At 38.3% G+C, this 144,179-nt stretch overlaps 3 protein-coding genes across 5 annotated transcripts in view; 2 read left to right on the forward strand and 1 right to left on the reverse strand.

Annotated features, from left to right (window-relative positions):
* Window positions 1–7,428, forward strand: part of DEPDC1 (DEP domain containing 1) — a 15,931-nt gene extending 8,503 nt beyond the window's left edge. The window contains exons 7-12 of one of the 3 annotated variants that reach the window (XM_074265668.1): window positions 573–713; window positions 1,141–2,007; window positions 2,733–2,905; window positions 4,354–4,530; window positions 4,995–5,180; window positions 6,107–7,428. In XM_074265668.1, coding sequence (XP_074121769.1) covers window positions 573–713; window positions 1,141–2,007; window positions 2,733–2,905; window positions 4,354–4,530; window positions 4,995–5,180; window positions 6,107–6,247 — 1,685 coding nt within the window. In that variant the 3' untranslated portion in view covers window positions 6,248–7,428. The other 2 variants (XM_074265670.1, XM_074265669.1) reach the window with 2 other exon arrangements.
* A 14,378-nt stretch (window positions 7,429–21,806) lies between these two features.
* RPE65 (retinoid isomerohydrolase RPE65) lies at window positions 21,807–39,831 on the forward strand. The gene is made up of 14 exons (XM_074264603.1): window positions 21,807–21,846; window positions 24,432–24,514; window positions 28,624–28,774; window positions 29,459–29,566; window positions 29,667–29,808; window positions 31,247–31,394; window positions 32,369–32,450; window positions 32,683–32,815; window positions 32,892–33,031; window positions 34,380–34,509; window positions 35,922–36,036; window positions 37,063–37,157; window positions 37,242–37,353; window positions 39,393–39,831. The coding sequence occupies exons 1-14, from the start codon at window positions 21,836–21,838 to the stop codon at window positions 39,542–39,544; spliced, it is 1,602 nt and encodes a 533-aa protein (XP_074120704.1). The 5' UTR covers window positions 21,807–21,835; the 3' UTR covers window positions 39,545–39,831.
* Window positions 39,832–41,261: 1,430 nt separating this feature from the next.
* Window positions 41,262–101,221, reverse strand: LOC141541511 (biotin-dependent 3-methylcrotonyl-coenzyme A carboxylase beta1 subunit-like). Its single transcript, XM_074265671.1, has 13 exons — window positions 101,145–101,221; window positions 88,271–88,598; window positions 81,601–81,794; window positions 74,523–74,701; window positions 68,589–68,669; window positions 67,839–68,017; window positions 64,591–64,783; window positions 55,008–55,099; window positions 49,413–49,569; window positions 45,759–45,881; window positions 44,861–45,009; window positions 44,466–44,547; window positions 41,262–41,565 (listed from the first exon to the last, which is right to left on the reverse strand). Exons 2-13 carry the CDS (start codon window positions 88,591–88,593, stop codon window positions 41,482–41,484), a joined length of 1,836 nt encoding a protein of 611 aa, XP_074121772.1. The 5' UTR covers window positions 88,594–88,598; window positions 101,145–101,221; the 3' UTR covers window positions 41,262–41,481.
* Between the last annotated feature and the right edge of the window lie 42,958 nt (window positions 101,222–144,179).

Raw genomic sequence — 144,179 nt, forward strand, 5'->3', positions numbered from 1 at the left:
ATAGGAAACACCATTAATCATTTTTATTCCAACTTTGCCAGTCCCCAAATTGTTTTTCTGGCAGAAAAAAGTCAAGATAAGTCGAGCATTTTTCTGGGCCATCTTTTGCCTAAAAGATCAGTCCTTGTCTTTTTTGAATCTTTCCCTCTTGTTATCATTGATGGGTGTCAGCTCATACCCAGTTCTTTTCTGACAGTTTTGTGCCCCCTTTAGAGTCATCCCTTTCACTTGCCCTTGCTTTGCACTTTATACCAACCTCTCTGTCCAGCTTCTTTTTGCTAATGTCAGCTAATCCCCATGATGCATTTCCTACCCGAGCACATCCCTTATCCAGCCTTGGACGGCTGCCTGTCCTTGCAGTGCTGGCCAGCACCCAAGCACCTCATTGAGGTGCCATTACTCTGTGCTTCATTCTAGTCTTTTTCCTACTACAAAGGTAGAGATGTACCTAAGACTTTAAGGATCAGTTATGAAAAGGTGTAATTGTTAAGATTTATAGCCCTTAAAAAGAAACTATAAAAAGAATGTATGTGGAGCATCTATATATACCCTTTTCTCATTGAATCTTTTAGGGCCAAGAAATAACGACCTAAGTCAACCAACTTATGCTGGATTTGAACGAGATGTATTCCGAACCATTGCCAACTATTTTCTAGATCTCCCAGAACCGCTACTTACTTTTGAATATTATGAGTTATTTGTTAATATATTGGGTATGTATGTGATCTTTTGCTTCCTATGGATTTTAATTGTTGGGCTTCTCATATAAAAAATACAAAGCAAACATTTACTTTTAATTTCATTATTCAGATGATTGAGTTCTTAAAGTAATTGATACCTGAATATAGATAGTATAAATCCTAATTGTTTTCTGATTAGAAATATTTGAAGTAGAAATCTTAATCAGTTGTACAATATTATTTTGAAGCAAAATGGACGTGTTTGAGGGGAAAACCTCTTTCTTGCATGTTTGTATTTTAATGTCGCATGTTTCTTTTCTAAAGTGGCCTCTGAATTAAATATCTGCTTTTTTTGTATATTACTAACAATGTATGATGCCTTTTTTTCTTAACATTTTTTTTATGTTTTTGTCTACTACCAAACCAGTTGCATCTTAATTTTTGTTTCATTTTCTGTTAGTTGTCTGTGGCTACATCACGGTTCCCAGTAGAACCAGTGGAAAGCATAAAATCCAAGATGATTCACAATCTTCAAAAGCCCTCCATGTAAACAGGATGAACTCTTTCAAATCTACTGAATGTCTTCTTCTTAGTCTACTTCGTAAAGAGAAACAGAAAGAAGAATCGGGAACCCCTAAGACTCTTGACACAAATGAGCAAAGTTTTAAAAAACAATGCACTAAGAAGCTGCCACTTTGTGGTCCAAGTAACAGAAGATCCAGCACTAATCTCTTAATTGGAGGGAGTTGTCAGAAATTAACAGGTTTGAAAAATGAACCTGTTTTGCCTTTATCTCAGCTTAAACCAAGGTGCTATTCTATGGAAGGAATTGTAGATACTTCAGGGTTTGGTAGTGCAGAAGGCTCAAGCTTCAATCAGTCTGATCTTAATGTAACAGGACAAAATAAAGAAAAACAATTCTTGGATTCTGAAACCGAAGAGAACTTTAAAATGGACATTTGTTCAGATGGAGAGAATCAAAAGTCACCGTGTGTTGGTTTTAAAAGAACGTCCACAGTAACTGTTCAAGCTCAGGAGGAATCATGCCATGGGAAACTCAAATCAAAGCAGCTTTGTAGGTCTCAGAGTTTGCTTTTCAATAATTCTAAAAGAAGAAGTAGCCGGATCAATATGCCTGTTGCTGAAATTACCATGAAGCCAAGTAGTGGGGGTCACCTTGGACACAGCACCACAGATGTGTCTGTAGCCATGGAAAGTGAGCCTTGGGCTTCCAGGACCACAGTCAGAAAATGGCTCTCCCAGAGTACCTTAGAGCTTTCAGGAAGGTCTTTTCCTCCAGTTTCTTCTATGCTGACTGGCACACAGAGTAAGGTTGATGCTTCACAATGCATGAAATATTAACTTTCAGTGTTGACTAACTCTATGGGTTTTGGTTTTTGTGTTTGTTTGTTTTTTTGCTTTCCTGTTGTACCTTAGAATTTGCTTTAATTTTTGCAAAACTAACTTCTTATTGGCCATTCTTTTATAGGCATTTTGTCATTTTATGGGGCTTTTGAATTATTTAACTTTTTGATCCTTAGTGTATTTTAAGCAGTGGCATTATTTCTCTTCTGAGCATTCTTGTTCCCCAATTGATTTTGGTTATACATAATCGTTTTTGCCCTTGTTCAGGTGAATGATTCAAATAGACATAGAATAATGACAGCCATTTATATAGAGCTTTATGGTTTATAAATTACTTCATAACCCAGTAAGATAGGTATTAGTATAAACATTCTTATCTCCATTTCACAGATGAGGAAGTTCAGGCCCTGAGAGGGTTATTGACTTGCCCATGGTCACACACTTGGAATTTGTCTGATATAAATACTAGTCTCCCAACTCTGTGTCTCGTCTTTGATCTGTTTCATTACATTGTTTCTATGTGGGATAAAGAAGAGTCTATTTTATTTGAACATTGATGACAAGATTGTAGTAATATTAAGGAGTAAATGAAATAAGCCAGTCCACTGGGTTTTACTGCTAATGCTAATGACAGCAATTCGTGACATCCCCGACTTTTTTTCTTACGGTAATAATTGTTCCCTATAGGTTTACTGCAGCCTCATTTAGAGAGGGTTGCCATTGATGCCCTACAGATATGCTGCTTGTTGCTTCCTCCGCCAAACCGGAGAAAACTCCAGCTTCTAATGAGAATGATTAGCCGGATGAGTCAGAATGTTGATATGCCAAAACTTCACGATGCGATGGGAACAAGATCACTGGTAAGTTGACTCTTTAAGGATTGGTAGGTTCTGGTGGGAAGGAGATACCGAACCATAAGTGTGTCACACCTGTAGGCTATCCTAAGAGAAAGTATCAGCAGATTGTCCTCTGGCTCCTTCCCTGCTGCCGACGAGATGTCTTGACTTTCTTTCCTTTCTCTCTTCTTGGCTGCAGACCCATCATTCCACTAAAACCGCTCTCTCCAAAGTTACCCAGGAACCCTAGCTCCAAACCCAGCAACCTTTTCTCCTCATTCTTTCTGACCTCTGTAGTCTTGGACACTATTAATACTCTCATCTTTCTAGTTTGAGGAGCATGAAACTCTCTTGGGCCCCTCCCACTCCCACCCATTTTCTTTGATGCATCCTTGTCCAGATCTTGCCCTCTGACTGTAGGTGTCCCTAGGGTCCCATCCTGGGCCTGCTTCCCTTCTCCTTCTGTACTTTACTTGGTGAGCTCCTCTGCTCCCCTGGATCCATCTGTGTGTATCCAAGCTTAACCTTTCTGCTGACTTCTAGACATCAAGTACCTTTCAGATATCTCACACTGGATATCTAGTGGACATCATAAATTCAGCATGTCAGTGGTAGATAATTAATAAGCACTTATTAAGCACTTACTATGTGCCAAACACTGCTAATGAATGTTACTGATAAAAGAGGTTACTCATGTCTGTCCTGTCCTCAAAACCTTCAGAGCCCATGACCGCTAGATCGAAAGGCATCTTTTCTTCCATGGAGGCTTTCTGGTCCTCCCAGAGATAAGTGATTCCCATTCCCTCCCCTATCCGATTGCTTGTGATTGTCTCTGCCTTCTCCTGTGCATTTATTCCTTCTAAGTTTACCTTTCCATGCATAAATATTTGAATCACAAGTGAACTGTAACTTCCTGAGCCTAGAACAGTTATTGTTGTATATTAGAAACTTAATAAATCTCAATTGAATTAAACTGAGATATGAAAACTTTTTTCCCAAAAATTTTAAAATATAAACCATTTCCATTCTTGCAACTCCTGCTGAATACTGGTTTTCAGTATGTTACACATTCTCCTAATTTATATTTTTATTGGATTGATTTTATATAAGGAGTCATTGTTTTTTAACCAGTTTTAAACTTAAGCAGCTTATATCAATCTGTTATTCATAAATTCTGTCCAGTTTCCTGATGAAATAGGGAACATTTATTAAAAGAAAATCCTAAACCTGTTTAATCCTGAGGAATTGTTTGGTTGAAAAAAACTGCTCAGCTAATGCAAAATCATTAGTAGGGAATTAAGCAAAGCCAGCCTTCTTAATCTTTCTAACAGGAGTAAATTGTCTTCATTTGAACATTGAAATCAGCTTATGGTTTCATCTGAATGCTTCAGCATGGTACTGCCAGGAAATGACTGATCTTCTGATTCCTGTGAAAGTTTGGTTTTTACTTCCAATTTCTGAAATGCTTCCAGATGATACAGACGTTTTCCCGATGTGTGCTGTGCTGTGCCGAGGAAGTTGATCTCGACGAACTGCTTGCTACACGATTAGTTTCTTTTCTGATGGATCATCATCAAGAAATTCTTCAAGTGCCGTCTCACTTACAGGCTGCTGTGGAGAAGCATCTGGACTACCTGCGGAAGGGCCATGTAGGTGCTGGGAAAATCTTAATGATATAGACCAGTGGTCCTCAAACTTTAAATGGGGCTAGTTCACTGTCCCTCAGACTGTGGGAGGGCCAGACTATAGTAAAAACAAAAGCTCATACTCTATCTCCGCCCCTCAGCCCATTTGCCATAACCCAGTGGGCTGCATAAACGTCCTCAGTGGCCACATCTGGCCCGCAGACTGTAATTTGAGAACCCTTAATATATTATATTATTACATAATATTAATATATTACATATAATATATTATAATATTGGTAGTTCGATCTTCAAGTGAAATAAAAACTTGAAGCTACAAAGCTCTTTTCACTGTCTAAATGAAGCTTTCAAAAGAATTCTATGTGACTCACCTGCAAAGTAGTAGTTACCAAATTTCATTAAAATGATACTTTTTCACATAAGAACAGAAATAATGGCATGGTGCTTTATCACTTTATTCTTCTCAGATTACATATCCTGGGGATGAACTGATTGCAGCTTTGCCTACTTACTCCTATTGTAAGCAGATCAGCACCCAGGAATTTGATGAACAGAAAGTTTCTACCTCTCAGGCTGCAATTGCCGAACTTTTAGAGAACATCATCAAAGATAAAAACTTATCTCTAAAAGAAAAAAAGAAAAAATTAAAGCAGGTAAGAAAAAAATAGTTACATAACCACTTTCCAAGGTGCATGTGTCATTAGAGAGTCACAGCTTACTTCGAGACCACCTGTAATGAAAGTGGATTGACAGACATGGTGATTTTTAGCTCAACAAAGCCAACTATAAGAGCGCCTTTTAAACAGCCCCAAGTAGGTGGAATCTATCAGAAATCTCTTTTGTTTAAGCCTTTGCTCTTGAACCTATCTCTAAAAAGCAGAAGTTTATTTTCCTGTTTTTGTATAATGAAATAAATAAATCTCCATTTGATTTAATACCTTTCAGGGTTTTTGTAACATTAGGTATCATTACACTATACTGTAGACATAGAAGGGAATGGAAATTAAGGAGAATGTATTGTGACTCCCTGGAAACTTATTAAAAATAAGCTCCTGATATCAAAGTGTGTTTCTCTTTTGTCTTTAAGCGATTAAGATTCCAATTCTGGTTTTTTGAAATTTTATTAACAAACTATACAGATCCGCATGATAATCTTGCGGTTCCTTAAGCTGCGGCTGCACAAATGTGTCAAGTGATTCAATTTGGTGTCTGATCGTAAACTGAGCTTGCTAGGTTGAAATCCAGATGTTACAATAAACACTTGACAAAATCCCTCCCAATGTACCTCACTTGGTGGTACCATGTAGAACATGTGCATTGCTTGGTGGAAATGCTGAGGCAGAAGGAGAGCATAAAGAGCGCATGGTAACTTGCAATATTTTGAAACATAATATTTTCATATTTAGTTACAGTTAGTTAGAGATCATCTAGTTCAATCTCATTTTGTTGAGTTTAAATGGCATGTAGCATAGAGCCTTGCTCATGCTGAGCCAGGGTCCCAGATCTGTGACTTCAGTGCTCTCACCCTTATGTTAGGTGGCCACTCCAAGTCTTAATTATCCTTCCAAATATTTTTAAGTTTCAGAAGGAATATCCTGCCATCTACCAGACAAGATTTCCAACTACGGAAAGTGAAGCCGCCCTGTTTGGTGACAAGCCGACAATCAAGCAACCGATGCTGATTTTAAGAAAGCCAAAGCTCCTTAGTCTTAGGTACTAACTGACTATCAAATTATATTAAATGAAGCCATATACTGAAGGATATAACGTTAGGCAGTCTGTTTTTCCCATCCTTTCCCAAAATTAATGTGCTACAGATATAGAAGGGTGCCAAAATAGTGAGACAAGTCCTCTGTGTTTGCTCTGGAGGATTACGGTGGACCCAATGGACAAAAAATGAAGAATGAAAGCATGATTAGTAACCAAAAGTATTCTGAGCATCTCACTGCAAACGAGTAGAAAAACCATGACGATGTGTGCCAGAAGTTGACGTATTTGACTCTGGCCAAAGGGTGCTTGAGCAGCAAGACTAACTCAGACCCCAGGGTGCTGGGTAGCCATGTTGTGAGATGAAATTCTAGGTGATTAGAGTTGCTAGGTAGCTATTTAGTCCAAGCCTCGCTTGGGGAGGAATTTTTATAACCTCAGTAACTTATATGTTCTGCTACATTTTGCACTCCTATATATGTTTTTCTATGTTTGTATATATGTGTGTGTGTGTGTATTTGTTTAAAAGCTAAAAATACATTATAACATTTCACTCACTTTACCTTATTTCCATCTGGTTATTCAACCAGTTGAGAAGCATTACTGTATCTTAAGGGTACAGAAGAAATGGTAAGCTTTGGTCTGGACCTCCCAACCTAAGAGACCACGGCTCTGATTTCACCTAGTCTTCTTTCTCCACTTGGACCCATTTTGAGCCAGGTTTAAGGGGAGCATCTTTCATAGGCACAAGATTTCGTTGCAAAATCTCAATAGTATTTTGCCCTACCTCCCTTATTGAAAAAAAAAAATAATAATATAACTGCTCAAGAAGGATGATGCATTGTCCACCAAGGAGGACAACACGAATAATATTAACATGAGGTTGGGGAGCTGCTTATACTGAGGATCCTCATGCTATGGCCTTCCATAAGTGCATGGAATATTTTCCTCCTCATTGACTGATGTGTGCTCCGTCCTGATAATTTGCTTCTGTAACTCAAAAAAGTGACTGAATTGAGAAATATGATACATACAGCTTCTCAGTGGAATTTCATGATGCCTTAATTATTAAATGATAGCATTCTGCATCTTCCTACTTTTTATTAAGTTTGGATCATTCATCCAGATATCTTGTCTCTAAAATAGTTGAACCTACTGACCCCGATTCCATTTTAAGTATGTCCAGATACTCTGTTTGAAAATACGTGATAACGTGATTGTATTGGAAATTGAGGTGAAAATCATTATATGGGTTTTTTTGTAATGGTTTAATTTTGTATATTTCTATATTTGATAAAAAATAAATTGTAATCACAAAATTAAAAGTATCAAATGCCTGGTAAAATGAAACTTTAAACCACTCTTTGCAGAGCTGTTGCAAGATAACATTGTTTACAATTCTTTCCCTAGTAGTTTTTGTCACTTTAAAAATGTTGTCTGGATAAGCCCCTCATTGTATTAAGGGGTGAGGTAGATGAAAAGGTTAGAAAGCTATATTGTATCTTCATTGCTTCTAAAGAAAATGTCACATTAGCAGAACCCTGGAGCTCTTGGAGGATCGGTTTTGATTGCTCATCAGCACATTATTCCTGTTAGGTACTTTAAAATTAACCAGCTGATTTTGTATGTTTCCATATAATAGAGTATACTTTTTTTTTTTTTTTTTGCATTTTTAGTGCTGCTCACTCCTTTTTTTCTTCAAATACTTCTCAAGAATTAGAGACCGCCATATCTGCCAGTTTTTTCAATCTAGTACACTTAAAATTCTGATAGAGCTCAACAAAATTGAATGGAAATCAAAGTTATTTTGTTCAATCTGTTACTCTCCACCCCCCTATCACTCACCAAGAAAATTTAAAAAAAAAAAAAAAAAAACAAACAAACACATATCCCCAATAATTGTCCATCCAGCCTTTAATTAAAATCTTGTAGTGAGGAAGACTCCTGGAACAGCTTTCATTCATTGTTCTGAATTCTGCCTTTTGAAACCAAACACCAGTCTCATCTTCCACATTGGGATATTTGAAGAAAAGCTTCCTGCAGTCCCGAGACACTTCCTCACATGGTACAGTTGCTAATTCTTTTATCCTCCCATTCTTCATTCTTCCTAAAGCATCCTAAATAAATGCCAAGGCAGCATGAAGGAGAAATACCTTGTATTGTGTACGATCGTTGGTCATGTCATTCAGTGGCACTGTCTTTGTGCGGTAGCCCCCTGATGACTAGGGTCTTAAGAATTTTGTCTTGTGAAAATGTTCCAGATAAAAACTTTAGTAGTAATTAGTCATTTAATTGATAGAGAATTTTTTTTGTAGGGGGAGGAATTTAAAAGATCAAAATTTTTCATAATAGCATCATTTCTCATTAAGAATCATTTCTTTACTTAGACCTTCACCAAATGCAAAGCAAAAACAAGCCAAAATGAGTTTTTTGAATTTTGGCAGTCTGGCCGCCCTCTTCCTCACACTGAATTATTGTTCCATTAAAAAAAAAAACTGACCTCAATGTCTTTCCCAAACCCACCTCCCTTTGTGGAAGGCCACCCCCAATCTTCCAGGGACTTTCATTCCCTCCCTAGAAGTCATCAGGAACTGTTCATTCGCCTGCCACATTCAGGAACGAAATCCTCACAACAACCCTGGGACGTAGATGCCATTTTAAATTCCATTTTACGGTTGAGGAAAGTGAGGCAGAAGTTGAGTGATAAGGTCACAGTGATTATCAAATTGAGCTGGGATCTTGCTGACTTCAAGTGTGTCACTCTATCCACTGTACCACCACCAAGTCCATTTCCTCTTCCATGGGACATCCTTTAAAATATTTAGAGATGGTCATTGTATCCTCAAGTCAAGCATTTATTAAGCATACACATACTCAGTTACTCTATAGTAAGCATGGAGCGTCATCTGCAGGTCACTCATCCATCTGTTGTCCTCTAGATACTCTCCAGTTTATTAACATCTTTCTAAATTGCAGCCCCTATCAGCTCATCGTGATCTTGGAGTCCACTAAATCCTCAGATCTTTTTCACATAAACTGTCCCTGAGCCACAGTTTATACTTTCAAGTGGCTTTTTTTTTTTGGATCTGGGTAAAAGACTTAAATTTCACCCGGTTCTTTAATCCCATTGTTCTAACCTGTCCAGATTCATTCCTTCTTTCCTGAATCGGCCATCAAATGTTGGCCATCATTAGATGGCGTTGTGTCCTCTGCATGTTTGGTAAGGTTCCCCCACAGCAGTAAATGGGAAAATAATGCTAGCACTAATGAAATCTCTAATCCATCCCTCAAATTCACATGCGTTTTGGGGAGGCTGCAGATCTATAGGAATTGGGGAATAGTCTTAACACAATAAGAAAGCTGCAGGGCAGATCAGTTATGAATATAGAGGCCTCTGTCTCTAGTTCTGCTTCCCCTGTTGGTACTAATAATGCTTCTTATTCTGCCACAAACATAGAGATTTCCTCTCTCCTAAAATCAAATCATTTCAGATGTCTCCCCCATTGATTCTCAGAATCTGAACAACCAGCCTAAAGTTATGAGCTCCTTTGCCTATATTTCTCCATATGTATTTCCTATCAGGATAATATGGCTTTTTAAAAATAAAGTCTACTTGCTGCTCTCTCTGTATACAGGGAGAGGAATGATTCTGAGCCAAGGAAAGCTCTGCAGTGAAGAGAACCAATGAATACCAATTGAGCTGCAGGCTGGGGTGAGGCTGAGCTTTGGGACACGGCCTCTGGGATCCTGGGAGACGGGGAGCAAGGTTTCATAAATGAAAAACCCATCACAAAATGAGCTTAGCTGGATGAGCGCTGTTTGTGCAAGGTGTTAGAAGTCGTGATGTAGCCTATTACTAGAGAATATATTAGGACAATGCAGCAGGAACGCTTCCTGAATCCCTAAGTAGGCATCCTGCCCTTGACATCCAAAACTTGCTGCTTCTCTCAGCATGTTCATGAGCAGTCCTTCGTGCTGGCCAGTGAGTTAGAAAGGCAAAGAGTGAACTCTTTGGCACCAGGATGGACGAGATTAGAAGAGAAGAAGTAAACTGGGAAAATGTTTTACATCTAAAAGGCCTCATTTCTAAAAATAAAAAATATATAGAATTAATTCAAATTTGTAAGACTACAGGGCATTCGCTAATTGATAAATGGTCAAAAGGAATGAACAATTTTCAGATAAAGAAATTAAAGCCATTTCTAGTCATATGAAAAAATGCTATAACTCACTATTGATCCGAGAAATGCAAATTAAGACACCTCTGAGGTACTTCTACACACTTCTCAGATTGCTAAAATAACAGGGAAAGATAAATGATGAATATTGGAGGGGATGTGGGAAAACTGGAATTACATGGTTGGTGGAGTTGTGAATGGATCCAATTTTGGAGAGCAATCTGGAACTGTGCCCATCATCAAACTGTGCATGCCTTTTGATCCAGCAGTGTCTCTACTGGACTTATACCCCAAAGAGATCTTAAAGGAGGGAAAGGGACCCACATGTACAGAAATGTTTGTGGCAGCCCTTTGTGTAGTGGCAAGAAACTGGAAATTAAATGGATGTCCATCAATTGGAGAATGGCTGAATAATTTATGGTATATGAATGTTATGAAATATTATTGTTCTGTAAGAAATGACCAGCAGGATGATTTCAGAGAGGTCTGGAGAGACTGACATGAACTGATGCTGAGTGAAATGAGCAGGACCAGATCATTGTACATGGCAACAACAAGATTATATACAATGATCAGTTCTGATGGACGTGGCTCTCTTCAACAATGAGATGATTCCAGCCAATTCTGTGATAAAGAAAGCCATCTGCATCCAGAGAGAACTATGGGAACTGACTGTGGATCACAATATAGCATTTCCACTTTTTTGTTATTGTTTGCTTGAATTTTGTTTTCTTTCTCATTTTTTCCCTTTTTGATCTGATTTTTCTTGTGCAGCACAATAATTGTGGAAATATGTATAGAAGAGTTGCATGTTTAACATATATTGGATTAATTCCTTTCTAGGGAAGGAGATGAGGAAGAAAAAAAAATGTGGAACTCAAGATTTTGCAAGAGTGAATGTTGAAAACGATTCATATATTTTAAAAATAAAAAGCTTTTAAAAAATTTACCACAAAGTTTCCAACATTCCCTTAACCATAATCTGAAGATACTGTTTACATTTTCTTGCCCTCAGTTTTATTTCTGTTTATAGCAATGATCATAAGCCTAGGGTTGATCTGAAGAGCCTGGGATCTATTTAATGAGGAAGAGATAATAGGGTATGGCCTATAGCAGGAAGACGGCACCTCTGAGCAGGAAAGGTGTGTACCTAACCCTTGCATAGGAATAGTTTTTCTCTGCTTTGCCACAGTCTGATTCAGTGACTTGCTTTTCTTGCAGGTGGCACTCTCCCCAGGCTTTGGGCATCTACACATTGTCTCTGGTGGCTTTTCTTGCTTGGAATTGCCTTCCTCCTCACCATTGCCTCCATCCCTGATTCCCTTTAATTCTTAGCTAAAAGGCCATCTTGTGCAGATATCCTTTCCTGATCCCCCTTATTCCTAGTGTCTCCAATGTAACCTCGCTATGTCTCTTTATACCAAGTTGTTTGCACATCACAGAATATGAGTAAAGTATGTGTTGGCAGGTCAAGGAAGAGGAAGAGAATTTATCTGTATAAGGTAACATTGCAGTATTATTCATATTAATATACACCAGTTCATTGCAAAACAATGGAGCAAAGTGAACACAACAGAATAGTTTCTTGAATGGTTATTCTTGACCTGTTTTAATCATAATCAACTTTTTATGACTCCACTTGAGGCTTACTTGGTAAAGATACTGGAGTGGTTTACCATTACTTTCTCCAGTCTGTTCCCATTTTACAGATGAAGAAACTGAGGCAAACAGGGTTAAGTGAATAATTCAGCATCATACGCCCAGTAGTAACCATAGCACCTCTATCCGCTTCTGGCATACATGCTAAGAAATGGCAAACATGAAGACCAAAGGGAAATATGGTAGAACAGAAGACAGATGTTCCAGTGTAGCAGAAAGCAAACTGAGGAAAATATCTGCAGTCACTAAAACATGTATATTGTTTGTTTTTGTTCTGTTTTGTTTTCCCCAAAGAATCCATGATTTTGGAGCAGGAGCTAATGCTGAGTTTTTAAGGCTGGGCCCGTGGTGCCAAGTTCTGGCAGGCCATGTACAGCCTCAGTGGCAGTTCCCCCTGCTTTCCCAGAGCCAGCCCACCTCCTTATAAACATCTCCATCCTCCACAATTTTTTTGGTCCTGCAGGGTCTAGGGGAAAAGCTGAAGGCAGCATTTATAGTTCTTGCCCAGAGAAGAGAGCATCTTACAATGTGCAAGGCTGTAAATGGAAGTCATTTTTAATAGTCCTTTGACTGCATTTAATTAATGTAAATGTATTTTAGATAATAATCAAAACATATTAACTCTCCAGAAATGCATAGGAAATAAAAAAGAATTCAGAAAGAAACCTAAAAGCAAATGAGATGTTTTTGGTTATTATCTTGTTAAAGGTCACATGCCAAATCCCTCCATTCTTGGGCACGCTTGAGTCCTTCTCAGAAGTATGTTTTAAATGCATAAAATAAAATACAGAAGATTACCAAAAATTATACTGAAATACTGTAACCAACATTGTGTACAGTGTTCAGTAATCCTAGGTTGAGAATGCCTATTTATGCTTTCATGTACTATAAAGTTCTTTTCTAAAATATATTGTTCTCTGGGAGTAGGTTTCTTGGGGAGCTTTCTTAGAGGCCTATCTCTCTCCTTGGTTCCTGCCACTAGCCCTTTGCCTCTGCCAACTTCAGCCTCTAGCTCCCTCTGAATCTCTAGCCAGCACAAAGGTGGAATATGGAATGAATCTGACTCTGCCTCCGAGATGGGGCTTGTGCTCTAGTGGGCTCCTCCTTATGTATTCGCTCTTAAAAGTGTAAGTACTAGGTACATTAGTGAACTAGAGAACTGTTAAGTACCATCCTAGATTAGATAACTGACTTAGCACCTTGTAAGAATTCTAACAAAGTACCATCATTTTTAACATTTGTGTGTTCCAATGTTTATTTTTCTTAAGTTTAGAATCCTGTTTAAAGCTGTTCCCTTCCCTCCTCCTCAGCCTCTGTCATCTCTAACTCCACCTCCCACCCACCCACACAGAAAGCAGAGAGGAGGGAAAATGAAATAAACCATTGGAGGAAGGTTTCAGTGACTCAGAAATAAGTAGGAAAGGAAGAAAGGGAGAGAGTGTGGGAGGGAAGGAGTGTGGGAGGGAGGGAGTGTGGGAAGGAGGGAGGGAAGAAAAAAGAAAAGAAGGAAGGAAGGAAGGGAGAGAGGGAGGGAGGGAAGAAAAAAGGAAAGAAGGAAGGAAGGGAGAGAGAGGGAGAAATGAAGGGAGAGAGGGAGGGAAGGAAGGAAGGAAGGAAGGAAGGAAGGAAGGAAGGAAGGAAGGAAGGAAGGAAGGAAGGAAGGAAGGAAGGAAGGAAGGAAGGAAGGAAGGAAGGAAGGAAGGAAGGAAGGAAGGAAGGAAGGAAGGAAGGAAGGAAGAAGTGAAAGAGGAAAGGGAGGGAGGGAGGAAGGGAGGGAGAAAGGGAAGGAAGGAAGGGAGAGAGGGAGGGAGGGAGGAAAGAAGAGAAAGAAAATAAGAGAAATTCAGTCTTTGGTTTCCTTGATCCTACCCTACTGCCAGACATAATGAAAAGCTCTTCCTCTCATCAGATTCTGAGGAATATCTTTCTATTGCACCTTATTCTCCAGCTTATAACAGAGAAGAATGGTATCGATGTAGTTCCACATTCCTTCAAAGAAAGCCTGATTACTCAGAGCATCCCTGAATAATAAATCACCAAAACCACAATAGCTATCACTTCTTTGGAACTTTAATTTAAGGCTTACAGAGTGCTTGTCTTGCATCAATTTACATGAGTCTCAGAACCCTGAGAGGTCTGTGCTATTATCATCCTCATATTGTAAATAAGGAAACAAGCTAAGAGAAAGTGTCTTAATCATACTGCTAGTCAGTGTCCCAGGTAAGATTGGAAATCAAATCTTCCAGGTTCAAGTCCATGCTTTATCCACTAAACTATAGTGCCTTGTAGAGAAGGTACATTTTGCTGCCAGTGCAGAGAATGGAGTGGAAAAATGAAGTTAAAAAAAAAAAGTCCACTGACCAGATTGAATGGCAATTTCTGTATGTACAGCAAGACACTCAATATAATTTTCTTAAGCTATTTTGCAGTTTTAATGTATTTTTACATTTTTTAAGGCAAACTAGTCTACCAGTCTAGAAATTCTGGGTATTCTAAATCCCTAATCTGTTTTTTTTTTCTCAGTTTCCTTTTAGTACTGTGAAACAAGCAGAATCTGAGCTTGCCCAAGTAATTCACTAATCCTGGTGTCCCCCACAAGGACACACCACCTTGTGTATTCCCCACAAGGTTTCCTTAGCTGCCATTTTGCTTTCCCCTAACTTCATCTATCATATTTCCAAATATCTACATGGACTTTTATCTCTGAAGCTCACTTTTAAAATAATGACTTCCTACCAAGATAAGGTCGAAATGGCTTCATGATTTAGACATAGAGTGATATTATAAGCAAATTAGAAAAACAAAGGATAATTTACCTCTCAGATCTGTGGAGAAAAAAGGAATTTGTGGCCAAAGAAGAACTGGGGTACATTATTGAATACAAAAATGGATAATGTTGATTATATTAAGTTAAAAATTTTTGAACAAATAAAACCAATGCAGACAAGATTACAAGAGAATCAATAAATTAAGGGGAAAAATTTACATCCAAGGGTTCTGATAAAGGCCTGATTTCTAAAACATATAGAAAATTGACTCAAATTTATAAGAATTCAAGCTATAATCCAACTGATAAATGGCCAAAGGATATGAATAGACAATTTTCAGATGAAATTGAAACCACTTCTAATAATATGAAAAGGTGCTCTAAATCACTATTGATCAGAGAAATGAAAATTAAGACAACTCTGAAGTTGACTAAGATGACAGGAAAAGAGAATGATAAATATTGGAGGGGATGTAGAAAAATTGGGACACTAATACATTGTTGGTAGAGTTGTCTGATTTAACTATTCTGGAAAACAATGATCTAGTAGTGTCTCTACTGAGTCTGTATCCCAAACAGATCATCAAAATGGAGGAAAGACTTACAAAAATGTTTGTAACAGACCTTTTTGAAGTGACAAGGAACTGGAAACTGAGTGGATGCCCATCAGTTGGGAAATGGCTGAATAAGTTATGGCATACGAATGTTATAAAACATTATTGTTCTATAAGAAACAATCAGCAGTATGATTTCAAAGAGGCCTAGAGAGGCTTACATGAACTGATGCTAAGTAAAGTGAGCAACACAGCAACAAAAAGAATATATGATGATCAATTCTGATGGACTTGACTCTTTTCAACAATGAGATGATTCAGGCCAGTTTCAATGGTCTTGTAATTAAAAGCCATCTGCACCCAGAGAGAGGAGGATGGGAACTAAATGTGGACCACAGCATAGTATTTTCATTCTTTTAGTTGTTGTTTGCTCTTTTTTTTCTTTCTCTTTTTTTTCCCTTTTTGATCTGATTTTTCTTGTGTAACATGATAATTATGGAAATACTGCACATGTTTAACATATATTGGATTATTTGCCATCAGGAGAAGGAGTGGGAGAAAGGGAGGGAAAAAATTTGGGACACAAGGATGAATGTTGAAATTTATCCATGCATATGTTTTGAAAATAAAAAGCTTTGGTAAGTAAATAAATAAAATAAAATAATGACTTCCATTGGACATGGGCATCTCTTTATGGACTTCATTTTCCACTATGCTAGGGATTCAGTCTTGCTCTTTTAGGGTTAGAACTCAGTATTCAAAGAGAGTCGAGAGGTAGTACATGCTTATGAAGAGTTTACAGGCTAATGAGAGAGAGAGACAGCATATAAACAACATATGCAAGCAATCTACAGACAGGATTAACTAGAGAATATCAATGGAGGAAAAGCACAAGTCTTAAGAAATTGGAAAAGTTTCTTATAGAAGGCAGGTTTTAACTGGAATTTGAAGGAAACCAGAGATGGTAGAAAGAAAGAGAGATAAAGGAGGGAGGAGGGCAGCAAGGGAACCTTGGTGGAGTCAAGGATAGATTGTATTGTTCCAGGACCATCAAAGAGGTTGGTGTTCCTGGATCACAGAGAATAAGGGGAATAAGGTCTAAGAACACTGGAGAGGAACAAGAGTGGGTAGAGGAAGAGGTGTGAATAGGGTTTGAATGGTGAATTGGAACTGATGCTTGTTCAAAATAGTAGAGTGGACCTTAGGAAGCAGACAGACATATCAGAATCATCTAGGTGAATCAACATTCATGCTGTACTTTATAAAACACCTCTTTACAATAGCCAGAGAAACTGAGGTATAGAGATATTGGTAGATTTGTCCAAAGTCACGCTGCTAAATATTATCAATATCTGAATTTAAAGTTCAATGTGCTTTTTGTGAAGTCCCATGACCACTACAATGCATAAGAGCAACACTGAAGGCTTCCAGGACCACCTTTCCCTGTGTAACTTCAGCCTTTCCCTTCCTAGATTTTAGAAAGTGTGAATAAGTGAATATTAGACTTAAAAACATGTCAGGTATACTTTTTTCTGGAGCCAAAGCCAGTTATTAAATATATCTTATCTCCTACCCCCAGTTTTTATAATTATGAACTTGGCAAATATCAACAAATATTAATATTTCTACATAAAAAGAGCAAAAAATATATGAAACTGTGAATCTGTTACTCAAATAGAATTTTGAGTCCTCTAAGTGACACAGCAGATAGAGCACTAGAACTGGAATCTGGAAAACCTATGTTCAAATCCTTCACACACTTATTAGACCCTAAGCAAGTCACTTAATCTTTGCCTCTATTTCTTCCTCTGTACAACGGAGATAATACCACCTCCCTTTCATAATTATTATGAGAATAAGAAGAGCTAATATTTTAAAAGTGCTTTCCAAATCTTTAAGTGCTACGTCAATGTTAACCATTATTATTTTTAAGTAAGTAAATTCAACATATTGGTTTCAAAGCTGTCCTGCTTGCCTAAGTTTTCTTCCTACTTTATTCTAGGCATTTGTGAAATATTACCATTCTTTCTATTTTTATTTATTGGGGGAAGGCATCACTATCCCCAGTCTCCCCTTATTTGAGAGGTGCCCATTGGGCCCTCTCCCTAAATCTCACTCTCATAACAAAATAAAGGTAATCAAAAATCTATCTCCTTTTATCCCTCTGTTACCTTTTCCTATTTCTGTGGTGAGTTTCCATAATCCCCTCTCCTTCAGAACATTAATGCTGTGATTTATCATTGATTTCCTGAAACCGTATGATTGATTATTCCATTGATCCAAATTTTTTAATTTGTCAAAATTGTTTTCTTTTATACTTTTTTGTCATTGTGGAGATTGTTCTCCTGATTCTGCTCTGTTATAGATTCATCTAAATCTTCCCATCTTTTTGTGATTTTTGTAATTTTTTATGCCACCATAACTTCCTTTACTTTTGTATGTCATAATGTACTGGGCCAGTCCCAAATTGATGGGTTTCCTTTTAGTTTTCATTTTTTCACCACTACAAAGAGAGTAGTTAGAAATAGTTTTCTACATATTTCTCTTTTCACTATTTGATCTCTTTGGAGTATAGGCCTACTAGTGACTCTAAGTTAAAGGGTGCTTGACTTAGTGGCTTTCTGATTATCATTAAAATTGGCTTGCACAATGGCTGAACCACTTCACAGCCCCACCAAGAGTATCTTAGCGTACCTTTCCCCTTTCACAATTGATATTTTCCTTTATTATATCATCTTTGCCAGTCAGTTCATCTTTGCCAGTCAGTAGGTGTGAAGTAAAATCTCAGAGCTCCTTTAATGTTTATTTCTTCTCATTATTAGTGATTTGTAATATTTTTCAAAAAAAATATTTAGAACTTGTACAGGTTCTTTATAGAACTTTTTTATTCCATACCATTGACTATTATCTGTTGTGAAACCTTTGTCCTTTTCTGGGCTCCAGCTAAGTAACTTATTCCTGGAATGTTCCCATTTATGACCTCATGTGGGCCTCTCATTTGGCTAGCTTAGTTGGAATTCCAAGAATTAATCTACATCATGGGATTAATGAGACCATTTTGGTCTGAGTGAAAATGTTATGCAAATATGATACAATGATTAGTTTAAAATGTGTGCTCTTTTTTTCCTAAGCAGGGAAATAAAGAGTTGTGAGGAAAAAAATAAAAATAAAGAAAAAAGGTAACTCATTAAATGAATTAATGAATAAAGAATCATTCCTTAAATATTATATTCCAAGCATGATACTAAGCATAAAATAAATATCCACACTGGTCTGTCACCAAAACTTCTGCTTTCCAAGTTCTTGTCTACTTTATCAGGAGATAGGTAGGTATCTTGTTTCATAATAAGAATAGGTAGGTATCTTGTTTCATAATAAATAAGATACCTCTGGTCTCTGATTAGTCATTGATTAGTCACTGATAAAACTTCCTAAGTATTTCAAAGTTGTTTTAATTTATAATATTGTTGTTATTTTATAAATTATTCTCCTAATTCTCACTTCCCTTGACATCTGTTCATATGGATCTTCCCAAGCTTCTCTGAAGCCATTCCCTTAATAATTTCTTATAATAGTACTGCATCACATTTGTACTACAATTTGTTGGGCCTTTCCCTAATTCAAGGACATTTCCTCAATTTCCAGTGGCATTTCCTCAATTTCCCTTGCAAAAAGAGCTAAAAATATTTTGTGTATTCTTACAGTTTGTTTTGCTTAAGACTCATTTCTACCTTAATCTATTCTCATTGTAGTTCCCTTTTTGCCCTTTCAACCTCTCCTCTTATTTTCCTACTGAGTGAAATGTATAAAGTATATTTCTGCATGTTTGTTTTCCATCCTCTGATCAGTTAAGATGAGAATGAAGTTCAACTGTCATCTATTTCCTTACTTCTTCCTTGTTTATATAGCCTCCTACTGGTCCATTCCTATTATGGAAGATAATTTTCCCTGAATTCCCTCTCCCTCTTCTCTTTCCCTTCAATGTATTGCTCTCCCCTTTCCATTCTTCTTTTAATATCATCCAAACACTACAGAACAATTCCCAGATCTATCTGATGACAAAAGGATACAAAGAAAACCCATATATAATCTCCATGTATTTGACTGTTAACAATTTATCCTTGTTTAGTTCTTTATGATTGTTCTTTACTCCTTTGTTTTCACTTCAGTTTCTATGCAGTTTTGGTCATTATGAATACTTAAAAGTCTTTTACTTCATCAAAGATCAATTTTCTTCTCCTGTAGAATTATATTTAGTTCATGGTTCCAATCTTATATCCTTGCCTGTGCTTATTTTATTCCAAGCTCTCTGATGTGTTAATAGGGGCAGTTTCTAAGTCCTGTGTGATTCTGGATTTGAATTCTTTCAATCATAAGCTAAATAGAGGCTAATCCAGCACTTATACAGGGCCTGACACAAATAGGTGCTTAATAAATGTTTATTGATTGATTGATTTAGGTTTTAACAATTAGAGCTGTCTTAAAACTGCCTTTGGGAGATAGTGAGCTTCCCTTAACTGAAAGTCACCAGACTGAGTCTAGACAATCACATATCAAGTGGCATGTAGAGGGGTTTCTTGATTAGGTACAGATTAGACTTGCTAGTGTCTGAGGTCCGTCCTAGTTAAAGGATTCTGCAAAATTCATACAATCTGCACATTGAAAATATGTTTTCTATTATAGTATCAACATAGAGGAAAGAATAAAGGCTTAACATAATTACTGGGACATAGGAAAGACTTAAATGTTTCTCCACTCATTTATTATGCCTCTATTCAAAAGAACCAATAAAGACCTAAGGAAAGTCCCCTGAAAAGGATCAACAGAATAGTCCTCCTTAGAAATGTACTCGATGTATGTTTTTGTACCCGTTATTTCTATGTTCTGTACAACAGAGTAGATCAAGTATAGAACAGCTATCAAATCTGATCTCAGACACCTAACATTTCCTAGCTGTGTAACCCTGGGCAAGTCACTTAACTCCAACTCCAATTGTCTCAGGAAAAAAAAAGTGAAGTCTTTGACAGCATGGGCAAGTTGCTTAACCCCAATTGTCTCAGCAAAAAATAAATAAAGAAATAAAGATAAATTTATTTCAGATAATATAAAATGTTTGTAACTACCTGTCAAGACAAATCTAGGGACTAAATGAACATAATTAAAGAGCACATTTCACACAAATAGTTAAACAGAGAAGTAACCAAAGAAGTATTAATTGCTCATGGGTAGGCCAAGTCAGTATGATTAAAATGATAATATGATCTAAATTATTTTAATTATTTTATGCCATGGCAACTAAATTGCCAAAAAAAATTTTCACAGAACTAGAAAAGACAAAATTCATCAGGAAAAAAAAAAGGTTTATGCTATTAAGAAAATCAGTGAAGAAAAATGTGAAGGAAGGTAGTCTAGTAACAGTTCTCAAACTGTATTAAAAGTGGTAATCATCAAAAGAATCTGGTACTAGCTAAGATAGTGATGAATCAGCAGAATAAAAGATACACAATATACAGTAATAAATAACCATAGTATTCTAGTGTTTAATAAAAACCAAAGATCCAAGTATTGGAAGAGATATAAGACAGCAGGACACTCATGTATTGTTGGCAGAGTTGTGCACCAGTTGTCTAGAGAAGCTTTAGAAACAAAGACCTATAAAAATGTGCGCCAACCCAGCAGTATTGGATCTATGTACTGGATCTATGAGGGAAATCAAAGAAAAAGGAAATGGACCTATATGCACAAAAATGTGGGAAAGGATTAGAAACTAAAGAGATACTCATTGAGGAACAGCTGAAGAAGTTGCATTGTATGATTGTTATAGAATACTATTTTGCTATAAGAAATAATGAAGGAAATAGCTTCCGAGAAAACTAGGAAGACTTCTGCTACCCTTTCATTATCATTTCAACATGGTATCCTCAAAAGAGATTCAAGCAGTACCGACAGAAGGCAAAAGTGAAACTGGATTCTGTGCAGGAGGATACAGGGACAGACTTGACCCAGGAAACACCTGAGATATGGCCCTACTGTTCAGGGTGCCAGTCCCTAAATGCCAATGCTATTCTTCCCTGATCCCACCATAGGGTGAGCCCAGGAGATGGGAGGGTGGCTGCTGGTGTAAAATCACTGTGATTCTAGGCCCTACCCCCATCCTCCAGTCTCTTTGTCATCCTATCCCTGGGAAGGATTGAGATCTCTGGAATAAGGTCAAAGATCTCTTCCATGGGAACAGCCGAACTTAAGAGCTCGAGAGCATTAGGAGGCCTTGAGGAGTGAAAGCAGTCTCTGTTCACCCTCTCCCTATGACTGGTTGATGGGTTTTCTCCAAAGCTCTAACTCTTTTTTAAAAGGACTTAGCAGCCATATAAATAGCTTGCCTGAACCCTGGCATCTTCACTGTGCCCTGCTACCACCCCACTCTGTCCAACCATCTGGAGAACATGTCTAGCAGGTAAGTAACTGCAAGTGGTTTTATTTTCACCTCTCCAGTGGAATCTGGGAGCATCATTGTTCCAAGGGAGGCCAGCAGCTGACTTCACTGTTCAGGAGTTTCTGGGAAGAATCTTTTCTAGTTCTATAAATTAGATCAGATTTGGGGGGGATTCTGTTCTGAAAGTGCAAGGATTTTTGTCTGTCTTAGAATAAGCAAAAAATAAGTAAGTCCTTTCCTACCAGTCAAGGGATGTACCACAGGATCAGGTGAGGAGGCTGATGGGGGCAAAGGATGACAGTGAGAGTCACCTAGACTTTTCCATTAAGAACAAATTTCTGAATCTTATAACCAGAAGGACTTTGACTGAGGCTACTATCGATGCCACCTTTATGCCATCCACAATATAGATGGTAAGGATGAGGATGGTTACAGTATAAAAAAAATCATTGGCTCTTGAATCAGAGGACCAAGATTCAAATGTGACCTTGGATGCTCTGTGATTTGGGGCAAATTTTTTAGTCTCTGGACCTGTTCTGAGCCTTCTCTTGTCTTAAAGAAAGGTGTACGAGATAACCTCTGAAGCTACTCTCATTGCTAGATCTGTGACCCTTATAAGAAAAGATGACATTTCTATAAGGCTTTGAGATGGACAGACATTAGTTGATTTAATTCTTGCAAGAACACAAAGTAGATAGGAGAGAAATAGTTATAGAAATAGAGGGGCAGCTAGGGATGCCAGAGTTCACAGAGCATTGGGCAGGAATCAAGAAGATTCCTATCCCTGAATTCAAATCTGGCCTCAGACACTTCTTAGCTGTGTGACCCAAGGCAAGTCACTTATTTGCCTCAGTTTCTTCATCTTCAAAATGATCTGGAAGAGGAAATGATAAACTACTCCATCTTCTCTGCCATGAAAACCTAAAACAGGGTCATGAAGAGTTGGACACAACAAAATGATGGAACAACAATATATACATATATATATATATACATATATATATATGTATGTATGTGTATATGTGTGTACATATATAGTATATGTATGTATGTATGTATATATGTGTGTGTATATATATATACACACACACAAATACACATTTGTATATCTAGAGTGCCATAGATGTGTGTACATATACACACATGTGTGTATGTACAAATATAAGCAAACATACTTATCTATGTACATCTACAAAGCTACATGGCAAAGTGGGAGAATTCTGGGCCTAGAGTCAGGAAGACCTGAATTCAAATTTTGCTTCTAACACTTACTAGCTTTGTGACTCTAGGCAACTCACTAAATCTCTGTGCCTCGTTTTCTTCACCTGTACAATGGGTATAATAATAGCATTTACCTCCAGGGTTGCTGAAAGGATCACTATATGCTTAAAAGCTCTGTGCAAACTTTGAATCAATCTATAAATGTCACCTTTCCATTATGATGACTCCCTAGTGGAACTGTCATTTTACGGAGGGAACATGAAATCTCATGAGACTGGTGACTCCGGGCTCAAAGGAGGGATGGCTTCAGATGGTAAATGCAGGATAAAGTGGCCATTCCTCCTGCTAAGAGCCCTGGGGAAGGGAAGCAAGCCAGGGAACTAGAGAATGAGCAATGAAGCTGGAGAAAAGAACCCTGATCTCAAGTCCCATGTGTGTCCAAACTAACTCAGTGAGCTTTGGTCAAGCCACTTGACTTCTGGGATGCTGACATCATCAATCTTTAACTGAAAGGGGCCTTGGAGGTTGTCCAGACCATGGGGCCAGCACGCCAAGCCCAAAACCCTCTGGAGTTAGCCAAACCAGATGTAAATGCAATTGGAAGATATTAACAAAATAAATTTACAAAAATACATAGATATTGTTAACTTAGATTAACATAGATAATGTTAACTTATGAATTTCCAAGTCAGAATGCAGATGCAGGGTCTGTTTCTCTGCCCCTCCCTGCCACTAAAACTGAAAATGGGCAGGCAAATGACTTGGCCCCGTATTGGTAGTGCTCAGAAGACAATGTATTTGTATCTAGGTGCTCTGACTCATTCCACTAAATGAGCCCTAAGATACCGGGGCAGATAATCCAAACAAAGCTTTCTATGCTGAGATCCCCAACTCTCAAAGATCCCAGGGATGATTTCAGAGATCTGTGAACTGGATGGGAAAAAAGATTTTTCTCTTCATCAGCCTTTGATTGACACAGAGCTTTTCCTTTAATTATTTAAAAACATGGTCGTGAGACCCCAAGGCTTCCCTGGATTGATTGTCCAGGAGGGGACTGTCATCTAAACAGAGTAGGAAACTAAGTCCCAGAGAAGTGATGTCAGTGAATTACCATGGTCACAATCACATAGAAGGATTTCTAAGATTTTTTTCCATTGACACCAAAGAAGCATCTGTCTTTCCAGGTGGTTAATGGCTGGATCAGTGACTCACTCACCTGAACAATGATGGTTCTCCTCCTTCCAGGGGCTGTCAACTCTTCAGCCTAACTTTGTGCTGAAGGGTCAGCTCCCCAACCCCTCCCCACCTCCCATAATTGACTTTTTCCTCTGGGTTTTCTTTGGAAAAATAACATTGACTTATTCCTGACTCTTGACCCATTTCAGAATTGAGCACCCAGCTGCAGGCTACAGGAAGCTTTTTGAAACTGTGGAAGAGCTGTCTTCACCACTCCCAACTCATGTCCAAGGTGGGTCCCCCCCCTTCTCTCTTCCCCTATTGATGAAACTTGAGCATTTTAAGAAAAGCACCTTGTGTCTCCTCTGGGCTCTTCTTAGTATAGAAGATGAAGAGACCACAAGCCATTGAAGTGATATCAAAGAGACAATTTATGGCATTAATGGAGAGTCTCTGGGGAAATACCTTCAATTTAGAGGCAGGGCTAACAGGACCTCAGATTTAAGAGAATTTAGAGATCATCCAGAACAACTTTAATTTTTTAGAAAAGCCTGAAAAAAACTTACATGAACTGATGCTAAGCGAAGTGAGCAGAAAACAAGGGAATATTGTAACACAGCAATAAGATAATTTGATAATCTAGTGTGGTGGATATGGCTCTTTTCAACAATGGGATCATTCAGGCCAATTCCAACAGATTTGGGATAAAAAGAGCCACTCAGAGAGAGAACTATGGAGACTGAATGTGGATCAAAGCATAGTATTTTCAGTTTTTTCTGTTGTTGTTGTTCTTGTTGTTTGCTTGATGTTTTTTCCTTCCTCATTTTTCCCTTTTCGATTTGATTTTTCTTGTACATTGTGAATATGAAATTTATTTAGAAGAATTGCACAGATTCAACCTATATTAGATTGTTTGCTGTCCAGGATGGGAAAGGATTAAAAGAAAGAGAATGTTTGAATGTTGAAAACTATCTTAGCATATATTTGGAAAAATAAAATAATATTAAAATAATATTTAGTATTTTCCCCAATCATATGTTAAAACAATTTTTAATATTTTAGTTTTTTCCAGTTTTAAATTCCAAATATGAACTATCCCTTATTTCACCCCTCCCTAAGATGATAAGCAATCTGATTTAGGTTACATGTGTATAATCCTGTAAAACATTTTCATATTAGTAATTTTGTAAAAGACTTAAGATAAGTAACATGGAAGGAAGGAAGGAAGGAAGGAAGGAAGGAAGGAAGGAAGGAAGGAAGGAAGGAAGGAAGGAAGGAAGGAAGGAAGGAAGGAAGGAAGGAAGGAAGGAAGGAAGGAAGGAAGGAAGGAAGGAAGGATGAAAGAAAGGATGAAAGGAATGAAGGAAGGAAGGAAGGAAGGATGAAAGGAAGGAAGGAAGGAAGGAAGGAAGGAAGGAAGGAAGGAAGGAAGGAAGGAAGGAAGGAAGGAAGAAGGAAGGAAGAAGGAAGGAAGGAAGGAAGGAAGGAAGGAAGGAAGGAAGGAAGGAAGGAAGGAAGGAAGGAAGGAAGGAAGGAAGAACGAAGGAAGGAAGGGAAGGAGGGAGGGAGGGAGGAAAAGAAGGAGGGAGGGAGGAAGGAAATGAAAAATAATATATTCCAGTCTGTATTTAGTCAATGTCAGTTCTTTTTCTGGAGGCAGATAACTTGTTTCATCATGAATCCTTTAGAACTAATGTTGCCAAGAATAGTTGTCATTCAAACAGTTCTTCATGAAATAAAATGGTTGTTACTTGTACAATGCTCTCCTGGTTCCACTCATTTCATTTTGTATCAGTTCATATAAGCTTTACCAGGTTTTTCTGAAATCAGTCTTGTAATTTCTCAGATCACAATAATATTTCATTGTAATCATATACTACAACTTGCTCAGCCATTCCTTAATTAATGGGCATCCTTTCAAATTCCAATTCTTAACTACCATAAAAAGAGCTGCTGTAACTATTTCTGTACAATTGGTTCTTCCTTCTGCAACACTGGTCTTTTTTATTCATCTCTTTGTGATACAGATCTAAGAGTGGCATTAGTGGATCAAAGCATATGCACAGTTCCAAATTGCTCCCCATTATAATTAGATCACTTCACTACTCTATCAATAATATATTCATGTCCCACTTTTTCCACATCACCTCCAACATTCATCATTTTCCTTTTTTTGTCACATTAACCATCTGATATATGTGAGATGGAGCCTCAGAGTTGTCTTAATTTACATTTCTCTAATCAATAGTGATTCAGAGCACTTTTTCCTATGATTATAGATTATTTTGGTTTCTTTGTCTGAAAATTGCTTTTGACCATTTATCAATTGGAGAATTGCACGTATTCATGTAAATTTGATTCAGTTCTCTATATATTGGAGAAGTAAGGCCTTCATCAGAGATATTTCCTGTAAAAATTTCCCCCAGTTTTTTGTTTCCTTATAATTTTTGTTATATTGGTTTTCTTTATGCGAAATCTTTTTTATTTTATGCAATCAAAATATTTTTTATATTTCAGTGAATCTTGTTTGATCCCAAATTCTTCCCTTATCCATAGAACTGACAGGTAAACTATTCCATCTCTCAATTTGCTCATGTGTAAATCATGTACCCATTTTGACCTTATCTTGGTATATGGTATTAGATGTTGATCTGTAGCCAGTTTCTTCCATACTGTTTTCCAGTTTTCCGGGCAGTTTTTTTTTGTTTGTTTTTTTGTAAAATAATGAGTTCTATCCCCACAGGTTGGATCTTTAGGTTTTCACATACTAGATTACTATAGTCACTTACTATAATGTATTATGTACTTGACCTAATCCACACTTTACTTCTTAGCCAATACCAGATTATTTTGATAATAACCACTTTATATACTGTTTGAGATCTCCTATATCTAGATCACTTTCCTTCCCATATTTTTCAATGGTTCCCTAGACATTCTTGACCTTTTGTTCAGCTAATTTTGTCATTTTTCCAGCTCTATAAAATAATTTTGAGGAGTTTTATTATATGGAATTAAATAAATACATCGATTTGGGTACAATAGTTTTTATTTCATCTCCTTGGACTACCTATGAGCAATTTAGATTTTTCTAGTTGTTTAGATCTGGTTTTATTTATGTGAAAAAAGTGGTTTTTAGCTGTGTTCATATAGTTCCTGGGTTTGTCTTGGCACATAGATTCTGGGCAAGTTATTTCATCTGAATCTCAATTTCCTCAGCTGCCCACTGGGACAGAGCACCTTCTAGGAAAGGGCAGAACTAGACTTGGGTCTGTGTTTCAATACAGAAATATTAGTGAGAAAACAGGTGCTATTGATGCAGGCCAGCAGCTCCTCTGAAGAAGAATACCTTCAAGACTTTTTCTGAATCCTACAGCTGATTATGTATCAAAGGCAGAACAGGAACCCAAATCTACCCCCTTTCTGCTTCTTTAAAAATGAGAACCTGATGGAGATAGTCACTTCCCCAATGTCTCGGGATGTCTTGGGGCTGAAACAAGAAACTAAAGAAGTTTGTAAGCTTTGGAGTACTGAAAAGGGAATTTGGATTTGAATCCCACTTCTGACATTTGCTACCTTGGACAAACCAAATGAAGTTCCCTAAGATCTCACTTTCCTTATCTGTCAAAAGAGGGATTTGGACCAGACAGTCCTCTGGGCTCCTATCCAACTTATCTGTACAATGCTGCCCTCTGTCCTTGCTCTCTTGGAAAGCACAGATGACATCTATATTCCCCTGTGAAGTATCACCATGTTAGCCACCTCGACCTCTTTATCAATCCCTGTACCTGTCCTGCATTGGGCTTCTTGTGCAGAGATTTAAGGCAAGTCAGGCCCTGTGTGAGCAGTGCTAACTGAGTGATTGCCATTCCTAACATTGAGGAAGCACTTCCTGTGGGCTTTGAGGCATCCACAGCTTGACTGGGCTGCTCCAGTGCCTTTTACTTCAGTGTATTACCTTAACAAAATACATCCATTGACACTTCCTCGTCACAACTAAGCTGACCTCAGAAGTCTGTGACTCTGGGACCTCATGCCTCTATTCCACATCTGCCACCGAGCCAGGCAAAGACAAGAAAGTAGCCTGAGCCCACTTCTCTGCATCTGTAACTCTCCTGTGGAGCCCCTAAAAGGCAGTCCATCTTCACTTTCTGTCTCACCCAGGCACCAGCATCCTAGTTCAAGTGTTCTACAAGTCAATCTGTCAATCAATAATTAGTGAACTTTTATTAAGTACTGACTCTGTGCTGGGTGCTGGGCATTGGGCAAGCTCTGGGATTCAAAAAAGTCAAAGGATAATCTGTCCTCAGGGAGTTCATATTCTGGTCTAAAATGGGCATTCCCCAGCTGGGATTCGAGCTGGGACTCAGCAGGATTTGCTCTTGTCCCCCTTGTTCGTAGGCAGAATTCCGCCATGGCTCGCTGGCAGCCTCCTTCGATGTGGGCCTGGCCTGTTTGAAGTTGGAAATGAGCCGTTTTATCATCTGTTTGACGGGCAAGCCCTCCTCCATAAGTTTGACTTTAAGGAAGGCCGGGTCACGTATCATAGAAGGTAAGTGAGGGAGGGAAGGTCAAGACTACCAACCTTAGAGGATCACAGGTAGTTGGGGGACTCAATAAGGAAGCCCTGAATTCAAATCCAGCCTCAGACACTTACTAGCTGGGTGACCCTGGCCCCATCACTTTACCTCTGTCTCTTAATAGAGGAATAATAATAGTGCCTACCTCATGCAGTGATCATAAAGATCAAATGAAAGACAATTGTATATAGTGAGTGCTATATACATACTTATTCTCTCCCTCTCTCCTCATAGATTTGGAACTTGAAGTACCTTTAGAGGGCATAGCATTTTAGGGACAGGGAAACTGAGGCAGAAGAAAGATTTGAACCCAGATCCTCTGCCTACAAAAACTAATACCCATTTCGTTCTAATAGGCTAGAAGGCAGGAGTCTCATTCTGAGATTGGATGTTTTCCGGACCGTTGTCTGACTGTGGGCCGTCCCCTGGCCTCCCCTGACAAGGGGCTCCCTCTCTCGGAAGCCTTCCTTGCCCTTTTACTCTAAGGTCATCAAGGAGCGCTTCCTCAGGGGAGATGATGCCGTCTAGGTGCAGCTTGAGTCTGATGCTGCTCCTGCGCTCCCTCCTCTTTCCAACTCGGAGTGGGGACGCGTGAGCCCTCCCCCCCCCCCCCCCCCAGACATTCAGGAGCTGCGCTTCTCGCTCTCGTTGCCCAGGTTCATCCGCACGGACGCCTACGTGAGAGCCATGACGGAGAAAAGGATCGTCCTGACGGAGTTCGGCACCTGCGCCTTCCCGGATCCGTGCAAAAACATCTTCTCCAGGTGGCTGGGCGGGCCGGCGGCTTCTCTGCGCCCGCTTAGCTCGGCTGCTCTCGCTCGCTCAGGGAGAGCCGCCGGCCTCACCCTCCGCTTGCTTCCTCAGGTTCTTTTCTTACTTTCGAGGCGTGGAGGTCACGGACAATGCCCTGGTTAACGTCTACCCGGTGGGAGAAGATTACTACGCCTGCACCGAGACGAACTTCATCACCAAGATCAACCCGGACACTCTGGAGACCATCAAGCAGGTAGAGCTGGGCGCTCCGCTCAACTCCCTCCCGTGTCTGCCTCTAGACGGGGATTCCACTGCTCGGATGACGCCCGGTGCGGAAATCCCCTCTGCTCAGGCTCTTTGGCAGCTTATATGCATTTAGAGTTCGAGAGCTGTCCAAGGTACCAAGGTGCAGAGGCAGAATTTGAATTCGAGCTAAAGAACTGTCCAAGGTACCAAGGTGCAGGGGCAAAATTTGAATTCAGACCAAAGGGCTGTCCGAGGTACCAAGGTGCAGAGGCAGAATTTGAATTCGAGCTAAAGAACTGTCCAAGGTACCAAGGTGCAGGGGCAGAATTTGAATTCAGACCAAAGGGCTGTCCGAGGTACCAAGGTGCAGAGGCAGAATTTGAATTCAGACCAAAGGGCTGTCCGAGGTACCAAGGTGCAGGGGCAGAATTTGAATTCAGACCAAAGGGCTGTCTGAGGTACCAAGGTGCAGAGGCAGAATTTGAATTCGAGCTAAAGAGCTGTCCAAGGTACCAAGCTAACCAAAGTACAGAGGCAGAATTTGAATTCAGACCAAAGGGCTGTCCGAGGCCCCAAGGTGCAGGGGCAGAATTTGAATTCAGCCCTTCCTGACCAGAAGATTAACCCTCTGTGTACTATGCAACAATGCTTTGGGAGAAATTGCTATTTCAATAGCAAATGTGCAGATCCATTAAAAATGACTACACACACACACAAAAAAAAGATGTACTTCTTTACAGGATCTTAATAGTACAAGATCCATAACCTTACTTATAAATAAGATGGAATTAGGGAATCTCTCCTGGGCTCAGGTGAGACTGTGCTCATGGGTGCCAGGTCATGCAAGCTTAGTTTTATATGAACATTTTGACCTTGTTGTGGTATGTGTGTAATGTGTCAGTCTAAACCTAATGTCTGCCCAACTGCCTTCCAGTTTTTCATAAAGCTTTTGAATTCTTTCCCAAGGTTTTTTTGTCTTTTCAAATTTCTCTTAATTATATGTTGTTGGGTCCAGTTGTTTCTGATTCTTACTTATCTAGGAACAAATGAAAACAAGATCACAAATTTAGACAAAGAGGGGCCCAGAAAAGCCATGTAGTACAGTCTCCTCGTTTTCCAGATAAGGAAACTGAAGCCAGGACAATCTAGGGACATTAGTGGGTAATATGTATCAGAGGGAGGATTTGAACTTGGATCCCCCAACTCTTAACTTTAACTCTCTCTCCACCATATCATGGGCTGACTTTTATATCAAACAGTACTGAAAATTACTGCTTTACAATATAGTATGAAGTCTAGATGGCTTGTTCCCCTTCCATTATACTTTGCTTTTCTTTCTGTTATTTCCCTTGAAGTTCTAGATCTTTTGTTCCTACAGATCAATTCTTCTATTATCTTGTCAAGCTCCACAGAATAGAATTTAATTGGTATTTGCTGTCCTGTAGGTTGACCTTTGCAACTATGTCTCAGTCAATGGTGCATCAGCTCATCCCCACATCGAAAATGATGGAACTGTTTATAACATTGGCAACTGCTTTGGAAAGAACTTTTCTCTTGCTTACAATATTGTCAGGATTCCTCCCCTACAAGCAGGTACACTCACAGGCTGGACCCTTCCTTAAACAAACTTGTCCAAGTGTGAGAAATGTGTCAGGGCTATGGGATGATAGAGCTAGTTGTCTGCACTGGGTCTGGTATCCCTAAAATCACTTTTCAGAATCACAAGTCTCCTTTGATTCCCTAAAGAGCTCAATGGCTTCACTGGAAATTTGTTGAATTGAAGTTTCAATTAAATTCAATCCTAATTTAATAAAAATTAACTAAATGCAGAGAACTGTATTAGGCACTGGGAGTACAAAGTCAAAAACAAAACAAAACACAAGTTCCTCAAGGAAGCAAATGCAAGATAATACAAAATAATTTCAGGACAGGAAAGTACTAATCACTGCTAAAGAACTGGGAAGGTCTTCCATAGTAGGAAGCACCTGCATAGAAATGCTATGAGATACAACTAAGGATCACAAAGACTTCCTGTACAAGGAGGATCATTGTGTAGGTAGAATTGTTTGGGAAACAGCTTTGGGATTGGTTTGACTGAACTAAAGAGTGCTGGAGAGAAGTCACATGAATAAGACAAGAAAGATTAGGGGAATTTGGGAAGGGAGGAATTTAAATCCCTGACTAACCAGGAAGCTCTGGAGAATTTTTGAATGGGGTGGAGGAAAGGGAGGAAATCAGGTCAGATCCATATTTTAGGGAAGTCAGCTTTGTGTTATGTGAAAGACAAGCTGGAGAAGGAAGAGATTAAAGCAGAGAAACCCTTTAGCTGATGATTGCTATATTTCCTATGGAGATGAGTGGGACTTTAAGTTGGTCTGATGAGAGAGGAAAAAAAAATGTGAGGAACAATGAGATTAAAATATCTTAGCAAACAAATGGATTTGGCTCAGGACAGGCTCTGCAAAGCACAAACTGAAAATGTCCTTTTATTGAACACGAGATTTTAAATTCTCAGACTCCTTCACAAGAGAGTTTATATCAGCCTTGAAAAAATGACTTTATTTTAGACAAAGAAGACCCAATAAACAAGTGTGAGGTGGTCGTCCAATTTCCCTGTAGTGATCGGCTGAAACCATCTTACGTCCACAGGTAAATCAAGAGCCCTTTTCAGATTCAAGGGAAAAAAAAGGGAGCACTTTTAGCATCTTCCCTGCCTTTGAGCAAACTTGAACATAGTATTTCCCGGTAGTCAGATACATGTAGGTGCAGATAACTATGTTAGTAAGCCCTTCCTTTGCAAGTAAACTTCATGAGTGTGTTGATTTCTACCCTTGGGCAGCAGCCCTCCTGCCTCACATGCTCCCATTGTATTTCTCCATAGCTTTGGGCTGACTCCAAATTACATCGTTTTTGTGGAAACACCAGTCAAAATTAACCTACTCAAGTTCCTTTCCTCCTGGACCCTTTGGGGAGCCAACTACATGGATTGCTTTGAGTCCAATGAAACCATGGGGGTGAGCACCATCCTTGCTAAGTATTCTGGGAGAGTTGTCCCAAGGGCACTTTCTAACTCTTTTCCCATTTTCCAAGGTGTGGCTTCATGTAGCTGACAAAAACCAAGGCAAGTACCTCAACAACAAATACAGAACATCCTCTTTTAACCTCTTCCATCACATTAACACATATGAAGAGGGCAACTTCCTGATTGTGGATCTCTGCTGCTGGAAAGGGTAAGAACAGAAAAGCACTACAAGGATTGTCATCATCTCTGGGTCCCCTGGATATCCTAGATAGCCCTTTATGGGCATTTGTCTCACTCAGAAACAAGAGATTGTTCTTCTATAACTAAAGCCTACCCATCTGCTCCAGGCACTCTCTCTGTGTCTGCAATCTCTGAATCTATTGTTATGTCTATCTTGATAACTATATTTCATTGTGATTCCTTTGTTTTATGCATTTAAGAACATGATTCTGAGAAGGGCTCACTAACCTTCTCCAGACTTTTACCTAAGGGATCTAGAACACAAAATAGGTTAAGAACATTTGATATTGTTCAATCCCCTCATTTCACAGATGAGATTTCACCAAGCCCAAGTTGTCTTAGGAATACCATAGAATCATGGAGCCATCTTGTCCAACACTCTCATTTTACAGTTGAGGGACCTGAGCTCCAGTAACCACATATTCACCAACCAGTAATATCTTCTGAAGCACAAGTGATTTGATCAGGGAGAGAGAACTGTTTACCTAGAGTCATCCCCCCAAGAAATGGTGTCTGAAGCTTATACAGTAAGAGTCTTAAGTTAGCTAGTGGAATTGTAGATAGTTCTGGACACCAGATTTCAAATCCTGCCTCAGATACTAATGTATCAGGGATGCATGGCCAGCCACTTAGCTATGCTCAGCCTCAGTTTCCTCTTCGGTTAAAATGGGGTAATAACACATAGTTTATAGAATTGTTGTGAGGATTATGTATAGAACTTTTCAGGCCCTCCAATGCCCAAGATAATTGGCTCTTATAATTACTAGAATAGTTCACCTTTTTCTTCCATAACAGCCCATTTTGGTGCATGATGTAGAGGTAGAGTTCAGACCTGGTAGGGGATGGCAAACCTGTCAAACAGAAACAAATCTGGCTAAACCTGAAGACATTAGTCCCCAGGGGGCTGGCCAAAGAGCAGCTAATGAAGACTCGGTATTAGGGTTTGGAGGAAATGGGAAGTGAGTGGTTCAAGGAGGAATTATCCACCAGGCCATGCACATGGTCAACTCCATGTGGCAGAATGCAGGCCCTTCTGCCGCATCTTAGAGATTGCCTCAGGTGTTGTCATTTCTTCAAAGATAGGTAGATGACTTAGACATATGTAGCCAAGGAGACTTGAGCTCCTCCTGTGCCCTCAGATACTTCCCCAGCCAGCCATGCAGCCCTTCCACCTCAGATCTGCTTCTGTAAAAAAGGGATAAAACCAGTACCTGCTTCCTAGCCTGGACAAGTTATACAAAGCACTTGAGGAATCATAAAGCACTGTTCACATGTTTGTTGTTACTCTGCTCACATTGGAATTCTTCCCTCAACAGATTTGAGTTCGTTTATAATTACTTGTATTTAGCCAATTTACGGGAGAACTGGGAGGAGGTCAAAAGAAACGCCACAAAGGCTCCCCAACCTGAAGTTCGGAGATATATCCTTCCTGTGGTTATTAACAAGGTAATTTCTCCAAAGTAGCTCCAGGCATGTTAGGTGATCCCTGATATGGTAGGCTGGCTTTCCTTCCTCATAGAGTGTGTATATACCCTCCATGGGGGCCCTGAACTTCAAACATAATTTGGACATTGTGTCCAAATAGAGACACAATGGAAGGATCCCTGGGGTCTGGGAATCCAATCCTGCCCCCAAGGCCCAAGACCTGTGACATCTTGTCCAAGTCATTGGACTTAAGGTTTACTTCCTAAGCCCTCTGCCTGGGAGGAATTTGTTCCCAGCTTTGCTTTTGTTTGATCATGTGTGGGAATGACGTCCTCCATGGTCACCAGTGGGTTCCTGTCTATTTCAATAGAACTCTTATTCATTTTTTTCTGATATTCTATTCATGGCTAAAGAGGTCCAATCCATTCTTGGTCCTTTTATAAGAAAACATTCATGAGGTCAAAGGCTGAGGCTGCCAGGGTGTCTGCAAACCCCTGGTGTCTGTCACGCCATATTCCTCAGCCATATTTTCCAACATGTAATGGGTCATCTTCATCACTCACCTTTGCATTGTATAGTAGTCACAGATTATCAAAACATGTTTTAGTTTAATTTGGAAATCATTCATCCAGGAAAGCAGAAAATCAGCAACACTGAATTGGGAACAAGGGAGAGGACTAGGATTACTTTTCCTTTTAGGTTCAATTTCCTCAGTGACTTCTCTCCACCCATTTTTCCCATTCTATATTTTGGGGAGCTTAAGGGAACTCTTGAGGCAGCTAAATGGCAAAATGCTTAGCCTTGCCCTTAGATAAGGAAGACCTCCATTTGAAACTGGCCTCAGACACTTAGTGACTGTGTGATTCTGGGCAAGTTTCTTTCCTTCTGTCTGCCTCAGTTTCCTGATCTGCAAATAGCACCTCCCTCACAGAGTTGTTGTGAGAATCAAATGAGCTAATGTTTGCAAAATGCAATGTCAACCTTAAGGTGCTTAGAGAAATGCTAGCCCTTATTTTGAGGTCACTTAGTCCAGCCCCATCATCATCTCTTTTCCTGCTTATTACTCCAGAGATGTTTTCACTACCAAGGCTAGGGCAGCCTCAAAGGTTGCTACACTTGAGAATATCAGCATCCCTGAGTTCTAATACTACCTCAAACATTCCCCAGATCTATGACCATGGACAGCTCACTAATAACTCAGAGCTTCAATTCCCTCATGAATAAAATGGGGATAATAACATAAAAACTCCATTCTGTCTCCCATAGTCATTGTGAGGGCAATACTTTCTTAGGAATTAATTTTATCATCTTAGCTTGGTCATATCTGCATAAGGCCACAATGGCAAAGGGAGACAAAGAAGTCAAGCCCAGAACCAGCCGCCATTTTGCTTCTCTTCTCTCATTGGCTTTGTTACTTTTTTTTTTTTTCCTAGGCTGACACAGGCAAGAATCTGGTGAGTTTGCCCAACACCACAGCAGCCGCTATTCTCCGTAGTGATGGGACCATCTGGCTGGAGCCCGAGGTCCTCTTCTCTGGGCCCCGCCAAGGTGAGGAGGTCAGCCATGCAGGGGACATGGGAGCTCCAACCCTACCAACATTAAATTCCACAAGCACTTACTCTGTGCCCAGAGCTGGGGATGCAAAGACAGCAGAAAAACCTTTCTGGCCCTCAGACAGCTTTTGGTCTCCTGAGATGTGTCCAGCTCATTGCTGTCTCATTTTAATCAAGTCTTGGTCATTTGCTAACTATTGGACTTGGCTAAGCTGTGTCATCTCTCTGGTTTCTTAGTTTCACCTATATAATTAACAGCATACTCAAACTCCTTTTGAAGAGAGGCATCTTATAAATGTGAGTTACTATCTGAAGGTCCTTGAATTACAGTCCTCCAAGCTGGTCTACAAATGAAAATATCAGACTTAGCTTTACACAGAGAACAAGCTTTAGGCCCACAGTTTGAATCAGAGTTCTTTGACCCCAATCTGGGCTCCTTCCATAGGATCTCTTCTATATTTTGCCGTTACTTCTCTGAAAAAAGTTCTAGATCTGGAAGGAGATGGCCTGAGCCCATTGACCTTGCAAATGATGCTGGGTAGATCATTTCACCCGGATGGACTTCACTTCCCATCTGCAAAATTAGGGTATTGAAGTCCACATCCTCACTCTTGGCATAGGGGAATGATTGTAGAATATGTGGTTCTTTCTTGGGCATGCTCTTTGCCCAAAGTCTAAATCATTGGGATTTTCTCAGTCCTCTTTAAATATGACTTTGTTTACTGGAGAAAACAAGTAAACCTGACCCTCCTGGGAAAAGATGGAGAAACCTCAATTCTAAATTTGAGAATTCTTATCAGATTTACCCTTTTATTATGAAGCCCAGTTTCTACCCAGGACTCAACAATATCTGAGGCCATTTTTATGTCCCACCCCCTCACACTTTCTAGCAGCATCCTGGAAGGAGACTGGCTGACCTTTTCTTTGCATCCCTGCAGTATAGCTCAGTGCCTGCCACACCCTGAATGATTTAAGAAATGCTTTTTCATTTTTTCTTTCATTCTTGTGTTTTTTTTTGCAGCTTTTGAATTTCCCCAAATCAATTATCACAAGTACGGTGGGAAACCCTACACATATGCCTACGGACTGGGACTGAACCACTTTGTTCCAGACAGGGTAATGGCTGGCACCAATTTGGGGGCAAACGGGTCCTGTATTCAAGTGTTCACTGGACTATTTTTGTGTTCTCTGCTTGCACAGCTTTGTAAGCTGAATGTCAAGAGCAAAGAAACATGGGTGTGGCAGCAGCCAGACTCTTATCCATCTGAGCCCATTTTCGTGTCACATCCAGATGCCCGTGAAGAAGATGATGGTAATGAAGACCAGAAATGGCATGCTAGGTCCCTGGGGAAGCCACTGCCCTTCTCAGTGTTTCTATTAGGGACCCTCAGTGACAGTCCCACCCTCCCAGGGTTGGTGTGAGTTCTGAACAAGGTAACATTCAGGAAGTGCTTCGCAAACCTCAGGGTGCTACGTAACAGTAGAGATTGTTATGAGGAGGAGAACTGTTCATTCCTGACGACCTCCAATGATAAGGAAGTGCATTTCACTTTTAGACACCTGATTTTTAGGAAGTTACCTCTTATTATAAAAAGATGACCTAGGTTGTACATGTGCATCTGGCCGGTACACTGGATAGAGCACTGGGAGGAAGACTCATTTTCATGAATTTAGTTGTAGCCTCAGACACTTAAAAGCTGTGTAATCCGGGGCAAATCACTTCCCCAAGTTTCCCTCGGTTTCCTCATTTGTAAGATGACCTGAAGAAGGAAATGGCAAACCACTCCTGAATTTCTGCCCCCAAAACTCAAATTCAGGACTCACAAAGAATAAGACACGAGTGAAATGGCCACAACAACAAAAGGTGAGGGAGGTGCAATCTGCAGCTCTGTTATTCTTCTTAAGGAAAGCAGGAGGTCAAGTCAGAAAATGTTAAATGGGAAAAGAGCGGCTCAGCCCCATCAATGCTGGGAAGCAGGTACTTCCTGCAGGTCTGCCCATTCCCATTTTATGGCAGAAGAAATAGGCTAGGAGGAGGTACTCCCACAGCTGCCCTTGGCAGCCTCCCCTTGCACTGTCCTAGGAGCTGGGTTTCGAGTGCTGGTGGGTATTTCTCCACATTTACACAGATTGCTTCCTGCCTGAAGTGTGTGACTGGGATTTTTTGATTTTGGTGATTCTCAAAGGTCAAATATGGAGGGAAAGTGATCAGTGACAAAAGGGCTTTGAACTACTGGCCCAGTTCCTCTAGTGTCGGATGCTATGGAGTCTTTTGCTACCTGGATCCACAGTCCTAAGCAGCTGGATTCCATAGCAGAAGTCAACAGACTTTAGCACTGGCACTACTTGGCCTGGAATTAGGAAGAAATGAGTCTAAATCCAGTTTCGGTCACCTAATCTCTGCCTCAGTTTCCTCCCCAGTAAAATGAACATATTTATATGTTCTTCTAGAATCAAATGAGATACTTGTAAAAAGCTTGGCACATTGGAAGGGCTATAGCAACATTCAATATTCACAACCCACCTCAGTCACTCACTAGCTGTGTGAACAAGGGCAAGTCATTTTACCTTGATGAGCCTCAGTTCCCTTCCCTATAAAATAGGGTTAATAAAAACACATCTCACCGGTAAAACGAGTGGATCAGATGAGAAACCGTAGGTAAGAAATAATAATAAATAATGCCCTGAGATCTGCAAAGTGCTTTGCAAATACTGCCTCATTGGATCCACACAGCCCTGTGAGATAGGTACCATTACTTCTGTTTACAATTGGGGAAATTGAGAGTTGAAGTGACTTGCTCAGGTTAAAAAGTACCTGGGGCTGGATTTGAACTCGGTCTTCCTGCCTTCAGGCCTGCCTGCTCCTTAGGATTTCATGAGTATAGGAACCTCCCAGATAAGGAAACCCCTTCCCAATGCTGGCCCTGTGCAATCAGCATCTTCTTTGTGCCTTACAATGGCAGAGCACTGAAGTTGTTGTTTGTCCTTTGTTCTCGAAGAGGACCCTGACATCAGGGAGGTGATGCCATGACATGCAAGAGAATTGGATTTGAGGAAGGGAGGGCTGGGCAAGGTCATCAGCCTCAGTTTCCCCTCTAGTGCTACCTGGATTCAGAAGCCAGATATTGGCATGAATGATCAGCCTGGGGGTGAGGGGCTGGTGGGAGAGTGAGACCTTTTTCTACCCTGCGGAGGTGCCTGCCCAAGGCCATAGGGGTCACCAAATGTCACCCGCAGGGCTGAACCAGGTCTTGAGGTCTCTACAGCTCCTCTCCACGTAGGCAGACAGTTTTCATGATGTGTACGCTCAGCTCTAACCAGCTCCCCCTGCTGTTGACCTCTGATTGGCAGGAGTGCTTCTGAGTGTGGTGGTGAGCCCCGGGGTTGGGCAGAAGCCTGCTTACCTCCTGGTCCTCAACGCTAAGGACATGACTGAAGTCGCCCGGGCCGAAGTGGAGATCAACATCCCTGTCACCTTCCATGGGCTGTTTAAAAAGCCCTGATCCCAGGTCACTCTTCCCCACCATCAAGACCCCCCAGTGACCCAGTCTTGTGATCTCCCTTGGCTTTACCACAAGCTCATAGAATGCCCCAAGGCTTTCCAGAAAATGCTGGGGGTCTCATATGGTGCTGGGCACATTCACTGCCCTCAAAAAGACCACCCATGGGAATCCCCCCAAACACCCACTTGGACAGACTCTATTGGACACACTTGAATGGTGGGAGTGTGGACATTATTAAAATGATTCCAAATACAAAACTATCTTTCAGCAGATCCATGTTGTCTCTCGGTGGCTCTGAGATCCACATTCAGGGGTCATTGATTCATGTGTAGTTCTGATGATGAGTCCCAGATCCCTGGTGAGGAGAGTGTGATGCAGTCAAGAGAGAGGGTTCTGGGTCAAAGAACTCCCTGTCAGGATTTCAGGTTCTTCCTTTGTAAAATCAGAGGTGGAACTCCACAATCCTTAAGTTTCCTTCTGGTTCCCAACCTACAATCTCCTGATTTATGGCCTTGGTGACGTGGGGCAGGTGATTTTCCCTCTTTTTCCCAGTGGTCATTGGGACACACAGGTGCTTGTGTGTCCAATGAGAGAGGTTGAGTTTGATGACACTTATAGTGTCTTTCTGATTGTCAGTAGATAGCGCTAAATAACATTGTTACAGATTGAGCACAGAGCTCTGGGGCTCACTCTCCCATCCCACTTGGATAAGCACATTGTGTCACCAGACCATGGCTCTCGCTTCTCCTTTCAGGATCCTAGGGATGACCTGAAGGGCTGAGAGGATCCCTCAACTCCCCCCCATATTAATCACCAGCTAATACCTCCCCAATATAATTAGATATAACAAGGATTTTTCACTGAGATGGTAGGGCCAAAAAAAGGTACAAGCTCTCAAACCAGGAGCAGAGCCCCTCTGCTTCTTTGATTCCTGTAGATCATGGCCTTAAACTGGAAATTAATTCTCCAAAATCATGGCTGACCACTGTGGAATCACTGCCTTCCCTGCAGGACCCAGTGTCTCAGCTGCTGGATCCTTTGACTGCTAGATTGGGTGAGTGGGTGCAACCTCAGGGCTAGCTCTTCAGTGTGCTCAGCAGCTGCTATCATGGGTAGAATCTGGTAGAATTGAAGTAGTTGGTCTTCTAGGGACTCTCCCAACCATTTGTAGTTCACAAAGTCATCAACTGCTCTCTTCTCTCTCTGATATTCATTCACCCAAAATCAGGGGGGGGAAAGCACATGGGAGCAGAAACAGGAAAGATAATGTATTCAGTGGGGAGAGAAGGGAACCATGACAGACATCCAGCTATACTGCTTGTACTGTGGCTCTCACCTCACTTCCAACTACCCTGTGAGGGACTTGCAAGAACTCTGGGAGTTCTTGCTTCAGTGATCACAGGGTAGGGAGAATTCATCCATTTTCTGTTCCAGCCTTCGCACATTTGCACACTTCTGATTCAGCAACCAATGGAGAGCATTTCCACGACCGACCAACCAAACAGAGATTACCTTCACATGGACTGAATCAGTAAGAGAGAAGGTCCCTCCATCACACTTTCCAGAAGCAGACTCCCAAGCCATATTCTCCATGCTCTAAAGATTGGGACCACATCAGTCATTCTCCCCATCAGTCTGATAAAATAGATGCTTACAAAGCTGGGGTCACCCAGCTAGTAAGTCTCAGAGTCAGGAATCAAGTCCAAAGACTCAGGTCTCTAAGCTCAACCCTTTCTTTACTAGGATACTCTTCCTTTGCTAGGAAACTATACAGAAATAGGGAAACTGAAGTAGTCGAAGGTTAATGATTTAACATTCATAGTAAATTTCTGCTTCCCACTTTTCTTCCATAAATCAACACTAATCCAATCCCATGGTTGTACAAGGCAAAAGTCCCTTGAAGCACAGTATTTCATACATGTAACAATCATTCTTTATTACATTCGGAGAATGGGCTGCTGCTGAAAAGTGAGAGTCTGGTGGTCCTTCTGTATGATGATCTCTAAGCACTTTGCAATCACCTAGACATGGAGGAAAGGCAAGAGATCAAAATTGGAAATGAATGAATCCACACAAATGAAATGATTTTCTTGGGATTGCCGTGATCTGTTCTTCTATGGGACATAGTATGGAACATTGGAGAGTTGGGAAAGCGTTTATTCTACAGTTTATTAAATACAAAACAGTGAGGTGAATAGAAAATTGGTCTCAGAGCCAGGAAGAACTGGGTTCAGGTTCTACCTCTAACATATTTTAGCTGTATGACCCTGAGCAAGTCAGTTCATCTGTTGGAATTTGAGTTCACATTCTAAGACAAAGTACAGAGAAAGTACCAACCTGAACTGGTAAATAAAGATTCCACACCAGGGAGTTGTATATACCATTGAAATTACAGGCTCTCATCTCCAAAATATACAGAGAATTGACTTTAATTTATAAGAAATCAAGCCATTCTCCAATTGATAAATGGTCAAAGGATATGAACAGACAATTTTCAGATGATGAAATTAAAACTATTTCCACTCACATAAAAGAGTGTTCCAAATCACTATTGATCAGAGAAATGCACATTAAGACAACTCTGAGATATCATTATACACCTGTCAGATTGGGTAAGATGACAGGAACAAATAATGATGAATGTTGGAGGGGCTGTGGGAAAACTGGGACACTAATACATTGTTGGTGGAGTTGTGAAAGAATCCATTCTGGAGAGCAATCTGGAGTTATGCCCAAAAAGTTATCAAAATGTGCATACCCTTTGACCCAGCAGTGCTGCTACTGGGCTTATATCCCAAGGAAATCCTAAAGAAGGGAAAGGGACCTGTATGTGCCAAAATGTTTGTGGCAGCCCTTTTCGTAGTGGCTAGAAACTGGAAAATGAATGGATGTCCATCCATTGGAGAATGGCTGAATAAATTGTGGTATATGAATGTTATGGAATATTATTGTTCTGTAAGAAATGACCAACAGGAGGAATACAGAGAGGCTTGGAGAGACTTAAATCAACTGATGCTGAGTGAAATGAGCAGAACCAGAAGATCACTGTACACTTCAACAATGATACTGTACGAGGATGTATGCTGATGGAAGTGGATATCTTCAACATAGAGAAGAGCTAATCCAATTCCAATTGATCCATGATGGACAGAATCAGCTACACCCAGAAAAGGAACACTGGGAAATGAATGTAAACTGTGAGCATTTTTTTTTGTTTTTCTTCCCAGATTATTTTTACCTTCCAAATCCAATTCTTCTTTTGCAACAACAACAAAATTCGGTTCTGCACATATATATTTTACCTAAGATATACTACAAGGTATTTATAATATGTATGGGAATGCCTGCCATCTAGGGGAGGGGGTGGAGGGAAGGAGGGGAAAAATTCAAAACAGAAGGGAGTACAATGGATAATGTTGTAAAAAAAAATTACCCATGCATATGTACTGTCAAAAAAAAAGTTAGAAAGAAATTACAGGCTGAATCTTCATTCCTATCCTTTATTATAACACTGAGCTCTAGTAATGATTGATAATAACAATGATGAAAAAGAAAGAGGAAGAGGAAGAAGAGGAAGAAGGAATAGTAGAAACAGTAGCTATTAGCTTTAGTATAAAGACAAAAAGCATCCTATTTTATTCAATTGTTTGCCTTCTTAGAATGAAATAATGATAGACATTTTCAAAGAAATTGGGATTTTATGGTTGAAAAGAGATTGGGAAACTCACAAATAGTATGCCCTGGTGCATTACATATTTTCCTTTGTCTTAGCATACAATCACCTCTACTTAGACTTTGATTTTTCTCTAGGAAGGAAAGGAAATTAATGTCAATTAACATTTATTATGTGCCTACTGTGTGCTAGACACTATCTTAAATACTGGGTATACAAAGAAAGTTGTTCTCTGACCTCAAGAAGTTTACAATCTAATGGGAGAAGACTATACTCAAAGAGGAAGCTGAAGGAGGTGGAACAAGGAGAAGGGAAGGTTTTCAACTCAGGTTCATAAGTGGAAAATGAAGAGATGGCTCAGCTGGATGCCTTCTTTCAATGGCAGAAACTCTCCATTCTCTAGCTGAAGTGAAAGGGGGACTGCAGGGTCATAGGGCACTGACAAGGGGTAAGTTCTAGGGCTAAAGTGATCTTTCAGGATGAAGAGGTTTCTGAGAATCCATAAAGATATTCAAAAGAGCATTATCCCAAAGTGGAATGAGGTACCTTGGAATGTGGGCTTCCTATCATTGGAAGTCTTCAAAGAAAGCTTGTATAGCCACTTATTGGATTGTCATAGATTACACAAGATGCTCACTGAGATCCCTAAAATCATACCCCTGATTTTGTGATTTTAGGATCACAAGGGTGTGGAATTTGAGGGAAGTGGCAGACCTATTCCCCTTAATAAATGACTTATCTTCAACCAAGAACAGAATATCACCATAGTAACTGTTCTTTTTATAATATTCTTCAGAAGGAAAACTTTTTAGCAGAGCATGGCAAAATGACATAATTCATACATCCAAGAAATTCTTAATATTTAAAGCTAATCCCTAAAGCAGCCATTTGAACGACCATGGACTACATCACTTAGTCCATGGTCGTTCAAATGGCTGCTTTAGGGATTAGCTTGGAGTCACCAATAGGACCAGTCAAGGTAACCCAGTGGTAATTGTTTTTCCTTAATTTAAACCACTAATTGTTTGGCATAATTAAACCAATTTATTTGCTTTTGACATCCCGACTGACTCTATTAAGTCAAGGTGAAGAAAAAAAAAAAGAAACTTGAAACATGCCATCTTCTCATAATCTCAAATAAGTAATCAACAAGGATCCATTGGGTCATTCTTATGTAAGTCAATCTGCCAGCATCCCACATCTTTAAAATTGCCCTCTGAAACCCAAAGAGCATCAAAGGTAGCTCACCTCTCTGGAATTCTGGGGCAGTATGACTCCATCATCCCATAGTCTTGCCGAGGAATAAAATGCTGTGCTTTCATTCTCCAGTCTGATAAAGAGAGCATGAAGGTGGATGATTACAAACGTTCATTCAATCCAACCAATATTTAATAAATATCAACTGTGTACTAGGTACAGTGCTAGTGGCTGGGGATTAAAAAAAAATAAAGGAGACCCTGCCCTCTGTGAGATTATATTCTCCTGATACACAAGGAATAAAATATGATTGCAGCAGAAATTGAAAATTACAATGGAATCGCTAAAATTTGGAGTGGTGATTATGGAGAAAAGAACCCTATCTCTATCTTTCCTAAGTCTGGCTATTTCAGTGAAAAGTCAGCAGTAGGTACCTGAAAGCTTACTTTTTCTCCAGATTCTTTAATGTAGATTTGTCCATGGAGAGGTTTTCATCTCCTTCCAGGAAATCGGCGAATGGAGATCTGCAATCAACAAGAGCAACTCTTGCATTGGGCCACAGGAACAAGAAATTAGGATCGAACGATCTTCCACACTAAAAACAGGCAATCCATTAAAAAAAACAAGAATAAACTTCTGTTAGGGTACATGACAGGACCATAGACCTAGGAGTGGAAGGGACCAAAAAGGCCAACAAGTCCAGCTCTCTCATATGATAGATGGGGAAGCCAAAGCACAGAGATGTTGCCAAATGTAAGTGCGTGAGGTGGGTCCATTTCTCTGCCATAAGTCACTTATTTACCTGAAGAAGACCTACTTAAACTCAGGGTTAATTTACATGATAGGAGATGCAATGTGCTATAATGCAGAGTTGTGGATTTGGAGTCAAAAAGATGTGTCTGATTCCTGCCTCTAATTCTTATTAGCTTTGTGATTAGTCACTTCACTTCTCAGAACCTCAGCTTCCACCATCTTGGTGCCCAATTTCCCCACAGACTCTGTGGATATTTGTGGGAGAGGCTGCCCCACATTTTGATGGAGCTGGGTGGGGGAGAATGCATTAGAACCAATAATTGTTCTTATTACACCGTCTTACTAATACTTTTGCTAAAACCTACTGGCTCCTTGTTAATGGGAAGTGCACTGGTGGAGACCCGTGATAACACAATGTAACAAGATAAGATGTGATACAACCTGACACATAAAATAACAACAGTATCATCCCCAGAACTCTGAGACTAGCAACATATAAATGACCTCTACAAACAGAGTAGGGATTGGGGAAATAACCTCCGAAGGGAGGCTGCTCAGGAAGTCCACGAAGATGAGGCGTGATTTTTGTACCATAGCATAGCTGTCGTTTCCAAAACAGCCACCAATGACCAGAGTTATCTTGGGGACTTCTGCACAAGCGATGGTGGCCATCATACAGGCTTGGGCCTTGACTCTTCTGCCTAGATCCTCTGCCTGAAAGTGGGAAGAAAATATGGCATGAGATCTGTCCTAAGAAATCATTTTTCCCTTAAAAAGCAAGAATGTGATTAGCAAAATGGAGAAAACACTGAATTTTGATTCAAGGTGGACCTGACTTGATCACAGACCTTTCTTTCTGAAATTAGAGTTAAGTGACTTGCCCAAAGTCATGCAGCTAGTAAGTGTTAAGTATCTACAGCTGGATTTGAATTCAGGGCTTCTTGAATCCAAGATCTGTGTTTGGTTCACTGCTCCATCTAGCTCCCCCCAGATTATATATGTAGGCCTCAGTTTCCTCCTCTGTAAAGTGATGGGCTGGATTAAAAACCCATAGATCCCTTCTATCTCTTGGTATATAAGATTCTGTTTTATGATTTTCTTCTTCCTTAGTTGAGGCATACGAGAAAGTTGAGGCACACTTCAGTGGAAAACAACAACTTAACTAATATTTATTGTTTACTACATTCAAGGTAACAGGCTTTGATTTTTTTTACAGCTCTTCCAAGAGCCAGCTGTGAGACATCCACAAGCCAACTGTATGCCAGTCTTCTCTGAAACTCACTTATCAGATCTGGAGACATTCTGGGAAACAGTCAATGATTCTATGAAAATTGATCTTACTTTTAAAAATTGTTTCAGGAGGTTTAGTATAGTGGAGAGATCCCTGGACTTCAAATCTTGGTTGTGATCATTACTAGTTGCTTGACTACAGGCAAGTGCCTTTAACTCTCTGAATCTTAACTTTCTCATCTGTAAAATGGGACCAGCACAACTATGGCACATGAACCCAGAGAAGGAAGCCAACAAGGCCATAAAGAGAAGAGTGGAGAAGGAACAAAGGGAGAAAGGTGAGGAGATAAAGCTCAAGATGCATTGATCATGAATTTAGAGAAGCAAAAGGATTTAGAGATCTTCTGGTCTTATCTCCCATTTAAAAGAAGAGAAAACTGAGGTCCAGGAAGAGGTCAAAGACTTTGCCCAAAGGGTCATGCTACAAACCCCAACCCTCTTTCCACCAAACTAGGCCAACAGTAACACCCTAGAATGGGCAGTAGGTGGAATGGTGAGTAAGAACACTCGGCTTGGAATCAGTAAGACCTGAGTTTGAGTCCTGCCTCAGACACACTGTCTAGTTATATGCCCTGAGCAAGACCCTTCAACCTCTCTCAATCTCAATTTCTCATTTGTTAAATGGACATAAAACTAGCACCATCTTCCCATGGAGATTGTGAGAACTGCATGAGATAGTGCTTTAGAAACCTTAAAGTCCTATAAAATTACTATATTTATTGTTATTACTATTATTTTTAATTAGCTTTCTGAAATAGATCTTTTTTGTCTAAATGGCCTGACTACCGTTGTTCCTCTCTCTCTCCTACTGCATTCTGTATGAGATAGCACAGTCTGAGCTAGTGAAGAAGAGGGGAAATAGAATCTCCATCAACTATACATCCTTTTAGAATGCTGCTGGCTTTCATTTGTGTCTCTCTGTTCCCAAAATCTAGCACAAAGTAGGTACATAGTAATGACTTTTTGGATTGAATGGATGTATTTTAGAAATGAAAAATAATCCAAGAGATGTTTAAGACAAAGTCCAGTGATTCTACTGCCTAGATACATGTGGTTACTAACCTGCTCAGACTCCTTGAAGACCCAATTATCATATTACTTGATCTATTATTCTAAAAGGTCAAACAACAAGGAAAGGATTCATACCATGAAGTTATTTATAGCAGCTTCTATCATGGTGGCAAAAACCTAAACACCAAGGAAGCATTCCTCCAGTGAGGAAGGCCTGAGAAAATTAAGAAATGATGAAGGGGATGGTTTCAGAGAAACCCGAGATGACTTGAATGAACTGATACAGAGGGAAGGAAGCAGAAACCTCTGTTTTACAAAAGCAGCACTGTGAAAATAAACAACTTTCAAAAACTTAAAGATTCTGATCAAGACAGTGATCCACCATAATTCCAGAGCAACAGGGATGAAGAAGCTGCCCCCCTGCTGATAGAGAGAAGATGGACTTAACATGTTGCAAAGATGGTCAGAAAGGAACAAAGAAGGATCCTCTGTTGTAATGGTTTTATTTTTGTTTTCTTTTTCCTTTTTGGGCATGGAGAAGAGGGGGATGGGGAAGGGGCAGGAAATAAATGGGTTATTTTTTTAAAATAGTGAATGGGAAATTCAGGACCAAAAAAAACAAAAAAAAACAAACAAACAAACAAACAAAAAAAAACAGGTCTTCTGCTGGTGAATTCCAGTGATCTTTTGAATAAATGGAATGGCAAAACCACTTGATTTGTAATCAAAGGGCTTATCCCTAAATCCCAGCTCTGCTATTCATCAACTATGAGACTCTGGGCAAGTGAGGAAGAGTAAAACATGACTGAAAAACAACTGAAGCACAAAAAGAAGAGGTTGCCCTTCATAAACTCCAAGTGCTTCTAGCTCTGAGCTCTGTGATTCTACATTTTCTTAGTTCCATAGGAAAGAAAATGGACCTGGTGGAGGGGTGGAGGAGGAGGAGGTAGAGGGCAGATTTAAAGTAGATATAGGAGAGATTAAACGTGAGGAAGAGGAGGTTAAAATAGTGTGAGATGAACTCTACTTAGATAATCAAGGGGCTTATACGTGCTGACACATCTTTCTGGGAACTTTCTGTCTGCTCTTAGTGGGGGCTATTAAGTTAAAATGGCTATTAAATTAAAACTTTATACAGTGCTTGAAATGAAAAAAAAAAAACTAGATGGACAAAGTATTGAACTGTATTGTAAAAAGAAAAAAAATCTGTTCATAGAGAACTATGAAGAGTTATGATGGGACAGTACAAAAAAAAAATGCTATTCTCCAGAGTCACAGAATCTGAGGTCAAACTCAAGCTTGGCCACTTGTACATGATGTTATTTTAAGCAAGTCATTTAACTTATCTCTGTTTCAATTTCCTCATCTGTAAAATGGGAGCTTCAGATTGCTGAGAAGATCAATTTAAATAATATTTGTAAAGGTCTTTGCAGATGTTAAAGCCCTATATAAATGTTATTATTGTCCAAGCTCATGCAGGTATTAGATGTCACAAATAATAATAATTATTATGATTATGATTATTATTATTATTATTATTATCATCCTGGGTCTGTTTTCTCCTCTCAGGGAACTGGACAACAAGAACTCTGAACATGCTTTTCTGACCCTTCCATAGAGAAGTAGAGGTAGAAAGAACCCTGGACTAGGAGACAAGAGGTCTAGACCAATGTTCCACTTTTCAGTGTAGAAGTTGGGTAACCTTGGACAATTAACTTCACTTTTCCAGGATTCCTCATCTATGAAAGGGGTTCTAGGACTATTGATGTTGAATCTCATGATGGTTGTTAGATTTCAGTGAGTTAATGGGCTAAGGGGTCTTGCCACCATGAAGCCCTTCCCAAAGCCACACTCTCAGTTATGGCCGCCCCTCATGAAACCTGCTCAGAGGACATATTCTCAGTGATGGTTGCCCTTCTCCTCCCCCATTGAAAGATCTCGTACCTGTGCAAGGCTTGTGCATGGAGATGTTCGTGGGACAGTATTCAGGAGAAACAAGATGGGGATGTTCCGGTGACTGCACAGATTTACGAAGTTGCTGCCCTTGAGGGAGGCCTGGTAGGTGAGCTCCCCATTGTTCGCCACCAGGCCAACAAGATGCCTAGCAAACAAAGTCAGAAAAACAAGACTGTTTTTGTGCTTTCCTTGGGGACCAGTGATGTGTGAGGGAAAAAACACTGTGAATGTATTAACATTTGTGGATTCAACAGATGGGATAAAATCACTTGGATGTCCAGGCTCTGCTCCTACGAGAGGCAGTGCACTAAAACAAATAGCCCCCTGAACTTGTAGTCAAAAACACCTGAGAGATTTGATAGCTGTGTGATCCTGGTCATTTAAGCTCTTTCAGCCTCAGTTTCTTCATCTTTACAATGAGAAAAACATAGCACCTACCTCCAGGACTGTTGTGAAAATCCAAGGTAACTATATTTGTAAAGTACTTTGCAAACTGCTAATTCCTAAAGAAATGTGAGCGATGCTTATGACCAATCAACCAGCAAACATTTATGAAATAACTACTATTATGGCAGGCAGAAGGTGAGGCAATAGGCTTAGAAAATCAGAGAGGGGCCATCTTTGCCCTCAGGAAGCTTCCATTCTACTGAGGTCCCAAAGGGGTATCACACTACAAGATGTTCGAGCAAGGTTCTAGAGTTAGAAAATCACCTCTTAGGAAACCAAAGTTACTCTCCTAATGTTATAGAGTTGAAGTAGTCCTGAGAAGAATAAATGACTTGTCCACAGTCGTGTCAGAGACAGTATAACCTGACATGGGCCTGAAAATACATTTAATCTAAGATAATCAATCCCAGTCTTGCCAGACTGTCAGTCTGAATGATATTTCTGTGTCTATGTCAGTCACCAGACCCCCGGGCAGAGGCTGTCACTGCTTCCTCTACAAGTGAAAGGTAGAAGAGTTTTGTAGGAAACATAGGTCACATACCCATTTCAGGTGCTCCCCAGGGGTTCCCTGAGCCCACAACAGATAACCTTCAAATTTTTGATGACATGTGTTATCATTTTGGACAGCTCTCCCAAGTAGAAAGTTGTCAAGCTAACTAGATTCAACTCTTTTTGAAGCATCCATTGCACCTAGATCTGCCATTTAGGGCCATGTCAAATCAAAGCTTGATTATAAAAACAACCCTTCAAAAATCTGATGAGGAAGAACAACAGAGGAACTCTAGCTCCTTCCTAGTCTTGGACCATGAAGGCAACATCCTTTCCAAGTCTTCCCTTCTCTTGTCAGTAGCACAGTCCCACTATCTGGAGTACAGCATGGTATCATGGGCCATTGCTTTTGAAGGAGAAAATCTCAACTTTCACATTTACCTGATAGGAGGTACTGAGCCACTCATATCATTCCACTGAGCTTCAGGTGAAACACCATATAAATGTGTGAGCAATCATTCCTTTACTACACTGTTACAATAGGAAGGGAGGAAGGGAAGAAGGAAGGAAGGAAGGAAGGAAGGAAGGAAGGAAGGAAGGAAGGAAGGAAGGAAGGAAGGAAGGAAGGAAGGAAGGAAGGAAGGAAGGAAGGAAGGAAGGAAGGAAGGAAGGAAGGAAGGAAGAGAGGGAGGAAAGGAAAGAAGGAAGGAAGGAAAGAAGAGAGGGAGGAAAGGAAGGCAGGAAGGAAAGAAGAGAGGGAGGAAAGGAAAGAAGGAAGGAAGGAAGGAAGGAAGGAAGGAAGGAAGGAAGGAAGGAAGGAAGGAAGGAAGGAAGGAAGGAAGGAAGGAAGGAAGGAAGGAAGGAAGGAAGGAAGGAAAGAAGAGATGGAGGAAAGGAAAGAAAGAAGGAAGGAAGGAAGGAAGGAAAGAATAGAGGGAGGAAAGGAAAGAAGGAAGGAAAGAAGAGAGGGAGGGAAGGAAGGAAGGAAGGAAGGAAGGAAGGAAGGAAGGAAGGAAGGAAGGAAGGAAGGAAGGAAGGAAGGAAGGAAGGAAGGAAGGAAGGAAGGAAGGAAGGAAGGAAGAGAGGGAGGAAAGGAAGGAAGGAAGAGAAGGAGGAAAGGAAAGAAGGAAGGAAGAGAGGGAGGGAAGGAAGGAGGGAGGGAGGGAGGAAGGGAGGGAAGGAGGAAGGAAGAGAGGGAGGGAAGGAAGGGGAGGGAGGGAGGGAAGGGAGGAGAAGAAAGGGAGGGAAGGGAGAGGAGGAAAAATGGAAGGAAGGAGGGAGGGAGTGTGAGAGAGAGAATGAGAAAAGGAGGGGAGAAAGAAGGAGGAAGGGAGAAACTATCTATGAAGGGTTGACCATGTACCTGGCACTTCACTAAGCACATTACAAATATGAGCAAAACAAAACAAAATAAAACCAGTCTCTTCTCTCAAGGAGCCTGGCACCTGCCGCCCACCACCCCTTTTATCTCTGAGCTTTTTGGTCGGTTAGTTTTTTAGGGGGACAGTTGTTTGTTTGTTCTGTTTTGGTAAGGGGGAGCAAGAAAGCTGAGGCAGAAAAGGAGAATCAGTGATTGGTCCCTAGTCAGTGTGAGAGCTCACCTAGCCTGGCCCCTGCCCATTGAGCAGCTGTGCACTCAGCGTGTGGCCCTTTCCTTTCTTCTGTCTTCAGAGAACCCAAGGAATGGAGGGAGAGGAGGGAGACAGAGACACCCATGCCCAAGCAGGGCCACAGCCATCCCTGTCCCTGAAATGAGCTGGTTGCTTTGGAAACCATTGCCGGTGGATGAAAAATTCCTAAACTGCCAACTTTGCTTCTCCCACCCACTCAACTCATATTGTCTCCCTGACACAGACCTGCTTGATGGAACGCTCCCAGCTGGAGCCTGGAAAGGATCCCCAGGGCTCTCGGAATGATGAGGGAGCAGCCAACAGAAAGGTTTTACGGGAACAGGCCCCCAAACTCCCCCCTCCATTCTCCTCTATCACAGGGGAGGGGGGGTGGTTGTCAGCTGCCCCAGCAGAAAACCAGAAGGGACCAGGCTTATCCCAGTGCCTGTTTTCTTTTTCTTTTTCTTTTTCTTTTTTTTTTCTTTTTTTCTTTTTTTTTTTTTGGTCTGTTTTCTTAAAACAGCTTTCCTGGTACTCTAATCATATCTTTTTTAAACGAGGAAAGAGGATCATTCTGAAAGCTCCAAAATAATTTGTTTGAAATTACTTTGAGGAAAACAAGTTATTTTTCAGCTTATAAAGGCTGAGTAAAATATACAACTGAATTCAATATCAGACATAAAACATACAACTCACTGAGATATCCCTAGAATTAAACTGATTACAGATTATATGCCTTTGTATTAGATTAGTAAAGGGAGTTGGGGAAGGGGAGAGAAAAGATACAAGGGAAAGACTGTGTGCCAAGGTCAAGGGAAGAAGAATGGGTGTCCGAACCTGTTCAAAGATGCATTCTTCCTGCTTTCACACTTAATTCTGCTTTCAAGATCAAAACACTCTATGAACTTGAAGATTTACAACTTAGAACCGATTAGCCTGGAATAAGCCTTCAGGAATTGGCTCATGCTTTGGGGGTTTCTTGGATCAGACCTGTGGTTTCATTGGTTGTGCAGGCCATAGATCTGGAAGGGACCCCAAAGATCAATTACTCTAAGCCCTTTGTTTGCAGGAGAGTTTAAGTAACACTTAAATTTCCACAAGTCATAAATATCAGGAGCAAAATTTGGCATGTCAACCAACTCCAGAGATGGCATTCTTTCCCTTCTATCACATGAAAAAAATCTTTCTACCAATGCAGATATCAATTTTGTCTATAATTCATGGTTTTCTAGACTTGCCTGAGCCAGGTGATGCAATGGATGGAGTTCTAGGACTAGGGTCAAGAAGACCTGAGTTCAAATACAGCTTTACTAGACATGTGATCCTGGGCAAGTCACTTAACCTTGTCTGCCTCCATTTTCTCATCTATAAAATGTGTTGGACTTATAAGCCTATGTAGCTGACATTTTTGCAAAGCACAAGACACAAGTGAAACATAGAACATGAACTCCTTGATGGTATAGATTGCTTTGATTGGCTCTTGTATTCCATCATACCTAGAACAGAACATGACACATAGAAGAATGACCTGGCAGCTAGGTATAGGGCAGAGAGGCTTGGAATCAAGAAGATTCGTCATCAGGATGCTAGTTCTGTGACCCTAAGTCTCATTTAACCTTATTTGTCTCCGTTTCTTCATAGTAAAATAAACTGGAGAAGGAAATGGCAAACCACACCAGTATCTTTATCAAGAAAACCCCAAAAGGGATCATGGTAGACTGAAATAACTCAATAGCATTTCACAGAGTTGTTATGAGAATCAGATAATATTTTAAAGCAACTAATATATTATCTGTCACCCAGTAAACTCTATATGTTGTTATTTTTCTTGTTGGCATTGTTATAATCAAATCATCCTTCACCTCTCCTAAAGATGATATGCTGTATCTTGTTACCTTAGCTAGGTAAGAGCTTATCATCCATCAATCAAAGGCTTTGGTCAAACCAAGTACCAAAAATCCTTGAAAGCCACTGGATAAACTTTAGTGAAACTTTTCTGATTGAACGAAGGACTTGCTCATGCTCTGGAGAGAGGGAGAGCTGCTATAAACCAAGAGCTGAGTCAAAATCCACATAGCTTCCAAGAATAAGAAGCGAAGTAGCCCTTGTACTCTGTTGTAGTCAGACCATAATAGTTATATTGTATGCCTAGAGAGGAGGATCCAGAAAAGGGTATCCAGGATGGTAAAGAACCTTCAGTCAATGCTACAGGGACATTAGCTGAAGAAACTAGGGATGAGAAGGTTTAGAGAAGTGGATCAGAGCAATCTGTATTTAAATATTTGGAGAAAGAGAGAGTTGAGTTATCTGGTTTGTATCCAGTGGTAAGAACCAAGGGCATGGATTAAAGTTGCAAAGAGGCACATTGAGACAATGTCAGGGAAAAAAAAAACTTTCTAACAATTAAAGTCATCCCCAAGTAAAATGGCTCATCTTTAGGGAATTTCCCTCCTTAGAAGTCTTCAAAATAGAGGCTAAATGATCACCTGTCTTCTGATAAAATAAAGATTGCCATTTTTCAAATATAGGTAGACTGGATGGTCACTTCTAAATCCTGTGATTCTGGGTCAATTTAACTTTCTTTTCTTGGAAACAGAACTGTCCTTTCTCTCCCTGCTTCCCATCCTTAATATACTTTTTTTTTTTTTTTTTTTTTTTTGAGGCTGGGGTTAAGTGACTTGCCCAGGGTCACACAGCTAGGAAGTGTTAAGTGTCTGAGACCAGATTTGAACTCTGGTCCTCCTAAATTCAGGGTTGGTGCTCTATCCACTGCGCCCCCTAGCTGCCCCCATTAATATACTCTTGTGATGAGATGCACTATGGCATCATTGAGCCAACATCACAGATTCACAAGTTTATAGTTGAAAGGGAGATTACAAGTCCCCTAGTACAAGTCCTTCAGAACTGACAGGACTTGAAGTCAGGGAAACCTGGGTTCAAATACAGCCAGTTACACTTATTAACTTTTTGACCATGAGCAAAGGACTGAGTATCTCTGAAAGTCTAAAAAAAGGCCCCAGGGCTAGGAAATACTTACCCTTTTACATGAGCAAAACCTGTTACCAGAGTGGTTCCATATTCAGCTTTGAATTCTTGGAATCGACTCCCATCAATCAAACGACTCATAATCTGAAAAAGGCAAGAATATAAACAGCTTATAAATGATTGCTAACACAGCCAGGCAGCACCCTTTGGTTTGCAGAACAGCAAATTTCAGCAAAGCTGACTAGTAGCAAAATACATTTTTCAACGACTTCCCCTGTAAAATCATATACAAATATGTTTGTAAAACAAGACGTGCAATTTTGGCAGTGCTAGAGACTCCTGGTGTGAAGAATTCTTTCTATAAAATTGCCTTTTTTATGACTAAGTCATTTATATTCAAAGGATCCTAGATTGAGGCAGAGGCATGTTGTGAATAGAGACTTGGAACCAGGAACTGAAGTCCTTTGAAGTCCTATCTCTGCCCCATCCTTAATATGCATACCTGGATAAGTAACAAAATCCGGCAGGTTTCTAGAAGAGTAACATCAAATCTGATCACATAGAAACTGATTCCAAGAGCGGGATTTTAACTTCACAAACCACAACATGATATTAGCTGTGTTTGCCTGGATTTTTATTCTGTTAAACATTTCCCAGTTACAGTTCAACCTGGCTCTAGCGGCACTCCTATAGAGAATGAGTTTATCATGTCTGTTCAACTGCACTAAGAGTGGGAGTTCTAGAAAACGTGGTTATCTTCATTGGTAAAGAAAGTTTCCTCACCTGGAAGAGCTCAATAAAATCAGAGATTGAGTCTCTATCCAACCCAACCCTTCATGGTCACCAAGACCAAAGAATTCATTATGGAGCAGCCAATATATGGTTGAGCTGTTAGGATCATGGGTTGAGAACTAGAAACGCTTCTAGTGGTCAATTCTTTAAGTTTCTAGATGAAGAAACTAAGACAAGAGATGAACTTTGTCTAAGATCACACATAGCAAATGACAAGAGTTCCGATTTGCTTTCCTGTGGTTCCAAAATCCAGTCCTCTTTTCATTACAGCTTATTGCCCTCTGAGCTAGCGTGGTCCCCAGATAGTGGGCCTAATCTCTCATCAAATGAAGCCTTTCCAGCTCAGGAGGACCTAACAAATGGTATTCATTACCAGTGTAGCCTTTGAAACAAAAGACTCTTCCATGTCATAATGAGACATCTTCTATAATACAAGACATCTGCAAACAGCATGTTTGGAAATCTCGATAGGACTTAGTCTATCTGTTATGAGTCTTCTTTCCAATAATCCAGATCATCAACCATCTCTTAAATAAAGTTCTATTAATTTGCCAGTTGCTACTCACCAAATATGATAAGAGCTTTTCCTCTATATCAGGGGTTCTCAAACTACGGCCCATGAGCCAGATGTGGCCGCTGAGGACATTTATGGCCAAATGGGCTGAGGGGTGGAGACAGAGTGTAAGCTTTTGTTTTTACTATAGTCCGGCCCTCCCACAGTCTGAGGGACAGTGAACTGGTCCCCTGTTTTAAAAGTTTGAGGACCACTGCTCTAGATGTTCTGATATTGGCTAGGATTACAATGCAGCACATCTTAGTTAAGGATAGGTCCTTAGCTCTAGAGCTCATAGAGACGTTGAAGATCCTTTTGTTGACTCTCTAGTGCCCATGAAGAAACTGAGGCCTCAGGAAGATTATGGCTTACCAAAGTTCATACAAACCATAACCATCAGGGGTGGGATTTGAACCCAACTCTTCTAACAGAGTCTAAGATCTTTCCAGTATATATCAGTTATTCCTTGTTCTCACATCATCATCATCATCATCATTCTCCCTAGTATTTACCTAAAGTTTTAAGATTTGCAAAGTTTTAAACACATCATTTTATTTTATCCTCACAAAAATCCTGGGAGGGAGGATAATAATAATTAACCCTATTTTGTAGATGAGAAAATAGAAGCAGGCAGAGGTTAAATGAATTGCCTAGTGTTGAGCCTGGATTTGAAATAAGATTATGTTAAATCTCGGTCCAGAGATCTAGCCCATCCTTTTATTCTGGTCATGGATTTTTTGATGGCATTTTGTTTATGTTTCTCCAGCATAAGTCCTTGAATAGAATGATTTTTGACATACTTACATCTTTCATGTGCTTCCCCATTGCCCTTTGCATGAAAGTCAACTTTAATTCTTAAGAAACTCTGGAGTTCCATGACTCTTGGCCACTAGCACGTTGGTGTTGAGGAAGGAATTTGCTTCAAAGTAGTATTTAAAATGGGCTCAAAGGACTGGGGTGCTACACCATCCTTTGCCAGTGGGTGTCACTATCTACCATAAGATTGACACATCTAAAAAAAATCTCCTTAATATTCTGTGTGTATGTGTATATGTAGTCAATATATTTGCCATTTTGTCAATTCTGTCGATTCTGTAAATGTAAATTTCCTATTAAATTATTGAAAAAAAAACAGAAATAAAAAATGTCACTCAATCCTGCATCCAGCTCCTTTTTATCCCTGCAGGGATGGTGGCAGAGGGTTAGGAAATGAAGGCAAAAGATGCTAAATGGTGAAGTTTTGAATTGGTCTAGCCTGAAGCTATGTCATCCCAAAAAGTTACGATGGACCTCAAATTGAATCTTAGTAGTCTGAAAGTAAGAATCCAACAAGACACAGCTGGAGAAGATGAGTCCTATCCATTTTAACTTTGAAGTTATAAACAAAACTAGAAGAAAGAAGAAAGCCATTCTTCAATGGAAGGATGGAACACTGGTATTCCTTGGGGAAACCAAGAAAGGAGTTAACAGAGTGGATTTTATCATACACCCAAAGTTGACTAGAAACATTTTATGGGCAATTTGGTCGTCGCAAATGGTCCTCATGATGAGTATTTACAAAAAGACCACCTTGAAAATAAGTGCAATTTATTCACTAACAGTGGTTCCTAAGAAGGGAGTAGTGAAAATTCAAGAAAACCCTCCAAATGAAATTAGCATACTTCCTGATACTTGGTGATTTCAAAATAAAAATATTTCCAAATTCCTTCTGAAAAGGTGAGGGTGAGGAAATACCTGGGAAAACATGCATCAGGAAGAAGGAATAAGAAAGGTAAATTATCTTTGTAAAGAAGACTCATTCCTCTCTATCATGAACCTGACTAACAATTTGCAGGAATGAATGAATGAATGAAAGGAAATGTGCCAGGCACTCTGCTAAACCTCACTAATACAAAAATCATAGAGCAAAATAATTTTTGCACTCCAGGTGCTTATATATTAAGGAGGAAAGACAACACATAAAGAGAAACAATAAAAAAAATAATGAAGAGGATCTAGCAGTACCCTGATCTCAAATTAGATTATAAATCAATAATCCTCAAAAAAATTAGTTTAAAAAATAGATGTGCTTATCAGTAGAACAGATGAAGTGTTTGACATAGAGGAATATAGTTCAATGTTCAAAAACCCAAATTTTCCCTAATAAAGCAAGGAAGGGTTCGCTAATTCATAAAACTGCTAGAAAAACTGGGCAGAGGGACAGGGGAGATGGAAACTGGCAGAAATTAAGTATAGACAGAATCTCACACCACATACCAAGATGTTGTTTCTCTAAAAAAGTATCAGTGACACAAGCGATGTCTTCACTTGTGTGTAAATTGAATTTAAGTGAGGCAGAGTTGCCCAAAATTGTCAGCATCACTTTCTCTTCCAGCCATCCCAAGTTCAGTGACATGATGAAAATAGAAATAGCTTGTGTTGGCCTGAAATGGCTTTGGAATCTTTGATGTCTGACCAAGCTCTAAGCATCCCATGTGCTGCTTCAGCCATCTTCATGACAATTGGAACAGATCATCCTCTTCTGTCCATTCCACTAGGTTCTGAAAAGTCTTCACATGCTTAACTCACAGGTCTGAGACCCTTGGGTTACCCTCAACCTGGTTTAGTCTATCTGTAAAAATGGTTAACTGTAGGGTTAACCTACCTCTGCATGTACCTTTTTGGTATATGCTTTTTAGAGCCATAGGTGAGACTTGAGTGCCAGGTGCATAACAAAGGTGGAAGAGCAACCCTAAAAATGGCTCTGAGAGCCTTCTAACCAGAAGGGCTAGCTCCTTCTGAAACCTCCCCTATAACCCATATACCAAGATAATCTCCAAATGGATGCATGACTAATATAAAAGTGCACTTCCTAACCAATGAGAGGACCAAGGAACAAGTTGTTTGTCAGATCCATGCATAACAGGGAGTTTGAAACCAAGCAAACCATGGAAGAAGATCACAGCAAATTAAAAAGGGAAATTTTAATTTAGAAAAATTAAGTTTTTACATGAACAAAATGAATATAGCTAAAATGAGAAGGAAAATGGGTAACTGGGGAGAAATTTCTACAGTAAGTATATTTGTTAAGGGGCTCATTTTCTTCTCTCTTTTTTCTTTTTTTATTAAACTAAATATAAAATGTGAAAAAAAATAGAAAAAAAAAGAGAGAAAATGAATTTTTAAAGCAAAATAAAATATTCTCGTGTGTCCAGTAGAGCATCAGGGAGGATTCAAAATATATAATGATATATTTCTATTTCAAGAAAGCATATGTTGTAAATAGAAATTGTCCATCTTTTCTTTGTTTCCTTGTAAATTATTCTTTTGTTCTCCTTTGCACACTTTTTACTTTATTCTTCCCCCTTCTTTTATCCCCCTCACCTCCCCAAGCAGGCTATAATTAAGCATAGATAGACAGATAGATATGGATACACACACATACATATACCCACAGGCCTACATACATGTACATGTCTATATACACACATACATAGACTTACGTGTGTATATATCCATACTCAGAAACACAAAAGATACACACATGTATACACACACATATATATATACACATACATACATATATTGATTATATCTTTGTTTGACTTAGTCTAAAATCAATAATTACTAGTCCTACTTTTCTATTCCTAATAAATTCTACTCTTGATACTAGTTGTAGTGTTTGTGTATATCTCTTATCCTGCCAACTCTTCTATTTTAATTCTGCTCCTTAACTTGACTTCCTACTACTTAACCTCCCTCTACCCATGGATTCCTCTCTTATCTTTTCTCAACTCTCCCTTCTCTTTTTATCCCATTCCCATTAATCTGCACAACTTATCCTATTGCCATAAATCTACACATCCTTCTATCCCAACCTCATCCTATTCTCTCTCCCTTTATTTCTTTATAGATTTTGGAGGATGCTATATCCTTCATGGTATGTGTGTGTGTGTGTGTGTGTGTGTATATACACACACACATATATGTATGTATACATATATATATACACATGTGTATATACATATGTATATATACATGTATATATGTATACATATGTATATATGTGTGTATATATATATATCATGTATATGTATTGTATTCCCTATTCCAGACATAAATAGGTTTTCAGAACTATGATCTGTCCCCTCATCTATTATCTATTTCTTCCTCTGCATCTCATTTGTATAATATAATTACTATTTTTACCTTTTCCTAGATAGTATTGCTTTTTTAGAATAAGATCATACTCAACTCTGCCCCAATCTTTCTTTTGACGTGCACAAATATATGGTATTCATTTCCATGTACAACTCATCCATGATGAGTTCCTTGAAACTAATTTTTGATATTGGCCCTTATATGTTAAATTTTCTATTAAGTTTGGGTTTGGTTAAGATAAAATCCTGAAAATGTGCAAATTTGTTGAATGTCCATTTTTTGTTGTTGTTATTCAATATTATGGAGAATTTTTCTGGATATATTTTTGGCTGAAGACCTAATTCTTTTGATCGGTTAGTGTATATTATTTCTGGATCTGCAGTTTTTATGGTGGCTACTCATAAATCCTGTACAACTCTAATTGTAACTCCAGCATATTTGAATTGTAAAAGGTTTTTTGGTATGTTTTTTCTTGTAAAATTTTCTCTGATCTGGGGGTTTCAATATTTGACAATAATATTCCTACGTGTTTTCCACAAAGGATCTCTTTGTGAAGGTGATACATAGATTTTGTTTCCTATTTTTACTTTCCCCTTGTGTTGTAGCACTCCAGAACAATTTTCTTTAATTATTGCTTGCATTATTTTGTCAAAGTTCTTTTTTTGGTCACAATTTTCAAAGAAATATTTTCTTCTTTAAGATGCTATCTCCCTTTCTAGTTGGTTAATTTTTTTTCATAATCTTGAGAGTTCTTTTGCATTGTTTTTCTTTTAGTTTGTCCTCAATCTCTCTCACATGATTTTAAAATCTTTTTTGAGTTTTTCTATAAATTCTAAATGGTAGATAGCCATTTAACATTATTCTTTGAAGTAGAAGAGACTTTTTTTTTATTTCACTGTCTTCTGAAGATGAACTCCAGTCTTCCTTATTCCCATAGTAAGTTTCTATGTTTGAGTTCTTTCTTCTTTGTTTATTCATTAAAAAATTAAGAACTATTAGTGAAAACACCTCTCATGTTGGAGTAGGGGGTGGCATCTCTAGCTTCACTTAAACTCTCCTCTCTGACCTGTAACCTTAAGCAAAACCTCTTCCCTCCTATAAGTGCCTGCAGGCAGCAGAGTTCCTTCCCTACTACTGATGTACTGGTTCCTTCTCATTCAGGGCTTTATCTCTGCAGCACAGCTGTGCCTAGAGTTTCTCATCAGCAGAGGTTCCCTCACTCTAACCACATTTGGACCTCTGATTCCTCATGCTGTTGAGGAGGTGAACTTTCTTGTAGTTGGAGCTGAGGCTCCAGCTCAATCCAGACAGCCCCAGGAATTTCTGCTGGTTATTCTGTAAAACTAGCCTCAATGAATTTGCTCTTTACACTAGTTAATCCCAATCCTGGGGTGTTCTGGTCTTCTCAAATTATCCCAGAAAAACCCCTATTCCGCCCCAAGTTTTCTTTGTTTTTTACCAGTTTATGTTCATCCTGAAGCCCAAATTTGTTGTCTTTATGGAAAGAATCTGGAGAACTTAAAATTTTCTGAAGTATTCTGCCATCCTCCCAGAATCTTCCCCCAAGGATCTCATTTTCTAAAATATATAAGGAACTAGCTCAAATTTAGAAGAATAAGAGCCATTACTCAGTTGATAAATTAATAAGGTCCTAAGTCTGGAGTTAAGAAGAACTGAGTTTACATTCAGATATAGACATTGATCCTGGTGGAGAAATCATTTAACTATTTCCATCTCTGTAAATTGAGGTAATAATTGCATCTACCTCACAAGGTTGGTGTGAAAATTTAATGAAATAATGTTTGTAAAGCAAACTACAAATTTTACAAGCTATATAACTGCTATTGTTCTTGTTATTATTAAAATAAAAAATGGAAGTTATAGAGGGGAAGAGCAGGGTAAATCCTCTTTGCAGCAAATTTCTATAATAAAGGTCTCATTTCTAGAATATATAAAAGCTGATTTACATTTATAAATACAAGAGCTGTTCCACAATTGATAAATAGCCTAAGGCAGTATTCAAAAAGAAGAAATACAAAATATCATCTATCATACACATATATAGTTTTATATATATATATATATATATATACATATATATGCAAATAACTAATGAGAGATACACATCAAATCAACTTTGAGGTTCAACTTCACATGTTTCAGATTAGCAGAAGTTATAAAAATGGAAAATAACTTTTGGGAAGGCTGTAGGAAAAAGCAGTCACACTAAAACCTTTTGGTGGAGCTGAGAACTTGGTCCAGTCATTCTAGAAAGAAATTTGGAACTATGTCACTAAAAGTCACTCATTTGTGGCTATCCTTTGACCTATATATGCCATAAAAAGTCCTGTATCCCAAAGAAATCACAGAACGAGGAAAAGGGACTCATATGCAAAAGCATTTATGGTAGCCCTCTAAATAGTGGCAAAGAACTTCAACTTTGTAAAGACTGATGACTTAGGAAGACTTAAGAATGCCAAACAATAAAATGGCAACCATGAATTCCAAGAGATTAAAGATGGAGCACGCTGCTCCAAGAAGAATAAGGAAATACACAGTTGTTTTTTGTTTGTTTTTTTTTTAACATAAGTGAATGAAGTGTTCATTCATGAACACTTCCAATGAAGCATTTATTAAGTATTTACTATGGGCAAAGTACTATGCCAAATGCTGCAGATACAAAAAGAAAAGGAAGACAGTCCCTACCCTCAAGGAGCTCATTTGCATTTCCATATCCATGAGATCACAAAGCAAAAATGCTAAATGTCAAGTGTCTTGCTGAAATGTCAAATTTACTTACACAAAAAGACAACTCTATGGGATTTAAGTCTTCAAGGTAATGTCACTCACACAGTAGTGTTTTGTTTTAATAAATGCTAGCTGATTGATTTAGTTTATTATTATCACTAAAGTTTTGTTTTCTTTTTCATGTTTCATAGATATAGATCTTGAAGGGAATTTAGGAATCATTTAGTCCAACCCCCTCATTTTACAAGTGAAAAAATTGAGGAGAATAACATTTTCAAGAAAAAGCAATGGAAAAATGTTTAATAAATGTCTAAAATATACCAGGCCCTGTGCTTTACAAATGTTTTCTTGTTTGATCCTCACAATAATACTGAGAGGTAGGTGCTATTATTATCTCCATTTTACAATTAAGGAAACTGAAGCAAAGTTGTTTTTTAAGTGACTTGCCCAGGATCACACAATGAAAATCTGATAGCAATTTGAACTCAGGTTCACTATTCATTACATCACCTAGCTGCCTCAGAGCTAGGAAGAAACATAGATGGAATTCTGACACAGGTTCAGCACTCTTTCCACTTTTTCATCACCATTAGCCTGAATATCTGACACATTCATGAGGCTTTCTCATTAGACCATAAGATACTTGCCTAAATTCCCTTTTAAAATGGAATCTTTACTAATTAAAGGGATTGATCCCATTCACAGTTAAAGTGGGGCCCTTGCCTGTTAAGCGACAGGTCAGTTCTCCAAGAGCCTCCACAGCTGTGGATCATAACATCTGAAGGCGTTGCAGGGCAGCCTTTGCTGACACAGGTATTGCAGACTGGGAATGAGATAAATTTGAGACAGAGGGAAGAGGAGAGAAGTCAAGTCAGACAATGTAATGACCTCTCAGTGAGAGAGGTCAGAGAACAGCAACTGCCTCTCAAGTCTCCTTGTGTTAGGTTCTTACTAAGTTCTAATGAGATAATGAGATATTAGGTTCTTACTAAGTGCTAAGTCGGTACTTAACAATTCTCTAGTTCCAGCCTTTACTGGGAGTTTTATCCCTTCGAACTTCTGGGGAGGAGCTTGCATGCTTAGAAGGAGCTTGCATGCTTAGAAGGAGCAAGTTCATTGGTTGAAGTATTTTTTCCCAGAAGCCCCTGAGTTATTCACGCCCATTCTCTGGGAGGGTAAAAGAAGCAACATTGAGCAAGTTAAGAAGGGTCTCTACTCAAGGTCAGAGTTGGCGGCTGGCCGAGAAATTGAGTTGAGACAGCAGATCTCCTTCCAGAGAGCGATCGACAGTCTCTGGAGACAACAGAACTTTACATCCTTGTATCATCCTCTCACAAGAGGAGATCCATTCTGGTCACTGTCAGGTGGTTCCCATGTGTTCCAACACATCCATTCTGCTTACCAGTTTCACATCTAGGCTACATTCATGGTTCTGTGGGGCCAAAGCTTTCAGCTCCTCTGGGCTGTATAAGGGATCATCATACTCCACAGACTCTTTCAGATGCTGTCCACAATTGAAGGTCATCACAATACTCCGAACCTGTTCATAGGCTTCTTCCTCTGTAGATGTGATATAATCAATACCACCACTGATTCTAAGAGGAAAAGTGGTTAGGGACCAATAGAAAAAAAATCATATTTCAACATATTAAAAATGTAATTAGTGAAAACCCAAGCCATGAATTATATTTCAATATTTTCAGGGCTCTGTGATCTCAATAGTATAAGTTCTCAGTCAAATAACTCAGGTTATGACTCATTTGTGGTCCATAAGGGCCACAATCTAGGGCTGTACGAGACCTTCAAGGTCATCCACTTTCTCATTCTACATACAAAGAAACAGGGATCTGTTAGGATTACTAAGTGAGAACTGAGGTTTTCTGGACAATTACAAGGTGAGAACTCAGGTTGACTTGATAGAGGGGGCAAGCTCATTGGCTGGGGTGGTTCTTCCCAGAAGCCCTTGCATTATCCCACGCCCATTCTCTGGGAGAATAAAAGAGAGGACTCCCAGAGACAAGGAGAAGACTCTGAATTGCATCAGGCTTGACGGGGCTCTCTGGGAAGAGATCTGCTGTGTCTTCTACTCAAATCTCTCCGACAGATTCTTCTTCCTGTAGTGAACCGTTGTCTCCAGGCAGTTGCTGTTAACTCTTGTCCAAAGAAGTGACTTCCCTTCCTGCAGAGAGCCCCGTCAAGCCTGATGCAATTCAGAGTCTTCCTTCTTGAATCCTGGCTCTGAATCTCCTCCAGCTCTTATCCTTCTCCAGGCCGATCTGCTCTCTGCGCCCAGTGCTGTCTCTTTTTATCCTCCCAGCCCAGACATATAGGTGTCTGCTTTAATCTTTGGCCAGTGACCGGGCCAATTGGCACCTCTAATAACTGTACGATCTGCACCCGTGTCTACCAATCCTTCAAATGGTATTCCGTTTATATAAATAGTAAGCATAGGTCGGTCAGCTGTCACAGCTGCTGTCCAATATATTCCTGGATTTTGTTCATTGGAGTCAAAATCTAGGCGACTATCACTAGGTTGCTTATTAGGGGTCCGTAACAATAAGCCTGATGCTACTACTTCTCCTGGTTGATAAATTACACGTTGTCTGCCTGTGTTAGTGACTGGGATATTAGATACACGTTCTCCAGTCTCCCACATCAGTGTATGGATGGACACTGTTTTGTAGGCACTCTCAGAAGGTGAAATGGTCAAGCCTACTGTGCCTGAAGGCAAAGGATCCATAGGCTCAACAGGAACAGATTTCACTTCTCCAGGGAGTATCTCGGTAGTCTCTACTGCACACAACTCTATTTTTCCTAATTTCAATCCCTTTCTTCCATCTGATTGCCTTTTGGCTGATTGATCGTGTCTTAAAATTCTCTGGATGTAACCTCGGCTGCCATCATGCCCCACTTGGGGGGCTGAAGCTGGGCCCCACCTGTCATTTCCCTGTGTCAATCTACATTCGGAGGCCCAGTGGAGGCCCTTGTGACATTTTGGACATGGAGTTTTAGGTCTTCTCTCACCCTGTCTTCTCACTGTATCTCCATATCTACACTGAGCTCTTAGATGCCCAATTTTTCCACATTGAAAACATCGCCGAGTTTCTCTAGAAGGCCCTTGCCAGGAGGGACCCTGTCTTTCCACATTCATCATTGTCCGGGTGTAAAAAGCATTTGTTCCCACTGTAGCACAGCGTCTTATGATCTCCTCTAAAGGAGCATCTTTGTCTAATCCCCATATAATTCTTTTGCAAATCTCATTGGCATTTTCCTTAGCCAGATGTCTGGTCATTATTTCTGTAGCTGAATTTTCTCCAATAGTTCTTTTGACAGCAGTTTGCAAACGTCCCACAAAATCTGCAAAAGGTTCATTGGGACCTTGCTGTATTTTAGTGAAAGCCTCTCCACGATCTTTCTGTCCAGGAAGGACACCCCAAGCTTTTATTGCAGCCTTAGCAATTTGTTCATATATTGTCATGGTATAATTAATCTGTTCCGAATTCTCTCCATACTGACCTTCACCAGCTAAGTGCTCAAAAGTGAATTGTGTGTTAACTCCTATTTCCAAATTGCATCTGACTTGAATTTTACAAGCCATAATAAATTTTCTCCAGGTTCCAGACATGTCCTTGCTACGGATTTCCAATCATTCGGGGTTAGGACTTCATAAGACAAACCATCTAATAACATTTTGACATAAGCTGATGTAGCCCCATAAAGGGTACAACCTTTTTTCAAATCCTTAATTGTATTCAAATCTAAAGGTGCATATCTTCTCCTTTTTTTACCTACAGGGTCAGTATTTTCAATCACAGGATATGCATGTATAAAATCACTTATATCCTGTCCTTCTCTCTTAGCTTTAACCAATGCTTTTTCTAATCTTGTCATAGGCTTAGGCTGCTTCACAGGTGATTCTGTTTGTGTTTCTGCCTCTTCCCCTCTTTCTTCCTCCATCTCTGAAGGTGGGGTTGATGTGGGCCTGTCAATAATCTGTTCTCTAGGCAGGGTTGAAGCTTCTTCAAGAGAATCATACCATAATTCCTCATTTAAATCCTCTTGCTCTAGGGAAAGATCTTGATCTTTCCATTTTTCCTCACACTTCCTCCTCTGTTCATTTTTAGAACTTTTCCTTCTCCTACAACTTGCTTGATAGTTTAAGGCTAATTGAACTATGTTGTAGATATAAAATACTTCTGCAGAAATTGAACGAGGCCCATTTTTTGCTTGAAATTCTTTCATTTCATATCCCACTAGCTTCCATTTATCTACATCTATCTTTTCTTCCTCTAAGAACCAAGGGGATGTGCGTCTTAATGCAGCCAAGAGTTTAGCAATCTGTACCCAGGTTACAAGTAAACACAGAAGCTAATAGGGACATCAAAGGCTATCCAGTCCAAGCCCTTCTTCTACAGATGAAGAAACTGAGGCTCAGACAGGTCAATTGACTTTCCTGAGGTTACATTGTTTGTAAACATCAAAGGCAGAATTTAAATTTAGGTCTTTCTGACTATTCACTGCACCTCTTATGCTCACAAATGGGGAAAACAAAGGGAAATACTACCAAATAATATGGGGAAAATTAGGTGGGGACCCACTTTCTGCGGAGGGCTTTACATGTTGGGTTGAAAGAACAATCTTTTTCCCTACCGAGAATGCAGAGTGGCTCCTCCTAGTTCTTCAATAGAAATATCTTCTCCTGTAGCAGCTTTTACCAGAGGTGGCCCAGCAAGAAACATGGAGCCAATCTTGTCTATGATGATAGTTTCATCTGCAATACTAGGAACATAGGCAGCTCCGGCAATGCAAGAACCGCACACCACTGCCACCTAGGGAGAGCATGAGACTTCAATATAGACATGGGCTTTCAGCTATTAACACCTCCATTAACCTTCATTCCCAAGGGCTCATCTTAACAGACTTTAATGTACAGTTTTCTGATCCAACAACCAAGTTCTTGGATCATCGGATCCTAAACTCTTCTAGACACAGGAGGAATTTGTAGAACCTAAATAATATCTACAATTTGTCCAGTATTTTTTGAAGAGCTAGCTTGGAAATGTGTATATCTCAATATGGAAAACTCTGAAACACTTTCCAGATAGAGGAATAGATAGAGAGAAAGAGAGACAGAGACAAAGAAAAAAAGAGAAAGAGACAACTGAGAGAGAAGAGAGCAAGAGAGAGAGCGAGAAAGAGAGAGAGAGAGAAGAGGAGGGAGAGATGAAACATTCATTAAATGCCTACTATGTGACAAGCAGTGTATTAAGTCCTGGAGATAAATATAAATATTGTCTGCTCTCAAGCGGCTTAAATTCTAAGAGACATTGCATAAAAGAGAGATTAAAAAATGGAATTGTGGCAAGGACCTGCTACATCTTCACTGCACTGGCAAGTTACCTGAGGAATCTTCATAGAGGACATGAGAGCTACATTATAGAAAATTCTTCCGCCATGGCAACAATCTGGGAAAATCTCTGCCTAGAAAAACAAGAAAGATTCTCAGTAGACAGACATATGATCAATTTCCAAATATGATCCCTTCTCCATACCAATGAATTCCAACTAAATCTTTAAAAATTACTATTGCATTAAAATAGGTAAATAAATCTCAGTGATCACCAGTCTAAGTAAGGGAATAGCAACAAGGACAGTAGAAATATTGTTCATAAATCTGAATGTAAACTCCTTTGGGGACAGGGTGTGGTTCGATTTTAAGCATGAAAGGAAGTATGGCAAAGTAGATAGTGGACAGACCTTGGACCAGGAAGACTCAAGTTGCTGTCCAATCTCTAAAACATCTTCCCTATATAGCTGGTCCAAAAAAAAATTAACCTCCCTGTGCTCCAGGCTATTCTCTTAAACTATAATTTGCAGAATTGGTAGAGTGAGTCCTCCATACACAGGAGTCCTCAATAGTAATTGAATTATAAATCCAATTTCTAATTCCTTTTAGAATGGAGTAGATGGTTAAATTTTGGATTGAGTTTTCTTTTAAAACGACCTGTTTATAACAAATGTTTCTAAAGGGGGATTTGCTTTTTATTAAAATTTTTTAATTTTCAAAACATTATGCATGCCTATTTTTTTTTTTACTGAGGCAATTAGGGTTAAATGACTTACCCAAGATCACACAGCTAGGAAGTGTTAAGTGTCTGAGGACAGATTTGAACTCAGGTCTTCTTAACTTCAGGGCTGGTGCTCTATCTACTGTGCCACCTAGCTGTCCCTGCATGCATAAATTTTCAACATTCACCCTTGCAAAACCTTGTGTTCCAATCCTCCCCACCTTCTCCCCTGGATAGCAAGTAATCTAATATATGTTAAACATGGTTTAAAAAAATGTTAAATCCAATATATGCCTACATATTTATACAATTATCTTGCTGCACAAGAAAAAAATCAAATCAAAAAAAAAGAAAAAAGAGAAACAAAATAGCATGCAAGCAAATGATAACAAAAAGAGTCAAAATTCTATGTTGTGATCCACACTCAATTCCCACAGTCCTCTCTCTGGGTGCAGATGGCTCTCTTCATCACAAGATCATGGGAACGGGCCTGAGTCATCTCATTGTCGAGAATAGACATGTCCATCAGAATTGATCATCGTATAATCTTCTTGTTGCTGCATACAATATTCTCTTGATGCTATTCACTTCACTCAGCATCTGTTCATATAAATCTTTGAAATCATACTACTAATTGTTTCATATAGAACAATAATGTTCCATAAGACCCATATATCATGACTTATTCAGCCATTCTCCAACCAATGGGCTTCCACTCAGTTTCCAGTTTTTTTGCCATTACACAAAAGGCTGCCACAAACATTTTGTACATGTGGATCCCTTTCTCTCCTTTAAGATCTCTTTGGGATATAAGGCCAATAGAAACACTGCTAGATCAAACAGTATGCACAACTTTATAGCTCTTTGCGCGTAGTTCCAAATTGCTCTCCAGAATGCTTGGATCACTTCACAACTCCACCAACAACGTATTAGTGTCCCAGTGTTAGGATTACTAAGTGAGAACTCAGGTTGTCTGGACAGTTACAAGGTGAGAATTCAGGTTGTCTGGACAGTTACAAGGTGAGAATTCAGGTTGTCTGGACAATTACAAGGTGAGAACTCAGGTTGACTTGATAGAGGGGGCAAGCTCATTGGCTGGGGTGGTTCTTCCCAGAAGCCCTTGCATTATCCCACGCCCATTCTCTGGGAGGATAAAAGACACAATATTGGGCCTGGAGATCAGATCGGCCTGGAGAAGGATAAGAGCTGGAGGAGATACAGAGCCAGGATTCAAGAAGAGAGACTCTGAATTGCATCAGGCTTGACGGGGCTCTCTGCAGGAAGGGAAGTCACTTCTCTGGACAAGAGTTAACAGCAACTGCCTGGAGACAACGGTTCACTACAGGAAGAAGAATCTGTCTGAGAGATTTGAGTAGACACAGCAGATCTCTTCCCAGAGAGCGATCCGGCAGCTTCTAGAGACGACAGCTCATTACAATTGGCGCCCAACGTGGGCGTCTATCTTTTATCCATGTAGTGGTAGACACCTTTTCAGGATTCACATTTGCAATGCCAGCAGCAAAAGAGACAGCCCGAGTGGTCACTGAATTCCTTATACAAGCTTTTGCAATTATGGGTGTGCCACAAGCAATAAAAACAGACAATGGACCTGCATATACGTCCAAACATTTTACACACTTTTGTGCACAGTATAAGAGTTTACATACCACGGGCATACCCTTTAATCCTCAAGGGCAGGCAATAGTAGAGAGAAGAAACAGAGATATTAAGACACTCCTCCAAAAACAAAAGAAAGGGGGAGCCACAGGTAGCCCTAGGGAACTTCTAAATTTAGTTCTCTATACCATTAATTTTCTAATTTTTGACAAAGATGCACTGGCTCCGGCAGACAGGTTTTATAACCCACCAGAAGGGCAGTGTCCAGTGCGAGCATCTCCACTGTCCTTAGATAATCGCCAGGTGATGTGGAGAGATCCAGAAAGTGGTGAATGGAAGGGACCAGATAGGTTAACTGCCTGGGGGAGAGGGTTTGCTTGTATTTCTTCAGCAGGAGAAGGAATCAGATGGGTGCCAACGAGTCATATTCGCCTTATCCATCAGAGAGAGACAGAAAAAGAGAAAGACCTCAAAATAAAGGAGAAGATCTAAGAAACATCTGACACTGAAAGAGCATGGATAAGAAGACTGTTAAAGAACTTTAAAACCAGCAGGAATCATTGGACTTCCTCACACAAGATAAGACTAATGGACAATGGACTTATGGACATTTATAAATTTTCAATTTATGATTATGTTATATACTTCTAGCATGTGTTATGTTACTATGTTACTATGTGCTTATGTAATTTATGTAATTATCTGTAATACTTCCCATATTGATGGATTTATGTTTCAAGGTCATTTATGTAATTATCTGTAATACTTCCCATATTGATGGATTTATGTTTCAAGGTCATGACTGTCCTATGTTCTAAATCAAAAGAAAGGGGGAGATGTTAGGATTACTAAGTGAGAACTCAGGTTGTCTGGACAGTGACAAGGTGAGAATTCAGGTTTTCTGGACAATTACAAGGTGAGAACTCAGGTTGACTTGATAGAGGGGGCAAGCTCATTGGCTGGGGTGGTTCTTCCCAGAAGCCCTTGCATTATCCCACACCCATTCTCTGGGAGGATAAAAGACACAATATTGGGCCTGGAGATCAGATCGGCCTGGAGAAGGATAAGAGCTGGAGGAGATTCAGAGCCAGGATTCAAGAAGAGAGACTCTGAATTGCATCAGGCTTGACGGGGCTCTCTGCAGGAAGGGAAATCACTTCTAAGGACAAGAGTTAACAGCAACTGCCTGGAGACGACGGTTCACTACAGGAAGAAGAATCTGTCTGAGAGATTTGAGTAGACACAGCAGATCTCTTCCCAGAGAGCGATCCGGCAGCTTCTAGAGACGACAGCTCGTTACATCCCAGTTTTCTCAATCCCCTCCAACATGCATCATTATCTTTTCCTGTCAGATTAGCCAATCTGAGAGGTGTATAGTATTACCTCAGAATTGTCTTAATTTGCATTTCGTTGATCAATAGTGATTTAGAGTACCTTTTAATATGACTAGAAATGGTTTTAATTTCTTCATCTGAAAATTGTGTCCATATCTTTTGACCATTTATCAATTGGAGTAAAATGAGAGCTATTTTAATGACAATTCCTCCAGGAGAATCTAGTTAAATAAGTGAAAGACACTCTGGTTAAATACTTTTATTACTCTAGTATAAAAACTGAAAGTTACTTCTAGGAAAAAGTATTTGGGAATGGATAGGCTGAGCTTTAATCAGGGTTTTGTACCCTATTCAAGCTTCACAAAGCATAATTGTAGTCAGTAACATGACAAGACATTTAAATTAACTTTTAAAATACAGATTTCTTGGGGGAAGAGATAAAGACCTCAGGGCAAAACAAGAACATGCCACAATTGAGGATAGAGAACCTTGCCCTGTGATCCAGTGGGAAGAAACTTATCATTTAGTTGCTTCTTTTCCAAGAAACTTCCAGTATAGAAATGTTCTTTATCAATTCAGATTAGTGATTCATTTATTACTTACAGTCTTAGTGAGCTATCTGGTGGTACTGAGAGGCTAAATGATTTTTCAGCCTGTGATCATATAGCTAATTTATGTCAGAGACAAGTGAGGAACCCAGTCAACCAATTACCCATTATGTAATTGGACTGGTTCAGATTTTAGTCAATGATTTTTTTCTGAGGCAATTGGGGTTAAGTGACTTACCCAGAGTCACATAGCTGGAAGTATTAAGCGTCTGAGACCAGATTTGATCTCAGGTCCTCCTGACTTTAGGACTGCTACTCTATCCACTACACCATTGAGATGCCCCTTAGTCAATGATTTTTGTTTAAATGATGCTAGGATCAGTGGTTTCCTTGCTACTGAAAGGGAAAAAATGTTCTAGGCCCTTTGGTAAAAGCTCTATTCACCTAGCTATGGTTCAGTTGGCAGGCGTCTCTTAATGCAGGGGTTCTCAAACTATGGCCGCTGGGCCAAATGTGGCCCTCTGGGTTATGGCAAATGGGCTGAGGGGCAGAGACAGAGTGTGAGCTTTTGTTTTTACTATAGTCCCGCCCTCCCACAGTCTGAGGGACAGTGAACTGGCGCCCTATTTAAAAAGTTTGAGGACCACTGTCAAAGGCAGGTGAGCAAGCTCAATCAAGAAATATAAGGTAATCTCTGCTAGAAAGTAAGCCTTGTTCAAAGATCTATGAGGACAAAAATAATTACGAAAGGAAGTAAATGTCTGATTCAGCAGAGAAAAAGAAAAGAAATTGTCACACATGGTCAGTGGTTGAATGTTCACACAAGGCCATGGGCAGTATAGTTGATGGAAGTTTATATTTGCTTTAAAAAATCATCTCTGTAATCTATCATTTTTCTGACTGTTTATTCATCATCTACCACGTATCATCTTTTTTTTAGCTAGCTAGCTACCTCTGCCTTTTCTGGAAGCATCTATTCCATTCTATATAAGGATATTTTATTCTCACCAAGAAGCTGGAGAATAGTGAAATATTGTGTAAACCATCACCTCTAAAAGGGAAACTAACCCAAGCTTTGGCATATATGGCTGTTATTTAACATTGGCAGAAATACAAATAAAGTCTTTTTGAAGTCATTGCAAAATTCACCTGGACATTTTTATTGACTGTGGTTCTCAGTGTCCTTTTCTCTTCTTGGTTCTTTTGTTTGGTAAACTGCCACAGCAAACAGATCACTGTAAACATTCAGCACATCCCTAGTCACTGGGAGGTGCTCAGTGAGATTTGATTTTGATTAAACTTTTCTTTTCTTGGGGTCATAAGAGAGCTTATTCTCGAGACTTTGATTCAAAATGACTACATTTTGGATGGATTTTTAATACAGACAGAAACTTCTTTCCATTGATGTCCTTGGTACCTCATGTAGAAAGAAAGAAAAGTATAAAGATCATGAAATTTGCCCAATTATACCCAATGATCTTGGAAAGCATTCCCCAATCATCTCCACTCATGGGCTTCCTTACTCCCTTCACTGTCCAGCTGAAATATCCTCTCCTCCATGAGGCCTTTGCTGATCCTCCTAGAGATTCCCCAGTCCCCGACTATTTATTTTGCATCTAAGTCAGATACACTTATACATGTACATATTGTTTCCCCCAATGAAATGTTGTTCTTTGGAAACAGAGGCTGTTTTATATCCTCAACACTTAGGGTGCATAGAGTAGGCATTTAATAAGTGCTTATTGATTTAATTTTCTGGGAAAATACCTGTAGGGGCAGAAATGCTCCTCCACTGTCCATCAAATACACTGTTGGCAAACGGTTCAAAATTGCAATGTTTTGAGCTCGAAGATGTTTCTTCACTGTGATAGGATACAGAGTTCCTCCCTTCATTGTTGCATCACTGGCAATCAACATGCACCACACTCCACATATTTTCCCAATTCCTATGGGATAATGTACATTTGGCTATTTAATTCAATCCCCCTCCCCAAACACAAATTGTTAAATTAGATTTAAAGTGTCTAACTAGTCACAAGAGTTAATGTGGTTTCCATACTGTATTATATGCTCCTCCCAGAGAATGTAAAACACTTTGAGGGAAGCAAATGTTTCCTGTTTGTGTTTCTCTTAGATCCTTCTTGACCTTGACTTTGACACAATCTTCCTCTTCCTGAAACTTTCTTTTCTCTAAATTTTAATAATTCTGTTTTCTCCTGGTGTTCCTCCTGCAAGCCACTCCTCTGTCTCCTTTGTCATATCTTCATCTAAGTCAGTCCTGTCCCCCAGTCTTTTATCCTGGGCCTTTATTCCCTTCCCATATATTATTTCTTTTAGTAATCTGATCATTTCTCATGAATTCGTCATTTCTGTATTTCCAACTTAAGAGAGACCCATGTGGTGGCTCTCCTGCCTCCTGCACTGAAACCAAGATCCATTCTGGAGGCCCTTTACAACAGGTCTTGGTTTCAGTGGGGGAAATGCAAGAGGCAGGAGAGCCACCAGGAGGCTGGTCAAATCTTCTCTGTCTCTGGCTGAGTTTGTCCCCAGCTTATATATTCTATTACAATTACATCATTACACTATACTGATTATAAATCAATCATTATATAACTAGGGAACCATTATTTGTTGTAAGATTAAATCAATCATGCTGAACTAGAGAATTCACATGCTAAACTAGATAACCATTGTCTTATCAATTCCACTGAGTTAACATCTTTTTGTAAGATTAAATCAATCATACTCAATTCCTGCCCTTTAACCCACCATCTCTACAAAGTGCTTAGCATACAGCAAGCACTTAATAAATGCTAATTGACAGTGTTGATGATTCTCACATTTACTTATTCTACCCCAACCTCTCTGCTGACCATTAATTTTGAATCTCTAGTAAATATCTTAAACTCAATATGTATAAAATTAATCAATTCCCCCAAATCCTTTACCCACACCCCAACTTCAATTTCTACCTTCATAAAATGTCTTGTCCATAATAACTACTTATAATTAAAACTGCTGCATCAGGATTTCAAAGAAAGGAAAAGCTTCTCTCCTCTGACAGTTATCAAACTGGGCAAAACACTTGTTACATCCCTTTTGGAGTATTCAGATAGCTTCATGATGGCTCTGACTCATTTCTCCCCACTGCATTCTCCCCCCCCCCAATTCCCAACTCCTCCACTCAGTTGCCAAATGGATCTTCCAAAAACTTAGCACTGCTCCTCCATTTCATAAATTCTAATTATTTCCTATTAATTCCAAGATCCAATATAAAATCCTCTGGTTCTAGAGCTCTAAATAATCTGGCCTTTTCTGCATTTCTATTTTTCTTACATCTTACTCCCTTCCATATAGTCCACAATCCAATAACACTGATCTCCTTGGTGTTCTTCCTGTATTTTCTCCCTCCTAACTTCTGCTTTCTAGCTTCCTTTGAATCTCAGCTAAAGTCCCACATCTGGTCAAAAGCCTTTCCCAATCCTCCAGAATCTTAGTGCCTTCTTCCTGAGACAATCACCAATGTATCCTGTCTATAACTTGTTTTTTATATAATTGTTTGCATTTTGTTTCCCCCATTAGTCTGGGAGTTCATTAAGGACAGAGACCATGTAAGGATTTTTTCCCTACTTTGAATCCCCAATGCTTTGCACAGTGCCTTATCCACAGGAGGCCTTTAATAAATGTTTGTTGGCTGATAAAATGTGGAGAGGCTTATCACCAGGAGTCTGGCCACTGGATGATAGATTCTTAGTCCTGAGAACCCATGAAACAAAGAAAAATGCCAAATAACTCTTGGTTCTCTGTTGAAGAGAAGAAAAAATAATTTTATAGGGTATGTAATTATCTTATATAGCAGTTTTCATTATAAGAAAATGTAAAAAAGACTACTCCAAAAATGATAAGTATTTGTATAGAACATCTAGGTTTTTAAAGAACTTAAAATGTGTTGATATGTCAAGATATGTGGTATAGGATGAGGAGGTAGAGAAATTCTATATAGAATTCTTTAAGATCCTCCCTTAAATCCTTAATAATTTCAAAACAAAGCTAGAAAGGGATAACAAGGGCAGTGAAAATGTTAGAAAATATATCTTACTTTTAAGAATATGATTTTCGGAAATCTATAAACTTGTTTAGGTCTATTGTTCAAAAATCCAATGTGCTTTCTAAAAGCAGATAGTCAGAAGCACTAGGTATGGTGAGCATAAAATAAAATTACTCTCACACAAACATATTGACTCCATCTTAATAAGAAGTATGTGACTGGTTGTCCACATGGAGATTATTTCTAAATCATCTCTCTGCATATAATCATACTATCCATTTCTTAAAGCAAAGATAAAAATCAATACCAACTGATACAAAATAGAAGACACAGCATCTAACTCTCAACTATTTAAACAAGCTATTGATGTCAAAAGACAGACATTAGCGTGAGGTATCACCATTTCCTGAGGAAGCTTCTCTAATTTAAAACAATTTTTAAAAAGTGAACTGGCCAAAAGCCTAGAAAGTACTTTAGTCAGCAAAAACTTTTTGTCCTTGCCAAACTGAGGGATGTGAACCCAAAGACAGTGCTGGATTAAATTAAACTGATTGGTAGAATCTTACATAGGGTGATAGAGTAAAAAGGCATTATTTCAAAATCTTTCTGTGAGATAACCACCAAAATGGTGAGATAAAGCAGAGAAAGATGATTATTAACCAATATTGTTAAAGAATATTGAAGCAAAATATGCAATAAAATATTAACCAAAAAAGACAATAATAAATATATTCACCCAAACTAGGTTGTATCAATACAAATTAATCAAAGGCAATTCAACATTAGGTAAACTATAAACGTATTGAGTTATATTAATAATATCCTCAGAACATTTAAAATGAAACCAGGAGAGGAATGGAAACTAAAAATAGGGTCAATCGATATTATTTTAATAAATTATTCTCTCTATTAATGAAAATGAATCCACTATGTTTGGGTTCTACCATCATAGCAGGTAACACTAGGATATACAAGAAGCACAAAAGGAAACAAACTTGAAAAGATCATTTGTGCTAGATCAAGTACACAGAAAGGAGATTTGAGATGGAGGAAGATCTACCCCTCTAGCTAATATCTACATCTGGGTGTCTGTGTATGCACAAACACACACATACACACATATTTCCTAATCTCTGTCAGATATTTGGAAACTTCATTCCTTGGAATCCTATGTACATATGTACATATATAAATTCATGTACATGTTGTATGTGTATATATAACTAAAAATGTATACATCATATAGAGCTGTCATCATCATTGTAGAGAATAGTTTGTAGAAAGGGTCCTTTTTGCCCCCTATCTCTCACTTTAAAGTGATATGTCAGAAATGATGATGCCCAATCTCTACCCACTACACCCCTGCTCAGATTAGGACCTCCCCTTAAAGTCCTTATTCCCCTTTCCCCACCTTGGAAGTTGAAGAAAAGTCTAAAGGCCCCTGGGAAAAAAAAGTCATTGATATTTTTGGAGACATTGGTTCATAAGAATTTGAGTCTCAGTCAAAGGTCCTGATTCTACATGGTTACTTTTGTCCACAAAACTAAGAAGCCTAAAAATGCAATCCTTCATCTTTCAAGAGGAAAGGCATCATGAGGTATCTTCTGTATGATCTGGACTTAAATAAGACAGAGTTGCACAAAATCATCAGCCTCCCTCTTTCTTCCTAAATCATTAAAGTACAGTAGCAAGGCACAAGTCAGGCCATGGTGGCCCGGGATTAGTGGGTGGCTTTGGTATCTTTGATGGCTGACCAAACTCTAAGTTCTCTAAAAATCTGGCTTCAACCACTTTCCAATAGCCATTGAAACTACTTGTTCTTATTCCCTTATTCCGCTAGGGAAGATCTTCACATGCTTGGGATGGCCATCCCCCTAACTCACCAATGGATTTGAGGCTCCTCAATTGCCTTCAAGCTGATTTGCTGTTTTCTGAGATGGTTTTACCAGGGAGTGAACACTGTACTTGCTAAAGCTTCTTGAAGTCACAGATGAGCCGTGAGTAGCAAGCAGATACCAAAGATGGATTAGCAGTTCTCACACCAGAGATGCTTACCCACCCCATACATTCTGGGGAATCTCTCTTCTTTTTGGAGTTCTTTCACAGCATTGACAAATGCCTTCTGACTTCCTGTTCCATTCTTCACTTGGTATTTCTATTTAGTGATTTATAAACATTTTTTCTCTGTGGTCACATCTATCCAGAAATCCTTTAAGATTTTTAATGCTACAAGAAACATGATTGGAGAAGCAGTATATTGTTTGACCAGATAAAATATCTTTTATATGCTCAACAAATAGAAGCCTCGTCCAAGCAATTGGGGGATTGTAGTGAGAGCTTTTCTGTAGGAAAGCTTTGGGGATTTCCTGGAACCTCTTATTTTCATTAAGAATATCCTGAATATATGCATAGATTGTTCTAAAGATTTTGTAGAAATGGGAAAGTAGGCACATGGATCCATGGGTTTATAATTAATGATATTGCCTCAATTGTCAAATTTTGGTAGGAGTAAATCCCATGATCTTTTAGACATGTTGAAGGCTGATCCTTTAAAGTCCTCAAGATATAGCTACATTAGATGATTTTGATCATATATGTGTGTGGCTACATCATGAAGATTCTTTATTTTCCTCAAAATTAGATGTATATATGGCTCTCTTCAACAATGAGATGAACCAAATCAGTTCCATTTGCTCAATAATGAAGAGAACCAGCTACACCCAGCAAAAAACTTTGGGAAATGAGTGTGAACCACAACAGAGCATTTCCAATCCCTCTGTTTTTACCACTTATATTTTTTATTTCCTTCTCAGGTTAATTTTACCTTATTTCTAAGTCCGATTTTTCTTGTGCAGCAAAATAACTGAATGGATATGTATGTATACATTGTATTTAACATATACTTTAACATATTTAACATGTATGGGACTGTCTGCCCTCTAGGGGAGGGAGTGGGGGGAAGGAGGGCAAAAGTTGGAACAGAAGGTTTTGCAAGGGTCAATGCTTAAAAATTACCCATGCATATATCTTATAAATAAAAAGCTATAATTAAAAAAAAATTTAGATGTATACATAAAATGTAAAATATGATTATGAATATTGTCACAATGCATATGTCATAATGCCATTCAGTTCAAGGATTATATAACATTATATACATGTACATGTTTTTATACTTGTACATATGTATGTGTTATGTATACATGTGGATATATACATCTATATAGTATTGCATTATATAGGCATCTAGACTATATATACATACATGTGCATGCAAACATATACACATAAATTCCCTATACACATACAATATCTAGTAGACATCATTGTAGAGAATAGTTTGTAGAAAGGGTCCTTTTTGCCCCCTCTCACTTTAAAGTGATATGTCAGAAATGATCATGCCCAATCTCTACCCACTACACCCATGCTCAGGTTAGGACCTCCCCTTAAAGTCTTTATTCCCCTTTCCCCACCTTGGAAGTTGAAGAAAAGTCCAAAGGCCTCTGGGAAAAAAAAGTCATTGATATTTTTGGAGACATTGGTTCATAAGAATTCGAGTCTCAGTCAAAGGTCCTGATTCTACATGGTTACTTTTGTCCACAAAACTAAGAAGCCTAAAAATGCAGATTATAAATAAAATTTATAAAATTGCTCTGAGGAAATCTGCCAATGAACAATCTGGGAAGATATTGTCTCCTTCATTTGAATTTAGTATAATCAGTTATCCACATTTTCCCCTCCCTCTCCAACTTTCTATAACAAAAACAGCTATGCAGGACATAATTAAAATTATTTTATTTTTATCTACTAAGTCCTTGTCAAAAATGCAAATTATCCAGTACACAAAATTTTAAATAGCTGAGAAACTCTTAGCAACAGATCATCCCATCAGTCATATGTGGTGAAAGGAGAATCAGAGAGTGAGCTATTTCTCCAAGTAGTCTTAAATCAGATGGATCTGTGATGGATTCTCTCAATAAGATAAGTAGTGGGCTGGAGAAAGGCAAAGGCTCCAGCCACTCCAAGACTAAGAGTTTGTAAAATTAATTAATAAATTAATATTTAAAAGGACTTAGAGTCTGTCTCCTGGGAAGAATATTTCATCTGTAGCTGCTGAAGATATTCCTCTCTCTCTTGCTTCTGTTCTCCATCTTCATTCCCTCAATAGCTTTTTCTCTTCCCAAGTCTTTAGAGACATAGACTTTGTCAGAAAACAGACAATGCAAGGGTTAATCTATTGAGTGCCCCAGTCAATGTGATCAGATTTCAGAAAGTGGAATTTGCTTTGGAAGAATATTAGGGCTGTAACCCCATGGAGTGTGAGTATACCTACTTATGGCTTCAGAGAGTGGGGCTTGCTATCTTCTGATGACTTTTTTGACTGAAAATCAATAGTTTCTACCACTGCTCTATTAAAAGATAATTGAGTACACAAAGATAAGGCTTTACATGGGGACTCATGGGGAAAAAAAGGAGTAGCTTTTTTTTAGAAAGATTGATCTAGTTGTGGTGCATATATTAGATTCAACTAACCTAGTTCATTAACTGTTGTTGGTCAAAGTCTTAAATAATTTGCTCAATAAATATATATATAAATCCTTCCCAAGAAACCAAGTATATAACTAGTGATCTAAAACACACCAAGAAAATTGAAGAAATAGACAACTTCCCTATCTTCAACTTGGAGTTGAATGGCACCTGTTATGTTACAACTTGAACCCTGGCTCAGGCAAGATGGCAGAGCAAGAGCCCAGATTTCCCAATAGAGACAAATGAGAGTTAGCCTCTTCAACTCACCAGTGAGACAGCCAGCATTTGAGATTGTACCATAGGGTAAATCATAGCCAGCCAGTGGGGAAAGCTCAAAGAAGGTATCATCATCTAGAACCAGCCTGAGACGGTCACGGGCCAACAGCTTGTGGTTGTCTTGAGTGTGTCTTAGGATGCTCGTTTCTTTTCTCTGGCAGACCTTTCCAAGCAACTCTAAATATCTGCTTTCCAAAAGATGATAAAGGATCTGTGACAATGTATTTTTTAAATTTTAGTATGTTAAAATTTTAATATGTTTATCGTAATCATTGTTATTATTACTATTACAGAAAATTACATAGTGCTTTAAAGTTTATAAAGTACTTAATCTGCATTTCCTCCATTAATTTTCACAACACCATGAGGTCAGTATTATGAATATTAGCACAGTGAGGAAAGATTTGGGTTAGTGACCCAGAAAGCAGGCTCCAGTTTAATCAGAGAGTCATAGATTTAGAGTTAGAAGAGACTTAAAAGAACATCTAATCTGACCTCCTCTGTTTACACAGGAGGAAACTGAGGCTCAGAAAAATTAAGTGACTTAACCAGGTTACACAGGGAGTAAGCATCAAAAGATTGATTCATGCCCAGGTAATTTGTCTCCAAATCCATTTTTTCTCTTCCATTACTCCACAGTGTGGCACAAAGCTGAGGTTACTTTGGTGGAGATCATTTGTATATTTTAGATGAGAAAATAAACCAATGTGTAGTCATAAAGTAGATATGGGATATTTAACTTCTCATGGAGATGAGAAATATTAAAAAATGATTCTTTAAGAATATTAATTTCTTAAAAAGTCAGAGAGGTAGTTAGTTGAGATAGAAGACACATACATAGTTTGTTATATTTGAAAATGTATGAAAAAAAATAATAAAATGTAGGGGAAGAGGAGACAATAAGGGAATATGGGAGAAAAAGATAGAGGAACTTATTAAAGCACATAATTGGATTATGTGAGTAGAACTATATGCCAACAGAGAAGGAGTAGGAAGAGCAGGCATTACTTTTAATTCACATTTATTCAAGTTGATCACAGAACAGAACATATGAACACACACACACACACACACACACACAGAGAGAGAGTTTTATATAAAATATATTTGACTCAACAGCGATAGAAATAGAAAGAAATTAGGGAAAAGGATAAATAAGACAGAGGGTAGATTTAGTGAGGGAATGGTCATAAGCAAAACAAGCTTTGAAAGGGGATAGTAAAGATACGATTAAGAAGAAAAGGGAAATTAATAACTGAAATAAATAGGGAAAGAAGATAAAGTATAAGAGAAAAGAATGAAGGGAAATAAACATTTAACAATCATAACAGTAAATGTGAGTGGGATGGACTCACCCATAAAATGGAAGAAGTTAGTGGAATGGATTAGAAAATAAAATACAACATGTTATTTACAAGAAACTCACTTGAAACAAAAAGATCAAAATGTGGGGCTAAACAGCATCATGCTTCATACAAACACAAAAAAGGCAATTATGCAATTATGATTTTAGACAAAGCAACAGTAAAAATAGGCTGATGGATTGGATTACTTGAGTGCAAGAGTATTAAGTTCAATAGGACTAAAGCATCAATTCTAGCCCCAATATGATAAACCCATGGAGTCAATGACCTCTAGGCTGCCTACTAAAGTAGTAACAGACCAAAGTAGGAAAACAGAGCAAGATAAACTTCATGATTATCAGTATTGGGTGTGGGCCTGTGAGTGCCATTACACTTCCAGTCTAAGCAAATATGGAGACATAGTTTAAAAAACAAAACAAGTCAAAATAAAACATTTGACAGCTACTGATGTTTCAACTGTTCTTTTTACTGAACATCCGTATTTTCTCATTATTTAATTCATTTTCACAGTATTTCCCACTGGGATGTATCTTGAGCTCTTTTTCTCTTTAAATAACATTCAGTTTGAATTTGTGGTTTCTGATGGGGGAAGCGTAAATTGTCTTGTGTTAAACCAATAAGAATAATAGTATACAGGACTAAACATTGGCTTCTAAATTCTTATGTTCTCAAACATTTTATAACATTAATTATATAGAAGAAGTAAAACAAATTTAACTGACTTCATGGTCTAGGACAGGGCACTCAGATGATACAGTGGATAGAATTCTGGGCCTGAAGTCAGAAAAACTTATCTTCCTGAATTCAAATCTGACCCTAAACAGTCATTGCAAAACCCTCAACAAGTCCCTTAACTCTATTTGCTTCAGTTTCCTTATTTGTAAAATAAGCTAATGAAGGAAATGGCAAACTACTCCAGAATCTTTGCCAGGAAAATCCTAAATGCAGAGTTGAATACAACTGCATTGACTAACCAATAACAACATGTTCTAGGACACCAAGAAACCAAATAGGGAATGATTGCTTAATGTAGGAGAAAAGAAAGTTAATGAATAGATTCTGATGTGCTTACGCAACATCTTCTTATCCTCTTCTCAAAATGTTCCAGCATAGCTGGCACTAGCCAATATATAGGATTGCAACACAGTACAACTAACTAACACTCACTCACTCTCTCTCTCTTTACTCCCTGCTCCCAGCTTCTGTGGAATAGCAAAGGGAAAAAGTTTGCAAAGGCTTGGTCAGCAGAATAGTACCCAGAAAACTGAAGGACAAAGAGAATTAGTGAGTGATGTAAAGATGTGGGAATTCAGTACCCAGAGGTAAAGGATAATCTGGAAGAAGATAAACAAAAAAGCAAAACCTTTGAATTAAAACGATCACATTTAGAAGCAAAACCTATTGATCTCAAAGACAGGATGTATAGAGACAACTTAAGGATTGTCTACTAGAATAAAGCAAGATAAAAAGCTTGAACACCACAATGCAAGAAATAAAACAAGGACATCTCCTAGAATTCTGGATGTAGAAAACAAAGTGTCAATCAAAAGAATTCACAAATCACCTTGAGAGGAAGAAAAAAAATGTATACTACAAACTCCAAGATGCATAGTGGTTAAATTTAACCACAAACAACAAATCCTAAAAGTGACCAGAAGGAAGACTTTCAAAAATACAGGAAATGAATTTCAGACAACATAAAACAACTATTCTTTACCCACTAGAAACCACATTAGAGAATGGGTTAATGGTTTCTGAAAAGCAAAGGAACTCAAGATGCACCCCAAGTTAAGAAAAAGATTGATATTCAATAAAAGGAGGCACTTGAAACATTCCTTAAAATAAAACCAGACCTGAGGTAATTATTCAATTTTCAAATATCTCAACCAATAGATATAAGAAAAGTAAACAAATACAGCAACCAAGAATGACAACAAAAAAATAACAACAAAAAATAAGAGATTTCTTTCTAAATGCACACAGGAAAACAAGGGTGAAAACAGAAGTCAGAAATGCTTAGAGAGAAACAAGCCCAAAATGTCATTTTTATCAACTTTATATAGCATCAGAAATTCATAAAAGGGAGAGAAGAAAATGGGAAAATGTGTGATATACCCTAATAAAATCAAACCCTAACAATGAAGGAAATCTAATCGAATTTAATAAACACTTATTAAATATCTACTATGTGCCAGTCACTGTTCTAAGTGCTGGGAATATTATTAATAAAAAGAAAGACAAGACCCTGTCCTTAAGGAGCTTACACTCTAATGGGAGAAAACACAAAAGAAGAAAGGGAAAGAAGAAAATCTTGCTCTGGAGTTGAAAACAGGAAGAATGAACTGAGAGTCAGATTTCTGCATTTTCTCTCCAGTCTCTGACATAGTTGACAACCTCCAGGCCTCCAATTAAAGGAAAGAGAAGGCTGAGATGATTTCACTTAAGACTTGAGTTAACAGCATGTTGATGTGATTGGAAGTGATGAGTTTATCCCAGGCAGAGCAACAGATGGAAAGTAGATAAACACTACTAGTTTTTCCTAAACAGAATAGCTAGATTAGCTAGCATCAGGTCTGGAAGACCTGAATTCAAATCTGGATTCAGATGTTTATTAATTATATGACCCTGTGCAAGTCATTCAATCTCAATTTGTTCAGTTTCTTTATCTGCAAAGTGGGAAAAATAGTAGTCTACTTCCAGAGTTGTAGTGAAGAACAGATAAGTATAAAACATTCAACACAATGTCTGCACATAGTAAACACTATATAAATGTTAGCAACTATTGTTAGCTCACATATATTGTTAGATCCTACAGAAGAATGGGAGAGAGATTGAAATGGGGGGTAAAAAGGGGAGAAATCCTGTTTTAATGGTGGCAAGGGTTAAAATGGTAAATGCTCTTATTCAAGAAGAGAAATTTTGTATGAAAGGAGAAATCATATGGATAGGATTTGCAGGAATATGGTATTTCAAGGACCATTCATCCCACCTCAGAATAAGGGAAATCAGAATTCTTAGGGGCAACTGACACCCAGTAGAGGAGATTTCAAGAAAATAGAGAAAACTTATCTTGAGAGAATAAAGGTTAATAATGGATTACACAATTATGGATAAAAATTTTCTATCATTGGAGAATGTCTTCTCAATAGAGATATCCTATGGGTGATAACCCATAGTACTTAATGTTTCTGAGAAATGAGGTACAACAGAAAAAGGGGGAGAGAACACAAGGAAAGATTAATATAGAAGGAATTTAGAGGAAGGAATTCAAAATAGGTACCTTAGAAGTTTTAATTCTAAAAGGAATAGACTAAAGAAGGACTAAAAATATAAGAGCCATGATTGAAAGTCTAGAAAGAGGAGATAAACAATGAAGTGAAATGAATAAAATTCTTATAAGAAAAAGACAGAAAAGTTTTTTTTTTTAATTTGAACTTATTATGATTGAAAGAATAGCATTTTCAGTTGTCAAACTACATTATAAAGCAGCCATCATCAAAATCAACTGGCATTGGTTAAAAAATCAAGGCAGATTAGACGATCAGACAAGAACAATGGTACTCAATAATTCCTCATTTCAATAAACCAAAAAATATGTTACTTAGGAAAGAATTCCCTATTTGATAAAAACTGATAGAAAAAGCAGAAAGTAGTCTAGCAGAAATTAGGTATAGCTAATCCCTGAAACTATATTCCACAATACATTCTAAATGAATATATAGCCTTCATAATAAAGATCATACCATAAAATAATTGGAAGATCAAGTATTTCTCACAGTTATGAGTAAATGTATTCTTATTAAACAAAGGATAATGGCAATTACAAAAAGATAAAGCAGGTTAGTTTGATTACATGTAATTGAAAAGCTGTGCGCGCGCACACACACACACGCACACACACACACACACACACACTAATACACCAAGGATAAAAAGGGAAGTGGTTTAAAGAAATCAGGGTGAAATTTTCTTTATCCAAATTCTCTGATAAGAATATTTTATATAAGATATAAAAACAATGTGTATTATATGCATGTATATGTGCACATATGTCTCTATATAATGTAAATATTAAAGTCATTCTTGAAAAATGGCCAAAGGATATATGAAAGAATGTTCACAATCATAAATAATAAGAGAAATATACATTGAAACGATCTTGAATTTTCAGCTCACATATTGAAAATTGGCAAAAAATAAGAAAGATAAGAACAGTCAATAACAGAAGAGTTGTATAAAGATAGGTACACTAGGGCATTATTGGTAAACTTGTGAATGAATATAACTATTTTGAAAAGCAATTTGAAATTATCCCAATGGTAATTCCATTACTAGGCTTATGCCTTAGATCATTGATAAAAAAAAAAAAAAAAAAAAAAAAAGTAAATCCCTGTATATTTATAGCAGCCCTTTTTGTGATAGCAAAGAATTGGAAACAAAGTCCATGCCCAACAAATGGGGAATTTATAAACAAAATGGAGTACACGGATATAATAAAATGTTAACATGTTATGAGACAAGTATGATGAATACTGGGAGATATGGAAAGATCTACATGAATTGACACTACAACACATGTGTATTATAATATAAAATAATAAATTATAAATGTGTGTGTATCTAAATAATTTGTCTGTACAGCTGTTGGATCCCCAGTAAACTGGAAATTTCTAGAAGACAGGACTTTTCAGTTTTGCCTTAGTATCCCTCATATGAATGCAAAGTGGCTAGGTACCACCATAGTGGATAAAACCATGAGCCTGGATCAGGAAGACTGAATTCAAATCCAGCCTCAGACACTTAGTAGCTGTGCGATGCTGGGCAAGTTGTTTAACCGTGTTTGCCTCAGTTCCCTCCTCAGTAAATTAAGCTAGAGAAAAAAAATGGCAAGCCATTCCAGTGTCTTTGCCCCCAAAACACCCCAGTCCGACACAATTGAACATTTCATTTTTACCTTAATATTTCTAATACCCAAGACAATTATTTGTGTAGAGTGTAAACTTAGTAATTGCTTGTTGAATTGGTTTGGCTTGGTTAAGATTGAAGGGGATTTGTTTGGAATTAGATTGGAGTAGAGCAGATTGGAGTGAAGTATAATAAAAGGGTAATAAGCTGTAAAAAAAAATTGGGTCTTCTTCCCTCTGATCTTTTGTATTACTATCATTATTATCATAATTACTAGCTTTTTAGAAAGCAAATAAATATGGTTTTAACTCAGTTCTGTGGATCCTCTGGATATATAAATAATAATCATTTCTCTTTGAGCCCCTTGGTAATCTTAGTGAATAGTCCATTACCTCTGAATACAAGCTTCACTGTTTCTCAAGTTTGCTTCAATCATATCATTGTGTCCCCAATGAATGCTTCCATCTATTACAGGAAAGGACCAGTTATCCTTGGATTTTCTACTCTTTGAACCAAAAGTAGGCAGAGCATTGTCTTCTGGGAGGTCAGCCATTCTCCTAAACTGTGTGGCACACAGCACCTGGGAATTCTTCTGGACTGAGGTCTTGTTCTGCCATTGAGACGTCAGGGTATAGATGTGAGCTCTTGCTAGTCTTGGAAACAAATGGATATTAGCATCAAAGAAGGGCTTCCTCGGGAGAATAAACATCCACATGATACCTGTGGGAAATTACAAGAAATATCTGAGAAACTTGCAACTTAGAAGAGAGCAGGGCACATTGAGCCCTCGTCCTGGAAGGTAGAATCACTAATCAGCCTTTGTCCCAGTTCCTGATCTGTCTAAAGTCCAAAGTCAGGTCTGTTTGGTCCCTTGTCTATGGACTAGCCACCTGAAGCATTCTAGACAGTCAGATTTCAGTTATATACCCAGTTGTGCAATTGTCGAGGCCTTTTTCCTTGGGAGCTTCTGTCCAATAACCCTTGGAATCTCACCTTGGAAAGGAAGGAAGGAAGGAAGGAAAGAGAGAGAGAAGGAAGTGGAGGAGGGAAGGAGAGGAGGCAGGAAGGGAAAAGGGGAAAAGGGAGGGAGAGAGGAGGAATGTACATAATTGAATTTCATGGTTTCATATGCAAATTTCTTTTTGTTCTTCATTATGTTAAAATGTTTGATGATTAAGTTCATAAAAAGAAAGATTCTTTTTTTAAAATGGATCCCAAGAGCAGAGAATACATCTTGCCTTAGGAAAGAAAGAGGCACCTCCAATGCCAACTGTGTCTCCTACCTCCAAGGCACTTTATCGCATATTTGTGCCCTCCCCTTGCCTTAACTCTCCCTCTGTTTCAATTTATAGTTTGGGTTCTTTATATCCACCTTCAGAGAAGCAGGGCTGTATAGTGGAAAAGACCATTGGTCTCAAAGTGAGAAAACTTGGATTCAGATCCTAGACTCTGACCATGACTGGCTTATGATCCTGGGCAAATTTTTCTGCCTCTGAATCTCAGTTTCTCCATCTGCTATATACCAAAGAAACCACAACCTGATTAATGTGGAGATTTCCCTCTAATAATGCAGTCAACAGTCAGTCTTGTGCCACTCTTAAACAACTATGAAGTGAGCATAATAATAGTAGGATCATTGACCTCACAGAACATCTCAGAGGCAGAAGGGGAATGAACTTGCCAAGAATCTCCCTACAACATCTCATTTTTCAGCCTCTTCTCAAAGCCCGAGGTTGGGGAAATCTGTAGCCTCCAGAGTTGTTCTGAGAAAAGAACCCTTGTAAAATTTTCTTTTTGGGACCAGATCTGTGATCTCCTAATGAAGAAAGACCTTCAAACATTCAGAGACAACCTGCTTTGTAAATTCTAGTCTTAGCAAACTGCCTGGAGCACTGAAAGGTTGGTATCTTGAAGGTTTCCACAGCCAGGCTTTGCCAAGGACAAGTGTTACTAATTCCAAAGTCATTTCTTCACACACTAGGGAGCATCTCTCTTGGAGGTCCTAAGACTACACCCTGGATTTCCTCCAATCGACCCATGTCACTGTCCAGAATCAGCATCAACGGCTCTCTAGATAATAACCGCTCTTGAGGCTTCATTATTCTCTCAATGATTAACAGAGTTAGACACGTAGTAATGTTTTAAGTAATTCTTCATTAAATTGTATATCAAATAATTATGTGTAGCTTACCACCAAGGACCCAAAGATACACAGACGAGATCAATGTGTAACAAGTGTGTTATGGGGGCCATTTGTTCTTCAGAATCAAGGCCTCTCCAGGGACAAGAGACTCCAATTTTGAAAGAAGTTCTACTGTGGATAAAATACCCACCAGCAGCCAATTGATGTAGCTACACCAGTCTTCAGCAATCACGACCCTGATCAGTCAATGGCCAACAGCAAAGCAAGAAATTGATTATGACACACTGATGGTTCAGATGATGGCTAGCATTTTTTTAGTAACAAAGATCCTATTTTAATTAAAATTTAATTAAAGATAATAATTAAAATGTGTCTCCCTAGACATAATACTAATGTCCATTTAATAGACTACAGTGTAATATAAATATAATTGTTATATGCAGTGGAAAAAAATCAAAAAAATTCATGATTCGCTTTATTGCAATATTTATTTTATTGCATCGGGATAATTTGAAACTTTGGAACTGGAAGTAAACTCACAAGACCCCCGAGGAAGACGTGTAATCCATCCTCCCAATGACATGTTAAACTCCTCTATTTCCATACTGCTAGTGGACATAACTTGCTAGCCAAGTACCATCACTTACTTGTTCCTTCTGGGCTTCAGTTTTCTTATGGCTAAAACAAGGGGGTTGAACTCGATGACCTCTGGCCTCCATTACAAATCAATTCCAGAACATTGCCCTTTAAATTCAATTCTTTCCAATTTGAGCACTCAAGTCCCTCCCTTACCTCCTAAGACTGCTTTATCTTAGGTCACTGTGTCCTATCAATCAAGGAGTAAGGTTAGCTTACCATCACTTATTAAAGGCACTCAGTGCCAAGCACTGAGAATATAGAAGGATCAGACTCTGGGAGCCCAGATGTGCATGTAGAAATGCACATATATGTCCATCGATGTGGCCCAATTATTTGTGTAACAGGCCTGCCATGGGATCCATTTGGCATTCAGAATCAAAGCCTCCCCAGGACATTCCATTTCCATTGGATACAACTCATAGAACGAAGCCAGACTCATTCCCTCCTGTTAATCTTGTTAAAACACTGAGATTAGAATTGTGTTGCTTTTGGATAAAGGCCCCTGTGAGATGTAGAGCAAAGAGCCAAGGGCTACACAGATTTTAAGATCAAATTATCAAAAACATCAGGAAAAAAAAAAGTGAGACAATAGAGATGGCCTTTCCAGAAGAAAGGTACTGAGCCTAGTGTCAAAAGGAAAATTCTTTCCTTCTACTTCCTGCTCCTGGAACCTTGAACAACATTCTGGGCCCACTTTCCTCATGTTAAATTGAGGGGATTATACTAGAATGAAGTCCTAGATCTGTGTGGCGATGCTGTTAAATTTGTGGCTTTAAGGCCAACTTAATTTAACTCAATAAGCATTTATGAGGCACTGTGTGTATGAAGTACTGTGCCAAGCCACTGGGGCTGGAGCCAAAAGGAAAAAGCTCCTTCCTTCAAGCAGTTTACCTTCTAGCAAAAGGATCAGTAATGTTTCCTCCTGAATTGCATGAAAGGAAACATCAAATCAGTGTTATCGCTATGTCATTTGCACCATTTCTAAAAGGAAAGAAGGAAATGTGCATTTATCAAGCACCTGCCATGTGCCAAACAATTTGCTAACCAAGCTCTTTACAATTAGTATTTCATTTGATGCTTAAAATAACCTGGGAAGAGAATTGTTTTTATTAGCCCCATTTTACAGTTGAGAAAACTGAAGCAAACAAATGATTTCCTGGGATCATATAACTAGTAAGTGTCTAAGGTTACATTTGGTTATATCTGAACATGGGTCTTCTTGGCTCTGGACACAGGGTGCTCTCTAGCTGTCCTTGATTTTTTTAATCAGGGAATCTATGATTTCACAAAATCCCTGCAATAGGAACCTATAAACTGTGACCCCCAACTTTCAGTGTCTGGTTTAGACCACCAAATTCTTAGAGTCATAGCATTCCAGACTCAGAAGGGACATCAAACCCCATTGGATAAGAATTTCCCTGAACAAGAATATTCCTGAAACAAGAGGTCATCTCCCCTCTCTTTAGATTCCCAGAAACTGGGAGAAAGCTCTAAAATAACTTTGTAAATCTATATATGTATGTGTGTGTGTATGTGTGTGTGTATAAATATACATATATATGTGTGTGTGTTTACATATACATATAAGTGTGAACATTATAAGTATATGTGTGTGTTTGTATAAAAGCTATAGCTTCATTATCATAAGGAATTCCCCATGAGTAAACACTGACTATCAGTGAAATCCAGCATCTGTTCTGCTGATTATAATCTCAGTGAATTGTCTGGAGCACTAAGAAATTGTCATTTACCCAAGATAACAGCCAGTAAGAGCCATAGGCAGGTCTTGAACTCAGGACTTTCTGGCCAGATCAAGCTTCTGCAACTTCTGGAAACTTAAGCTAGCTCTTTTCTGATGTCTTCCTCCTGCTCTTAATCATGCCCATTTTCTGTGTCTCCTTATCTTTTCCAAAGTCAAGCTTTTTCCTCCAAGTTAAGTTTATTGGAGCTTGGAAAAGAAGTGATAGCTAGCCTGAGGCAAAGACATGATGGCAAAGTAGAAGTATAGCTTAGCTTCCCAATTTGCCTCCTCCATAAGAATCTAGAAAGTATAAAATGTACCAGACCAAGTTCTGATCAGGGGAGATGGAAGAAAAATAAATCATAGTGAGTCACACTTCCAACCCAGTTCAATGTAGAGAGGCAATGAGAGAGTTCTGTAGTCGGATGAGGGGATCTGGCTGCCACCTGCCAAGCAGATCATTCCAACAGAAGGAAATGAAGGAGAATGAGTCAGGTAAAAAGTGCCTTCAAACCTACACAGGAGAACCAAGGGACTGTGACAAATTCAGGAACCAGTGTCAGCGGGCTACTCTGGCATATGTTCCCCAACTCTGGGACCTAGATCTGAAGAGGGGACTTCACCAAAGGGTTGTCTCCTGATTGAGGAGTGATCATGGCCCTAGGCTCTTGAGCACCCAAGTGTACTTATATGGCTTTAACCTCAGGACATAGTGAGGGCTAAGTTGTAACCTCTGCTAAAACTTAGCCTAATAAACAGGACAGAACTCTAGGCCAAAAGAAAGCCTGACAGACTGGCACTTGGAACCTAAAAAAGCTTTCCCCCTAACTGATTCTGGCTGAGTCTAGCAACAGTCTACTGAAATGCTAATCAGGGACAAGACCTGATAGGTGTGTAGCTATAGAGAGAATGATCAAACTTTGCTCTGCATCAGACATCTCTGGAATAATTTAAAAATCTGTATGTTTTCATCTTGAGTTGTGTCTGAGATTCTAGAATAGAATAACCCTCAACACCCCCCCAAAAATCAGCAGAACAACCAAATGGCACAAGCTCATTCATATGCAGTCCAAAAATGCACAGGGGATGGCCCTAAAATAAAGATGAAATTAGGAAACAGGTTGAAATACTGATCAAACAAACAACAACAACAACAACAAAAAAAAAAAAATACTACCATAAAGAGCACTGATGTTAATAAGGCTGCTTAAGACACAAACTCAGATGAAAAGTATGACTCGAAACGATCTGCAAGCAATGCCTCATAATAAAAACACAGTCTGGACACAAATTCAGCTAGAATTCCTGAGAGTTATGATGCAAGAATTTTTAAAGAATTAAAAATTATCTTAAAAACCAAATGAGGGGGCGGAGCCAAGATGGCGGAGAGGAAACACACGACTCAGTGAACGTCCTCACTCCCTCACAACCAATTAGATAAATTAAGTCTCAAAATTAGCTCAGGATTGATAGATACCACAAGGACTGGAAGCACGACTTACCAGCTGAAGAGAATCTGGAGTTTCAACAGGAAAGGTCAGTTCTCAGGGGAGGAATAAGAAAGACCAGCACAGACGGTGGGGTAGGGGCACACTGCGCCCATTGCGCTGGGAGGGGCTCTGAGATCAGAGAAGCCACTGAGGTAAAGGAATCTGGCACAGGCTGTTAGCTCTTCTCTGCTAATTATTTAGCAGTTCAGAAGAGAAAGCCAAAATATTTTAAAACTCAGATTAGATTTTCCCCGGACCCTGGGGGTGACTCAGGCACCAGGGGGTGTGGCCTCAGCTACCTCCTGAGAATAGTTAAGAGACTGACAAGTGGGTGGATACGGCCCAAGGCAACACACACTGCCTAACTTAGCTGGAGGGAGTGGAACTCAGCTCCAGGAAGTCCCAGAGAAGCGGAACCTTTGAACTAGGGACCGCGGTTTCTGGCAGACACTTCCAGTTTGAGCGCAGGGGCTTCTTACGTCACCTGCTGCAGACACCCACTCCCCACCCGGACACATAGCCTGGGCTTCCTGCAGTCTTCACTATTCTACGCCCTCGAAGCACAGCAGTGCTAATCACCTCTGAGGCACTCCCAGGGAGAGGGTGGGGAACTCTCTCCCAGAGCTCTCTCTTAGCTCAGGCTCAGGAGCCGCTGCATCCATCCGGTCTGGGAGGAAGCTGGTAAAGAAGTAAATAATTTCCTACCCCAGAGACAGACCCCAAAAGATTTTTTTTAAGTATGAGCAAAAAAGCTAGAAAAACCATAGATTCCTTCTATACAGAGAAAGAGCGGGTGTCCAACCCCGAGGAAGTTGACAGCAGAGAATCAGATAACAACCTAAAGGGGAACGATTCCTGCCCCCCATCACATAACTCTCTCCTAGAAGAAGCTCTTAAGAAATTGAGGGAGATCGAAGAAAAATGGGGCAAGGAAAGGGAAGTTATGATAGAGAATAACAATGTCCTGAAATTGGAGTTGGAAAAAATAAAGAATTCACAGGAGATGCAGGGAAACAAAATTAGTGAATTAGAAAAGGTTAAAAAAACACAGGAAAGTAGGATATCTGAATTGGAAAAGATAAAAAAGTCTCAAGAAAATAGAATTTCTGAATTGGAAAAAGAAAATAATTCTCAAAAAAAAAAAATTAGGGAAATGGAAAAAAACTCAATAGAGCAAAATAATTCATTTAAAAACGAAATTGGGCATTTACAAAAAGAACTAAAAACTGTGAAAGAAGAAAATAACTCCTTAAAAGTCAGGATGGAACAAATAGAAATGAATGATTCACAGAGAACCCAAGAATCAGTCAAACAAAACAAAAAAAATGAGAAGCTGGAGAACAACGTCAAATACTTACTGGGAAAATCTATAGACCTGGAAAATAGATCTAGGAGAGATAATCTGCGGATTATTGGACTTCCAGAAAACTATGACCAAAAAAAGAGCCTAGATTCTATTTTACAGGAAATTATCAAAGAGAACTGTCCAGAGATAATAGAAACAGAAGGGAAAGTAGATGTGGAAAGAATTCATCGAACTCCTTCTGAAATAGACCCTAAAAAAAGAACACCACGGAATATTGTGGCTAAGCTGCAGAATTACCACACAAAGGAGAAAATCCTGCAAGCAGCTAGAAAAAAACAATTTAAATACCAAGGTGCCACAATAAGGGTCACCCAAGATCTGGCTGCCTCCACATTAAAAGATAGAAGGGCCTGGAACCTGATATTCCGAAAGGCAAAAGATCAAGGACTGCAACCAAGAATGAACTACCCAGCTAAGTTTAGCATCTTTTTCCATGGAAGAAGATGGTCATTCAATGAAACAGAGGAATTCTATATGTTTCTAAGAAAAAAACCAGACTTAAACAAAAAATTTGATCTACATCCACAAGACTGAAGAGAAACAGAAAAAGGTACACAGAACCCTTGAGAACTGTAACTCTGTTGTGGGTATATAAAAAATACTCAAGGATAATTTGATTTTACTGATATAAAAGAAAAAAAGGGGGGTGTGGTAAAGGGAAGGAGGTCGGTTCAGAAAAAGGGGAAGGAGTGATAAAAAGAGGGAAACTACATCCCAGGAAGAGACATAGAAAATACACCATATCTGAGGGAACTTAGTGAGGGGGAGAATCATTGTGTGAATCTTACTCTCATCAGAAGAGGCTCAAAGAGTAAATAATTAACATATTTGTTTTTCAGAGAATTTTCTCTCACCTCATTAAAAGGGGGGAGAGGAAAAGGGGAAAGGAAAAGGAGAATAAGTGAAGGGACTTGGAGGGAGGGGGGAGGGATCCTAAAAAAAAAAAAAAAGAGGGAGGGTTGCGCGTCACAAGGGGGGTCTGTAAATTAAATATCGGGGAGGGGGATCAGGGGGGTCAAGGGAAAAAAGTATAATCTGGGGATAATACGATGGCAGGAAATACAGAATTAGTAATTTTAACTGTAAATGTAAATGGGATGAACGATCCCATCAAACGGAGACGGATAGCAGATTGGATCAAAAAGCAGAACCCTACAATATGTTGTCTACAGGAAACACACTTAAAGCAGGGAGATACATACAGAGTAAAGGTAAAAGGTTGGAACAGAGCTTATTATGCTTCAGGTAAAGCCAAAAAAGCAGGGGTAGCTATCCTTATCTCAGATCAAGCAAAAGCAGAAGTAGATCTCGTTAAAAAAGATAAGGAAGGAAACTATATCCTGCTGAAAGGTAGCATAAATAATGAAGCCATATCAATACTAAACATATATGCACCAAGTGGTATAGCATCTAACTTTCTAAAGGAAAAGTTAAGAGAACTGCAAGAAGAAATAGACAGTAAAACTATAATAGTGGGAGATCTCAACCTTGCACTCTCAGATTTAGACAAATCAAACCACAAAACAAACAAGAAAGAAATTAAAAAAGTAAATAGAACATTAGAAAAACTAGGTATGATAGACCTTTGGAGAAAACTGAATGGCAATAGGAAGGAATATACTTTCTTCTCAGCAGTTCATGGATCCTATACAAAAATTGACCATATATTAGGACATAAAGATCTCAAAATTAAATGTAGGAAGGCAGAAATAATAAATGCCTTCTTCTCAGATCACAATGCAATAAAAGCTACATTCAGTAAAAAGTTAGGGGTAAATAGACCAAAAAGTAATTGGAAACTGAATAATCTCATCTTAAAGAATGACTGGGTGAAAGAGCAAATTATAGAAACAATTAACAATTTCACCCAAGATAATGATAATGATGAGACATCATATCAAAATCTTTGGGATGCAGCTAAAGCAGTAATAAGGGGAAATTTTATATCTTTAGAGGCTTATTTGAAGAAAATTGAGAAAGAGAAGATTAACGAATTGGGCTTACAACTTAAAAGGCTAGAAAAAGACCAAATTATAAACCCCCAACCAAAAATTAAACTCGAAATACAAAAATTAAAAGGAGAAATCAATAAAATTGAAAGTAAAAAAACTATTGAATTAATAAATAAAACCAAGAGTTGGTTTTATGAAAAAGCCAATAAAATAGATAAACCTTTGGTAAATTTGATCAAAAAAAAGAAAGAGGAAAATCAAATTGATAGTCTTACAAATGAAAAGGGGGATCTTTCCACCAATGAAGAGGAAATTAGAGAAATAATAAGGAGTTACTTTGCCCAACTTTATGCCAATAAATTTGATAACTTAAGTGAAATGGATGACTTTCTCCAAAAATATAGGCTCCCTAGATTAACAGAGGAGGAGATAAATTGCTTAAACAGTCCCATTTCAGAAAAAGAAATAGAACAAGCTATTAATCAACTCCCCAGGAAAAAATCCCCAGGGCCAGATGGATTCACATGTGAATTCTACCAAACATTTAAAGAACAATTAGCCCCAATGTTATATAAATTATTTGAAAAAATAGGGGATGAAGGAGTCCTACCAAACTCCTTTTATGACACAGACATGGTACTGATACCTAAACCTGGTAGATCGAAAACTGAGAAAGAAAATTATAGACCAATCTCCTTAATGAATATTGATGCTAAAATCTTAAATAAGATATTAGCAAAAAGACTTCAGAAAATCATCTCCAAGATAATACACTATGATCAAGTAGGATTTATTCCAGGAATGCAGGGCTGGTTTAATATTAGGAAAACTATTAATATAATTGACCATATTAATAATCAAATTAATAAGAACCATATGATCATCTCAATAGATGCAGAAAAAGCATTTGACAAAATCCAACATCCATTCCTACTAAAAACTCTTGAGAGTATAGGAATAAATGGATTATTCCTTAGAATAATCAGGAGTATATATTTAAGACCGTCAGTAAGCATAATATGCAATAGAAATAAACTGCAACCTTTCCCAGTAAGATCAGGAGTGAAACAAGGTTGCCCACTATCACCATTACTATTCAATATAGTACTAGAAACGCTAGCCTCGGCAATAAGAGCCGAGAAAGAGATTCAAGGAATTAGAGTAGGAAATGAGGAAATCAAACTATCACTTTTTGCAGATGACATGATGGTATACTTAGAGAACCCCAAAGACTCTGCTAAAAAGCTACTAGAAATAATTCAAAATTTCAGCAAAGTGGCAGGATACAAAATAAATCCACATAAATCCTCGGCATTTTTATATATCACTAACAAAATGCAACAGCAAGAGATACAAAGAGAAATTCCATTCCAAACAAATGTTGAGAGTATAAAATATTTGGGAATCCATCTACCAAAGAAAAGTCAGGAATTATATGAGAAAAATTACAAAACACTTGCCACAAAAATAAAGTCAGATTTAAATAATTGGAAAGACATTCAGTGCTCTTGGATAGGCCGAGCGAATATAATAAAGATGACAATACTCCCCAAACTAATCTATTTATTTAGTGCTATACCAATCAGACTCCCAAGAAACTATTTTAATGACCTAGAAAAAATAACAACAAAATTCATATGGAAGAATAAAAGGTCAAGAATTGCAAGGGAACTAATGAAAAAAAACTCAGAGGAAGGTGGTCTAAGTGTACCTGATCTAAAGCTATATTATATAGCAGCAGTCACCAAAACCATTTGGTATTGGCTACGAAATAGACCGGTAGATCAGTGGAACAGATTAGATACAAAGGACAAAAAAGGATACATCTATAGCAATCTAATCTTTGACAAACCCAAAGATTCCAACATTAGGGATAAAAATTCATTATTCGGAAAAAACTGTTGGGAAAACTGGAAATTAATATGGCAGAAATTAGATATGGATCCACACTTAACACCATATACCAAGATAAGATCAAAATGGGTCCATGATTTAGGCATAAAGAGGGAGATAATAAATAGATTAGAGGAACAGAGGATAATCTACCTCTCAGACTTGTGGAGGAGGAAGGAATTTATGACCAGAGGAGAACTAGAGATCATTATTGATCACAAAATAGAAGATTTTGATTACATCAAACTAAAAAGTTTCTGTACAAATAATACTAATGCAAACAAGATTAGAAGGGAAGTAACAAATTGGGAAAATATTTTTAAAAACAAAGGTTCTGACAAAGGTCTCATTTCCAAAATATATAGAGAACTGACCCAAATTTATAAGAAACCGAACCATTCTCCAATTGATAAATGGTCAAAGGATATGAACAGACAATTCTCAGAGGAAGAAATTGAAACTATATCCACTCACATGAAAGAGTGTTCCAAATCACTACTGATCAGAGAAATGCAAATTAAGACCACTCTGAGATACCACTACACACCTGTCAGATTGGCTAAGATGACAGGAACAAATAATGACAAATGTTGGAGGGGATGTGGGAAAACTGGGACACTAATACATTGCTGGTGGAGTTGTGAAAGAATCCAGCCATTCTGGAGAGCAATCTGGAATTATGCCCAAAAAGTTATCAAACTGTGCATACCCTTTGACCCAGCAGCGCTACTACTGGGATTATATCCCAAAGAAATACTAAAGAGCGGAAAGAGACATATATGTGCCAAAATGTTTGTGGCAGCTCTTTTTGTTGTAGCTAGAAACTGGAGGATGAATGGATGTCCATCAGTTGGAGAATGGTTGGGTAAATTGTGGTATATGAAGGTTATGGAATATTATTGCTCTGTAAGAAATGACCAGCAGGAGGAATATAGAGAGGCCTGGAGAGACTTAAATCAACTGATGCTGAGTGAAATGAGCAGAACCAGAAGATCACTGTACACTTCAACAACAATGCTGTATGAGGATGTATTCTGATGGAAGTGGAAATCTTCAACATAAAGAAGATCCAACTCACTTCCAGTTGATCAATGATGGACAGAGGTAGCTGCACCCAGAGAAGAAACACTGGGAGGGGAATGAAAATTGTTAGCACTAATATCTGTCTGCCCAGGTTGCATGTACCTTCGGATTCTAATGTTTATTGTGCAACAAGAAAGTGATATTCGCACACATGTATTGTACCTAGACTATATTGTAACACATGTAAAATGTATGGTATTGCCTGTCGTCGGGGGGAGGGAATAAGGGAGGGGGGGTAATTTGGAAAAATGAATACAAGGGATAATATTATAAAATATATATATATATATATATAATAAAAAAAAAAAAAAAAAAAAAAAACAAATGAAATATATTTGATTACTTGCTATCTAGGGGAAGGCATGGGGGAAAGGGAGAGACAAAAATTTGGAATACAAGGTTTTTCAAGGGTTAATGTTGAAAATTATCTTTGCTTGTATTTTTAAAATGAAAAGTTATTATTTTAAAAAAATCAAATGAAAGTACCAAAGGTGGGGAATGAGGGGGAAAAAACAAGAGCTATAGAAAAAAGAATTAACAACTTGGAAAAAAGTATAAAATCTTACCCAAAAAACAAATACCCTAAAAATCATAACAAACCAAAAATAACTAATGGTTATATGAAACAATGAGAAGTATTAAAACAAAGTAAAAAGACTGGGGGAAATTGAGAAGAAAATTGAAAGTATCTCATAGCAGAAACAATTGACTTAGAAAACAGATCAAGGAAAAATAATTTAAGAACTATTAGATTACCTGAAAGCATGAGTAAAAAAGATCCAATCTAATCTAAAAGAAATAAAAATATTTAAATACCTATTCTGTGCCAGGTACTTTATACTGGGGATACAATTAATAAAAAGGCAGCCTCTGTCCTTGGGGGCCTTACAGTCTAATGGAGGAAGATAATGAATAAAGGAATGGATGGGGCAATGAAGGGGGAGAAGATCAGGGAGTACCTAGTTTGGGGACATCTTGTCCATGGAGTTGAAACCAAGAAGAGCAGTAGATACAGAGTATAGTGAGCTGAATCCAGTACTTGCTTTATTTATAAAGAATGTGGGAGGAGTTTGTTACTCGTCTTCCAGCCATCCAATCAAAGGGAAGAGAAGCTTAAAGGAGGTGGTGAGATTAGAGGGGATAAACTTAACCTGTGAAAGACATCTTGTTCCATAGATTTTAAACCAAGCAAACAACAGATACAGAAAAAGAAAAGCATAAAACTGCTCATAAGTCTTAGGAAGTAGAAAGAATCCAATAGAAATAAAAATAATACACGAGACACTTCCTGAAAGAAACCAAAATGGAAACTCAAAAGCATCGTAGACAAAAAGTCACAAGGAAATAATCCAAATAGTGAGGACACATAGTATCAACACATGATATAGCAGTTACCATTGCAAAGGAGCAAGAATTTTGAATACAAAAAAAGAAAAAAAAAAAGGAGGCAGGCTAAAAGAAAGAATAACACACAGAAAAACATAGTATAATCCTTTCCATAAGCTTTAAGGGTAGATGGGTTTACAAATAAAGGAAAAGGATGGTTTGATCCTGAGCAAGTCATTTAACCCTGTTTGTTCATGTCCTCATCTATAAAATGAGCTAAAGAAGAAAATGGCAAGCTCACTCCAGTATCTTAGCAAAGAAAACTTCAAATGGAGTCACAAAGAGAGGGAAATGACTGGAAAAAGAGGACAATGTTATTGAACTTTGGGGAAGAAAGAATAAAGAGGACAAGAGAAGAGAAACAGACTACAGCAAACCTAGTATACTTGTGTTGAGCTTACTTCTTTCTCACTAAAGCCTTATTTATGAAGAGGGAATTGGAAAGAAAGACAAGGAAAAGTATTAGAGAACAAAATGAAGGGAAATATTAAGGGACAGGTCAATTCTCTGAGAGCTTCCACAGCTGTGGATCATAACATCTGAAAGAGTTGCAGGGAAGCCTTTGCTGACACAGGTGTTGCTTGTGGACTGGTAATGAGATAAATTGGAGGCAGAGGGAAGAGGAGAGAGGTCAGACATCGAAAAGGCCTCTCAGTCAGAAAGATCAGAGAACAGCAATTGCCTCTCAGTATCCTTGTATCATCCTCTCACAAGAGGAGATCCATCCTGGATTGGATCTCCAAGCAGCTACTGTTAAAGGGAAATGTATAATTAATTATCAAATATAATAATTCACAATGTGAATCAGTCAATTTATTAAATACCTGTTTTGTGCCATGCATTGTAAAGAGTTAGAGATTTAATAAAAGGCCAAAAAAAATCTCTACCTTCAAGGAACTCAGAATTTAAAGGATGAATTTACCCATAAAATAGAAGAGAATAGCAAAATAAATTAGAAAGTAGAATCTAATATGTTCTTTATAAGAAATATAATTGAATCAGAAAGATGAAAAGAGTTAAGTAAGAGTCTGGTACTAACTCTATTATTCTTAAGCTGAAGTTTAAAAAAAATTAAAGGTGTTAAATTTGTCCTCACATAACGCAACAGGGGGAAAATAGATTTAATTAAAAGAGATAAATAGAAAATGACATTTTGCCAAAATGTATCAGAAACAGTGAATTAATACTAAATAATACATGCACCAAAGAGCATAGTATCTGAATCCTTAAAGAAAAAGTTAAATGATTTATGAATCCAAATAAGAAGAAAAACTATAATAGTGAGGGTTTCAATAAATTTAATGAAAATAAGAAATAAATAAAAGGCTTGCATAGAATTTTAGAAATTGATAGATTCCTGGAGATTGTTATCAAAATAGAAAAATGTATACATATTCTTCAGCTATGAATAATCTCTTTAAAATAAATTGAAATATATTAAGACAGGAAAATCTCACACACATGCAGAGAGGAGAAATCCTAAATGCTTCTTTTATGGACTACAATATGATTTTTAAAAATTAATTGCTTACTCTTAAAGATAATGGCAATAATGAGAAACCAAAATTAGGAGATACAGCCAAAGGAGTCCTTAAGGAGAAATACTTTCACCAATAGAAAGAGCAGGTTAATATATTAGACATGCAATTAAAAACCACTAGAAAACCAATCACTTTTAAACCCTAAACTAAATACTAAATAAAAATATTGGGAATAATAAAAGAAATAAACAAAACTAGAAGCAAAAAACCCAAAGGAATATTTTTACCATTTTATTTTCAAAATATATGAATAGAAATATGCATTCACTCTTGCAAAACCTTGTGTTCCAAATTTTTTCTCCCTCCCTTTCCTCTATCCCCTCCCTTAAACAAGTAATCCAAAATATGTTAAATATGTGCAATTCTTCTATACACATTTCCACAATTATCATGTTGCACAAGAAAAATCAGATCAAAAAGGGGAAAATGATAAAGAAAACAAGGAGCAAGCAAACAACAACAACAACAATTCTATGTTATAATCCACATTTAGTCCACAGTCCTCTTTCTGGATGTAGATGGATCTTTCCATCACAATTCTATTGGAAATTACCTGAATCACTATTTTATGAAAAGAGCCACAACCATGAGAATTGATCATCATATAATTTTATTGTTTTCATCTACAATGTTCCTTTGGTTCTACTCACTTCACTTGCCAAAAATTAATATAAGTCTCTCCAGGCCTTTCTGAAATTATCCTACCGATCATTTCTTATAGAAAATAATATTCCATAACATTCATAAACCATAACTTATTCAGCCATTCCCCAACTGATGGACATCCACTCAGTTTCCAGTTTCTTGCTACTACAAAAAGAACTGCTGCAAACATTTTTGCACATGCGGGTCCTTTTCCATTTTTTACTATCTCTTTGAGATACAGACCTAGTATATGCACTGCTGGATCAAAGGATATGCACAGCTGATAGCTCTTTGGGTATAGTTCCAAGTTGCTTTCCAGAATGGTTGGATCACTTCACAACTCCACCAACAATGTATTAGTGTCCCAGTTTTCCTCACATCCCTTCCAATATTCATCATTATATTTTCCTGTCATCTTAGTCAATCTGAGAAGTGTGGAGTGGGATCAACCTCAGAGTTGTCTTAATTTGCATTTCTCTAATCAATAGTGATTTAGATTACCTTTTTCATATGACTAGAAATGGTTTCAATTTCTTTATCCAAAAATTGTCTGTTCATATCCTTTGACTATTTATCAATTGGAGAATGGCTTGAATTCTTATAATTTTGAGTCAATTCTCTATATGTATTAGAAATGAAGCCTTTATCACAACTCTTGAATATAAAAATGTTTTCCCAATTTTGTGTTTCCCTTCTAATCTTGTCTGCATTAGATAAATTTAATTTTTTTAAAAAAAGATAGAAATCACATTACCAGTATCAAAAAATTGTAAATGAATTCATAACCAATAAAGAAGAAATAAATTATTAAGAATGATTTTACCCAAATAAATTCCAATAATATTGATATTCTAAATGAAATGGATGAATATTTATAAAAATATAAAATGACCCAATGAATTAACAGAATAAGAAATTGAGGATTTAGCTCATTTGTAGAAAAAGAAATTGAGCAATCCATAAATGAGCTCCTAAGGCAAAAAAAAACCACAGGATCAGATGGATTTATAAGTAAATTCTATCAAATCTTTAAAGAACAATTAATTCATGTGAATACAACCCCACTAATCTTCACCATATTTTTTAGCTTCCCTATTATTCAGATATTGAACAAGCCAGCTATACCTCTTGACATACTGGTAATCTTTTTTTGTGAGACTGTTATTGAAACTACAAGGCTTAACCTACTACCTTGTGCCATATTATTTTGTAATATGCACCACCACCACACATTGGAGTTACTGAGCTCTTCTGAACACTCTGTGGGTTCTCCATAGTGATTTTTATCTTTCTCTTCATGCTGATAGGTCTATTCCTTTTTATTCTATAACTTTCTTTTTTTTATTATAGCTTTTTATTGACAGAACATATGCATGGGTAATTTTTCATCATTGACCCTTGCAAACACTTCTGATCCAACTTTTCCCTTCCTTCCCTCCACTCCCTCCCCAGATGGCAGGCAGTCTCATACATGTTAAACATGTTAACATATATCTTAAATACAACATATGTGTACATATTTATACAGTTCTCTTGTTGCACAAGAAAAATCGGATTTAGAAACGTAAAAATAACCTTGGAAGAAAAACAAAAATGCAGACCAACAACTACAGAAAGAGTATAAATGCTATATTGTGGTCCACACTCATTTCCCAGTGTTCTTTCACTGGGTGTGCTGCTTCTGTTCATCACTAATCAATTGGAATTGAATTGGATCCTCTCATTTCTGAAAAGAGCCACTTTGATAGGTCTATTCTTCCATATAGGTCTTTCTATGAATGTACCCTTTGATTTTTATAAGCTGCAGACAGAAGACATAATGCTTCTTCCAAAAGATCTTCCAGGAAAATTAGCAGCCCAGCACTGCCCCAGAGCTGCCAGCAAAACCTCAGAAGAGCTTATCTCATTTTTTGAATCCTCTTGTATATATTATGGCAAAGTTTTTTTTTTCTTTCTGTTTCCATTTTTTCTCTATTTTGTATTTATTTTAATAAATTTAATTTTAAAATTAAAATATCTACAGCAAGTTTAAATTTTTGTTAATCTATCTACCAAGAAACAAAGAGAAACTAAATGAAGACAACTGTAAGTTGTGTGTTTTACACAACTTGTGCACAAAGACAAATTGAAATAATTGGAGAAAGATTAATTACTCATGGGTAATTTGAATCAATATAATAAAAATTATAATTGTTTAGTCATTTTGGTAATGTCTTCTTCTTCATGACTCCATTTGGGTTTCTCTTGGTAAAAACACCGAAGTGTTTTGGAATCATTTCCTTCTCCAGATCATTTTACAGATAAGGAAACAGGCAAACAGGGGTAAGTGATTTGCCTAAAGTCACACAGCCAGTAAGTATATGAGGCCAGATTTGAATTGAGATCTTCCTAACTCCAGACCCAGCACTCTATCCATTGTGCTTTTAAGCTGCTCCCCTCAAATGACAAAACTACCTAAATTAATCTACTTATTCAATTCTACAATAATCAACTACCAGATTACCTTATAGATTTAAAAAATATAAAATTCATCCAGATAAATAAAAGATCAAAATTCTCAAAGGAAATAATGGGGGTGGGGAAGTAGAAAAAGAGAGCCAAAGAGCATCAAACATCAAGTTATACTACAAAGCAATTATTACAAAACAATTTGATACTGATTAATAAATAGGCTGATCTTAGTGAGACATATTCAGACAATATTTAAAAGCATATGAGAACAGTAGCCTAAAGTTTGATAAATCAAAAAATCCTAGCTATTGCTGAATGCATTCACTATTTCATAAAAATTGTTGAAAAAACAGAAAAGATATCTAACAGAAAATAGGTATAGACCAACAAATCTTACAGTACACCAAAATAAGCTCTAAATAGGAGCATAACTTAGATACAAAGAGTTATATCATAAATCAGAGATACAAGGAAGAAATTATCTGTTAGATCTATGGCTAAGGGAAAGGTTAATGACAAAACAAAAGACAGAGAGGTTCACAGACAATAAAAAGGACAATTTTTGATATAAAATAACATTATCCAACAAAACCAATGTATCTAAAATTAGAAGAGAGGCAAATAAGCAAGAGAAAAAATATCTTTGCACTAAGTTTTTCTACTAAAGCTTTTGTTTTTATGAACTACAGAGAAATAATTCAAATTTTCAATAAGAACCATTCTTCACTTAATAGATATATGTATTCTTAGAGGAAAAAAATCAAGCTATCAATAGCTGCATATTTTTAAAACACTCTAAATCATGAATAATTAGAGAATGCACATTAAAGTTTCCCTTAGGTTCCACTTTATACCCAACAGATTAGCAAAGCTGACAAAAAGTGATAAATGACAAATGTTACCAGGCCTATGAGAAAGTAATTTCATTGGTACACATTAGTGAAGCTGTGAAGTGGTCCAGACATTCTGGAAAACAATTTGGAACTGAGCCTCAATAACTATCAAACTGAGCTCATTTTCTTTTCACTCACATTTTTTTTTTAACTCATCAACACCACTATTATTGGGTCTATGACCCAAGGAGATCAAAGAAAGAGGGAAAAGGCCCATGCATACAAAAATATTTATGGTGTTGTTATTGTTCGGTTGTGTCTAGCTCTTCATGACCCCATTTGGGGTTTTCTTGGTGCAAATTCTAGAATGGTTTGCCATTTCCTTCTCCAGTTCCTTTTATACATGAGAAAACTGAATTAGACAGGGTTAAGTGATTTACCCAAGATCACATAGACACACAGGGTCTCAGACCAGATTTGAACTCAGAAACGTTTTTTTTTTCTTTAGTTCCTAACCTGGGATAGCAAGAATTGGAGACTCATGGAGTTCCCTCTATTTGAATGGCTTAACAAGTGATGATATATGAATATGATGGAATAAAATTTTTCTATAACAATGAAAGTAATGGTTTAAGAGAAACCTGGGGAAGACTTGTTTACACTGATCTAGAATTAAATGACAATTGGGAGAACAAGTTATATAAATAGCAATTTAAAGATAAACAATGGAAAGATTTAGGAACATTGATCAACACAATCATCAATTTTTATACCAAAGAGCTCATGATGATGCATGGTACTCACCTCTTGATAAGAGAAAGAGGTGATGGACTCAGGATTACAGATTCAAATTTTTTTAACATAACCAATGCAGGCATTTCTGTTACTGGTCGGGGTGAGAGGAAGAGAAGCAAAGACCAATTTTCATTTGAAAATAAAATTTACTAGGTAAAAGATACCCTTGTCAAGAGGAAACTCTTCCTCCTCCCCAACATCATCTCTTCCATCTTATGATTTTATATAATATGATCCAAACAATTCCTTGCTACCTGACATCCTAAATAAGGGTCTCCACATCTCCTTGCCATATTTGAGCAAATTGGGAAATATTCCAGTCCCATCTCTCATCATTCCAACAATCAATAAACATTGATTAAATCCCAAATATATGCTGGGCACTCTACCAAACTCTAGAGATACAAGCACAAAGAAACAATCCCTTGTGCATAGAATTTACATTCAATTGGGGAATACAATGAATACATATATAAATATATTAAGGGTAAATGTAAAGAAAATAAATATCCCATATATCTTGTAAATGAAATGCTGTTAAGAGTCATTTTTTCCAATTTGCTTTTCTAATTTCATTGGTATTGGACTTGTGTGAAACTTTTACTTTTTTTGTAATAAAAGGTATTCATTTTATCTTCTGAGAGCCTCTTTACCTCATTTGGTTATAAAGCCTTCTCTTAACCATAAATTTAATGGAGTTTTTCCTTCTTTCTCTAATTTGTTTATGATATTATCCTTTACATCTAGGACACATATCTTTTTGGAGCTCTTCTTGATTACTTGTGAGCTGTTGATAGAAAAAAAACAAAACAAAAAAAAATACTATATTGCATATTGATTCCTAATTTTCCTGAATGTTTTTAATCAAATAGTGAATTCTCATCCAAATAATTATAAGTGACTCAAATAATAATGAAGGAATAAGAGTCATTATCCAATTGGTAAATACTCTAAGGCTTTGTATGAAATGACATTTCTCAAGAGAAGCCCTAAAATACTCCAAAATATTTAGAGGGATGCAAGTTATATCTCATACCCTTGACACTGGCAAAGATGAACAAACAAGAAAATTTATAATATTGAAGGGACTATTGAAAGAAGAAAATAAATATCTATTAAATGCCTACCCTGTGCTAGGCTTTGTGATATATATTTTACAAATATTATCTCTAATATTATCATTATCTTAAATATCTTAATCCTTGAAAGTAGGTGATTTTGCTAGCTTCAGTTTATATTTAAGGGAAACTGAGGCAATTAGAGATTAAGTGACTTTCCCAGAGTTTGATAACAAGTTTAAAGCCAGGACTTCCAGCTAGGTGTTCTATTTGAATCACATTAACATTCTTTTTTCCCCTGTAGTTAGAAGTGGGAAAGGGGAAAAAGTAATGCTTAATAATTTTTTAAAAACAGGAAAATAAATTTTGAGGGAGGGAAAATTAAAAGAATTAATGCAAATAAAAGAATGTAGATAAATACAAGACAGTTTGGAAGGGGAAAGATTAGTAATTAGAAGGAAAGGACCAGAGAAGCCTTCATGTAGAATATGGTGCTTAAACTACATACTGAAGAGAGGAATTCTGGGAAACAGAAGTAAAGAGGGAGCACATTCCAGGCATATCAGAAAACTAACACAAATGGCAGAAGATCAGGAGTGTCAAATTTGAGCAACAGAGAAAAGGTCCCAGAGGGCTTGAGGGGAGATAATGTCCAATTATCCAAGAAAGATAGTTTGGAGCAAATGGTGATGGGCTTTAAAAAGTAAAGAGTGAAATTTATATTTTAAGTTAAGTCATTTTGGCAGCAGATTCCCAAATGGGAAAGAAAGGGGGCAAAAAGATCAAAAAGGAGGTTGTTTTGTTGATTTGGATAAGTGATGAAGGCTAGTTCTATGAGTAGAGAGAAGGGATCCATTCAAAATAAAAATAATTATATAAAATTATAGTAAACTAATTATATAAAATTATTTTATAAATATATAAAATTATGTTATAAAATAAAAATAAAAAATTCAGCAGATAAAAATGACATGATTAGGCAATGGAGGCTTAGGGAGAGTTAAAAGGCAGGGATAATACCAAAGTTATTAACCTGGCAGATTAGATGCTTATCCCTTCAACAGAAACAGGAAAGAAAGGGAAAAGGGAAGGTTTTATAGGAAAGAAAATGAATTCATTTAGAAATATGCCATCTCTGGGACATCCAGTTTGAAATTATCCAAAAGGCAATTAGTGATATGTCTACAGTTCAGTGGAGAGACTTCTCATCCTAGAACACCATTCTGCCATGCCCCATGTTCTGCCTGTTCTGCCATGGTGACTCCCTTGAGAAGCAGTTAAAGGATGCACAGAATGCTGAACCAGAAGTAAGAAAGACCTGAGTTCAAAACAGCCTCAGAGACATAACAGCGATTGAATCCTGAACAAATCATGTAATCTCTGTCTGCCTCAATTTCCTCAAATGTAAAATAACAATCATAATAGCAAGCACATCACAGAGTTGTTGTCAGGATTAGATGAGTTATTTCTTGTGAAGCATCTATCACAGTACTTAGTATATTGTTGGTGATTAATAAATACTTGTTCCCTTCCTCCCCTTTCAATCCTCTCATTCACAGACTGAGGCAGAGAGCTTAAATAACTAGTCAAGAATGACACAATCAACAGATGTTTTAAGCAAGATTTGAACCCATCTTCCTAACTCCTGAGCCCCATAAGTGGCTCATAAGTGGTAAAGAGGTTTTCTTCACTGGAAGTTCCCTGTGTCACAGAAATTGCATGTATTGTCTACAGCAGGGAAAATGAATATTTGATTAAATTTGATTGAAAATCATAAACTGAATAGAGCCTGAATTAATGGAGAGCACACCCATACTAGAAGCAGAGCATGCTGATGAAATAAGGCACATTGAAGTAAGGAGATATTCATTAATAATATTTTTAATTATTCAAAAGGTCAAGATCAAAACTGTTTAGATCAGTGACCTTTTCAAGTCCTAGGAAGGCAAAAAATAGTTGGGCTGTGGGATCAACAAATAGGACGGACATTTTACAATAAGGAGAAAAAACTCTGAATGTATTTTTAATTATATTTTTAATTTAAATATTGATTGAATAAATCTGAGAGACTAAATCATATCCTTTTCTCCTTTGCCTATTGGGTACAAATAATAACAATAACAAATTATTTAGCATTTTCAGTTTTGCATACATTATCTCATTTCATTCTCAAAACAAGATAAATGCTACTATTAATCCTCATTTTACATATTAGGAAACTGAGGCTGAGAGGTTAGGTGATTCATCAGGGTAATATAAATGTTGCTAGGTTTGTTGTCTGTGTGTTTTACCACCTACTGGGAAATTATTGAGCAATCTCTCAATATCTGTTTCTGCTACTGAAAGTCAGGGTAACCGATTAAATCAAACACTATGGAACAGAGAGTTGTCCTGGATCTCCTGGATGTCCTGTGCTCAGTGATCTAGAGGGAGGAAAAGTGAACTTCTTTGGCAGAAGTTTGAGTCCCAAAGAGGATTGGTCTAGTTTTAGTGGATAGAGTCCTGGGCTTGGAGCCAGGAAATCTGGGTTCACCCATTCTTTTTACCTGGACTTTAAAATAGTTAGGAAAGAGGTGGGAAGATGAGGAAGGAGAACACAACCTGCATTATATTTTAATTATAACCTTAACCAGAAGAAAATATGGAACTCTTTTATGCACACTCAACAGCAGATGGACCGCAATGGGACATCTTTGGAGGACATGGGTAATATTTGATTTTGTTTTGTTTTTGCATGACCATGCTTGTTCATTGCAATGATTTTGTTTTTGTTTTGTTTTGTTTTTTCAATAATGGGGAGGTTGGGAGGGAGAAATAGTGAAATTTTTGTTGACTGAAAAAAAATAGGTAGATAGATATAATATATAAATATAAACATAACTAAAGAAGAAAAACTAGTTGATAAACTGTTAAACTATTCCTAGTTGTAAAAGTATCTCTCTGAAGAGGAAAATATGGGGATAACTCCATAATGCTTTGAGGTTTGCAAAGTACTTTCCAAATATTATCTCATGTGATCTTCACAATGTCCTGTAAAATAGGTGCTATTGCTCCATTTTACAGATAGTTGGGATTGTGGCTGAACAAGATCAAGTGACTTATCCAGGTTCATAGAACTACTAAGTGTTTGATAGCTTTTGAACCCAGGTCTTACAGAATCCAGGTCCAGTCTTGTATCACCTAGTTGCCTAATGTTTGACCCAAGGCACACATCACCTTGTTCTTTATCTGTAAAGTGAAGATGTTGGATTACATGACCTCTAATTAAATGATCTTCCAATTTCCTGTCTATGGGTCCCATGATCTGCAAAATGAAGACACAATATGGTCCAGGTAGCTCTCAGCTTCCTCCCAACCCCAATGAGAGTATAAAAGCTGCCTTAAAACTTAATATCCAAAAGCTAAGAGCTGGGCAACTGAATCCATCTGTTTCCAGCAAGTACAGGGAGAAGAAATAGAAATATATTTTATATTCTTGGGCTCAAAGATCACTACAGATGGCATTTGCAGCAATGAAATTAAAAGATGCTGATTCTTGGAAGGAAAGCTCTGACAAATCTGGACAGTGTACTAAAAGGCAGAGGTGTCACCTTGCTGGCAAAGGTCCATGGAGTCAAAGCTTTGGTTTTCCCAACGACAATGTGTACCTCTAAGAGTTGAATTTTTAGGAAAAGTGAGAACTGCAGAATCAATGCTTTCCAACTGTGGTGCTGAAGAAGGCTTTTGAGAATCCCTTAGACAGCAAGGAGGTAGAATCAGTCAATACTTAAAGAAATTAAGTCAGGGTATTCAAGGAAGGTCAAATACTGAAGTTGAAGCTGAAGCTAAAGTAGATTGGCCACATAATGAGAAGAAATAATTGATGTTGGGAAAGATTGAAGGAAAAAAAGAGAAGGGGCTACAAGAGGATGAGATGGAGAGAGAATATCATAGAAGCAACCAACATGAATTTGGACAGGCTTTGAGAGGGAGTGGAGGAGAGAAAAGTCTGGTGTGCCCTGGATTCCATAGGATCACTAAGAGTCAGACACAACTGGACAACTGAGCAATAACAATTGTATCTCAGTATTTTTATATAGTATGACATTGGACAAGAGTTAAAGGACTAAAGACTCAACTTTTGTCTCTATTACTTTTTGGCTGTGTATCTGCTTCCGTTATTTAACATGCTTTGAGCAGCTCCCCTTGACTTGATCTACTACCCAGTAGTAGAAGTAGTAGAAGAATTTGAATTCAAATCTTGGCTGTGCCACTTATTATCCATGTGACCATATTCAGGTCACTTCACTCTTTGGGCCTCAGTTTACTCACCTAGATAATGAGTCACATGGGACTACATGACCTTGGAGTTCCCTCTAAGTTCTAAATCTGTGCTTCTGTGTGCTGAGATCTCCTTCTGAGTCTCTGCTTCACCACTTTGTAAATGAGAGGGTTGAGGTCTATAACCTCTAAGATGCCTTCTAGCTTTAAATCTGCGCCCTGTCGCCATGGGGTCTCCTAAGGCTGCAATCTGAGTTGGGAGAAGGAATTTCCATGCTGAAAGTTCTACATGCCGATGACATTTCAGATCTTTCTGATATTTGTATGCAAGATTAACATCATGCATTCTCTGCCTTGTAGTCATAATTCTTGAGCTGCTCCTCCCTCTTAGAAATCCCAGTTGATGACCGATGTTATCTGGGCACACTGCCATGGTGGACATGGGACACATCCCCTTTAAGCCAGAGTGATCTCTGAGGCTATCTATCCTCTGGATGAGCAATGAGAGACCTTCATCCAAGGTCACCCAAGGGAACCCACGTTCCCTCCAAATCCTGCCTCAGGTACTGAATAGTTGTGTGACTCAGAGAAGAGGTACAATGGATAGATAGAGCACTGGATCCAGAGGCAGGAAGACCTGAGTTCTAATATAGCTTCAGACACTTACCAGATGAATGACTCAGGAAAAATCACTTAAACTTTATCTATTTCAGTTTCCTCAACTACAAAATAAGGATAATAACATCTCCTTGTTGTGAGATTGTTGTGAGAATCTAATGAGATCATATTTTAGTCCAGTAAATACCTGGCACATAGTGGGAACTATATAAATACTAATGATTATTATTATGATTATTATTATGACTATTGTTATCATTATCCTCTCAAGGCCTCTATGTCCTCATCTGGAAAACTGGTATGAGAACCAGTTTTAAATAACAATAGGGTGTTTAATAGCAAGTTTTTTTTTAACAGCAATATAGTCTCCTTGCCAAGCCTTACATAGAGAAAACAACTTTTTATTACTTATTTTAACGAATGCAACCGAATTTTTAATTTGACATACATATCTCAGTGCTAGCACGCAAACCTTATTAACCAAATGTGTGCAAACATTAGTTTATATTATCAATGCAAACCTTAATCAAGAGTCCCCACTCTGCCAAGCCAAGGGTCACATTTCTCCCTTCCAAGTGGTTGCCTGATAAATCAGCAAATTTCTGTCAGTCAGTCCTATCCTTAAGAGAATCTGAGTCATGCTAATTCTCAAGAATGAAAATCAGAGTCAGGAGCAGGCTGATTTCAGAAAGGCCTGCAGAGACTTACATGAACTGATGCTAAGTGAACTGAGTAGAACCGAGAAGAAATTGTGCACAGTAACAATAAGATTATGTGATGATCAACTGGGATGGACTTAGCTCTTTTGCAATTCCAATAGACTTGGGATGGAGAAAGCCTTCACCATCCAAAGAAAGAGAAAGAACTATAGAGACTGAATGTAGATCAAAGTAGAGTATTTTCACTTTTATTGTTGTTATTGTTTGCTTATTTTTTCTTTCTCTTGTTTTTCTCCTTTTCTTACGCAGCATGACAAATATGGAAATATACTTAGAAGAATTGTACATGTTTACCCTCTATTGAATTGCTTGCTGTCTAGGGGATGGGGAGGAGGAAGGGAGAGAGAAAAATTTGAAGCACAAGGTTTTGCAAAAGTTAATGTTGAAAACTATTTTTGCATGAATTAAAAAAAAAAATAAAAGTTATTCTTTTTTAAAAAGAAAGAAAATAAGAATTAGCATCAATCATGATGTAAGATGAAGCTAAAGATGGGACGTTGGAGGAAGTTTGTTTCTGGTGGGATACTTATAGTAATTTTGTCCAGTAGCTAGTTATACCCAACATCTAATGGGTGATTTTTTTTAATCGAAGCTTATGATGAAAGAAACTTATGAAAGCTGAAGTCATTAGCAAGTATTTAGTAATCACTTATCAGATTTGAAGGACATACTCATTATTAATATTTGTTTGTGAATTGGGGAGGGTGCTTACATCATTACCAAACTATACTATCCAAATCCTTCCCTATTACAATAGAAAAATAGCATTTAACAACCACCCAGTCACAGAATGGAGACAATACAAAATGGAGTCAGTTATGTCACAACAACAAACTTATTCCCACTAACTATGGAACTCTCTCTTTTTTCCTCCTCAAAAATATACTTTTACCATCAGAACAAAGAACAATCTTTGGCATTGAGTACCCTGTCTGAGCATAAAAGATTTCAATATTTTTCTTCTAATTAAGGATATAATTAAAATATTAAAATTGAATTTTATTCTCCTTCTCCTCCAATGCTATTATAAAATCTCTTTTCATTGCTTAGCTCTGACAGAATCCTTGGCTAGAAATTATAGCTTGTCACTTTCCAGAATCTTCATTAGAATGTATTTTTGCAGAAGCAGAACTGCATGCATATGAATGAAGAAATTTCAAAATAATTAATGGAGGGACTGAAGCATTGCTGAGCAGAGATTGTTTCTGAATGGGGAAGAATGCAACTCAGGAACTCAAGGATTTCTCAGAGCAGGCAAAAATAATGGGCAATGACTCTTATTTGAGTAATCATTAATTTAAATTAGGAGAGCCCTATAATAATCAGCACTATTTTTAATCAAAAGGCAATTTACATCAGGGAATAGATGGGGCCCTGTGGATCATTTTTCTTCATTTTGTTAGCAGGTAAAAGACTGAGACCTTGGAAATGGAGTCTGAGTAATTTTTTAAACTGCCTTTTATCAACAGCAAACAGTCTGAGCATAAACATCCCTATTTTAATTTCACATTTCACATAGTTACCCAGAAAAAAAGCCTTTTCAGAAATGAATGAATTTGTCTGAATTGTTGAATCAGCAAATCCCTAGAATCACAAATTCATAGAAATGTTGACAGCCAGTTTTAAGACAGCTTAATGGTTAACTCTTTGTAACATTAAGGCTTTAGCCTCTTATCTGCAGCTTTTTTTTAAGTCATAGAGACAGAAGTGGGGAAAAAGATATCAGGAAAAGAGCACGGGGAAGAAAGTTTAGGAGTCTGTCCCATAGTGCCAGCTCTGACCAATAGTTTTTACCTAGCATGATATATATCAACTTGGTTTGATTCAAAAAATAATAGATTAAAGCTGGAGGGCCAAACTTTCTCAGTTTGATCTCTCCATTTAACAGATGAGGAAACTGAGGCTCAGAAAAGTTATTATCTGTCCAAGGTCTCACAAGAATAATGAATGGCCCATTGGGATTTGTATGGAGGTTTCCTTATTTTTACTCCAATATTATTCCTATCCCACGGCATCACCTCTATAATTTCCTGATCTGTAAAATGAGATGAGTTGACCACTGAGGTCCTTTCCAGATCTAACATTTAGCAGTTTTAAAAAAGAGATGAGATAGAAAAGGTAAAGTAAACAGAGTTATTGCTCAGAAATGTGGGCAACTATGTTAAAAGAGCAACTAATACGGACCTGTCCTTGATGTTCTGAGCCCCAGCATTCCATCTGAACCGTGATGAGGGCTACAAGCATTGGATTTATCCAGACCTCTGAAGTCAACATTCTCTAATCTGCCTATCCAAGAAAAAAGGAAAAGTTAATTAGGCAACGGACCTTCAGACTTATGCCTCTACCCCAATTTTTATGAGTCTGATCTGACTTTGCCCCCATCTTGTTTGGTTGGAGATGGAAAAGGATTGATTGGGAAATTGACAATACTCCATGACAGTTTGGGAGATAATAGCCATTGGTGTGAGCTTGAAGAACTTCTATGATGTCTATTAATCAATAAGCATGTATTAAGTGTCTACTGTATATCAAGCACTGTGGCAAAAGAAAGTCAAAGACAGGGCTTATTCTTCAGCAGCTATGTCTAATGGGTGAGGCAGTATGCAAACAGCCATGTGCAAACAAGATCTATCCAGGATGAAGTGGAGATAATCAGTGGAGAGAAAGTGCTAGAATCAAAGACAAATGGCAAAGACTTCCTATAAATAGAAGATTTTAGTTATGACTTGGAGGAAGCCAGGAAGCAGAGCTAGAAAGGAAAGGACCCATTATTCCCTGAAGCTGCTCATTTCATTTTCTTTTTTATTTATCTTTCTTCTTTTATTGATGTCTTTTTTATGATAATGATGTGATTTAAGAGCCAAATAATGTGTTTGAGAATTAGCACCAAATATTGAGAAACACCAAATGTTGGGGTTCGGTCATGTAAGGAATTCACAGTGGCCATTCTCATCGGCAAAACATAGGTATGTTTAAGAGAAGAGGTTACAGGCAAAATGAAGAAGTACGATAAACACCAGGAATGGTAAATGTGCAATAGAGTTGGGAGAGCACATAGCAAGGAAAGGGGTTTTAACAATTAGCAATGGAAAAGTCAAGTTTCTTAATGGAGCTCACAATTAACCAGAAGAAAGAAAGCACCCCATGAGGTGGAAATATATCCTTAGCTGGCGAGCTGAATCCATAAAGGACTTTAGCACTTTAAAAGAGTTACTTAGCTATCAGGAGAAAGACACCATGAGGCATGATGGGGGATGAGGGGAAAGGCACCATGAGACAGAGGGCCATGGAAGACTCCCAAAAGGAGTTCAGCAAAGATGGAGTTTGCCAGGAGTTTGTCATAACTCAAATTTCTGACTGGACATAGCAAGGTAGGGCGACCCATGACCTCCCCAGAGATTAAACTGTTTTGTTCAGGGAGTAATTCTCTCAATACTTCAGTCTTTCTATGTCAACTCCATCTTGCTACTCAGGATCTCATCAACATGAATTTCCGTATGTGTGTGTGTGTGCAAACAAGATCTATCCAGGATGAAGTGGAGATAATCAGTGGAGAGAAAGTGCTAGAATCAAAGACAAATGGCAAAGACTTCCTATAAATAGAAGATTTTAGTTATAATTTGGAGGAAGCCAGGAAGCAGAGCTAGAAAGGAAAGGACCCATTATTCCCTGAAGCTGCTCATTTCATTTTCTTTTTTATTTATCTTTCTTCTTTTATTGATGTCTTTTTTATGATAATGATGTGATTTAAGAGCCAAATAATGTGTTTGAGAATTAGCACCAAATATTGAGAAACACCAAATGTTGGGGTTCGGTCATGTAAGGAATTCACAGTGGCCATTCTCATCGGCAAAACATAGGTATGTTTAAGAGAAGAGGTTACAGGCAAAATGAAGAAGTATGATAAACACCAGGAATGGTAAATGTGCAATAGATTTGGGAGAGCACATAGCAAGGAAAGGGGTTTTAATAATTAGCAATGGAAAAGTCAAGTTTCTTAATGGAGCTCACAATTAACCAGAAGAAAGAAAGCACCCCGTGAGGTGGAAATATATCCTTAGCTGGCGAGCTGAATCCATAAAGGACTTTAGCACTTTAAAAGAGTTACTTAGCTATCAGGAGAAAGACACCATGAGGCATGATGGGGGATGAAGGGAAAGGCACCATGAGACAGAGGGCCATGGAAGACTCCCAAAAGGAGTTCAGCAAAGATGGAGTTTGCCAGGAGTTTGTCATAACTCAAATTTCTGACTGGACATAGCAAGGTAGGGCGATCATCCATGACCTCCCCAGAGATTAAACTGTTTTGTTCAGGGAGTAATTCTCTCAATACTTCAGTCTTTCTCTGTCAACTCCATCTTGCTACTCAGGATCTCATCAACAGGAATTTCCGTATGTGTGTGTGTGTGCAAACAAGATCTATCCAGGATGAAGTGGAGATAATCAGTGGAGAGAAAGTGCTAGAATCAAAGACAAATGGCAAAGACTTCATATAAATAGAAGATTTTAGTTATGATTTGGAGGAAGCCAGGAAGCAGAGCTAGAAAGGAAAGGACCCATTATTCCCTGAAGCTGCTCATTTCATTTTCTTTTTTATTTATCTTTCTTCTTTTATTGATGTCTTTTTTATGATAATGATGTGATTTAAGAGCCAAATCATGTGTTTGAGATTTGTGTGTGTGTGTGTGTGTGTGTGTGTTATGTATGTATATGTAGGCATATAGGTGTGTATGTGTATATATGAATGTGCATATATATATATTGCATTATATGTATGTCTGTGTGTATATGTATGTGTGTGCATACATATATACACATATGTATGTGTATTTCCCTTTCAAAGTGAATCTAAAAAGAGGCAAAAACAGAGTTCACCAAACCCAAATGACATCGAACACGTCTAACAGCATATGTAATATCCCCAACTATAGGCCTCCTTCTGCCCCCTTCCAGTTTTGTAATGAAAAGAAGGTGCATTTCCTCAACTCTTCTCCGGAGTCAAATCTGGTCATTGTAATTATATAGCATACAATTATGTTTCCTTTTATTGTTCTTTCCTGTTGCATTGTTGTAGTCATTATTCCTGGTTTTGCTTGCTTCAATCTATCAGGTCATCTAAGTTTCCCAAGATTTCTCTGAATTCTTCATGTGGCATTTCTTATAACTCAGAAATATCCCATTAGAGTATGAACCACTATTTAACTATTTCCCCATAGCTGAACATCTATTCTTTAAAGTTTTCCTGATACAAAATGCTCTGCATCAATTATCCCAGTATAAAAGAAAAATTTTGTATGTCATTGACCTCCTTGGAGTATATACTTAACAGCAGAATTTGTCAAAGGAAATCATCTTTTTAAGGATAATATCTAATTGCTTTCCTTGTTTGTTGAATTTCTATTTCCATCATCACTTTATAAGTATTTCTTTGTTTGTTGTTGTTGTTCAATCATATACAACTCTTTGTGATTTCATTTAGGGTTTTCTTGGCAGAGATACTGGAGTGATTTGCCATTTCCTTCCCCAGATCATTTTACAGGTGAAGAACTGATGCAAACAGAACAAAATGACTTGTGCAGGTCATATAGTTAATAAATGGCTGAGCTCAGATTTGAACTCAAGGATACAAGTCTTCCTGACTCCAGTCCAGGCACTCTATCCACTGTACCACCCAGATCCCTTTGTATTAGTCTTATATAATTAGTATTCCTATCTTTGTGCGACCCCTTCAGCATTTGCTTTGTCCATTTTTTTTTTATCTTTGTGAAGATGGGAGTTTTAGACAGTGAACCATAGACTACTAGGCTGCTCTATCATAAAATAATGGAGTAATTTGGACTATTGAGATGAGTATTTTCTGGATTGCCTTGAGAAGAAATAAAGATCCGAAGTTCAGGAAACAAGCCTAATTGTTCCATGCACACACAGGTTTGGAGGTGAGGGAAATAATGCTGTTCTCTGGGTTTATTAGCATTAACAAACATGCATTCTGGGAGTCTCGGATTTTGACAATCAGTTTCAAGTGGTGCTCACACCATTCCCCAATTTCCTGTAAATGGAAAGAATGACCATTTTGGAATAACCAAAAATATATGTTGCAAAATTACAAGGACTAAGCTTGGCCTCAAATAGGAAATGTGAGAAGATGTGCCTTGGTGCCTTTGGGGAGATTGTGGGGTAGGAAGGTTCACAGGTGAGAGATTGCATATACTGTCAGATTTGGGGGGACCTAGTGAAAAATGTTGCTGATTTTTCCCCTTCCCTTTTCCCCCTCCATGTGGCACAAGGACACATGGAGAAATTTAAGTGATCTAAAATGGTATCAATAAAATTATTATTTTGGGGAAAAAAATCAAACAATGGAAGTAAGCAGGCAACATAGCTTTAGCATCTGGCACATTGTCTTAGAAGAGGACTTTGGTAAAAAGATCACTTGTCAAAGTCCATACACTCAGTTTGGATTATAATCACTGCCCCTAGCAAAAGTTATTCGTCCTTCATTCTTGAAGAGAACCATGACATCAGGGAGCTAAGATCTTTCAACAGGTCTCAGTTTGACTGAGGCACCACCCATTCAGTGATTAAGGCTAGGGAGCAATTGAAGCAAAGAATCTCCTCTTTCGCCCAGTTCAAAAAATCTAAATAAAGAAATGAAAGATACTGGGAGGAAAAGACCACTACTCAAATGACTAGTTTTTGTGTAGTCCCAGGACGTCTATTTTAAGAAAAGTGCACTTCCTAGCCATGTGACCTTGACCAAGTTATTTAACCCCAATTTCCTCAGGAAAAAAAAAAGAAAAGAAAAAGAAAAGAAAAAGAAAAGAAAAGAAAAGAAAGAAAAAGAAAAGAAAGGAAAAGAAAAGAAATGAAAAGAAAAGAAAAGAAAAGAAAAGAAAAGAAAAGAAAAGAAAAGAAAAGAAAAGAAAAGAAAGGAAAGGAAAAGAAAAGAAAAGAAAGGAAAAGAAAAGAAAGGAAAAGAAAAGAAAGGAAAAGAAAGGAAAAGGACCCAGATGAGGAGTTCCTCAGAGGACTCTACAAATGGCTCTCCCAACTTTCTTCACCACATCCACCCTCTCCATTTTAATTCAGTTCTTTTTTCTTTTTAGAATGTAAGCTCATTGTGAACAGGGAATGTCTTTATTTTTGCTTTAATATGCATCCACTGGGCTTAGTACGGGACTAGGAAAAACAACTGAAGTGGTGATTTAAACTTTTCCACTGTGATCTCCTCAGTTACTCTGTGTATTTCAATTCAAGCTAATTCAATATGAACTTATTAACCATTTCTGTCAGAAATTTGGCAAGTTTTGATTAAGTACTTACTATATTTGATGGAATGGATCCTGCAAGACTTAGGGATACAAAGAAAGGGAAAATCAGGCTTTCTGCCCATAAGGAGCTCCCAGACTAATGGAGGAGATGACAGATAACTCTGTGCCAGCCACTCTGTCAGTATTAGAGATAAAAAGACTAAAGTAAAAATAGGCCCTGCTCTCCAGGAGCTTTCATCAGACTATAGGCAGGGGTAGTGGAAAATATGTGTATAAGTAAGTAACTACAAAGTCATTTTGACTAGATGGGGGAAGGGAACACTAACAACCAGGAAATAAAAAAAGACTTTGGAGGATGTAGTATATCAGTGTTCGGGAAGGAGAGTGTTTTTTGGAGAGCCTCATTTCTCCAGCTTATCTAGGAAAATGAAGTTACTCTTTAAAAGGAAGGAGGAGGAGGAGGAGGAGAAGAAGAAAGAGGAGGAGGAAGAAGAGGAGGAAGAAGAGGAAGAGAAAGAGAAGGGGGAAAAGGAGGAAGAGGAGAAGAAAGAGGAAGACAAGGAGGAGAAACCATTGCAGCCATAGTCGTAATCATAGTCATAGTTGTTGTTGAAATTCTGAGATTAACTCAAGTTGTTTTCTGAAGGAGTCCAATGCTTTAAATGAATGCTGCATTTTCAATGAAGAGTGGACTTGGAAACCCAAACTATGATGCAGAAGAGTGACAGCCAAAAAGCCTCTAAAGCTTGGACAGAACATACCAGCCCAAGAAGGAAGGACCCTAACTATTGCAAGGATTCAGATAAATAAGAACTATATTTGTATAACTATCTGAGCCTACTTCTAGTATTTTTTTTACTTCAAAGATGGGTTCATTAATGAAGAGTTCTAAAGAAGAGTACTCTCCCCTGTGTTCTCCCCCGCTCCTCTCCCAACTTTTTATAAATCAGCAAACTGATTGAATGGATGGGTTTGTCTTACAGAACGGTTAGGGTACCACCACCCAACCTATATTCCAAAGAGATCAAAGAAAAATTAAAAAGACCATCAGTGCAAAAATATTGACAGCAGTTCTTTTTGTAGTGTAAAAATATGGGACTGAATGATTACAATAATGTAACAGGAAAAAAACTTAATTATATATTATAATGATCATATATGATCCTAGATTAAGGAATCACTGAACAAATTATATTATATGAATTGAGTGGAATATTATTGTACCATTAAAATTATAGTTTCAGAGAAATCTGAGAAGACCTGTGTGAACCATTGTGGCATGAAGTGAGTAACAACAGGAGGATAGTTTACATGATTACAATAATATTATAAAAATCATTAACTTAGAAGGACTTAAATGCTGCAGTATTTGTGGTCCCTAGAATGGGCCCATTCCATTACTTGTTTCTCCTTCTTCAGCTGTCCTTGTATTATACTTATTTTTAGATTTGTAGACTTCTCCTAGAGAATGTAAGCTAATTCAGCTCTTTTTGTAATGGCAAGAAATTGGAAATTGAGTAGATGCCCTTTACTTGGAAAATGACTGAATAAGGTATAATCTGTGAATATAATTGAATATTGTTGTTCCATAGGAAATAATAAGCAGGCTTATTTTAGAAAAGTCTGGAAATATTTCCATGAACTGATGCTGAGTGAAGTGAGCAGAACCAAGAGAACATTGTCCACAGCAACAGCAAGATCATGTGATGATCAGCTGTGATGGACTTGCTCTTTTCAACAATGAAGTAGTCCAAGGCAATTCCAATGGACTTAGGGTGAAAAGTGCCATCTGCATCCAGAGAGAGAACTGAGGAGACTGAAAGTGGATCAAAGTGTAGTATTTTCACCTTTTGTTATTATCGTTTGTTTGCTTGTTTTTTTCTTTCTTTCTTGTGTTTTTCTCCCTTTTGATCTGATTTTTCTTTCAAAGCATGATGAATATGGAAATATGTTCAGAAGAGAAAAAGAAAATCAAAGTTACTTGAAGTCAGGAACTTTTTAAAAAATATCCTAGTTTTTGTAACTCCAATGTCACACTATCTGTTTATTGACCAAACCTATGGCTTTGTTGGTGCAAGGAACTTTCAATGAGGAAACTCCTTCCAGATTGGCATTTGCCCTGCAACTAATAGTTATAGAAAAATTGCCTGGAACTCTGAACAGTTAAGCAACTTCTCCAGATGCAAAGATTATCTAACTCTGAACTATCTTTCTTCCCAACAGCAGAAGTGAACCTTCCTCTTTGTGTATAGCAATCATTTAATAAATGTTTGATGGAATTGGTAATTATGGGATAATGGAAATAGGTTCCTGGAAGGGATAAGTTTGACCTGGATAGGGGTGAGAAAGCTGACATGTAAGTGAGGAATGGGAACTTGGAGGTGCGTAGTTACAAGTTAAAATCATAGGGATTTTGAGTGGATCCACAAGGCAGGAGATGGTCAGGAAAATGGCATGCCTTCTGTAGTCAAAATGGGAAGTTAGGAACAAGCTAAAAGGGACACTGTGAAGGAAGGAGAAAAAGGATGAGTCACAAGCACCACTGTCCAGTGAGGGAGGGAGGTCTCCCATGAAGAGCTGTATCTATTCCAACAGAGAATTCCAATAGATTTGACTTCAAAGGCTGCCCCCCTGCAGTGTGATGTTCTGGAGATCAAAAAGACCTGGGTTAACAGGAGCACATTCTACCTCTGAGAGAAAAAGGTTCCAGGCCAAATATAGATGAAAAAGAAAATCTTGCCCAACTTTCTCTCCCCCTGGTTACATAAAAATCAATGCAATATTAATGTAACCTCAATTAGTAAAGAAAGAAATGCAGTGATTCTGAGGGAGTGGATTCCTAGGAAGGTATTTGTAATAGGGTTCCTGGCAGGAGGAGGTATGGGCCCTCAGGGCTCCCAAGTCATTTGCATATGGATAGTCTCAGCACTTGATGGGAGAAAGTGCAGATGAAGGGGAAAGGCTTCCCTAGGATTCAGTAAACCTGAGTTGTAGTCCTACCTATACAGACATAAAAAGAGCATGATAATAACAACTACACTTCCTCTCTCTGGAGGATATTGTGAGAATCAAAGGAAATAATTGCCTAGGAAATGTAAAGTGAGCTATGGTTATGTTTTTAACAATAGCTTTTTATTTTCAAAATACATGCAAAGATAGTTTTCAACAATCACCCTTGCAAAACCTTGTATTCCAAATTTTTCTCTCTTCCCCCATCCCTTCCCCTAGATGGCAAAGAAGCCAATATAGGTTAAAAATGTGCAATGCTTCTATACATAATTCCACAATTATCATGCTGCACCAGAAAAATCAGATCAGAAGGAAAAAATGAGGGCAAAAAGAGAACACAAACAACAAAACAAGTGAAAATACTATGCTATGATCCACATTCAGTCCCCATAGTCCAGAAAAAGGATGCAGATGGCTCTCTCCAATACAAGTCTATTTAGGATTTAGGTTAAGATTAGGGATGTGGTGTGAGTCATCTCATGTTGAAAGAGCCAAGAACTGTCCACCAAAACTGATCATTGTATGATCTTGTTGCCATGTACAATGTTCTCTTAGTTCTGTTAACTTCCCTCAATATCAGTTCATGAAAGTCTCTCCAGGCCTCTCTGAAATCATCACTGCTAGTTTCTTACAGAACAATAATATTCCCTCACATTCAAGTACCATAGCTTATTCAGCCATTCCCCAGCTGATGGGCATCCATTGTTTCCAGTTTCTTGCCAACACAATAAGGGCTGCCACAAACACTTTTGCACATGTGGGTCCTTTCCCTTTTTTATGATCTCTTTGTGATACAGACCCAGGAGAGATGCTGCTAGATCAAAGGGTATGCACAGTCTGAGAGCCCTTTGGACATAGCTCCAAATTTGAGCTGTGGTTATAAAAATGGGGAAAGGAGTGCTTCCTCAAACGCCCAACAATATTGCTTTAGGGAAGAGATATCTCATTGATGGCTCACCAGATCTAAAAATGGTCTAGGGAAAGAACATGGAACTCAAAAGTCAGAAGACGTCATTATCATCTTCATCATCATTAATATAGCTAGTATTTATATAGTACCTACTGTACTCCACTCACTGTATTAAATGTTTTACAAATGTTGCCTCACTTTATATTCTCAAAAACCTTGGGATGTAGATACTATCATTATCCCTATTTTACAGTAAAGGCAACTGAGGCAGACAGAAGTGACATGGCTTTTTCAGTCTCATATAACTGGATTTGAACACAGAACTTCTTGACTCCAGACTCAGAATTTTATCCATTGTGCCATTCAGTTGGGTTTAAATCCTGATTTTCCCATTATTTGTATGGCTTGGAGCAAGTTAATTTCTCTAACTTTGGACCTCAGTTTCCTCATCTGCAAAATGATGGGGAGCAGTGGACTAGGTCATTTTTAAGGTTCCCTTCATCCCCAAATCCTATGATTCCCAGGAAGATCAAAAAGGGAAATTGAAGAACCTGTCAGTACTCAAAAGTATCCACAAGAGAGCCTTGGAAGTTTAGCCAGTGCTTTGGAGAGGGGAATAGATAGCCACCTCAAGAAAGAACAGTGACTATCCCTCATGACTGAACTGTAGAGAGACAAAAGAGACAGTGCAGTGGACTTCCTGGGCACTGTTATATACCAGGAGAACTTATATGACTGATAGTGACCCATTTTAAAAAGATATCTCTGCTATGGGCACTGAATATGGATCACAAAATAGTATTTCATCCTTTTTGTTGTTGTTTACTTGTTTTTTGCTTTTTTTCTCATTTTTCTTCCTTATTGAATTGTTTTTTTTCCTTGTGCAATATGATTTGTGGAAATATGTATAGAAGAATTGCACATGTTTAACATATATTGGATTATTTTCTATATAGAGGTGGGGGTAAAAGGAAGGGAGAAAAAAATTGGAACACAAGGTTTTGCAAGAGTGAATGTTGAAAACTGTGCATATATTTTGAATATAGAAGGTTATCATTAATAATTAAAATAAAATATGATCTGATAGTAACAACAAAAAAAGATACCTCCTCCATGGGTGATCATGATACACCTTTGCTCAAAAATCATGAACTAGCTCCCCTTTTCTTGCTAACCTCTTTGGTTTTTCTGTGGAGTCTCATTGAAGACTCTACAATAGCCCTTCCCACCACTATCTACTTGTCCAAGCTTCTCTCCCTCTCTCTTTTTGCATACTTTGGAGCTGTCCCAGCCAAACTGGCAACTCACCCTTTTCTGAATTCATCTTTATCCTACCTTAGCCCATCCCCTTTGTTTCTTCCTCCTGAAATGCTTCCCACCTTCCTGCCAAAGTTAGCTTAGCTGCCCCCTCTGCTAGGGGATGAAGTCCTTCCCCACCCCCCACCCCTCGCCACAGTGATTTTTCACAGCACTTCACACTTCTTCAGCTCTTTAAGACTTGGTTTATTATTGTCTTTCTTTGGGGATTTTTCTCCAAACCTGTGATCTCCTTTACATAGGAACCATTTGGAAAGAAATTCCTACTTCTCTCTGTGAGAATGGGGAGAGAGAAAGAGAGAGAGAGTGAAAGAGACAGAGACATAGACTCAGAGACAGACACAGAGACAAAAAGAAAGAGAGAGGAAGGGGAAGCGGAGAAAAGAGAGAGAGAGAGAGAGAGAGAGAGAGAGAGAGAGAGAGAGAGAGAGAGAGAGAGAGAGAGAGAGAGAGAGAGAGAGAGAGAGAGGCAGAGACAGAGAAAGACAAGGACACAGAGACAGAGAGAGCCAACTCTTGGCATTGATTTTCTGGGCATGGGGGCATATGTCTGTAATTCCTACTGCTGGGAGATAGGTTGGTGGTTCATTTGAGCTGCTGTGAACAAAGGGAGCCAATCTGACACCAAAATTTCGAGTCCCCAGGATCGAGGAGGTACCAGACTGTCTAAAAGGGGGCAAATCAACCCAAATCAGAATTAGAGCAGGTCAAAGCATCTCTGTTGAACAGTTGTGACTGATGTACTTCTAGCCTGGATTAAAGAAGGAGACCCAGTCTCAAATAAACAAACAAATAAATAAATTCATGTCCTGGTTTCCAGTTAACTGACAGAGAAAATTTAAGCCATTTCCCCTTGATTGAATTCAATGACTGTTTCTCTCTCTCTTGATTGAGCTAAAATAATTTGTTCCTTCTGAGAAAGTTCATTCATTCTGTGAATCATCTAAACTGTTTGCTATCTACTTGGTTCAATGGACTTAATTATCATTTATTATTGGCGATAATCTTTTTTGTAAGTACTGTTTGGTGGAAAGAGGTAAAAACTGCTTATAGAAGCTTGAGGTATCTCTTTACCTTTCAGTGATCCAGAAAATGATTGGAACCTAAAGGAGAATAAGTATTCCTAAGTATGCCTAACAATAGTTAGAACAGCAGATAAAACATAATTCTAGTCTAGTACCCTCTCTGGGGACAGCATAGTACTCAACCCCATGACCTCTTCTCCTTTCCTTCAAACAAGAATCCTTGGAGAGGTTGGGCAAGTTCTCCAAAATATCTGTTAATAAACCACATTTAGATAAACTCATATCCATAAAATACTCATGCTTTCTATGTGTCTATTTTTTTTTTCAGATTACAGAGCTAGAAGGACTCTTAGAGATCTTAAAATCCAATTCCTCATTTTATAGATTAGGAAACTGAGACCTAAAAAATAAAATGATTTGTTCCAAGTCACAGCTAGTGTCAGTACTGAGATGTGAATCTATATCTTAGTGATTCCAGTGGCAATGGGTTTAAAAAAAAATTCAACTAAAAAGTATTTGAGCTTTTTCTCTTTTCTCTCTGTCTCTCTCTCTTTGTCTCTGTCTCTATGTCTTTCTCAATATTTCTCTGTCTCTCTGTGTCTCTCTTTGAATATGGTGAGTATTTAACAAATATTTACAGAATAAAACATAATTGATATTGGGCTCAGTGTTGAATTTGGATGAAATTGCTAGAGGAGAAGAAAGTATAGAAAGACTACAAATGTAAGTTAATATTTATGTATATATTATATATGTCTCTGTGTGTATACTTACATGTATTTACACAATTCTATGAAGAATTTTAGAATTGATTGCTTAAATGGGAGCCACAGAGCCCTCATCAGAGAAGATGCTGTGCTCTCTGAGTAAAGCAGAATTGAAATAGCTCAAAAGAAATGTGAGATACACAAATTCAGAGAATGTAGCCCAAATGTTCACTTGGACTATTTGTGCCCAACCTGGGGTAGAGCTTTCAGAGCTTGTTTTGGTCTGATAAGTCATAGTCAAACACACCCCAACTTAATTCTAACTGAATGATGTCATTTTGGTCCTCTTCAAAAACAAAGGATAACAATCTCTCTCTCTCTCTATATATATATATAGATAGATAGATAGATAGATAGATAGATAGATAGATATAGATATAGATAGATAGATATAGATAGATAGATATAGATAGATAGATATAGATATAGATATATAGATATATAGAGAGAGATAAATATAGATAGATAGATATAAATATAGATAGATAGATAGATAGATATGGATATATATGTGTGTATGTGTATATATATATATGTATGTGTATAATATGTATTTATGTACATTTCACACACATGTGGCCATACCAATTAATTTTAGGGGCTAATCTTGGTGCAGAACAGAGAATGAAACCCATTTCCCTTTCTTAGATTGGTGGGGACTTACAGGATCAGATTGTGGGTACACTGTGATTTTATTTTCCCTAGGAGGGCTCATTGGGTGAGTGGGTGGAAAATTTGGGAATAGGAATGGTTTTCAGGAAATAACTGTGATGTGAATTATAATTGACTTCAGCAAAAGAAAAAGGGATGCATAATTTACCTATTACTGCTAATAAAGCTTCCTTTGGAAGGTACCACATGATAGTATGACCATCATGCCTGCAAGTAGCTGCAGCACCAGGTTTGCCAGCTAAAGGAGATTGCCAGGACTCTTGGTGAAAGATCAAGCCAATTGATATAAGATCCTCCCAAAAATAGATAAACGGCAGTCTGTTTAAGAGAGCTTCTCACCTGAGAGCAATTATTTCTAGGATAAATCTATATGAATCAGTAATGTCTCCTTTCTGTCTATAACTCCTCTGGAACAGACTGAATGTAAACTCCCTTTTGCAAGAAATTAGTGATTTATACTATGGAATTCGGGGGTTCTCTATGTGTAAGATCAAACATTGGATTTCTTTTGTTAGATTTTTTTAGAGAACATTTCTCTTGTTTACATTTGTCAAGAGTTAGAACTGATCTCCCTGCTTTTGTTCAAAATGACATTGACAATTCTAGGACTTTAAATCATACTGTATGTCACCTTTCTGTGCATTTGACAAGCACTTTGCGTATTTGTTCTCATCTGAGACTCATCACTAACCTGCTTTAGTTAGGCAGGTCTCTATTTAACCCACTTGATAGATGAGAAAACAATCTTACAGATGTTCTGTGGTCACACAGCTGGCAAAGGACAGACCCACACCGTTGACTGTCAAGTCTAAGATTTTGTTCATTGCTGGGTTTTCTTCCTGTCCAATCAAATGAGAGATGATGGTCATCTGTGGGATATGGAAGACTACATGGTCTCTGAGGTCTCTTCTAGATCCAGATTTGGGCTCTAGAAGAGATGGTGATGATGTTCTATGATGAAGTCCTGCCTGTGACTTGTACTGTATGACCAAAAAACAGTAGATCATAGATTTAAAGCAGAAGCAGACCTCAAAGTCCATCTAGTCCAACCTTATCATTTTATAGTTGAGAAAACTGAGTCTTAGAGAGTTCATCACAATTTCTTGGCACTCCCAGACAAATGTAGATCTGCACCTGGGGAGGCAACTGGTGGCTTAGTGGATAGAGAACTGGGCACAGAGTCAGGAAGACCTGAGTTGAAATCTAACCTCAGATACTTATTAGTTGTGTGTTCCTAGTCACTCAATCTCTGTTTGCCTCAGTTTCCCCAACTGTAAAATGGAGGTGATATTTCCCAGAGTTGTGGGAATCAAATGAGATAATGTTTGTAAAGTTTGTAAATGAGATAAAATTCATAAAGTACTTTCTTTGCAAACTTTAAAATGCTATGTAAAGGCTAGCTATTATTTTCACACTTAGTATTTCCCTACACTTATGAAATCATAGGTCAAGACCAGAGAAAGAGAGAGAATAAATGAAATCATTTATACAGAGCATTTTATAGACCTGAATTAATTTCACTGTCAAAGTTATAAGATTTACAATCTGAAAAGTACTTTACCATGTTCTCTCATTTGATATATTACTGTAGTTTCAGAGTTGGAAAGAATGTTGGAGATCATATAGTTAAAACTCCTCATCCATCTTATGGATGAGGAAAATGAAAACTAGACAAAAGGGGAAGTGACTGGACCAAAGTTCCAGAAGTGGTCAGCAGCCAAGGAAGGAATAGAGCCTCCATCATCCAATCCAATGCAATGGTATTCCCACTATTCTTATTCTGTTGGTCACAATGCAACAGATCTGTTTACTTTTGAAGTAAACAAATGGGCTTATTTTAATTAATTAATCTGTTTTTCATCCTGAACTTAACAAACAACAAGTAATTAGGCATTTTCATATACAGAGCCATATAATTGAATATCGATTATTTATAACATATCTATAAATAGTTATTATAAGCAATAAATTTAAGGTGTACCATCCACAGTTGTCCCTCCTGTCTATGATTTTTAAAATCCTTTTTCTGCTAACTTCTATGCATTTTAAATGTTTCAATTAACCCCTTTTTTAAATTTTTTTCTTCTTTTTTCTGCCCTATCCCTCTTACTCATCTACCCCCAACCGGAAAAAAGAAAAAAAAATGCACTTATTTTTTAAATGCCTTCCAGGAGTTTATAAACTTTTTACTTTAAAAACCTCTTTGGCATGCTTTTAAAAAACCTAGATAACTCTTTTTAAAATAATGTTTTTAAATGCATAGAATAGAATACATAATATCACAAAGAAAACTAATTATGGTGAAGGATTGCTCTCAAGACAGTTTGTAAAACAGAATAAGATCAATATTCAGATTAAGACCTCAGATTAAAAACCGCCACTTTAGTCATTTTAAAATAACTTAAAGATTCTCCAAAGCACATTAAATCTACATGTTCTTGACTCTTCTGGCGCTCAATTACCTCTCTTGGAAAATGAAGTTGAATTGGGTGACCTCTCACATCCCCTCCTGCTTCCATCTTACTCTATTAAGAACCTTACTGAAAAATAGAATAGAAAATGTGCACGTCTGTCCACCAGAGGGTACCACAATCCACAAAAATGATGACAACTGAAGAGCTTGACTCTTTCCCCCCAGTCTTCTCTTATTCCCTGAATAACTAGTACGGGAATACAAGGGAAGATCCAGGGAAATAAAAGGTCAGGAAGAACCAGGGGTGGCAGCTGTCTGTCTCTTGATACTGACCAGTCATTATTCTTGTCCAATTTCAGCAAATCACCACTTTTGTGATGTATTACTTAAGAGAAAAGTATATTCTATTCCTCAAAAATTACTTACTACTAATGATGTCTGGTCAGTCTTTATACTAGTGAGCCTCCAAATAAAAATGACTGAGGAGAGAAAAACTAGATAAAGTGAAGGGTTTTGCCTCGGTGGATTTTGTTCTGGTTTTTCGGTAATGAGAACTAGTCATTTGTGATCCCAAGTGATCCATGATTTATATAATTCAGCTTTTCTTGGGGCATTAGACTGAATGGAAATTTTTGAAGATGTCCCGAGTGCCAGGCACTGGGCTTCATGCTGGAGATGGAATGGCAAAAGCTAAAACCAGATGCTTCCCTCCAGAATCTTGGGTTCAGAGAGTCAGAGCTAGCTGGAACCTTAAAGGCCATTGAGTTTAACCAAGTTTATCATACAAATGTTGCAGCTGAGTTTCATAAGTTAAATGACTTGCTCAGAGCCATACGATTAATATGAGTCTGAGGCAAGCGCCAACTCAGCCCTTCTAAGACTCTAGGAAATTTAATAGATAGGCAGATAAAGAAGTACAAATGGCCCTTTAGAACCTGGATGCCTGAGCTATGGATTAGATTAACCTGTACTAGATTGACCCGGGCAAATATTCAGAAGGAGAGTATCCAAGATGGAAGAAAGCACTGGATGTGAATCATGGCTCAGAGAGCAATGAGTAAGTTCATGCGAACAGAAAGAAAAATATGTGAAGGTGAATAATATGAAATGACTCAAATGTTGCTGGGAGCCATACTTTGGAGGGCTCTGCAAGGCTATTTCATATTTTATCCTGGGGACCATAGAGAACCATTGAAATGTTATGGATTCAAGTATCATATAGTCAGATTTATGTTTTAGGATTTTGGTTTGTGAAAGGTGGTTTATAAAGGAAAGAGATTCCAAAGTCGATTAAATAATCTGTCAATTAAAAAGGGAGGGAAGGAAATTAGTAGGAGGAAAAGAAAATGAATGCTTGCTAACTGGAAAAAAACAAAAACAAAAACAAAAACAAAAATTGAAATGCAATGAAACATACCATATCCAGAAAAGGAACTGATTGTATCTGAACAAGCATTCTCTCTCTCTCTCTCTCTCTCTCTCTCTCTCTCTCTCTCTCTCTCTCTCTCTCTCTCTCTCTCTCTCTCTCTCTCTCTCTCTCTCTCTCCTGCTCCCTCTCTCTTTCTCTTTCCCTTTCCCTCGGTCCCTCTGACCCTTTTTCTGTCTCTCTTTCTCTGTCTGTCTGTCTCTGTCTCTATCTCTGTGTTCTCTCTTTTTCTATGTGTATGCCTCCTGTTTCTCTCTATTTATCTCTCTCTCTCTTTCTCTGTGTATGTCTCTCTGGTGTCTCCCACCATTACTTACTAATCATTTAGCATCTACTGAATACAGAACAGGTATACATGAGCTCCTTAGAAGATTGTATCAAAATAAATCTAAGCTGTTCTAGTATGGCACCACTAGATGGCAGGAATACAACAGTCAGCTTGGCTGCCAATCACAGCCAAACTTATATTTCCTTAAGATCCTGTCCAGAGCCTCCCAAAAAAGAGGGGGTCCAGCAGCCACAAACTCACAAAATGAGGATTTTGAAACTGTTATAGAAATTGGAAATCATCTGGACTTTGAAAATCCTAACAGTGAGCATGTAAAAGCTTTGACGTTTGCAAAGCACTTTTCAATGATCTCATTTTATCTTCACAACGTGCAGGAGTTTCCTTTTCTATTCTCATTTTCCAGATGGTGAAAATCAAGGGCACATAGCGAGTGAACACCAGAGTTGGAACTTGACCCCAGACAGTTCCTGACTTGTTCACATTACTCTACTTCTTGTTTTATAGATGGGGAAACTGAGTCTCAGAAAGGCACCATAATTGGCCTAGTTGCACAGAGGAAATTCGTAGCAGAGTGTGGATTGGAGGAAGACAGATGAGAAAGCAAGACTTGGATCTGGAGCCATAAGACTAGAGTGCAAATCCCTGTTCTGCCACTTTCTGTGTGCATGGCCTTGAGAGTCCTGTAAACTCTCTGGACCTCAGTTTCTGCTTTTGTAAATTGAAAGCATTAGTTTAGAAGATTACTAAGGTCCCTTAGGAAGAGACTTCCCAGTTGTACCCTCTGGGGATAAGAAAAAACAACTGACATACACACACACACACACACACACATGCACATGCACATATACATGCATGCATACATATACATTGGACAGATTTGGAGACCATTCCTTGGATATCCAACCTGCACAAGTTTACAGTTCTCAAAAAGTGGAAGAATGAGACCTAGGTTCCTTGTCCTTGTGACTTCCTGCAGCTCCCAGGTCAAGTTCCACTTCCTGAGTCTTTCCCCATCCCCACAGGTACTAGGCCCTCCCCCCCTGGGATTCCCTTCCAGCTATTCTGTATCTTCTTCCATCTGGTTAATTATGTAAACCCAATCCTAAAGGTCGTTAGTAGGACTTTCTGCTCATTGGTTGAGATCTTTGTCTTGAGTCTCCTTGAAGACCGAGTGGAGTGGGACAATGGGAAGGAAGAGCATTCCCTCAGCCAGCTCTGCAGTTCTTGAAGTCTCTTGGACTCTCTGGCATCTAGATGGCTTCTAGCTCCTAAGGATTTGTCACCAACTCCACTGCAGGTCACTGAAGGGATATTTAGTCTCCAGGAAGAAGCCAACAAGAGAAGAGTAGGCTGACTCCCCCATGCCTCCATCCCCAGCTTCCTACCTTGGGGGAACTTCAGCTTGAGTGAGATCTGAACCTCTTGGTTGAGCCAAGTTAGTTCCCTCCCATGGGACAGCTCCTTCACTCAGTATTGTTGGCTTGTATTTTCCTTCACATAACTTCTCTGATTTCGGTTTTATTATTGACTTGAATAAATAGATTTCTCTGCTATTTGCTGCGTGTGGTCATTGTAGAATTAGGATTAGGTGGGAAGGGATTTAGTCTTGGATACAAAACTTGGCTCCTTCTTCCCTCATTAAGAAATGGTGACCAGAAAATTAGCTTGAACAGGAAAACGACATCCATTACACTAATGATATTGAAAGGAAAAAAATAGCGGAGAGCAGAGTGGACAAGCTTCTGATCTCAACCTCCTGACAGGGATTATAGCCTCCCTTGGAGAAGGATGGAAGGAGGGGCAGGGAAGGCTAGAAAAGTCAATCCTGCCTCCCTTGGAGTTACACAATGATCCTCCTGTGGAGCATGAGGGGACAGACTCACTGCAGCTATATGCTATCCCTCCTGTTAAAGGCTCCTTAAGGGCAGGGACCATTCCTTTGTCTTATCAATCAAAAAGGCTTTATGAAGACATTTCTAGAGGCAGTTAGATGGCACAGTGGCTATAGCTCTGGCCCTGAAGTCAGGAGAATCCAGCCTCAGACATCTAATATTTACTGTCACTCTGGGCAAGTTTCTTAACCCAAATTGCAAGCATGTACATACATACATACATACATACATACATACATACAGAGAGAGAGAGACAGAGAGAGAGAGAGACAGAGAGACAGAGAGAGAGACAGAGAGAGACAGAGACAGAGAGAGAGACAGAGAGAGAGAGAGACAGAGAGAGACAGAGAGAGAGACAGAGAGACAGACAGAGAGACAGAGAGACAGAGAGAGACAGAGAGACAGAGACAGAGAGAGAGACAGAGAAAGAGAGAGAGAGAGACAGAGAGAGAGAGAGAGACAGAGAGAGAGAGACAGAGAGAGAGACAGAGAGAGACAGAGAGAGAGAGACAGAGAGAGAGAGAGAAGAAAAGAGAGAGAGATTACTATGGATGCTCACAGTGATAGGAGGTTTTTTGAATGATTTTCAACTTTATTCTAATGCTCCACTACATCATAGAAAATAGATAGCAATAAAATTATGAAAGCAGCAAACTGAATTGGGAGTCAAGATCATTGAGCTGCCCTGGAGGTGTAGACAAATTGCTTCAAATCCCTCTGAACCTCCATTTCAATAAAAGGAAGTGTCATCTGAACAATCACTAAGATGCCTAAGGTTCTGAATGCCACTGGATGACCCTCTTGTGGTAGTTATGCTCACCTGGAAGTGAAAGGATGAGAAGTAGGGGCTCCCAGGATCAAAAGAATAAAAAAAAAAGAATTCTAAAATACCACCAAATCCCAAACCAAAACAAAATAAAAAATAAAGTTTAAAAAGTCTGCTTTGATCTGCATTAGGCTCCATCCAGTCTTTCTCTGGCAGTAGATAGCATTTTTTTCATCTAAATCATCTGGGATTGTCTTGGATCTTGTGATGCTGAGGCAGGTGAGGTCATTCACAGTCGATCTTTGTCACAACATTGCTGTTATTGTATACTCTGTATAGGCAATAAGGCAATAAAGGGAAGTTGAAAGAAGAAAAATCTAAAGTTGAGAAAGGCACCTGAGTGTCCAGGATGACATTATAGACCAGTTTTCCTCTGCCCTCTGCCCTGGTCAAAATACTTCTGCAATACCAAATCAATTTTGGGGAGCACAGTTTTGACCAATTTGCCCATTGGGAGAACACCCAGAGGGCAAATAGTACAGTGGGACAAATATCAAATTTGGAGTCAAAGGGCCTGAGTTCAAATTTTACTTTGAGCAAATATCTTCTTTTTTAGCACTGTGCCCCCAGTGGAATGGACTGTCCTTCAGGGGAAGTCTCCAAGCCCATGCTTCTTTGAGGTTTTGTAAGGGGTTTATTTTTGTCATAAACAGATTAGACTCTTTGGTCTTCAAGATACTTTTCAACTCAAGAGTTTCTTTGTTTTATTGAAAGAGATGTCACCTAAGATGTCCACCTGGGTTGGACCAGAGCAGATCTTCTGAGTCTTCTGTGAGAGAGCAATGTGGTGGGATGGGCTGTTCCAATGACCCATGTCCTGATCTCTTCTAATTGAAAGAGCTTGAATGAGGAAGAAGTGACATGATCTGTTTTGAGGTTATACTGTTAGTGGCAGGCCCACATTCGAATATAGGACCCCTGACTTCCGTTTAAGTATATTTTCTCTTATAATACAGTTTATTCTCAACAAAACATGACCTATTCTTAATTCTCATTTCTCTGTGGGGCATTTGATACTCATCTCCTTCTCTCTAAAGTAATCTCCTGGCAATTGAGAACTGTGCTGAAGGGGCTATAAAACTGGGCATATTGTTTTTTACCCAGAAGTATCACTTCTTCTTGTTCAGTCACATCTGACTCTTTGTGGCCCTATTTGGGATTTTCTTGGAAAGGACACTGAAATGGTTTGCAGTTTCCTTCTCTAGCTCATTTTACAAATGGAAAACTGAGGCAAACAGCATTAAATAACTTGCCCAGGTTCCCTAATAAATATCTGAGGCTCAATTGAAATTAGGGAAAAGAGTCTTCTTAACTTCAGGCCTAACATTTTATTTACTATGCCTCCTAACTGTCCTGTAATAGAACTACTAGGTCTATTTCCCAAAGAAATCCACAGTGAGGATGAGGAGAGACATAAAGGGGGAAAGAGAGAGACACCGAGACAGAGACAGAAAAATACACAGAGAGAAAGATGAAGAGACACAGAGAGAAGAAAAAGGACATATAGGTACATAAATATTTATAGCAAATGTGGTGGCAAAGAATTGAGAGGATTTGGGGAATGCCCACAATTGGGAAATGACTGAACAAGTCATGGTATATGATTGCAATGGAATATTATTGCAAAATAAAAATGACCAGGAGGAGGATGATTTCAGAAAAGCTTATAAAGGTTTGCATGAACTGATACAAAATGAGGAGAGCCAGGAGAATATACAGAGTATAAAATAACAGCAACGGTTGTAACAAAGATCAACTGTGAATGACCTCGATGGCCTCAGCAACACAAAGATCCAAGACAATCCCAGATGACTTAGGATGAAAAAATGCTATCTACCACCAGAGAAAGACTGGATGGAGTCTGAATGCAGATTAAAGCAGATTTTTTAAAGTTTATTTTTTTATTTTGTTTGGTTTGGGGTTTGGTGGTATTTTAGAATTCTTTTTCTTTGTTCTGTTTTCTTTCACAACATAATGAATGTGGAAATATGTTTTGCATGACTGAACATGTATAATCTATATCAAATTGCTTGCCTTCTCAAGAAGAAAGGAGGGGGAAGGAGGGAGGAAGGGAGGGAGAGAATTTGGAACTCAAAAAATTCAAAAAACAAATGTTTAAAATGTTTTTATATGTAATTGGGGAAAAAATAAAATATAAAAAATTTTAAAAACAACAACAGTAACTTCATCTCTCAGCTTGCCTGATGGCACACTGTCCTGGGCTTCTTATACTCCTGACTGTCTCTGACTCAGAATTTTCAGCTTTCAATTTCAGCTTCTGCTCCTAAATGTTAAAGAAAATTTACCACAGGAAAATAGAAAAAAATATATGGATTTGGGAACAAAGGATCAAGTCCCAGAATCTCAGTCAGGTGACAACAGAGAGACCCATTAACCTAAATCAGACCAGAAGAGGACTTCACTAGCCTCAAATTAGAAATCTCCACTGGACAAAGTCAGCTAAGGTGCTCTATTCCAGTGAAAACCACTATGATTCTAGAAAATGACTTCTAGAACCAGCCTGGAGGCTCCTTTTTATAATCTCCAGCATGCTTTTTCCTCTGGGGCCAAACAAAGTAAATCTAAGTAAATCTAACATCTTTTCCACATGACAGACAGTCAAATGTCTGAAAGCAGATATCAGAACCTCATCCCTCTTTTCCCTCCAGGTCTCCTCATTTTCTGACTAAACATCCCCAAGTTCTCCAAATGCTCCTAGATGTACCCATCTCAACTTCAGCCCCTTCTCTGGATGTTCTCCAGCTTATCCACAAGGGACTGAGGGAGGGAAAGGAAAGAAAGAAAGAAAGAAAGAAAGAAAGAAAGAAAGAAAGAAAAGAAAGAAAGAAAGAAAGAAAAGAAAGAAAGAAAGAAAGAAAAAAGAAAGAAAGAAAGAAAGAAAGAAAGAAAGAAAGAAAGAAAGAAAGAAGAAAGAAAGAAAGAAAGAAAGAAAGAAAGAAAGAAAGAAAGAAAGAAAGAAAGAAAGAAAGAAAGAAAGAAAGAAAGAAAGAAAGAAAGAAAGAAAGAAAGAAAGAAAGAAAGAAAGAAAGAAAGAAAGAAAGAAAGAAAGAAAGAAAGAAAGAAAGAAAGAAAGAAAGAAAGAAAGAAAGAAAGAAAGAAAGAGTCCCTGTGGAACATGGGACTTCCCAGAATGTCAAAGGAGCCTGCCCTCTAGCCATCTCAAAATTAAACAAATGTTAAGGAAAGTCCAAACCACAGGGTGGCGCTCTGAGCCTGACAGATTTTAGGATGCCATGAAAGCAGAAATCAGAAGGAGAATTTTCTGTTGCTTAAGGTTTTCTGTCAGTCCTGAATGATCTTCCTGCTTTGTTTATGGGATACCATGAGAGCTTTTCAGCCTTTGCAGCAGAATAAAACTTCCCTAGATCTGCATGTACCTTTGTGGCTCTGAGGGCTTATAAGGAATGTGGGAGCCCCCCTGATATCTTGGGGAACCTAGACATGAGCCACACAGAGAGAAGCACAATGAGCCAAAGAAAAACTCATTTGGGAGAGAAGCCCCAGATTAAACCTGGTCTTTGAAGCTCTGAGCATGGAGTGCTGCTGTTATTGTTGCTAGTCTTCATTTTCAAAGAGGCCCATGACATCAGGGATATAACTCTGTGACTTGCAAGTGACTTGGATTTAAGTGTTTGAGGGCTGGACAAGTCACCAGCCTCACTTTCCCTTCCAGAACCATCTGGGTCCAATGAAAAGATAGAGATCAAAACCTAGAGTGTTAGATTGAAGATAGAGAAGGGGAAGGAACACATATTGAAGTACCTACTATGTGCCAGGCATTGTGCTAAGCCCTTTACAAACATATCATTTGATCTTCACAATAATCCTGACAAATAGGTACTATTTCTTTGCCCATTTTAGAACTGAGAGGCAAATAGAGATTAATGACTTGCTCAGGGGGGTCACACAGCTAGGAAGTGTCTGAGGCTGAATTTGAACTGATGACTAACTATAAACCCAGCACTCTAGTCCCTACACCACCAAGACACCTTGGAAATAACTGAAAAGAAACTCTAACTCTTGGAAGATTAATGTTGTTAACATCAAACCCAGGTAGTTGATTCTCCTTCTACTGGGAGAACTCAGATGAAAAACTCAGACTTCTAACCCAAAACTCCTGCCCTGTTATCATGTAGGCTGTTTCCACTGAGTCGTCCTATTTTGTTTTTTTGTTTTTTCCAGTAAATTCTTCCCCAGCTTTTCATCATGATGTGGAAATGGGTTCATGGTTTTTTAGGTTTTTGCTTGTTTGTTTTTGGTTTAGGGGAAAGCAATTGGGATTAAGTGACTTGCCTAAAGTCCCTCGGCTAGGAAGTGTTCAGTATCTGAGTCAGATTTGAAGTCAAATCCTCCGACTCTACTCTATCCACTGTGCCATCTAGCTGCCCCTCTCCATGCTTTTAAAAGCTAGAAATTCAACTAGTATCTACCAATCTGGAAAGCTTTGAGAATGAACCCAATGAGGGATCTTGTATCTGTTGTCAGGTGACCATCCATCCCAGCTGCAGGTGGCTACTGGGAAACAAACATTGGGCCACCACATCTCTTGGCAATCAGTTGCCAAGTGATGGAAAGATTAGAATCCAAAATGGGGCAAGGACACCCATAGCATTGAAGTCAGGGGGTGTCCTTTCACCCCCAGTGATCTAGGGTGGAAAAATCTCAGAGACCATGAAATGCAACCCTTCCTTTTCCAGATGAGGAAACTGAGACCAAAGCATGATATAGGATCATTGATTGAAAATGGAAGGAATTACAGAAGTCATTTTGTCTAATCTCCCTCAGAAAACTGAGGCCTGAGGAAGGTAGGGATCATAGAATCACAGATGGAGAGGGAAATCAAAACTCACAAACCACTTAATTCACTTCCCCTCATTTTTGAGATGAGAAAGTTGAAGCCAAAAAAAACTTTAAATGCCCTGGGCTCAGGACACACAGAGAGAAGAGAGATTCCACTTCAGTTCCCCTGGCTCCAGATCCAGCGCTCTGTTCTACCTGCCCAAATCCAAATTCACTCTTTCCCCCCAAAGGATTCTCTTTCCTAAAATCCAGGCTTCTACCAATGACCTCACCATTCTCTTATTAATTCAGGCTAAGAAGTATCCCAGACTCTCTGACTCAGCCTTCCACCTCCCTCCCACTGCCCAGTCAGCCAGAGGCCTTTTGTTCTTTTGAAATGCCTGCAAGATGTGCTTCTTTCCTTCTGCCCATTGGTCCAGCCAATGCTGGGCTCACTGAAAAACTGGCCAGAGACTGCACTCCCAGACCCCTCCATCTGGGTGGTACTCTCTCCTGACCATTTGAGACTTACAAGATTGAAGTCTACAGTTCCTTTATCTGAAATGAAAGAACACCAAGTGGCCAAAGAAAATCAGCCTATATCCATGAGGTCATATGTTGGCCTAAGTCCAAGTCACACCAAGGTAAGAGGTCTGACCCAAGGGAAGGAGTGGGGGTCAATTAATGGCCTTCTGAATGTCTCTGAAGCCAGTCCAAGAGCCTCCCATTCCCCGTGGGGTTAGCTGAATAAGACCATGATGGAAACTGGCATGCTCTGAACTGTCTGCAAGATATTTCCATTGCACCCCATCTCTCTGAAATGGGTTCTTCATCCTATTCCCCAGGAGTCAGTGAATCAGCCAACCACACTGGACTTTTTGGCCATCCCCATTATACAAGTGAAGGAATTGAGGTCCAGAGAAGGAAAAAGACTAGCCTGGAAGTGCACAGGAAATAAATGAAAGCTGGAATTTGAACTCTGGACTTTCAGAATTCAGATACCATAATATCCCTCTGCAAAGGATCAAAAGTGTGAAGCTGGAAGGGACCAGCTGTACTGGTGCCCTCCGTCAGGCACTGGGCCCTTAACTCCCAGGGATTGGTCATCTGACCAAGGAATGTGGCATCAATCAGTTGGAAGATGGAGCCCTTTCACCTCTCCCAGCACTGACCAATCAGGAAGCTGGTCTCCACCCAACACTCTAAGCCTTTGCCTTTCATACTGCTATTGTTATATATCGGCATACATGGGATATGTTCATTAGTGAATTAACCTTCCTTCTTCCAGTAATCCCTCTTTTTGATGAGCTCCCTGAGAGGAAGGATTGCTGAGATTTTGTCTTTGTATGTCCAGTACCTAATACAGTACCAATACACACACATGCACGCATGTGCATGTACATGTATGTGTATGTGTGTATGTGTATTGTGTGTGAGTACATGTATGTAGACTATGTGTGTTTGTGTCCCTCTGTGGGGACACCCACAAAAAGTCCAGCATGGTCGGTTGATTCACTGACTCCTGGAGTGTTTTCAGAGAGATGGGGTGCAATGGAAGTATCTTGCAAACAGTTCAGAGCACGCCAGTTTCCATCATGGTCTTATTCAGCTAACCCCATGGGGAATGGGAGGCTTCAGAGACATTCAGAAGGCCATTAATTGACCCCCACTCCTTCCCTTGGGTAGGACCTCTTACCTTGGTGTGACATGGTCTTAGGCCAACATATGAGCTCATTTGACACCTCTAATAAGGACAGTAGATATGATTCCCATTCTACAGATGGCACATTTAAGTTTCAAGGAGATCCTAACCACACAGTGAATTCCTGAACTAGGGTTTGAAGCCAGACCTCTGATTCCAAGCCACTGTCTCTTATGCCTTGCTGCCTCTTTATGGAATAAATGAATTTGCTAAGTGACTTGCCCAGATACTTGAACTCAGGTCTTTCTGCCTCTAGGACCAATCTTTTAACTACTGAACAGTAAGTAAAAACAAAGCTAGTAAGATGTTTAATAAGAGGTTCCAGTTACTTTGTGCCCTTCAAGGTCATAAAGGTACATTTTATATTTGTCTTTAATTCTGATAGAGCTTCCCTTCAATTAGCTAAAATTAGTGAAACTTTATTGCTTCCATGCACATGTATATGCATCTGAAAATCTTTATTGATGAGTAATGACTATCCAGCCACCCACAGACCAGATGGAAATTAATGGAGACCATTAAATGAGACATTGTTAGATCACTTCCAGCTTATAATCAGCAACAGTAGTTGTGGTTCGGCTAGTTACATAAACACATAGAGAAAAGGATGACTCACTGAAAACAAAACTGTGGGGTGCTTTAGGTGTTACCAGGACAGGTCAGAAAAGAGGTCCTAAGCCGTAGTTTTGGGGAATGATGGTCTGCATAATGGGATGGAAGCATGGGGGTGGACACTGAGTCATATGCCAGAATGTGTTGACACTGCCTTGGAAGTGATGATTGATGGTGGATCATGAGTGTCATCCCTGTGACCAGGATCATCCACATCCCACCAGGTTACTGCCCTCCACTAATTTGGTTTTCAGGTCTACTTTGATGGATAAACATAACTTTTATTTAGGTTTCCTTTTAGCCCTGATTATGAAAAGGAAAACTTAGAGTTGAGTAAGTAAAAATGGAGTAAAAAATGGTAGGAATAATCATTATGACACTTTAATTCTGATTTTTATTTTTATCACCTCTGATATCTTTCTTAGAGATTTGCCATTCACAGAAATTCATTGTGGAAAGGAAGTATGCACAATTAGGTATCTACCTCATCTAGGTGCCTAGATTCACAAAAAAAAAAAAAAATATATATATATATATATATATATATATATATATATATATATATATATATATATATATATATATATATATATATATATATATATATATATATATATATATATATATATATATATATGAGAGGGCTTGGATAGATTGATATGTGAGCCACAGCATTTCTTTCCTGGCAGACCACAAAAGGCTAGTATGATCTGAGGCTGGAGAAAGAGTCAAAGGGTCCAGAATTAGTGAGGAGATA

The sequence above is a fragment of the Sminthopsis crassicaudata genome, chromosome 4 (genome assembly GCF_048593235.1).
Source record: "Sminthopsis crassicaudata isolate SCR6 chromosome 4, ASM4859323v1, whole genome shotgun sequence".
Taxonomy (NCBI): Eukaryota; Metazoa; Chordata; class Mammalia; order Dasyuromorphia; family Dasyuridae; genus Sminthopsis; species Sminthopsis crassicaudata.

What these genes read in the sequence shown, in the direction of transcription:
- RPE65 (XM_074264603.1), top strand. An exon ending in TGCAAAAACATCTTCTCCAG is followed by an intron (nt 29,567 to 29,666) that starts GTGGCTGGGCGG and finishes TTGCTTCCTCAG; the next exon opens with GTTCTTTTCTTACTTTCGAG. An exon ending in CTTCTCTGGGCCCCGCCAAG is followed by an intron (nt 36,037 to 37,062) that starts GTGAGGAGGTCA and finishes TTTTTTTTGCAG; the next exon opens with CTTTTGAATTTCCCCAAATC.
- LOC141541511 (XM_074265671.1), bottom strand. Translation starts at nt 88,593, where the DNA reads ATGTGGATGTTTATTCTCCCGAGGAAGCCCTTCTTTGATGCTAATATC. An exon ending in CCTCTATGAAGATTCCTCAG is followed by an intron (nt 68,018 to 68,588) that starts GTAACTTGCCAG and finishes TGCTCTCCCTAG; the next exon opens with GTGGCAGTGGTGTGCGGTTC. An exon ending in TTAAAGAATCTGGAGAAAAA is followed by an intron (nt 44,548 to 44,860) that starts GTAAGCTTTCAG and finishes TCTCTTTATCAG; the next exon opens with ACTGGAGAATGAAAGCACAG.